We start from the raw sequence: 144,179 nt of genomic DNA, 5'->3' as shown, positions 1-144,179 counted from the left end.
ATTCGATACTCCTCTGGTGTTAGCTCTTCTGTTTTGATTCACATTTATCCCTTAAATTCTATCTCTTTTCAGCCTCTCCAGAAATAATCCAACCAGATTCAGTTTATCCTGAAGTCCTGGTGCTGGATTGTGTCCATTCATTCATTCTTGAAGAAATATCACTGGTCCCCTAAGACAAGGCAGGCCATGTGCCAGGCACTGGAGCTGCAGCAGAGACTCTGATGGAAGCAGACCTGACCTTGCAGAGGTTGAGATCTAATGCCATACCAGTATACCAATGGTGGAGTCTTGGGCCCGGAACAGGACCCAGGCAGATCCTGGGTGAGAAACCAGGGATTACTCATTAACAATCAGTGAGAATGGAACTTAATTGTACATGGGCAATTACATTTTATATACAACTTTAAAATGCATATCTTTTTTTTTTTTTTTGAGATGAAGTCTCAGTCTTTTGCCCAGGCAAGAGTGCAGTGGTGCGATCTCAGCTCACTGCAACCTTCACCTCCCGGGTTCAAGAGATTCTTGTGCCTCAGCCTCCTGAGTAGCTGGGATTACAGGTGCCTGCCACCATGCCCGGCTAATTTTTGTATTTTCTTGTAGAGACTGAGTTTCACCATGCCACTTAGGCTGGTCTTGAACTCCTAGACTCAAGCGATCCATCTGCCTTGACCTCCCAAAGTGCTGGGGTTGCAGGCATGAGCCACCACACCCAGACTTGCATATCTTTTTAATGGAGTGGTTATTGTTTCTTTTGCCATTTTAATAAATAATTATAATTTTACATGAAAAGCAAAGTTGCTTTTATAAAAGCATGAGGATTTCCTCTAGATTAACTGATTCTGTAGGTAATATAAACCAAGTTTTCTTGATGGCTTCATAGTCTAACTTCAGTATAATAAGCGGAGATCAATAAGTTTTTTCAAGCTGGTATAACTTGAAACATTTCAAATGCCAAGCAAGTGGTAGGTATTTAGATGGAAAGAGACAAGAATTTGTTATGAGGAACATTTTTGGGTATAAATTCTTTTGTTCTAAGGACTGTTGTTTTTTCAAGGGGCTCCTCTTGTTTGGGAGAAACAGCTGGGCTTGGATAACTTTGGAGAAGAGCAAGGCTTCTGAGAATCAGAGCTCAGGAAACCTGGCTCCTGCCTCTTTCTCTTTCTTGCTCTGTGTGAATATTTAATTCCAGCAATTCCAGCTTCTTCTTCTTCCTGTCACTGATTTTCAGATGAATTGGGCTCCTTTCCCAGGGACAGAGTCTGGCAGCTTTTTGGAAGCATCCGCTATTTCCTCCCTCAAGGGTGGCGAGCTTGGGAACTAGGGGTGAGGGCTGCTCTGGGAGGGATTGCAGGGTGAGGCAGATCTCACCCAGCCTTTTGGATCAAAGTATAGTCAGGAGCAACTGAGGGGATATTTTCCGCTAAACCTCAGGTTCGTAGCACCAGAACAAATCTTAGGGAAAAAGGCAGGGGAGGGATGGATGTAGACTGGAGGAGGTAGAGGAAGAAATGTCCCAGGCTTTCTTCCAGAGTCTGTGCCCATCTCTATAACGATGTGGTCATCATGCCCTGGTAGCCTTCTCCATAGGCAGTTCTCCAAGCCCATTTTTGAATCCCTGATTTAAAAATGACAACCCAGCTGCCTGCCAATCCACCACTCTAGTTTCACCTTTTTTGATCCTTGAGAGCTTTCTTCTTTAAAATGCACATATTCCCCAGGAGGAGTTATAGTTTAGTTTAGGAGTTATAGCTCATAACATCACGTGTCTAAAACCAAATTCCTGATTTTCCATCTCACTAAACAGGTAACAATACCCACCTAGTTGCTCAAACTGAAACACGCCCTTTCTCCTACATGCCTTATGCTGTGTATCACCCCTTCTTGTTAGTTTTTCCTTCAATAAACATCTCTTTTTTTTTTTTTTTTTTTTTTTTTTTTGAGACAAAGTCTTCCCCTGTTGCCCAGGCTGGCGTGATTATGGCTCACTGCAGCCTCAAGCGATCCTCCTCCCTCAGCCTCCCAAGTAGCTGAGACCACAGGTGCCCACCACCACACCCAGCTAGTTTTTAAATTTTTTGTGGAGATGGGGTCTCACTATGTTGCCCAGTCTGAGGATCTCAGACTCCTGAGCTCAAGTGGTCCACCCGCCTCAGCCTCCCAAAGTGCTGGGATTACAGGTGTGAGCCACTGCGCCCAGCCTCTGTAAATATATTTCTAAGAATAAGCTGGCCTGAAATGAATTCAAATCGGTTTAGACAGTAAAAGATTAGACTTCGTTTAGGACCAAGAAACTTTTCTAAACTTCGCCTATCAAAGTACCTTCAGGGCAACTATCTCTTGTTGAAATCCCAGCTGATGCACACTGCAAAAGGTTTAAGAGAAGATTCTGGATAAATTAAACAATGGGGATCCTTTTGAATTAAGGTTATTGGGAGCAGCCCAGGCAGACACACACACACAAAATCCTTTTTAACCTTTTTGAACTTTAGGACCAAATTGTCACCTTCATACCTAGAAGACTTTGGGGCTGGCATTGCAGTGTCTAAATGATCCATCCTTCCATTTCTCATCCTTATTCCTCCAGCTCCTTGCCTTTCTCCAATTTAGTGCTTATTTGAACTTCACCAGCCAGGACACAGAAGAAAAGATAAAAAGCTCAAAAAGTTGATTCCACTTTTCCAAGGAAGTTAACAGGGAGCAGGTTGACTTTACAGTACAATGTTGAGGATCCTTGCTCTTCAAAGCTTTCTTTGTTTTTCTTAGATTCTGTCTCTTCTTGCCTCTCTCATCTTTCATTACATTTTTTTTAATTAAAAAAATGTTAAAACAGCAATGAGACAGGGTCTCACTATGTTGTGCTGGCTAGTATCCAACTCCTGAACTCAAGAGATCCGCCTGCCTCAGCCTCCCAAAGTGCTGGGATTACAGGTTTGAGCCACCGCACCCGGCCTGTGTTTCCTTTATCTTCCCTCAGAAACAGCTCCTTTCAGAAACAGCTCCTTGATTTCTAGAATCACAGACTCTTAAAGCTAGAAGGGACCCAAGGAACTCTTCTGTATATGGCTTAATAGCTCCTGGGGGAAACCAAGCCTCAAAGAGATGAAATGATTTCCCATGACAGCTAGAAACCAAGTCTTTTGACTCATGGCCCTCAATTCTTTCTACTATGTCACACTGCCTTGCTTCTCTAAAATAACAGTAAAATGAAAGAAAACTCCAGGCATTGAAGAAAAAATGTTCTTTTTCTTTTCTTTTTCTTTTTTTTTTTTTTTTTTTTGGAGACACGGTCTCACTCTGTCGCCCAGGCTGGAATGCAGTGGCATGATCTCAGCTCACTACAACCTCCACCTCCCAGGCTAAAGACATCCTCCCACCTCAGCCTCCTGAGTAGCTGGGGCCGCAGGCATATGCCACCACGCCTGGCTAATTTTCTTTTGTATTTTTTGTAGATATGGGGTTTTGCTATGTTTCCCAGGCTGGTCTCGAACTCCTGAGCTCAAGCCATCTACCCGCCTTGGGCTCCCAAAGTGCTGGGATTACAGGGGTGAGCCACTGTGCCTGGATGAATTTTTTTTTCTTTTGTTGGAAAAAAATAATAGCAGTATCACACATGCATTTTTGCTTTCAAAATATGTTTCTTGAGTTAAAGAGCAAAACTCATGTAAGATAGAATAAAAAAGAAATCCCAATTAAAGTAGGAAATAAAAATGCTTTTAATATCAGTTTAATCATTAGATTTCTAATTTGTTCCTCCAATTAGCTAGTCAGTGGCCCAGTATTTCTCAGGTACAAAGGTCTGATAACATCCTAATCAACTCCATGGAGCAATAGGGACCCTCAGCTCTGGATGAATTCAGGAGGCTTAGAACTTTTCTGCATGCCTTACTCATTTCTTTACTTTCTTTTTATGGATTTGGTTAACTACTTTCCTTCTGCATTCTCAGGTGTTTGAAAGGTATCCATCCAAGTGTCTCCTTACTCTGGTGTACCATAAAAAAGTTGAGACAAAAATATTGATACGATTTGGCTGTGTCCCTACCAAATCTCGACTTGAATTGTATTTCCCAGAATTCCCATGTATTGTGGGAGGGACCCAGGGGGAGGTAATTGAATCATGGGGGCTGGTCTTTCCTGTGCTATTCTTGTGACGGTGAATAAGTCTCATTAGATCTGATGGGTTTATCAGGTGTTTCTGCTTTTGCTTCTTCTTCATTTTTCTCTTGCCGCCGCCATGTAAGAAGTGCATTTGGCCTCCTGCCATGATTCTGAGGCCTCCCCAGCCACGTGGTATTGAAAGTCTAATGAAGCCTCTTTTTCTTCCCAGTCTTGGGTATGTCTTAGCAGCATGAGAGCAGACTAATATAGTAAATTGTACCAGGAGTGGGGCATTGATGAAAAGATACCCGAAAATGTGGAAGCAACTTTGGAACTGGGTAACAGGCAGAAATTGGAACAGTTTGAAGGGCTCAGAAGAAGACAGGAAAATGTGGGAATGTTTGGAACTTCCTAGAGACTTGTTGAGTGGCTTTGCCCAAAATGCTGATAGTGATATGGACAATAAAATCCAGGCTAAAGTGGTCTCAGATGGAGATGAGGAACTTGTTGGGAACTGGAGCAAAGGTGACTCTTGTTGTGTTTTAACAAAGAGACTGGTAGCATTTTGCCCCTGCCCTAGAGATTTGTGGAAGTTTGAACCTGAGAGAGATGATTTATGGCATCTGGTGGAAGAAATTTCTAAGCAGCAAAGCATTCAAGAAGTGACTTGGGTACTGTTAAAGGCATTCAGTTTTAAAAGGGAAATAGAGCATAAAGGTTCAGAAAATGTGCAGCCCGACTATGTGATAGAAAAGAAAAACCCATTTTCTGGGGAGAAATTCAAACTGGCTGCAGAAATTTGCATTAGTAGCAAGGAGCCTAATATTAATCCCCAGGACCATAGGGAAAATGTCTGCAGCCCATGTTAGAGACCTTCATGGCAGCCACTCTCATCACAGGCCCAGAGGCACAGGAGGAAAAAGTGGTTTTGTGGGCTGGGACCAGGGTCCCCATGCTGTGTGGAGCCTAGGGAGTTGGTGCCCTGTGTCCCAGCCACTCCAGCTGTGGCTGAAAGGGGCTAACATATAGCTCAGGCTGTGGCTTCAGAGGGTAGAAGCCCCAAACCTTGGCAGCTTCCACATGGTGTTGAGCCTGCTGTGCACAGAAGTCAAGAATTGAGGTTTGGGGACCTCTGCCTAGATTTCAGAAGATGTATGGATTTCAGAAGAAGACAGAAGCAAAAGTTTGCTGCAGGGGGCCCTCATGGAAAACCTCTGCTAGGGCAGTGTGAAAGGGAAATGTGGGGTTGGAGTCTCCACACAGAATCCCTAGTGGGGTGCTGCCTAGTGGAGCTGTGAGAAGAGGGCCACTGTCCTCCAGATCCCGGAATGGTAGATCCACCGACAGCTTGCACCATGCACCTGGAAAAGGTGCAGACACTCAACACCACCCCATGAAAGCAGCCAGGAGGGGGTCTGTACCCTGCAAAACCACTGGGGCGGAGCTGCCCAAGACCATGAGAACCCACCTCTTACATCAGCGTCACCTGGATGTGAGACCTGGAGTCAAAGGAGATCATTTTGGAGCTTTAAAGTTTGACTGCCCCGCTGTATTTTGGACTTGCACAGGCCCTGTAACTGCCTTGTTTTGGCCAATTTCTCACATTTGGAATGGGTATATTTACCCAATACCTGTACCTCCATTGTATCTAGAAAGTAACTAGCTTGCTTTTGATTTTACAGACTCACAGACAGAAGGGACTTGCCTTGTCTCAGATAAGACTTTGGACTGTGGACTTTTGGATTAATGCTGAAATTAGTCAAGACTTTGGGGACTATTGGGAAGGCATGGTTGGTTTTGAAATGTGAGGACATGAAATTTGGAGGGGCCGGGGTGGAATGATATGGTTTGGCTGTGTCCCCACCAAATCTCAACTTGAATTGTATTTCCCAGAATTCCCATGTGTTGTGGGAGGGACCCATGGGGAGGTAATTGAATCATGGGGGCTGGTCTTTCCCATGTTATTCTTGTGATAGTGAATAAGTCTCACAAGATCTGATGGGTTTATCAGGGGTTTCTGCTTTTGCTTCTTCCTTATTTTTCTCTTGCTGCCGCCGTGTAAGAAGTGCCTTTCACCTCCTGCCGTGATTCTGAGGCCTCCCTGGCCATGTGGAATTGTAAGTCCCTAAACCTCTTTTTCTTCCCAGTTTGGGTATGTCTTTATCAGCAGCATGAAAACAGACTAATACAAATATCAAAGAGATTACTCTTGATAAACTGTTCCGAGGGAGGCCTGCTTCCCATTCAGTCCTTAAGAATGGGTTGAAAACACAGGGCCTTGTTCATTAGGCTAGACAAAAACTGACTTAAAAGTAATAGCTTATAGTATAATTTGAGAGCAAAGAATTTTTTTTTTTTACTTGTGCAGTTGATGAGTAATTTTTCATCACTTGGATGAAGAACAGGTTTACATTTCTCATGGTCCAGGTTGCCCTTTTGGTACCCTGCAGAAGAAACAGTGTGTGCACACACAGAAAGTAACCACCAAACATTTTGTGAGAGAACCCTGAGAATCTTGTGGTCAGCCTGAACCTTTCACTTTGGTTAGCCTGCTTGGCCGTTGTGAACTGACACTGCCTGCTTCTCCCAGGCTCGTGTCTTAATGCTCTCCCCTCACTCCATGCTCCAGCCAGCTGTCTTCCACTCTGTTCCTTGCATTCCGCCCACTGTTCACTGCTTCAAGGCCTGGACCCTTCCCTTCTCTCTTTGACTGCCTCCTTCTCCTCCAGTGGAAGTTTTCTGAGGCACTCTATCTGCAGGAGGCTCCACCTTTATCCACTCAGTCTCCAGCTCATCAACCTATTTGTCTCCTTCATAGCACCTACCATGACCTGAAATCATTGAGTTTATTTTTTTACTGGTGCATATTTGTACATATGTATGAAGTACATGTGATATTTTGTTACGTACATAGAATGTGTAATGATCAAGTCAGAGTATTTATCCATTGCCTAAAGTATTTATCATTTCTGTGTCAGGAATATTTCAAGTCTCTCTTATAGCTATCTTGAAATATACAATACATTGTTGCTAACTATAGTCACCCTATTCTGCTATTGAACATTTAAGAAAGTATTCATACTTATACCAGTATGTTTGTACCCATTAACCAACCTCTCTTCATCCCCCTGACCCACCCACACATCCTTCCAGTCTCTAATAACCACCATACATTCTCTGCCACCATGAGATCAACTTTTTTAGCTTCCAAATATGAGTGAGAACATGTGGTATATGTCTTTATGTGACTGGCTATTTCACTTAACATAACTCCAGGGAACATCATTCTTTGTTATGGCTGAAGAGTACTCCATTGTGTATATATACCACATTTTATCCATTCATCCATTGATGGACATTTAGGTTGATTCTATTTCTTGGCTATTGTGAATAGTGCTGTAATTAACATGAGTGTGCAAGCACCCCTTGGATATACTAATTTCCTTTTCTTTGGGTAGATACCCAGCAGTGGGATTGTTGGATCATATTGTAGTTCTAGTTCTAGTTTTTTGAGAAATCTTCATATAGTTTTCCATAATGGCTGCACTAATTATCTTTTTGTATAATTTTTTAAAATTTTATTTTTGTTGGTACATAGTAGGCGCATATATTTATGGAGTACATGACATGTTTTGATACAGGCATGCAACGGGAAATAAGCACATCATGGAGAATGGGGTATCCACCCCCTCAAGCATTTATCCTTTGAGTTATAAACAATCCAATGACACTATTTAAGTTTTTAAAAATGCGCTTTTAAGTTATTATTAGGCCAGGTGCGGTGGCTCACACCTGTAATCCCAGCACTTTGGGAGGCCGAGGTGGGTGGATCACTTGAGCCCACAAGTCCGAGACCAGCCTGTGCAACATAGTGAAACCCTGTCTCTACTAAAAAAAAAAAAAAATACAAAAAATTAGCGAGGTGTAGTGGCGCACACCTGTAGTCCCAGCTACTCAGGAGGCTGAGGTAAGAGGATCACCTGAGTCCTGGAGGCAGAGGTTGCAGTGAGCCAAGATCACGCTACTCCACTTCAGCCTGGGCAAGAGAGTGAGACCCTGTCTCAAAAAAAAAAAAGTTATTACTGACTATAGTCACCCTGTTGTACTATCAAACAGTAGGTCTTATTCATTCTTCCTAATTTTTTTTGTACCCAATAACCATCCCCACCTTCACCTTAGCCCCTTGGCTATACTAATTTTTGTTCCCACCAACAGTGTATGGGAGTTTACTTTTCTCTGAATCCTTGCCAGAATCTGGTTTTTTGTTTGTTTTTTGTCTTTCTAACAATAGCCAGTCTAGGCCTGGCACATTGGCTTATGCCTGTAATCCCAGCACTTCGGGAGGCCAAGGCAGGTGGATTGCTTGAGCCCAGACCAGCCTGGGGAACACGGTGAAACCCCGTCTCTACCAAAAATACAAAAATTAGCCAGTCTCATAACCTAGTCTAAAAAATAAATAAATAAACAACAGCCAGTCTAGCTGGGTAGGATGATATCTCACTGTGGTTTTGGTATGCATTTCCCTGATGCTTAGTGATGTTGAAGCTCCATAAGCATTTGCTTGTCTGGTTCACCATACGTATTCCCAGCATCTCAGATAGTACCTGAGATGCTTGATAAATACTTGTTGGAGATGCTTGATAAATACTTGTTGAATATATGAATGAACAAAGACTGGGTGTGGTGGCTCATGCCTATAATCCCAGCACTTTGAGAGACCAAGGCAGGAGGATCACTTAAGGCCAGGAGTTCAAGACCAACCTGGGCAACATAATGACACTGTCTCTACACAAAAATAAGAATAAAAATAAAATAAAACAAGCTGGAGGTTTGTGGATGTTGTTCAAATAGCAATGGGTTTTGCAATTATGATGTTGACTGGAATCGGAATTGTCTGCCAGGAATGAAGCTCCCAGGAACATCAGTGTGGGCAGTAAGACACATAGACTCAATCATCCCAAAGCAATTGGTTCTAATAGCAATTCTTCCTAAACTGGGGCTGCACTCTGACAGTTCCTCATAGTGTTTCTCATCATCTTGAAAGGTGGCACATCGGCTGGGTGTAGTGGCTCATGTCTGTAATTCCAGCACTTTAGGAGGCTGAGGCAGGAGGATTGCTTGAGCCCAGGAGTTCAAGACCAGCCTGGGCAACATAGAGGGACCCCTGTCTCTACAAAAAAAAAAAAAAAAATTGTCAGGCATGGTGGTGCACACCTGTAGTCCCAGCTACTCGGGATTCTGAGGTGGGAGGATCTCTTGAGCCTCTGCACTCCAGCCTGGGCAACATGGTCTCAAAATAATAATAATAATAAAATAAAAATTAAATTAAAAACTAAAAAAACAAAGATGGCATATCATTAGGGTTTTTTCACACATCAGTCTAAATTCTTCAATGAGAATGCCCATACAGTATTGGGAACTGTGATATGCCTATTGATGCTAAGTCCTGAAGTTGATGAGATGAATAAGCCACCATTCTTTTCTTTAAGAATCTCATGGCCAGGTGTGGTGGTTCACGCCTGTAATCCCAGCACTTTGGGAGGCTGAGGTGGGTGGATCACCTGAGGTCGGGAGTTCGAGACCCGCCTGACCAACATGGAGAAACTCTGTCACTACTAAAAATACAAAAAATTAGCCGGGCATAGTAGCGCATGCCTGTAATCCCAGCTACTTGGGAGGCTGAGGTAGGAGAATCCCTTGAACCCAGGAGGTGGAGGTTGTGGTGAGCCTAGATTGTGCCATTGCACTCCAGCCTGGGCAACAAGAGCAAAACTCTGCCTCAAAAAAAAAAAAAAAAAAAAAAGAAGAATCTCATAATCTAGGGCTGGGCACGGTGGCTCACACCCGTAATCCCAGCACTTTGGGAGGCTGAGGCAGGCGGATCACCTGAGGTCAGGAGTTGGAAACCAGCCTGGCCAACATAGTGAAAACCCGTCTCTACTAAAAATACAAAAATTAGCCAGGTGTGGTGGTGGGTGCCTGTAATTCCAGCTACTCAGGAGGCTGAGGCAGGAGAATTGCTTGAACCCAGGAGGCGAAAGTTTCAGTGAGTTGACACGGCACCACTACATTCTAGCCTGGGCAGAGTGAGACTCTGTCTCAAAAAAAAAAAAAAAAATAGAATCCCATAATCTAGTAAGGGAAGACATGAGGTGCTTTACTTTTTGCAAATTGCCTGGTACACAGGCTTTTTATTAGCACATGAAGCAGTAACAGCAGTGTTGTTCTGCACCATATGATGTTGAAATGGTTGCTGAATCCTTCAGCATTAAAAGCTAGGACACTTTGGGTACCACTAAAGTGTCCAGTGTTTCAAAATGAATAGTGATAAAAACTACCCATTGCTGAGCTCCTGCTAGGGGATTTTTTATATTGGTTTTCTCTCAAAGTATTTCTGATTATGTTATACTCACTTTTACATATGATGAAACAGAGACTCAGAAAAGCTTAGAAACTTGTCCAAGGTCACACAACTGGTAAGTGTAAGCCATGAGTCATATCCAGGTGTTTCTAATGACAGAGCCCATGCTCTTTGCATGACACCACAGGCTCTTGTTTCAAACATCTCAGGTCCCACTTCCTCAGTTCTTCACCTACAATGGATCTCTTCCCAACTTCCCTTCTCTACTCTAGTCAGAGAACATCTTATACACATCAGGTAAAAACTGTGTAGATCCATGCAGGCTTCTTTACAACAGAACATCCAATGGCACATTGTGTTGATAGGACCATTATATAAAGTTGTAGGAGCTATAAGAATACAGAGAAGACATAGTGATAGGGTTTGGCTCTGTGTCCCAACCCAAATCTCACCTTGAATTGTAATAATCCCCATGTGTCAAGGTGAGGACCAGGTGGAGATAATTGAATCACAGGGCCAGTATCCCCCATGCTGTTCTCATGATAGTGAGTTCTCATGGGATCTGATAGTTTCATAAGAGGCTTCCCCCTTGACTTGGACTCATTCTGTCTCCTGCTGCTCTGGGAAGAGGTACCTTCCTAATTGTAAGATTCCTGAGACTTCCCCAGCCATGTTAAACTGTGAGTCAATGAAACCTCCTTTCTTTATAAATTACCCAGTCTCAAGTATTTCTTCATAGCAGCATGAGAACAGACTAATACAGTAAATTGGTACCAGGAGTGGGGTGCTGCCTAAAGGGTACCTAAAATGTGGAAGCAACTTTGGAACTGAGTAACAGGCAGAGGTTAGAAAAGTTTGGATGGCTCGGAAGAAAACAGGAAAATGTGAGAAAGTTTCAAACTTCCTAGAGACTTGTTTAATGGTTTCGACCAAAGTGCTGATAGTGACATGGACAATGAAGTCCAGGCTGAGGTGGTCTCAGATGGGGATGAGAAACTTGTTGGGAACTGGAATAAAGGTGACTCTTGCTATGCTTTAGCAAAGAGACTGGTGGAATTTTGCCCCTGCCCCTAGAGATCTGTGGAACTTTGAACTTGAGAGAGATGATTTAGGGTATCTGGTGGACGAAATTTCTAAGCAACAAACCATCCAAAAGGAAGCAGTGCAAAAAGTTTGGAAAATTTGCAGCCTGATGATGCAATAGAAAAGAAAAATCCACTGGGTGCGGTGGCTCACGCCTGTAATCCCAGCACTTTGGGAGGCCAAGGCAGGTGGATCAGGAGGTCAGGAGGTCGAGACCATCCTGGCTAACATGGTGAAACCCTGTTTCTACTGAAAATACAAAAAATTAGCCAGGCATGGTGGTGGGCACCTGTAGTCCCAGCTACTCGGGAGGCTGAGGCAGGAGAATGTCATGAACCCAGGAGGCAGAGCTTGCAGCGAGCTGAGATCATGCCACAGCACTCCAGCCTGGGTGTCAGAGTGAGACTCTATCTCAAATAAATAAATAAATAAATAAAATAAAATAAAATAAAAATCCATTTTCTGGGAAGAAATTCAAACTGGCTGCAGAAATTTATATAAGTAATGAGAAGCCAAATACTCATCACCAAAACAATGGGAAAAATGTCTCCAGGGCATGTCAGAGACCTTAACAGCAGCCCCTCCCATCACAGGTCCAGAGGAGGGAAAAATGGTTTCATGGACCAGGCCTAGGCCCCCCTGCTCCATGCAGCCTCAGAACATGGTGCCCTGTGCCCCAGATGCTTCAGCTCCAGCTGTGGCTAAAAGGGGCCAAGGTATAACTTGGGCCATTTCTTCAGAGGGTGCAAGCCCCAAGCCTTGGTGGCTTACATGTGGTGTTGGGCCTGCAGGTACACAGAAGTCAAGAATTGAGGTTGGAGAACCTCTGCCTAGATTTCAGAGGATGTATGGAAATGCCTGGATATTGCTGCAGGGGCAGAGCCCTCGTGGAGAACCTCTGCTAGGCCAGTGTGGAAGAGAAATGGGGGTTGGAGCCCCCACAGAGTCCCCACTGGGGCACTGCCTAGTGGAGCTGTGTAAAGAGGGCCACCATCCTCCAGACCCCTGAATGGTAGATCCACCAACAACTGTGTGCCTAGAAAAGCTGCAGACACTCAACACCAGCCATGAAAGCAGCTGGGAGAGGGGCTGTACCCTGCAAAGCCAGAGATGCAGAGATACCCAAGGCCATGGGAGCCCACCTCTTGCATCAGCGTGACCTGGATGTGAGACATGGAGTCAAAGGTGATTATTTTCTACCTTTAATGTTTAATGACTGCCCTATTGGATTTTGGACTTGCATGAGGCCTGTAGCCCCTTTGTTTCGGCCAATTTCTCCCTTTTGAAATGGGTGTATTTACCCAATGCCAATACCCCCATTATATCTAGGAAGTAACAAACTTTTGATTTTACAGGCTCATAGGCAGAAGGGACTTGTCTTGTCTGAGATGAGACTTTGGACTTGGACTTTTGGGTTAATGCTAGAATGTGTTAAGACTTTGGGGAACTGTTGGAAGGGCATTACTGTGTTTTGAAATGTGAGGACATGTGATTTGAAAGGGGCTGGGGCACAATGATATAGTTTGGCTATGTGTCCCAACCCAAATCTCATCTTGAATTGTAATAATCCCCACGTGTCAAGGGCAGGACCAGGTGGAGATAATTGAATCATGGGGGGCAGTTTTCCCCATGCTGTTCTTGTGACAGTGAGTGAGTTCTCAGGAGATCTCATGGTTTCATAAGAGGCATCCCCCTTCACTCGGACTCATTCTCTCTCCTGCCGCCCTGTAAAGAGGTGCCTTCTGCCATGATTGTAAGTTTCCTGAGACCACCCAAGCCATACTGAACTGTGAGTCAATTAAACCTCTTTTTTTTTTTTTTTTTTAATATAAATTACCCAGGCTTGGGTATTTCTTAATAGTGTTACAGGAAAGGGGTCCCAATCCAGACCCCAAGAGAGGGTTCTTGGATCTCACGCAAGAAAGAATTTAGGGTGAGTCCGCAGTGCACAGCAAAAGCAAGTTTATTAAGAAAGTAAAGTGGTGAAAGAACAGCTACTCCACAGACAGAGTAGGGCATTCCCATAAATAAGAGGAGGAATGCATCCACCCAACGTACAATGCTTGTGCGTGTGTGTGTGTGTGTGTGTGTGTGTGTGTGTGTGTGTGTGTGTGTGTATAAAATTTAAAAAATCATGCACCAGGCGGTGGCTCCCAAATCAGCACTTTGGGAGGCCAAGGCAGGTGGATCACTCAAGGTCAGGAATTCAAGACCAGCCTGGCCAACATGGCAAAACCCCGTCTTTACTAAAAATACAAAAATTAGCCAGGTGTGTTGGCATTAGCCTGTAGTCCCAGCTACTTGGGTATCTGAGGCACAAGAATTCCCTGATTCTTGTGCAGAGGTTGCAGTGAGCTGAGATCACACTACAGCACTCCACCCTGAGCAAAAGAGCAAGACCCTGTCTCAAAACAACAACAACCACCACCAAGAAAAAAGATCATGGGGAGATGTGCTCTGCTACAAGAGTTTGTGATAAAGGATTAATTTTCTTAATTACTATATTTTGCAAGAATGTTATCTTTTTCATGCCTGTAATCCTAGCACTTTGGGAGGCCAAGGCAGGCAGCTCACGAGGAGATGGAGACGATCCTGGCTAACATGGTGAAACCCAATTTCTACTAAAAAAAATATACAAAAACATTAGCCAGACATGGTGGCGGGCGCCTGTAGTACCAGCTACTCGGGAGGCTGAGGCAGGAGAAAGGCGTGAACCCGGGAGGCGGAGCTTGCAGTGAGCCAAGATTGCACCACTGCACTCCAGCCTGGGCGACAGAGCAAGACTTTGTCTCAAAAAAAAAAAAAAAAAAAAAAAACTCTGTCTCAAAAAAAAAAAAAAACAAAACAACTCTGTCTCAAAAAAAAAAGAATATTATCTTTAAAACAAAATTAGGAATGTCTTTGTTCTCCAGATATCAGGATATTAGAACATTCCCAAGTCTGGGTCTGCTTAGTAAACATTACCAATCTGTTTCATTAACTGTAAACATCTAGAGGCTAGGAATACCTTTCTGGGAATGCAGCCCAGCAGGTCCCAGCTTCATTTTCGTAGCCCTCACTCAAGATGGAGTCGCTCTGGTTAGAACACCTCTGACAACAGCAGTGTGAGAATGGACTAATATATATGGGAAAAAATAACACTAAACCATTAAATACAGATGTGACTGACACAGACCCTTGACGAACCCAGCTGCTGCTTCCTCGCTTATAACTACAGAGCCCTTTTGGGTGACACCATTTCTCCTCCAGGCCTGTCCAGGTTTCTGTCATCTCTTGCCTTACCATAGATATTTTCAGTCTTTAATGGTCGCCTACAAAATATTCATTGATGTGGCCGGGTGCAGTGGCTCACACCTGTAATCCCAGCACTTTGGGAGGCCAAGGCGGGCGGATCACGAGGTCAGGAGATCAAGACCATCCTGGCAGCGGCGGGCGCCTGTAGTCCCAGCTACTCGGGAGGCTGAGGCAGGAGAATGGCCTGAACCCAGGAGGCGAAGCTTGCAGTGAGCCGAGATCGCACCATTGCACTCCAGCCTGGGCTACAGAGCGAGACTCCATCTCAAAAAAAAAAAAAAAAAATCGTTGATGAAAAGTGGCTGTGCTCTACCGGCGGGATTTGACTGCGTGATGTCTCACAGAAAGTTCTCCGCTCCCAGACATGGGTCCTTCGGCTTCCTGCCCGGAAGTGCAGCAGCAGGCGTCGTGGGAAGGTGAAGAGCTTCCCTAAGGATGACCTGTCCAAGCCGGTCCACCTCACAGCCTTCCTGGGATACAAGGCTGGCATGACCCACATCATGAGGGAAGTCGACAGGCCAGGATCCAAGGTGAACAAGAAGGAGGTGGTGGAAGCTGTGACCATTGTGGAGACGCCACCCATGGTGGTTGTGGGCATTGTGGGCTATGTGGAAACCCCTCGAGACCTCTGGACCTTCAAGACTGTCTTCGCTGAGCACATCAGTGATGACTGCAAGAGGCGTTTCTATAAGAACTGACATAAATCTAAAAAGAAGGCCTTTACGAAGTACTGCAAGAAATGGCAGATAAGGATGTCAAGAAGCAGCTGGAGAAGGACTTCAGCAGCATGAAGAAGTACTGCCAAGTCGTCCGCGTCATTGCCCACACCCAGATGCGCCTGCTTCTTCTGCACCAGAAGAAGGCCCACCTGATGGAGATCCAGGTGAACAGAGGCACCGTGGCTGAGAAGCTGGACTGGGCCTGTGAGAGGCTCGAGCAGCAGGTAAGTGTGAACCAAGCGTTTGGGCAGGATGAGATGATCAACATCATCGGGGTGACCAAGGGCAAAGGCTACAAAGGGGTCACCAGTCGTTGGCACACCAAGAAGCTGCCCCGCAACACCCACCGAGGCCTGCGCAAGGTGGCCTGTATTGGGGCATGGCATCCTGCTCGTGTGGCCTTCTCTGTGGCACGCGCTTGGCAGAAAGGCTGCCATCACCGCACTGAGATCAACAAGAAGATCTATAAGATTGGCCAGGGCTACCTTATCAAGGACGGCAAGCTGATCAAGAACAATGCCTCCACTGACTGTGACATGTCTGACAAGAGCATCAACCCTCCGGGTGGCTTTGTCCACTATGGTGAAGTGACCAATGCCTTTGTCATGCTGAAAGGCTGTGTGGTGGGAACAAAGAAGCGGGTGCTCACCCTCCGCAAGTCCTTGCTGGTGCAGACGAAGCGGCGGGCTCTGGAGAAGATTGACCTTAAGTTCATTGACACCACCTCCAAGTTTGGCCATGGCCACTTCCAGACCATGGAGCAGAAGAAAGCATTCATGGGACCACTCAAGAAAGACGAAATTGCAAAGAAAGAAGGAGCTTAATGCCAGGAACAAATTTCGCAGCTGGTGTGGTCTCAATAAAAGTTATTTTCCACTGGAAAATAAAGAAAAGTGGCTGTGTCTTCCAAGCGGTGTGACTCCACAATACATGGGCAGCAGTGAACATTGGTTTTCACGTGGAGCCAGACTCTTCCTCTGCCTCAGGGAAGCAGCTCTGCTTGAAGCCCCTGTGGATATGGTTTCCATGATTTTTCTTCCAGATATCACTACTTGGAAAATTGTGGTTTTATTCCTACTCATTAAGTCTTATAAACATTATGATTTGACATGTCACATTCCCCAGTGAATTTCCGCTTTGTAAACTCTGGGCTGTTTAGTCAGTTGCAGAAACTAGATAGGGAGGCTGGGGGTGGCAGGAATGTAGACTATCACCCCCTGTCCCTGTCCCTTCCCACACAGACCATCCAGCCAATGGCAGAAGACTGCCGGAAATGTAGAAGAGTTAAGGTAGAAAAACTTTGGAAAATAATTATTTGTCTGCTGAGGTAATAAAATTAACGTTCCATAAAGCCACTTCTTTGGAGTATTAGGCAAATATCTTTCAACCTCTTGAATTTGAAATGGTTTTGTAGGTGCATGTGACCATTGACTTCAAAACAAAGGCTTTTGGAGGAGACAGGTCTATTAGCTGCGCTCTCCTCTAAATATGTTTTAGGCCGGGCGCAGTGGCTCACGCCTGTAATCCCGGCACTTTGGGAGGCCGAGGCGGGTGGATCACTTGAGGTCAGGAGTTCGATACCAGCCTTGCCAACATGGTGAAACCCCGTCTCTACTAAAAATACCAAAATTAGCTAGATTTGGTGGTGGGTGCCTGTAATCCCAGCTACTCAGGAGGCTGAGACAGAGGAATTGCTTGAATCCGGGAGGTGGAGGTTGCAGTGGGCTGAGATCGTGCCACTGCACTGCAGCCTGGGTGACAGAGCGAGACTCCATCTCAAAATAAATAAATAAAATAAAATAAATATGTTTTAAAAGAAGGCATATGCCCATAGTGGGAAGGAGAGGCATGAGAAACCAGGGAAACAGTCGAAGAGAAAAAGAGGGGGAGAGGGGAAGGACAGGAGGTAAGGAGAGTCAGAAACAAAAGACATACAGGGTTTAAGTGTCCCACTTCCGTTTCCTTTTCACTAGCACAAAAGCCCATGGATTTCAAATTCATCTGAGCTCTTCTTGGGAGCTGGTTGTGGCCCGAGGCAAGGGCTGACTCGCAGAGGACAGCTTGGCAGTGACAGAGGCAGAAGTCAGACAGAAAGGCTCTGACTGACATGTGAGCGGCGGGGTGATGTCAACAACAGCTGACCCGTCATGAGACCTTAGGAAGAAAACCAATGGGAATCTTGTTTTGGAGCGTCTAGTGCCCAGCTAGCTCCCTGCTAGGTGCTTGGAAACAGATTGACTAGCATAATAGAGTGATTTTGTAATCTGTCATAATACCATAAGCCACAGATCCACAGACTTTGACCCCTCACAGGTATAATAAGCGCCTTTATTCAGCTGCACATGATCTCCCTATGGGGAAGGAGGGAGGGGGCCCTTCTTCTAATTACACAACCTAAGCATATGTTTTGCTGGAGAACAAAGCATTATATTCATTAGCAACAATCTTGTAAGCCAGGTTCCTTTTACTAGCCAGTTAACTAATTGACAGTTAAGAATTTGTATTAATAATAGACTGCAGCCAGGCATGGCTTAATCTGACAGTTTTATTAAAAATGTAGGCAAGTTCCTCAAGCCGGCATGACTGTCAGCTTTTATGTAGGAATCCTGCTTACCAAGGATCTTAACTTGCTATAAAACAATATCACCCTGGCAGAAAATTGTTCTCCCAGGTCAAAGTCCAGGAGTCAGCAGAGTTATTCACTTGGAGGATTTTTGTTGTTCTTCCCTTTGTGACACATCTGAACAAGGAAGTGATTTTGTTGTGTTTTCTTAAAATCTTATTGACATGGTTCACTTGTTCTGGACCAAATTATTCTGGTGGTGAATGATCCTAATTCTTCCTTGCTGCTTTTCTGTGTACCTTGTCCTCTCTTTAAGATTTTATTTTGTTTTATGGGATATGGAAATAATTATTTCTCAAATCACTAGCAACTCCATTGAAAGTTCTGCGAGAGATGGTAGAGAGGTTGAAATTCAAAATCTGTCCTGCCACACACTGTTCTTTCTAGTCTTTGCCTTTGAAATTCTTCCAGGACCTAACTTAGATATGCCCTAACCTATGGCATCTTCTTAAATTTCCCCCATGTTGGAAATCGAGCGTTTTCTGCCCTCATTCTCCCAGCACATGCACCAAATTTCTCTCCAGCTCCCTACTCACCTGACCTAACACCCCCCTTGGGGCACGGTCTGTCCTTTTATCCCTTTTTCCCATGATCCCTTGCCCTTAGCAAATATGCACCAAATATGTGCTGGGTTAAATTGAATGTACTTTTTATTACCAACTCTAATCTCAGTAGTCAGTCTGTAAAACACCTTTGATCTCTGTTGGTTTGTAAATGTCTCTGGAATCTAGTCTTTCTCTGTGGCAGGGCCTTTATCACCTCTTGTCCCCTGCTTCAGCTCAGCCTCCTTGAGAGGGTTCTTTCTGAGACATAAATATGGTGATGAGGCCAGGTGCAGTGGCTCATGCCTGTTATCCCAGCACTTTGGGAGGCCAAGGCGGGCGGATCACCTGAAGTCAGGAGTTCAAATCCAGCCTGGCCAACATGGTGAAACCCTGTCTCTACTAAAAATACAAAAATTAGCCATGCTTCGTAGTGTGCACCTGTAGTCCCAGCTGCTGAGGCACAAGAATCGCTTGAACCCAGGAGGTGGAGATTGCAGTGAGTTAAGATCACACCACTGCACTCCAGCCTGGGAGACCGAGCAAGACCCTGTCTCAGAAAAAAACAAACAAACAAAAAACACCCTGGCTACTGGGTTGGGTTGAGTTGAGTAGACTGCTGGGGAGGGGCAGGTAATGACAGAAGTGAGGCGAGCTGTTCAGAGGCTATTGTAGCAACTCAGTGGAGAGGTGACCATCACCTGGATTAAGGCAGGTCTTGCAGGATATTGTTTGAAGGTAGAGCAAACAGAACTTGCTATTAGAATGGATGTAAGGGGAAGGATTAATCAAGAGTGATGAGAGTGACTGCAAGTTTTAAAATATTATTTATTGATTTTGAGCAACAAGAAGGACAGCTTAATATGAGTCCTATGGGCTTTTCATCCTAGGACTCAATTTGGCTCACCTTTCCAGTGTGGTCACTTGCTCCTCCCTTTCTACACCCATGCTCCATTCATACCTAGCTCCTCCATGGTCCACACTCAGATTCTTTTATTTATTTATTTATTTATTTATTTTTTTGAGATGGACTCTCGCTCTGTCTCCCAGGCTGGAGTGCAGTGGCGCAATCTTAGCTCACTGCAAGCTCTGCCTCCCGGGTTCACGCCATTCTCCTGCCTCAGCCTCCCGAGTAGCTGGGACTACAAGCGCCCGCCACCACGCCCGGCTCATTTTTTGTATTTTTAATAGAGATGGGGTTTCACCGTGTCAGCCAGGATGGCCTCGATCTCCTGACCTCATGATCTGCCCGCCTCGGCCTCCCAAAGTGCTGGGATTACAGGCGTGAGCCACCACGCCCAGCCTCTTTTATTTATTTATTTAAAAGACAGGGTCTTGCTCTGTCACCCAGCCTGGAGTGCTGTGTCAAGATCATGGCTCACTGCAGCCTTGAACTCCTAGACTCAAGCCATCTTCCAGCCTCAGCCTCCTGAATAGCTGAGACTACAGGCATGTGCCACTGCTCCCAGCTCACACTCATATTCTTCCATGTGCCTGGGTCTTTGCTTATAATCATCCCTCCTTCTGAATGACCAAAGTGTGGTTTTTTGTCCACCAGGAAAACTCCTATTCCTACTTCAAGACTTTTTTTTGTTTTTTGAGATGGAGTTCCACTCTTGTTGCCCAGGCTGGAATGCAATGGCGTGATCTCAGCTCACTGCAACCTCCGCCTCCCGGGCTCAAGTGATTCTCGTGCCTCAGCCTCCTGAGTAGCTGAGATTACAGGCATGCACCACCATGCCGGGCTAATTTTGTATTTTTAGAGGAGATAGGGTTTCACCATGTTGGTCAGGCTGGTTTTGAACTCCTGACCTCAGGGGATCCACCTGTCTCAGCCTCCCAAAGTGCTGGGATTACAGGCATGAGCCATCATGCCCGGCCTCCTCCTTCAAGACTTCTAAAATGACACATCCTCTGTGAGGTCTGCTTTTTGTTACACACACACACACACACACACACACACACACACACCCCCGGAGCACATGCATCCACATACACCTCTCTTTCCCACGGCCCTTTATAATGTCTCTCCTGCACTTCGTTCTCCTATTTGTGTAAGGGCCATGCATCTGGGGCCTCCTTGAGAAAGCATGCCTCCTGAGGGTGGGATTTGACCTTATTTAACACTCTAACCCGACCACAATTAGGAAAAGGGTGGGGTTTGTTAAGTGTTTACTGAATCAATGAATGGATAGGAATCAAGGAGGGATGTGCCTCTCCCTCTAAATCCTATCCCACCCCTGACAAAATTTTGGTTTATCTCCTGCTCACATCATAAGAACTCATGCTGCCTGGCATGGGATGTGACAAAGGGGCTTGAATGAATACTAACTTGGTTTGGAAAGTCAGGAATATAACTTTACTTGCACCTCATATGCATTTGAAAACATCAAATGGGCTGGATGAAGTAGCTCATGCCTGTAATCCCAGCACTTTGGGAGCCTGAAATGGAAGGATCATTTGAGCCTGGGAGGTCAAGGCTGTAGAGAGCTGAAGTCATGCCACTGCATTCTATCCTGGGCAACAGGGCAAGACACTGCCTAAAACTAACAAAAAACAAACAAACAAGCCAAAAACAATAAAAACATCAAATAGATTGAAGCCTGTTTTGGCTATCCCCCAAATCAGGCTGTATTGTGGGGAAAGGCAGCCTCCAATTTCACTATCAGGAAAGCATTCTCAGAGGTCAGGGAACAGAAGGGTTCACAGACGAAATGTATATTGCTCAAAGTGGAGATTATTGAACCTACTTAAAACACACAACAGAAAGCAAGGAGGATGTAGATGGAATAGGTTAACACTCTTAGGAGAGGGAGCAAGCAGGGCTGAGGGAAGATTAACTTTCTCTGCCAATGGTGTGGTTGGAAGGAGCAGAGTTGAAGTTGGGGAGGGGTCAGCAGAAAGTGCCTGGATGCCCTCCCTCCCCTATGCTTACTCTATTAGAAAGATCCAGAGCAAGTAACCCTGCCAGAGCTATAGCTTGCCAGTTAGCCTGCTGAACACTTACAGGTTTTATATGCATTTCTGGGGCAAAGCATATGTAGGGCCCTAGGGGAAGATACTGAGATTACTGAAAGGTGGCTGATTTAGGGATGATGTAAGTATCAGCCTAGAGGCAGCATAACCCATAGACTTTCCATCCCTTTTTTTTTTTTTTCCAGAGTCTCTGTCTGTCACCCAGGCTGGAGGGCAGTGGTGCGATCTTGGCTCACTGCAACCTCTGCCTTACAGGTTCAAGCAATTCTCGTGCCTCAGGCTCCTGAGTAACTGGAATTACGGGTGCCTGCCACCATGCCCGGCTAGTTTTTGTATTTTTTGTGGAGACAAGATTTCACCATGTTGGCCAGGCTGGTCTTGAACTCCTTACCTTAGGTGATCCATCTGCCTCGGCCTCCCAAAATGCTGGGATTACAGGCATGAGCCACCGCACCTGGCCCCTTTTTGTCTTTAAGACTTTTGTTCTGACCTTTTAAACATATTACTTACTACCTGTATTTAACATATTTTATGAATTCTGTTTCATAAGCTATTTGCTTGATCACCACCTATACTTATCTTATGAATTTTATTTCTCACAAGCTACTTAAGTTTGTTTTTATCTATGCTTAACATTTCTTATGAGTATTATGAGCTGAATGTTGGTGTCTCCTCCAACTGAATGTTGGTGTCCTTCATATGTTGAAGCTCTAACCCGCAATGTGATGGTATTTAGAGGAGGGGTGTTTGCGAAGTAATCAGGTTTAGATGAGATCGTGAGGGTGAGACCCCTGTGATAGACTTAGTGTCCTTATAAGAAGAAGAGAGACAACAGCTCTTTTTCTCTACTGTGTGAGGGCACAGCAAGAAGGCAGCCATCTGCAAGCCAGAAAGAGGGCCCTCACCAGAAACTGAACCTGGCAGCAGCTTGATCCTGGATTTCCCAGAATCCAGAGGTGTGAGAAACACCTGCTGTTGAAGCCACTCAGTCTGTGGTGTTTTGTTATAGCAGCCCAAGCTGACTACGACAATGCATTTCACCCATCCTAGGTGTTTTTCCTCCTTCTGTAGCAGAATTGCATATTCTTAAATAACACAGCAAACAGTACAATGTAGAGTGAAAAAGAGAAGTTCTACAATGCCAGTTTAGGCAGGGTGCGGTGGCTCACACTTGTAATCCCAGCACTTTGGGAGGCCGAGGCAGGCAGAGATCACTTTAGGTCAGGAGCTCAAGAGCAGCCTGGCCAACATGTTGAAACCCCGTCTCTACTAAAAATACAAAAATTAGCTGGGCGTGGTGGCACACGCCTGTAATCCCAGCTACTTGGGAGGCTGAGGCAGGAGAATCACTTGAACCTAGGAGGTGGATGTTGCAGCGAGCTGAGATCATGCCACTGCACTCCAGCCTCAGTGACAGAGCAAGACTCTGTCTCAAAACAAAACAAAACAAAACAAAACAACAGCTACAATGCCTGTTTAAGTGTATATGTGTCCTATTCCAATGTCTAGGGAAGTAATTGCACCCGGCCATTCATGCCTCCCACCACCTACAGAACATTCTCATGATTGGCTTATTGAAGAATATGTTTAAAGGCAAAAGAAAAATGAAAGTCATAAAAACCTCTGGAATTATTATGTAAACCCGTGCTGGCTGGTTAATAATCATACAGTTAATTGGAAATTTTTGCTTCCAGTCTCTTTAGTAACTCCGAATCTTTCTTTTCCTGTTTACTCACTGAAAGTCCTAAACTATTTCTAAAATGGTATTGCTCAGCCTAAGGAAAGGAAGTCGAGGGCAGTTATTTTTTATTTTTCAGATTCACTCTGTTATTTTGTATTGTATAATTTGCTCACGAGAGAACACGCCCATTTTAAGTGTGCAGTGCAGAGGATTTTAACAAATGTTTGCATCTGTAAAAACCCACGACAATCAAGACACAGAGTAGGCCAAGTGCAGTGGCTCACAATTGCAATCCCAGCCCGTTGGGAGGCTGAGGTGGGAGGATCACTTAAGCATAGGAGCTTGAGACCAGCCTGAACAATATAGGGAGACACTGTCTTCACAAAAATATTTAAAAATTAGTTGGGCGTGGTGGTACACTCCTGTAGTCCCAGCTACTCAGGACACTTAGGTGGGGGGATTGCTTGAGCCTGGGAGGTTGAGAGCAGATTGGGCAGCATAGTGAGACCCTGTCTCCACTTAAAAAAAAAAAACAAAAAGAAAGCTGAGCATGGTGGCTCATGCCCATAATACCTATAATCCCAGCACTTTGGGAGGCCGAGGTGGGAGAATTGCTTGAGCCCAGGAGTTTGAGACCAGCACTGGGCCACATATGAGACCTTGTCTCTACAAAAAAAAAAAAATTTTTTTAAATAGCTGGGTGTGGTGGCATGTGCCTGTGGTCCCAGCTACCTGGGAGGCTGAGGTGGGAGGATTGCTTGGGCCCAGGAAGCCGAGGCTGCTGTAAGCCTTGATCAAACCACTGCACTTTAGCCTGGGTGACAGACTGAGACCCTGTCTACAAAAAAAAAAAAAAAAAAAAAAAAAAACCTAGAGCATTTCCATCATGTCCCAAAATTTCTTCATTTCCCAACAGCAATTTGATACAAGAGGAATAGACTCTAAAGTGTCCATTTTAAAAGGATTTGCTTTCCTTAAATCCAACTCATGCCTCTGTGGGCAAATTAAAATGACTTTATAGTACATCACTTAATAGTTTCTTTCCAATAGGTCATGTGTAATGTCTACTCAACATGTAAGTTTAGTTATTGCTGTCAATTAGGAGCCTCAGCCTTGCCTTCTGCCCTCGTCTTGGGAGATGGCCCAACCAGCTTTCCAAAGTCACTTCTTCCCACTTCTGAACCCTCAGCCATGACTGTACTTTAAATGCACCATATTCAATAGTCAACACAATGCAACATCTGTGCATTTGCTCACGTGAAGTCCTAGCCTGGAAAGCTCTTCCTCTAGGGGCCAGTTCAAGCCCTGCCTCTCTGAGAAGGCTTTTTCAACCAACTCAAACTTTTAGAGATCCCCCTGTCTCCAGAACATATGTGTTATACACTGCCTGGCACACACTGTTAGCATCGTCAGATTAGTGTCTCTTGTGTGTCTCTCTCCACAACTGGACTGTAAACTCCTCAGGGGCAGGAACCTCCCATCGCCCCAGTAGTGTCCAGTGCCCAGTGAATAGTCACTGAACGGCTGAACCCATGAGACTTTTCCTGGAAGAATATGTTATATTTGAATAGGTCCCAAGTCACTTCATGACTCACAACAGGTAACTGGATGTAGATCTCAATTCTGCTTACAAAATTAAGATCTGCAGAACAAAGGCTAAGTTTCTTTCTTTCTCTTTCTTTTCTTTTTCCTTTTAAAACAGGGTCTTACTTTGTCACTCAGGCTGGAGGGCAGTGGCTCCATCTCAGCACACCGCAGGCTCAACCTCCTGGGTTCAAGCAATCTAGCTGGGACTACAGGTGTGTGCCATCACGCCCGGCTAATTTTTGTATTTTTTGTAGAGACAGGGTTCGAACCATGTTGCCTAGCCTGGTCTCAAACTCCTGAGCTCAAGCCGTCCGCCCACCTTGGCCTCCCAAAGTGCTGGGATTACAGGCATGAGCCACTGAGCCTGGCCAAAGGCAAGTTCTTTGGTCCACTCTACACCTCCTCTCTTCCCCTTCCTTAGGAGATAAACTGTTATTAGATTGATATTGATATATGTATTTTCAAGATCTTTATGTATATGTATGAGATATATGTGTACATATATACATATACACATACACAGCAAAATGTGGTATTGAAATAAGATCACACTGTACAGGTTGTTTCACACTTCCTTTTTTTATTCAACCATATTTTCCAGACACAATAGTCCCTGCCTGAAAGCTTGACTCCCAATCCAATCCATCCTATAAATGGAAACTAGGATTCTACAGTATTTCCAAAACACAAATCTTTTTTTCTTTTTTTTTTTTTAAGACAGGGTCTCACTCCTGTCGCCCAGGCTGAAGTGCAATGGGATTATCTTGGCTCACTGCAGCCTCCACCTTTCTGGGCTCAAGCAATCCTCCCACCTCAGCCTCCCGAGTAGCTGGGACCACAGGTGGCACCATGAAGCCTGGCAAATTTTTGTATTTTCAGTAGAGATGAGGATCTCCCTATGTTGCCCAGTGCTGGTCTTGAACTCCTGAGCTCAAGGAATTCTCCCATAGAAAGAAACCTCGGCCTCCCAAAGTGCTGTAATTATAGATATGAGGCACTGTGCTCAGCCATTACTCATCTTCTTGTACCCATGCCTAGTAGTCTCTGTAATCCTTAAACATTCAGTTATGAAATGGACTCAGACAGTGCATTTGAAATACTTAACTCTGACTTCAGCTGACCCCCCTCACCATTCTATTCCTGTGTTGTCTCAGTGTGTGTACTATGCGTTCTACCTCAATGCAGATATCAGAGTCCCTTTGAGCTCCCCAAAGAATATACTCACACAAAAGTATTAGTAAGCAATGCAGATTTTTACCACCGGAGCGAAAAACAAAAAGTAGTGGTGGGGAGGGAAGGGAGGATTGCAATTTGACAGTATAATTCACTGTTATTTTGTTGCCCAATAAAAGGGTCATACTCTTTCATCCAATGAAAACACTGTTTGTTTTTTTTTTTTGAGACGGAGTACTACTCTGTCACCCAGGGTGGAGTGCAGTGGCGTGATCCCGGCTCACTGCAATCTCCACCTCTGGGGTTCAAGAAATTCTCCGGCCTCAGCCTCCCAAGTAGCTGGAATTACAGGTGCACCACCATGCCCGGCTAATTTTGTTTTTGTTTTTTTTTTTTTTGAGACAAGGTCTCGCTCTGTCACCAGGCTGGAGTGCAGTGGTGCATTCTCGGTTCACTGCAACCTCCGCCTCTCGGGTTCAAGCGATTCTCCTGCCTCAGCCTCCTGAGTAGCTGGGACTACAAGTGTGCATCACCATGCCCGGCCTAATTTTGTATTTTTAGTAGAGGCGGGCTTTCACCATGTTGGCCAGGCTGATCTCGAACTGCTGACCTCAAGTAATCTGCCTGCCTCAGCCTCCCAAAGTGCTGGATTATAGGCTTGAGCCACTGCGCCCAGTGCAAACACTTTTTCTACAACTGAATTCTAGGAGAAATTCACTACAAGAAAACTTATGTAGGGATACTTGTTAAGATTACAGTGTTCTCAATCTCAGTTCTGAAAATATAGAGAAACATTATTTAGATGGATATTCCTGATATCACCCCTACATAAAAGCCTAGGTAATGATACTCCATTTTAAATTCAGTGAAGACTTTAAATTTAAATTCAGTGAAGACTTCAGGGGGAGTAAAGATAATATAGTTTGGATACGTTCTTTTCTGATAATATAGTTTGGATACCTTTTTTTCTGATTATCTAAATGACCCAATGTTGATAAATATATTGCATATATGCTGAACCTCTGAGCTGTCACACCTATGGCAGACATGACTAGTCAATCATGACAGAATTTCCCACTGAGCCCAGACGTCATAGATCTCAACATAGCATCCACCACCAATGATTGAAATTGGCGTATACGATGAAAAGATAAAACCCCTGCCATCGGCCGGGCGAGGTGGCTCACGCCTGTAATCCCAGTACTTTGGGAGGCCGAGGCCGGCGGATCACGAGGTCAGGAGATCGAGACCATCCTGGCTAACACGGTGAAACCCCATCTCTACTAAAAATACAAAAAATGAGCCGGGCATGGTGGCGGGTGCCTATAGTCCCAGCTACTCGGGAGGCTGAGGCAGGAGAATGGCGTGAACGCGGGAGGTGGAGCTTGCAGTGAACAGAGATAGCACCACTGCACTCCAGCCTGGACAACAGAGTGAGACTCCGTCTCAAACAAACAAACAAACAACCAAAAAAAAACCCCTGCCATCCTGGAATATATTGATAGCTTATTTAATGTCTGAGAGGCTTTTGTGTATGGAGAGTAATGCTCACTACTCTTTGGGCTTTGTTCCATGCCAAATTTATTTATTTTATGAATTTGTTAAATTAACGTTTCCTTAAACAATTAACACTCATAAATATTCAAACTACTTATAAGAGGAACCAACCCAAACTTAATACGTTTAAATAAGTTAAATTTCCCTAAACATTTAAACATTTACCAAAATTTATTTAACTAAACTCTTCTAATCATTTAATGAAAATCCCAAGTTCAATCGGAGTCTCTCAAATGCTCTTTAAACACTTTAAAGAGCAGACAACACATACAAAATTTCACAATAATTACAAAACTGCATATTTATACTAAAACCGATTAGAAAAGGCTGGCGGTGAGGTTTAAAGGTTTTCTTTATGCTTTTTTTTTTTAATATTTGTTTTTAGAGATGAAGTTTCACTATGTTGCCCAGGCTGGAGTACAGTGGCTGTTCACAGGCTTGATCATAACACACTGCAGACTCAACCTCCTGGCCTCAGGGAGTCCTCCAGCCTCAGCCTCTTGAGTAGCTGGGACTACAGGCACTCGGCTCTTTATGCTTATCTAATCTAATTTTTATATCTCCCGAGACTTACATTTTTGCGTGTATATAGTGAATGCTGTGGTGTGCCATCTAGATCCTTCTGCAGGACTAAGGCAGTCATTCCCTCAGGGGCCAAACAGCTCATAACTGAGCCCCTCCCAGAGCAGGGTCTCTCTGCCAATGAGAACTCCAAGATTATACCTCCTGGTGGGTGGGGGTGGGGGAATGTTACATTCAATGACTTGTCCATAAGAGAGAACAAAGGCCTGGCCCCTTGGCAGCAAGTTGAGACATCTCTGAAGGGCCACCCCAGATTCACAGCAATCTGCAAGGTTGGCTGAGACTTTTGTAGTGATTGCATTGCAGTTTACCTTCCCCCACCACCGAATCCTGCTTTCCTTACCCATCATAGATGGTGAACCCCAAGAGCACTTCCCAATAAATCTCCTGCATACAATCTCAGAATCTTAGAGGTTGTCTCCCGGGGAACCTGAACTATGACAGTGAGGTTGTAGAAATATTACTAAATATTCTATTCACACTTCTCAGGGTTGCACTAATTTTACCAGCACTGACAGGGCGTGGTGGCTCATGCCTGTAATCCCAGTACTTTGGGAGGCCGAGGCGGGTGGATAATTTAAGGTCAGGAGTTTGAGACCAGCCTGGCCAACATGATGAAACCCCGCATCTACTAAAAATATAAAAATTAGCTGGGCGTGGTGTTGGCTGCCTGTAATCCCAGCTACTCAGGAGGCTGAGGCAGGAGAATCGCTTGAACCTGGGAGGAAGAGGTTGCAGTGAGCCGAGATCACACCATTGCACTCCAGCCTGGGTGACAAGAGTGAAACTCCATCTCAAAAAAAATAATGATTTTACCAGCACTAAAAGGAATAAAGAAGAAAAAGCAAAACAAAAAGATCTCGTTGCGGGACAATCAAAGATGGGAGACACCGAACAGCGTGAGTTCAGGAAAGGTCTTTATTAAAAGGTGATCACCTGGCTCAGTAGGACTAGCGTCCAGTAAAGTCTGAGCCCCGGACAAAGCAAGCAGCCACCTTTTAAGCAGTCAGTGGTCGGGAGCTACGTGATGCAGGAAGTGTACTTACAGAAGCGAGAACAAAGGCAGTTGATCAGTCTTTTACATTTGTCTATACTACATGTTCCACATCCTTGGGACACCATGTTTCTGTATCAACCTTGTAACTTTGCAGCGGGGCTAGGGAGCTGAAGCAGGAACTCGTTGAGCCTCAAGGAATGTGAAACTAGCAAGTACAGGTAAGGCTCACTAAGCACAGAAGGAAAAACAGGCAGTTAGTATTCTTCTCTTAGACCACAGGGGGACTACACTACACTTAGCTTTTGAGAGAAAAAGTAAAAATTTTTGGTTGTCTTTGATTATACTTATACGATTCATGAATTCCCTCTTCAATCTCAGAACAACCAAGGACAGAATTGGGGTTATTGATTGATTATTGGTTGGGATCTGGGACTTAATTGTCTAGTTCAAAGAGATCTACATCAGGCCATGTTGTTGGGGTGATCAGACCCAATACCAGGTTGTGGGGGCGACGAAGTGCGGCGGAGTCAAAGGAATGAGAAAAAGACAGTTTGAGAGAGAAAGTGGGACAAGGGGACCATCGTGAGTGTGGAGGCTGCGAAGTCCCCGAGTTATGGGAGCCCATGTTATTTACTGGTGATCAAACAAAGAAACAGGTGGTGAAGATGTGGGGGTTGAAAGGAAACGGTGTATCAAGTGAATGAGAAACATATGGCTACTTGAGATAATGGGAGTGCTAGAAGCAAGGAGCCAGCAAGTCTAGCAGACATGCGAGTCCTGCCTCAGCTTTTCTCCCAACACGCAGCTTTTCTCCCAACACCATGTGAAGGTCATTAGATGGGGTCCCTCTTTATAATTTGGTCTCCTTTATTTAATCACAGGACTCTTAAGTTCCTGACTTTCAAATAGATTTTAATCTTTTGAAACTTGGTGTCTGATATATTCTTTAAGTTTTGCATGCAAGGCTGGTTGTACCTCACCCATTGTTCTGGGTCTTTCAATATCTTGGAAACTTACATTTGCTTCATGCATAGCTCATGATAATTAGGAAGGTCTACTAATGAAGTGGCCTTGTCGTCTGGGGTGATACCCAAGGTTCGTTGTCTCATACCGAGGAAATCAAGGACATGGACAGATAAGGAGTGAGGTTAAGAGTGGAAGTTTAATAGATGAAAGAAAGAGAAGAGCTCTGTGCAGCAGAGAGGGGTCCCAGAGAAATGGGTTGCTAGATGTGCAGTGAAATGCAGGGGGTTTTATAGATGAGCTTGAGGAGGCAGTGTCTGACTTACATATGGTGCAAAAGATTGGTTGGCCCAGGTACTGTACCATTTGCATAGGTGTGAAAAACTGGTTAGGGCTAGGTGTGCCATTTGCATATGGCATGAAAAGCTGGCCACCCCCACCCTAATTTTTTATTATGCAGATGGGTTATCTGCCTAGCCAATGCCATGATGTCCATTCCTGTACTGTACACGTGGTAACAAAAAAGGGAAGATGGAGCCTCCATGTTGGATATGCCTGGCCCCCAGGTAACACCTTTCTATTGACACAGCTGCCGGTGTTCACCTGTGCAAACTTCCAGCTTGCTTATCTACATTTGCAGCTTGATTTTTCAGTCTGCTCCTTGTTAGAAAAAAATAATAATTCCTTGGGCTGCTTTTTCTTAAAAGGGAACCCTTACTAAGGACTCTTTTGCCCTCACTGTCTATCTGCCTAAATAATTTATTTCTAGCTCCTGTATCACTAACGATATTCTTCCTTGAGGAATTTGGGTAATGTGTTGCCTTGGAGCACAGAATTGGCTCCTCTTTTTCATTGGCAACTGCCAAGGACTCCCAGTGCTGACCAGCTCCCAGAGAGCCTTTGACCTGCTTCTATCTGAGCTGCCCCTGGACTGGTAGGGATTTTGGTTTTCTGGCTGAACACCTAATTCTTTAGGGATAATTTGACTCATCGCTGTCTATATTTACTCTTTTCTTTTCTTTTTATTTTTTCTGAAACAGGGTCTTGCTCTGTTGCCCAGGCTGGAGTGCAGTGGTGTAATTACAGCTCACTGCAGCCTTGACCTCCTAGGCCTAAGCAGTCTTCCCAACTCAGCCTCCCAAGTAGCTGGGACTACAGGCATGTGTCACCACACCCAGATAATTTTTTAAATTTTTGGTAGAAACAGGTTCTCACTATGTTGCCCAGGCTGGTCTCGAACTCCTGGACTCAAGCAATGCTCCCACCTCAGTTTCCCAAAGTGCTGGGATTACAGGTGTAAACCACAGGACCTGGCCATATTTACTCTTTTCTACTTACATAGTTTAAAACAACAACAACAATATCCGCACTATAACTTTTACCAAAATCAATAAAAATGAAATCTATTTTATCATATTGTTGATGAAAAGAGTAAAACTCTGTAATATATGTGAAGAGATTTATTCCAAGCCAAATATGAGTGATCATGGTCCATGACACGGCCCTCAGGAGATCCTGAGAACGTGCCCAAGGCGGTTGGTTTTATACATTTTTGAGCATTTACGTTGGTTCAGTTGGGTCCAGAAAGGTGGGACAACTCAAAACAGCTTGGTCAGGCGAGCTTCCAGGCCATAGATTTAAAAATCTGCTGATTGGCAATTGGTTAAAAGAGTTTATCTAAGGACCTGGGATCAAAAGAAAGGAAATGCCTAGGTTAAGACAAGGGGTTGTAGAGACCAAGGTTCTTATTATGGAGATGAGGCTTCCAGGTAGCAGTATTCAGAGAGAATACATTGTAAATATTTGTTGATTCTCTCCTGGAAAAAGGGAAACGGGATTCTCTACAGAATGTGGATTTCCCCCCACAAGAGATGACTTTGCAGGGCAGTTTGAAGATATGGCAAGGAAATATATTTGGAGTTAAAATATTTTGATTTCCTTCCTTATTTGTTATGTGATGTTACGCCAGAGTCAAGCTGGAAAGTGACCCACATTATATAGGGTTAAATAAAGCCCCTCTGATGAGACTTTATGGTTTGTAGGGTGTGACTTCTCAGGCCCCTTAGGTAGGAATTTGGGCAAGAAAAGAAAAAAGTCAAAGTTTAGTCCTCAATATTCACCCTTTTTATTTATTACAACTATCTGTTGCTATTTAAAAGAGTGTTTCTCCATTGAGTATGGCTATAAACTCATTGCTATCCAGGTTCAACTAGTTCAAAATAGCTGTCATATTATTACTTACTACTATTACTACTACTACTAAAGATACCTAAAATTGATATTGTTATTTTCTAATGCTCACATTATCACAGGCTGGCCAATGGGAGCCCTTTTGGTTGGCTTCCTTTCCTTTCAGTATTGCCTTTGACATCCTTGTGTCAGAGATATTTGAATCAGAGCAACTCCATCTTGAATAGGGCCTGGGTAAATTAAGGCTGAGGCCTACTGCGCTGCATTCCCAGACAGTTAGGCATTCTAAGTCACAAGATGAGATAGGAGGTCAGCACAAGATACAGGTCATAAAGACCTTACTGATAAAATGGGTTGCAATAAAGAAGCCCGCTAAAACCCACCAAAACCAAGGTGGCAATGAGAGTGACCTCTGGTTGTCCTCACTGTTCATTATATGCTAATTATAATGCATTAGCATGTTGAAAGACAGTCCCACCAGCACGATGAAAGTTTACAAATGACATGGCAACGCTATGTGGTCTAAAAAGGGGAGGCATGAATAATCCACCCCTTGTTTAGCATATCATCAAGAAATAACCATAAAAATGGGCAACCAGCAACCCTCAGGGCTGCTGTGCCTATGGGGTAGCCATTCTTTAATTCCTTAAATTTCCTAATAAACTTGCTTTCACTTTACTGTATGGACTCACCCCAAATACTTTCTTTCACAAGATCCAAGAACCCTAGCTTGGAGTCTGGATCCAGACCCCTTTCCAGTAACATTTGTTTCCTGCAAATAATAGGATATACCAAACAGGTGTAGAGTTCTTTTATGGAAGACATCTTGGTTCTGTTTAATGGAGACTACTTTTAGAGAACAAAATCTGGGTGTTAGGAGTGCATGAAAATGTTGGTGGGAAGGTAAGAGGAGTGCCATGGGGGGTCACTTTCAATGACAGAGCTGGGAAAATATTTCCTTTATATATGATGGGTTCACCTTAATTTTTTTTACAATTTAATAATCTATGTCTATATCTTACTTTTCTTATTATTGGTGGTTTCATTGACCCAGGGCACCTATGTAAATCTGAGGGATGCTATTTACATTATAGATTTGAATATTTATCATGAAAAATGTCTGGTAGGCCACGTGAGGTGGCTCACGCCTGTAATCCCAGCACTTTGGGAGGCTGAGGTGGGCGGATCACCTGAGGTCACGAGTTTGAGACCAGCCCGGCCAACATGGTGAAACCCTGTCTTTACTAAAAATACAAAATTAGCTGGGCGTGGTGGTGCATGCCTGTAATCCCAGCAACTCGGGAGTCTGAGGCAAGAGAATAAGTTGAACCCCGGAGGCACAGGTTGCAGTGAGCCGAGATTGAGCCATTATGCTCCAGCTTGGGCAACAAGAGCAAAACTCTGTCTCAAAAAAATAAAAAGTCTGGTAGATGGCAATAATGTTTCCTGTTCTTTTTTTCTTTTTCTTTTCTTTTTTTTTTCTGAGACAGGGTCTTGCTCTGTTGCCCAGGCTGGAGTGCAGTGGCATGATCTCTGCTCACGGCAAACTCCGCCTCCTGGGTTCAGGTGATTCTCCTGCCTCAGCTTCCCAAGTAGCTGGGATTACAGGTATGCGCCACCATGCCTGGCTAATTTTTAATTTTTTTTTGGTAGAGACGAGGTTTCGCCATGTTGGCCAGGCTGGTCTCGAACTCCTGACCTCAGGTGATCCGCCCACCTCGGCCTCCCAAAGTGCTGGGATTACAGGTGTGAGCTACCATGCCTAGCCAGGGTTTCTTGTTTTAATAAAATCAGATGTTTATGACAGTTTTCCAATAGATACAAAAAGATGTCTTAAGGAGGGGACACTTCTTTCTTTCTTTTTAAATTGAAAAGGGGTCTCATTAAGTTGCCCAGGCTGGTCTTGAACTCCGGAGTTTAAGTGATTCTCCTGCCTCAGCCTCTCCAAGTCCTGGGATTATAGGCATGAGCCACTGTGCCTGGCCCGAGGGACACTTTTTTCTAATTTGCCCATAGACAGTCCTACATCGGCCACCATGACTTTCTAATGCACTGACAGAAAATAGAAATGGAAAGTAGAGAGCTGAAAAGAATAATGGCTAATTAGTCCTTACATGGTAACTCTTAAACAACATATGTCTCAAGAATTTTTGGCAAGTGCTGAATTCTACGGAGTTCATAGCTGAATTTTCTGGTGATTGCTGTTGATTAAAGTGTGACCTGGCCCGTCGTGGTCACCGGCGCGGGCTATGGCTGCGACTTCCCTCACGTCCGTGTTGGCTGCCTGGCTGCTGCAGCCTGCACATAGCTGCTCCCTTCCACCTCGCGGCAGTTCCAAATGAAGCTGTTGTCATTTCTGGAAGGAAACTGGCCCAGCAGATCAAGCAGAAAGTGCGGCAGGAGGTGGAAGAGTTGGTGGCCTCAGGCAACAAACCTGAGCGTGATCCTGGTTGGCAAGAATCCTGCAAGTCCAAAACTCTTTAAGAACACGACAAAACCGTCCAGTGTGGATATCCTGGGAGGTCACTCTCCCCAGGCGCTGTCCACATGGCATGGGGGAGCACAGGACTCTGCTCATAGTATACAGGAGAGTCACAAAGGCAAAGAAAATGAGGAACAGAATAATCAAGAATGACATTAAGAAGCTTCAAAAAAGGCCAGGATCGGTGGTGCACACCCATAATCCCAGCACTTTGGGAGGCTGAGGCAGGTGGATCACTTGAGGTCAGGAGTTCAATACCAGCCTGGCCAACATGGCAAAACTCCATCTCTGCTGAAAATATAAAAATTAGCTGGGTGTGGTGGCATGCACCTGTAGTCCCAGCTACTCAGGAGGCTGAGGCAGGAGAATTGCTTGAACCCGAGAGACGGAGGTTGCAGTGAGCCGAAATCATGCCACTGCACTCCAGCCTGGGTGACAGAGTGAAACCCTGTCTCAAAAGAACATGAAGCTTCAAAAGGCAGGTCTCTTGAAACCTTCTCCCCCAAAAGTACCTGCTGCTATAGTTCCAGCAAAAAAGATGACCACTGCAGGCAAGAAGGCTCCAGCCCAGAAAGTTCCTGCCCAGAAAGCCACAGGCTAGAGGCAGTGCCTCCTCTGAAAGCTCAGAAGTTTCAAAAGCAACGTGCCCAGAAAGCATGTTGTCCAAAAGCATCTGGCAAAAAAGCATTCAGAAGCTATTATAAAAATAGTAAAGGTTCTTTTTGACATGTTGGAAAAAGAGAGAGAGAGACTGAGACTGCAAAATCTGGCATCCAACAAAATAAAATTCACAATGTCTGGCAACCAATACAAATTAGCAGGCATGCAAAGAAGCAGAAAAATAGAACTAACACCCAAGAGAAACATCAACCAATAGAAACAGATCCATAAGTGACAGAGATAATGGATTAAGTAGACAAGGAACTTAAAATAGCTATTATAAATTTTAAAAATATTTTCAAGTATGGAAAGGAAAACATAAGCATGATAAGAAAGGAAATGAAAGATGATGTTTTTTGTTTTTGTTTTTAAGACAGTTCTCACTCTGTTGCCCAGGCTGAAGTGCAGTGTGTGATCATGGCTCACTGAAGCCTCAACCTCCCAGACAATCCATCCTCCCATCTCAGCCTCCCGAGTTCTGGGACTATACAGGTGTATGCCACCACACCCGGCTAATTTGTTTGTTTTCTTGTAGAGACAAAGTCTCCTTATGTTGCCCAGTCTAACCTATAACTCCTGGGTTCAAGTGATCCTCCTGCCTCAGCTTCCCAAAGTGCTGGTGTTACAGGCATGAGCATGCCTAGCCTAATATATATATATATATATATACACATATATACAAGTATACATATATATGTGTGTGTATATATATATATATATAGCTGTTATTGTTTTAAATACTAGAGACTTGGATTTCAATACTGATACTTCCACAGGCTGGCTGTGTGACCCTAAACAATACCTCTTCCCTCCCTGGGCTGATGACATCTGTTCTGATACTCTTGCCTTCCTTCTCTTCTCTCAATCTTTTTCTCATCCCCTAAGTTCTATATCCTAAATAGCTCTTGAATCCATCACATGTATCTATCTCAGTTTCCCAATCACCTCTCCCCTAAACTATGACAACATGTCTCCCAGATAGATTCCCATCCTAACCTCTGGCAATACATTTCCTCCACAACATAGCTGGAGGGATTTTGCTAAAACGAAACATGAATCGTGCATCTTTTACGGCCCTTCACTGCCCTTAGGATAAAGTCCACAATCCATATTGCAAAATAAAGGCCTTTCTCGGTCTCCTCCGCCTTTGCTTGCCCCCTTGAGCCTCTCCTGGAGTCATTCTTTCCTTCCCTTGTGGCTACCCCTGCCTTTTTATCTTGAGGCTCCCTGCCTGTAACACTTCCCCAATGACTTCTTACTCAGTTGATATCTGATTTTTTTTTTTTTTTTTTTTTTTTTTTTTTTTTGAGATGGAGTCTCACTCTGTCGCCCAAGCTGGAGTGCAGTGGCACAATCTCGGCTCACTGCAACCTCCACCTCCCGGGTTCAAGCAATTCTCCTGCCTCAGCCTCCCGAGTAGCTGGGATTACAGGCGCCCGCCACCACGCCCAGCTAATTTTGTATTTTTAGTAGAGATGGAGTTTCACCATGTTGGCCAAGCTGATCTCGAACTCCTGACCTCAAATGATCTACCCACCTCAGCCTCCCAAAGTGCTGGGATTACAGGCATGAGCCACTGAGCCCGGCCTGATTCTGTTTTTATTTTTGTTTTGCTTTTGTTTTTTGAGACAGTCTCGCTCTGTTGCCCAGGCTGGAGTGCAGTGATGCAATCTTAGCTCAGTGCAGCTTCCACCTCCTGGGTTCAAGTGATTCTCCTGCGTCAGCCTACCAAGTAGCTGGGACTACAGGTGCATGCCACTATGCCCAGCTAATTTTTGTATTTTTAGTAGAGGCGGGGTTTCACTATGTTGGCCAGGCTGGTCTCAAACTCCTGACCTCAAATGATCTACCCACCTTGACCTCCCCAAGTGCTGGGATTACAGGAGTGAGCCACTACCCTCGCTCCTGATTCTTTTTTAAGCGCCCAGTTTAAACACCATTTTCTCAAGGAAGACTTCCTTGACCCCTGTGTCCCTCCCCATGGCTCAGTGAGGTGCTGCTCCTGCTATGTGCTCCCACATTTCTCTGATTTAATGGTCACAGAACTTCAATCCTACAATATTAACAAAGCTTAATTGTCTCCCCTGATCTTAGCCTCTGTGCCCCGGGGTATCCAGTGTCCAACCCAGTGCCTGGTTCTAAAAAAGAATGAATGAATGTTTATCCCACATAACATATTTGAGCTCTGCTCCTTTCACCCCATCCCCAGAATCCTGTTCTAGGCCAAGTCCCTCACACCTGGTTTGTGAAACAGCCTCAGATCAACCCCCCAGCCTGAGGATCTCCTTCATCTAATCCACCCTGCTCACAGCAGCCAAAACAGCAAGAACCGTTGTCCTCAAGCATCATTTTGATCATATCACTCCCCTTCTTAGCAGCCTACAATAGCTCCAATTGCCTCTTGAATTAAATTAAAACTCCTAATCATGGGCTTCAAGGGTTTCTACCAATTAGCTGCCTCCCTTCCCCCACACCTAACTGCTGTCATCTTTTCACAGGCCCTCAAGCATGGCTTCCCTGCTGCCCTGCAAATCTGCTCCTAAGCCTGCCCCTATGGCACTCTCTCCTACCTTTTCAGCCTTCTCCCTCTCTTTCTTTCTCCTAAATCATATCCCTTCCCCCACCTTAAAAATACCGCTCAATAATCATTTCCTTCATGAATACTTCCTAAGTCAACTCCATGTGGTTTTGTCCTGTCTATCACAACCTGTTATCAATCAAGCGCATAGAGTATTTCTGCTTATTAATGTGCTGTGAGTGTCCTGTGCCCTGTGGCCTGTGGCCGCTGCTAACTTACTGTTTGTACCATCTGCCCTCTTAGGGTCCAACAACTCCAAGGACAAGAATGATGTATTTTCATCACTTTTGACTTCCGGTGAGAGACCTGAAAATAGGAATTTCCAAACAAATCTATTTTCCTTCAGGTTTCCTAGACCAGATTTCAGGTTGGTCTGACCAGGTGCAGCCCCATCCTAGCAGCAGATTGCTTGTTCTCAGCATTCCCATCATGGGGAATCTTAGTGTGGTGGTGAGGAAGAGGGACAATAACACTTCTGAGTGCCCACGTATGCCAGACACTGTGTGAGGAGCTTTACATGCGGCATTTCACTGATGCCTCCCAGCAATCTGATGAATTAGGAATTATCATTCCTGATTTTAAATCGCATTAGGAGTCCAGGAGAATTTGTATCATCTGTCCTTGTCATTCAACAGGTCTTTCTGGCTCTAAAAAACATGCTTCTGTTCCTACATCAGGGAAGACATATTTCTTTCTTTCTTTTTAAATTTTTTTAGTAGCGACGAGGTTTCACTATGTTGTCCAGGCTGGTCTCAACTCCTGAGCTCAAGCAATCCTCCTGCCTCTGCCTCCCAAAGTGCTGGAATTATAGTCGTGAACCACTGCACCCAGCCAGGGAGGATGTGTTTCTGAACAAGTGGTCCTTCTGGCAGAATGTCCCAAATATAAACCAAAATCGTGACAGGTGTTTTGACAACGGTGCATAGGCCACTTTAAGTCAGTGGTCACTATGCCTGTGCCACAGGCTTTGCTGCCTGTTTGCTTGTCTAGTCCTTGTGAGATAAGACTCTTCTATAAGTGATTACTTTTAAAATTTTAATTGAATATTCCCTTAAGAATTTGATGAAAGCCGTTGAATCTCTCCCTCGAAAAGTACATAAACATGTGAAATTTATGAACAATACCAGGGTGCTTGCAGACACGACACTCCTTCCTTAACTTCTATCAACTTCTCTGGATCTGTGTCTGGAGCCCCTGGTTTACAGAGAGACCAATATGTTCTCCTTACACCTTTCCAATGTTACAGAATCCAGAACATATTACAAGCAAACTTTTGAGGACTCTGTCAATATTAGTTATGTTTCAAAAGATGGGCTGCATCAGTCTTGAGTTATTTAAAGATGCAAAGATTAGCTTAAAAATGGAAACCTGGCTGGGTGCAGTGGCTCACATCTGTAATTCCAGCACTTCGGGAGGCCGAAGTGGGAGGAGAGGCTGAGCCCAGGAGTTTAAAACCAGCCTGGGCAACATAGTGAGACCCCATCTCTACAAAAATAAAAAAAAATTAGCTAGGGGTGGTGGCATGAGCCTGTAGTACCAGGAGGCTGAGGCAGGAGAATCACTTGAACCCGGGAGGTGGAGGTTGCAGTGAGCCGAGATTGTGCCACTGCACTCCAGTCTGGGCAACAGAGGCGACTCCGTCTCAAAAAAATAAATAAAATAAAACAAAAGACCTAAGAGAAAACCTAGAGTCTGAAAAGACATTAGAGAAAGGGCTTCTTGAGAAAATAAATTTAATTATTCTTTCTTCTGGTTGCGCCCTTATTAATCTTTGGTCCCTGCTGTTGGTTTTAATCACAACACCTTTATCCAGATCGGCCTTCATCCTGATTGCAGATAACACTATTATCCTGTTTCAGTTTAACTTCTGGAAGCACAGCAGCAGAGGCTGCTCTATGTATAAGATGAAGCTCCTTTTCAAACAACAGTCACTTCATTTTCCTGGAAAACTCTTCCCTTTGTAGTTGAGAAGAAAGAAAAAAAGAAAAAACAGAGAGGCTGTTTGAGGCTGAAGAGTGACCTCTCTCGGTGGAGAGGTGGAAGAGGTTCCTTATCAGGCCAGTTTCAACTGGGACAGGAAAGAGACCAAGCATCCATAGGTCCAGAGTGTCTGTGAACCCTCTTAAGTTTATGTAAAATTTGGGGATGTGAAATGTGCATTTATCTAGAAAATGGTCTAGAGCTTTCATCACGTTCTCAAAGAATTCTTTGTTCTTTAAGGTCCACAGGGTTGGGCCTGTGCTTTCTCAAAGTGTTTGAGGTCAGAAGAGTGCCTGCAGCATAATCACTGGAGAGCTTGTTAAAAACTCAGATTCCTGGCCAGGCACGGTGGCTCATGCCTGTAATCCCAGCACTTTGGGAGGCCGACACGGGCAGATCGCTTGAGGTCAGGAGTTTGAGACCAGCCTGGCTAACAAACAGTGAAGCCCTGTCTCTATTAAAAATATAAAAATTGGGCATAGTGCTGCATGCCTATAATCCCAGCTACTCAGGAGGCTGAGGCAGGAGAATCGCTTAAACCTGGAAGACGGAGGTTGCAGTGAGCCAAGACTGCCCCACTGCACTCCAGCCTGGGACACCAAGTGAGACTCTTGTCTCAAAAAAATAAATAAATAAAAATAAACAAATAAACAAAAACACACCTCAGATTCCTAGGCCCCACACCAGATTTTCTGAATTAGTACCTCTAGGGATATGGTCTGGGACTCTAAATTTTTAACGTTTCCCAGGTGATTTGGTTAAATTTCTGCATTAACTAGAAGTTCCGAGTGTTTAACACCATTTGTTAGAATAAGATCAACAATTAATTATAGTGCAGGGAAGTGCTTACATTTACCCAAATAGGCCTGGTTCCAATCTCAGCTCATGTAACCTTGGCAAACTATGAATCTCACTGCTCCTTAATTGCCTAATCTATAAATATGGGCTAAATAATTTGTCTGTCTTAAGATAATATTGCCTAATACATAGAAGAAGTCCAAAAATATTATTTATTGTTCATAACTTCTCTGAAATACTGGACATTCCCCACACTCTCCAGGTACAATGTTTGTTTTTTAAAGTGTTTTATGAGGCTTTTTTCTGGTAAAGGTATTGTCAAACAAAACAAAATGAAACAAAACAGGTTAATCATCTTCTACAATGAACCACCAGCCATATTTCAAGGGGTTTTGTTATGCCATCAAATATATTTGAGCTGTAAACTATAAACTGAAATTCCCTTTGTTTCAACCTAACAGAAAAATTAGCAGTATTAGCATGGAGGCTTGACCACACTGCAACTCTCCCTGGAAACTCAGAGCAATTTTAGCAAATGGAAAGCATAGATACCAGTATTCGTCAACAAGGACAAAGTCTTCTATTACCCTATAGAGAGTGTTTGATTTAATTGAACACCTACTCTCTAACATGTCTTCAGAAGCAAAGTGCAAAAAAAGAGAAAAGGGCCAGGCGTGGTGGCTCATGCCTGTAATCCCAGCACTTTGGGAGGCTGAGGCAGGCGGATCACGAGGTCAGGAGATCAAGACCATCCTGGCTAACATGGTGAAACCCCATCTCTACTAAAAATACAAAAAATTAGCCGGGCGCGGTGGCGGGCGCCTGTAGTCCCAGCTACTCAGGAGGCTGAGGCAGGAGAATGGCGTGAACCTGGGAGGTGGAGGTTGCAGTGAGCCGAGATAGCGCCACTGCAGTCCAGCCTGGGCGAAAGAGCGAGACTCCGTCTCAAAAAAAAAAAATTAACCTGGCGTGGTGGCACATGCCTGTAATCCCAGCTACTTGGGAGGTTGAGGCAGGAGAATTGCTTGAACCGAGGAGGCGGAGGTTGTGGTGAGCCAAGATCGTGCCATTGCACTCCAGCCTGGGCAACAAAAGCGAAACTCTGTCTCATTAAAAAAAAAAAAAGAAAAGAAGAAGTTCCTGTTTTTGTCCAGTTGTAAAATTCGTTTTTCATAAAGTTGTAAAATTGGTGTGAACTCCCTTTCCCCATCCCCATGTACATGTACTGGAATGTTATAAGCAAATTCCTTCCCTCTGATAATTTTGCAGCTCTATTCTGCCAGAACTGTAAGTTTTCTACCATTGGAAAAGCATTTACACAAATGTTCATTTTTTTACATACCAAAGAAAATGTACCTTGGCTCAAGATGTAAGCAGGAAATCAAAAGGAAATATAATACCTAAATAAAAACAAATTCTACTAATTCATTTTTACATAGAATAACTAAAGTTTCCATTTGTCTTTGTTTTTGTTGTTTTAATTTTTTAAAATTACAGATGGGGTCTTGCTTTGTTGTCCAGGCTGTTCTTGAACTTCTGGGCTCAAGGAATCCTTCCACCTTGGCTTCCCAAAGTGCTGGAATTACAGGTGTGAGCCACCACACCAGGCCTAAGTTTCCGCTAGATTACCGAAAGGATCTTATAATTTGTCTTGGTGACTTTTTTGAGGTTAGACATTAGTTCTAGTCACTGGTAGAAGATGTGTTTGGGGCAGGAGAAATTGTGGCTCTGAGAAGAGCTGATATTCAAGAGGTAGAATACAGTGGTCTGCTTACCTTAAATTTATCATCTTATGATTCTTAAAAAAAAAAAAAAAAAATGGGGGCCAGGTGTGGTGGCTCATGACTATAATCCCAGCACTTTGGGAGGCTGAGGTGGGGAGATCACCTGAGGTCAGGAGTTCAAGACCAGCCTGGCAAACATGGGAAACCCTGTCTGTACTAAAAATACAAAAAACAAAAAAACAAAAGACCTAACTGAGTGTGATGGTGGGTGGCGCCTGTAATCCCAGCTACTCGGGAGGTGGAGATTGCAGTGAGCTGAGATTGAGCCACTGCACTTCAGCCTGGGCCACAGAGTGAGATTCTTCACCCCTGAAAAAAAAAAAAAATTGTTGTTGTTATAGAGATGAGGTCTTGCTATATTGCCCAGGCTGGTCTCGAACTCCTGGCTTCAAGCAATCCTCCTGCTTTAGCCTTCCAAAGTGCTGGGATTACTTTGGTGTGAGCCACCATGCCCAGCTCATTTTATGATTCTTAAATCTATTTACCAAAATCTTCCTAAATAGGATAAACTCAGATTTTGTATTCCTTGATTGCCATCTGCTGGTGGTCCTCCATACTAGAAAATAAAAATTCCTGGGAAGACGGCAACAACCTGGTAATTGCTTGATTTAAGTAGTTCTTGAAAACTCGGAGAGAATATTTCTTTAAACATTTTTTTCTGTTTATTTTGAGACCAGGTTATGAGAATGGCTGATTTTTATATTTTTGGTACAGATGGGGTTTCGCCATGTTGCCCAGGCTGATCTCAAACCCCTGGGCTCAAGCAATCCACCTACCTCGGCCTCCCAAAGTGCTGGGATTACAGGCATGAGCCACTGCACCCGGCCAGAGAGAATATTTCTAATGCCCTCGATGATACAAGACAGTCGAAGGTGAAGTGAGGAAGGGACATTAGGTAATAATAACAATAGCAATTATGATAGCTAACTTCATTCAATCAATAAATATTTATTATCTACTATCCTGAATAGAGAGGTAAACAAGACAGACAAAATCTCTGTCTTCGTGGAGATTTTAAGCAAATATGATATAAAGTAGTGCTAAGTGTTACTCAGAAAAATAAACCAGGGCAAGGAACTGGAAAGTGATGGCAGAAGGAGGGCACTGTTTTAGATAACTCCTGAAAGGCCTTTAGGAGATGACATTTGCATTTTTTAACATTGAATATTAACATAAATATTCAACAAAGTGGATTTTGTTGAATATTTCTTTCTTCCTTTTTTTTTTTTGAGACAGGGTCTCACTCTGTCATTCATGCTGGAGTGTAGTAGTGCAGTCACTGCTCACTGCAGCCTTGACCTCCTGGGCTCAAGCGATCCCTCCCATCTCAGCCTCCTGAGTAGCTGGGACTACAGGCATGCGTCACCATGGTTGGCTAATTTTTAAAATCTTGTTGTAGAAACAAGGTCTCACTCTATTGCCCAGACTGGTCTCAAACTCCTGGGCTCAAGCAGTCCTCCCACTTCGGCCTCTGAAAGTGCTGGGATTGCAGGTGTGAGCCACTGTGCCCGGTTTGAATATTTATTTATGCAGGCACTGAGTCCACAGCTTCCTATGCAGCATATTATGTAATCCTCTCAACAACCTATGAGGCAGATGCTACTACTAGCCTCATTTTACTGATTAGCAATTTGAAGAAGAGAAAGATGGAGCTGGTATTCAAACAGAGGCACTGTCCTTCTATAACACTGTAACTTTTCAAAGTTCTTTCATGCAAATGAAAGAATATATGCAGAAATGTTTTGTGGATGATAAAGTACTATGCAAATGTAAGTAATTATCACTATTTTAATGTAATCTGATTTGACCTTATAGTATCCCTGTAAAGGGGATAAAGTGTGTAATATTATATCATTTTGTAGATGATAAAACAAACACACTCAATTGTAAAGTGCAAAGTGATGTGACTTGTCCAAGGTCACAAAGCTAGTTAATGGCATATTCAGAATTAGAGCTTATGTTTTTAAGGAGCATTATTTTAAGTTTTGTACTTTTATACTTTTATCTCTTGAGATGATAAATTATACTAAGTATTTTTCTTGCCAAGCTTATTATAACTACATTAATCACAGGAATTAAAAACAGTTTTGGGGCCAGGCGCAGTGGCTTATGCCTGTAATCCCAGCACTTTGGGAGGCCAAGGCAGGAGGATCGTCTGAGGTCAGGAGTTTGAGACCAGCCTGGCCAGTGTGGCGAAACTCCGTCTCTACTAAAAATACAAAAGAAAATTAGCCAGGCGTGGTGGCACACACCTGTAGTCCCAGCTACTCAGGAGGCTGAGGCAGAAGAATCGCTTGAACCCAGGAGGCGGAGGTTGCAGTGAGCGGAGACCGCCCCACTGCACTCCAGCCTGGACGACAGAGCAAGTCTGTGAAAACAACAGCAACAACAACAACAAAAAAACAAAAAAACAGTTTAGGGTTCATAAATAAATCTTCAAAATATCCCTCTTTCTGTATCTTCAATTCCATGCACTCCACAGGCTCCTTCCTTCTCCTTCCCATCTTCTCCCCATGCCCTAACTCACTGACACTGACGCCCCTCACATACACACTCCAGGAATGAGGGAGGTGCTGTCCAGGTTTCCCATTCCTCTTAATGTAAGGAAGAGGCATTTCTTTTTCTGACAGAATGAGACTGGATCATTAGCTGTCAAGATAGTCACGGTGCAGTTACTAGGAGAAATATGGATTTCCTAAGGTGACCAGACAGGGTTTGAAAATCACTCTTGGCCAGACGTTGTGGGTCATGCCTGTAATCCCAGCATTTTGGGAGGCTGAAGACAGGAGGATTGCTTGTGCCCAGGAGTTTGAAACCAGCCTAGGCAACATAGTGAGACCCCATGTCTACAAAAAAGAAAAAAAAAATGGCCAGACATAGTGGCACCTGCCTGTGGTTCCAACTACTTGGGAGGTTGAGGTAGGAGGATCACTTGAGCCTAGGAGGTGGAGGTGACAGTGAGCCGCGATCACACCACTGCACTCCAGCCTGGGCAACAGAGTGAGACCCTGTCTCGAAGAGAAAAAAAGGAAAAGAAAAAGAAAGAGAAAAGAAAATTACTCCTTAAGGTGATTAAATGTGCTTGACTTTGGATGCTCTAGATCAGTGGAAACTAGCAACATCCCCAAATGTAAGACCCAGTAATAACAAATGGTATCATTGATTCTTCTCTCCATCCATGTGACCAGAGCTTGGCCCCTCACAGGCCATTGAGGGCCAACATCAAAGGCTGTGAGACTGTAAGAGTTCAGAAAACCCCTTGGTGGGGATTTGGTTTGTGATTGGTGACTGGGAGCAAAGTGGCTGGGTAGGGGTCTGAGGATATTTACTTTAAACCGCACCCACCCCAACTCCCATCCCCAGTGAAGCTTGGTTCTGGACTTCTTTCCTAAATCTTTGAGTAAACTACTACTTAAACCTTCCATAGGAATTGGAGATAAGATTGTATCTAAGAATAAGATGGCCCCTTGGCAATCAGCTTGGGAACCTCTTGGCAGACCAGGAGGGGCCCAGCCCCAGAATGGGGCAGGGGGATGATTTCTGTGATGTTCCACCCAGGAGAGCAGCTAGAAGCATCCTGTAAGAGATGGTAAACAGATGGGCTGAGAGCATGTTCTAGAAACATGGCAAAAACACACATATTTTAAAAGAAAATAAACCAGGCTGGGCACGGTGCCTCATGCCCATAATCCCAGCACTTTGGGAGGCCGAGGTGGGCAAATAGCTTGAGCCCAGGGGTTCGAGACAAGACTGGGAAGCATGGCGAAACCCCATCACTACAGAAAATAACAACAACAACAAAATTAGTCGTGCATGGTGGTGTGGGCCTGTGGTCCCAGCTACTCGGGAGGCTGAGGAGGGAGAATCACCTGAGCCTAGGAAATTGAGGCTTCAGTGGGCTGTGATCACACCACTGCACTCCAGCCTGGACCACAGAACGAGACCCTGTCTCAAAAACAAAACAAAACGAAACACCCCTAGCAATCAGTTCTTCCTCAGTATCTTCCTCCCATGCCACTTTCTCCAGCTGTCATTCCTGTTCCTTCCCTTCCGCTGAGCACCTTCGTTCCTCCGTCTTTCCTTCTCCTTCTTACCTGACAAACTGGTTTTTCTACTCTCGATAAAGTCATCCATTGGTGGCATGTGTGTTCCAAAAATCTACTGGACCAGCATCTCCCAAGTGTGTTTTCGCAAAACACTAAAGTCTTGTTGACTAGATTACAGTGGCTCACCCCTGTAATCTCAGCACTTTGGGAGGCCAAGGTGGGAGGATCCCTTGAGCCCAGGAGTTCAAGACCAACCTGGGCGACATAGTGAGACCCTGACTCTACCAAAGGGGAAAAAAATAATAATTTTAAAAACCCTTGTTTTGCCTATTTTGTTAAAAAAACAAAAAAAAGGGAGGCAGTGGTCAAATAATTTGGTAAACCTCACATCCTGTACTGCATCTTAAAGATTCACATGCCTGTTAATATATAAAGGATTTTGGGGTGTACTTCAATCCCTTCTCTTTCTCTTATTCTCTCTCTGCCTGATTCCAATTTAGGACCCTTCATCTGATACCTGCAGGTTGAGGGATGGGTCACAGCAGCCGTAACACCATATAAATGACAGCCCCACAGTTCTCTTGCTCACTTATTTCTTAGGTTCATCTATTGGAGATGGGACCCTATAGGAACTGAATAGCTCAGCTTCAAAATGCATTTCAAAACTTTTTTCCCCCTTTTTCTCTTTTCTCTCCAGTCTCAAGATGTAACCTTGAAGCCTACTGCAGAAACCTTTTTTTCCTCCTTAGTATTAGGATGTAGCCTTGAAACGTACTTTATTTGAAACACCACATCTCTCCCTTTCTTACCATACACTCCCTTACACCATGCACATTTATCTAATTGTACTTGGATCTAATTATGTGCTTACTTAGAAGTTCCAGGGTCTAATCTTGAGATAAACCAGACACAGAGGCCCAGCTGCAAAATGACAGAGATTACCTCAAGGCTGTTAGTCTACAACCCGGCCATCGTTCATATGACATCAGATCACCCTGACAGTCACCAGGGAAACAAGAGACACAGACCTTGAACTCAGCACCACTCCTGCATACTTCCCATTCCAAGTTCCCCTTTTTAAGCCCCTCTCCCCAGCCTAAAGTTGGGAATGGTCTTTTAAAGGCATGAGCCTGGCTATTCCCCAACTGCTAGCATTTGAATAAAGTTGCTTTCCTTTCACCACACCTCGCTTCTCGTGCTTTTGACCTCTGAGCAGCAAGCAGCAGGACTTGAGCTGGTTACACTACATCTGAAGCACACTGGGCTGCCCTCATCACTACTGTTGTAACTCATGTTCTGCAGGAACTGAGAGCCTGAGCAAATGAACCTGAAATTCAGTTTTTTCTTCCTTTTTTGTCCTCCTTACCCGCTTCTATTATATGAATGATATAGTCATAGAATTTGCCTATAAAATCCAGAAAACTTAGTTCCAGCCTATCAAAGTCACCCAGTTATGGGATTAAGATGATAATGATGGAGCAACTTTGTAAAGGGCTTTGAAGATCGGACTGAGACTCAGATATTCCTGGAGAGTGGAGGCTGGTAACCCCCTTTACCTTGTAGCTATTTGCATTCACTGATTTGCAACAGAATTAAGGAGCCCTCTGAATAAAATACTTGAACACTGTCCACGATTAGGATTAAGACATATACAGATGTATCTGATTGACTAGGGGTCAATCAGACCTCTACTTCCACCCCAATTTCAGAGAATATACGCTACTGCCATCACCAAATTCTAGACAAACAACGTAGGTAATACTCAGGTACGTTCATTTTGCAAGAGCAATGACATGGATTTCAACTACCAAGATGCAAATGCTCCAGTATTCAGGCATTGGCAACCTTGGTGGTGATGGCAAGGGTAATGCCTCTCTGGGTTCTGTTGTGGTCTGAGCCTGCAGAGAGCAATGAGAAAGTCCAATACGGGAACGCAAGAGAGCTCCCCAGGTTATTTGCACAACTTCTGCATAAAGTTGGATTTTCTGCAGCCTGCCAAGCAGGGTTAGAAAGCCACCTAGGGTCAGGCACGGTGACCCACTCCTGTAATCCCAGCACTTTGGGAGACCGAGGTGGGCAGGTTGCTTGAGCCCAAGAGTTCGAGATGAGCCTGGACAACATGGTGGAACTCCAACTCCACAAAAAATACAAAAAATTAGCCAGGCGTAGTGGCATGTGGCTGTGGTCCCAGCTACCTGGGAGGCTGAAACAGGAAGATCGCCTGAGGCCAGCAGGTCAAGGCTGCAGTGAGCCATGATCGTGCTACTGCACTCTAGCCTGGCCACAGAGTGAGACCCTGTCTGGAAGTAAGGAAGGAAGGAAGGAAGGGTGGAAGGAAGGAAGGAAGGAAGGACAAAAAGAAGGAAGGGAGGAAACCAAGCCATCAAGGTTGAATGAATGAACATGCAATTGGTGAAGCCCTAGACACCTGGGCTTCATTTATATATTTATATCATGGTAGCAATCATTTATTGAGGACATACTGTTACCAAGCCTGGGCTGGGCACCTTTCATGTTAACCCATTTGCAAAGGTACAAAACTAGTAGGAAAGTTATTCCCATTTTACAGATAAATTAAGTCATCTGCTTAAGTTACACAGGCAGTAAGCAGTAGAGCCAGGTTTTGAATTTAATATGATTTGGAAGCCCAGGCTCTTCTCTGCTACTCTGCTTTTCTTTATCTACCCTTCTACCATATCTTTCAGTATTTTTTTACACACTCTTTAGTGTAACTATGACTATCTCAAATCTATCTCATCAGTTTGGTCTACCGTTCTTTCCACTTTAGTTTCCTCAAATATTGTTTTTTATGCTCTTTTCTTTTCGTTTGAGACAGAGTTTCACTCTTGTCGCCCAGGCTGGAGTGCAATGGCGCGACCTTGACTCCCTGAAACCTCTGCCTCCCGGGTTCAAGTGATTCTCCTGTCTCAGCCTCCTGAGTAGCTGGGATTACAGGTGACCCACCATGCTCTGCTAATTTTTGTATTTTTAGTAGAGATGGGGTTTCACCATGTTGGCCAGGCTGGCCTCGAACTCCTGACCTCAGGTGACCCACCCGCCTCGGCCTCCCAAAGTGCTGGGATTACAGGCGTGAGCCACCGTGCCCGGCCCAATTGGCTTTATAGCATCCTGCCTACAAAACAGTCATCATTCCCTTTTATCTTAGCATATTTGCCACTGCTACATGCTCTTGCTGCTTTTATCTATTGACACTGGCTTTCAGGGAGGATCCATAGCTTTGCTACTTAAAATGTACTTTATGGTCCAGCAGCATAAGCATCACCTGTAGCTTCTTGGAAATGCAAAAAACTATGCCAGGCCTGAATCAGAATCTTTATTCTACTAAGATCCCCAGGGGATTCATATACACATTAAAGTTTGAGAGGCACTGGTCTACAGTGCCTACAGCTTTGAGCAGAGTCCCAGAAGCCACCAAACTTTGGGGCAGTTCCTGATCCCTTACAGAACTTTCAAAAGAGGCTAGGCTGCTGGCCTCAATAGATCAAGAGCCCTCAAGATCCCCACCTCCCCAACACAAGCCCCCAGCACTTAAGCAGGATGTAGGTTGTCATGGTAATGGGAGGCCGTTTCAATGGGAAGAGACTGTGAAAGGTGCTTCAACATGAAGAGAGGCTTAACTTTTATGGGCTGGTTCTAAAATTTGGCTGCCAATTGGAATCACCTACGGGAGATTTTGATTTAATTGCTATAGGGAATAGGACTAGGCATTGGAAATGTTTTTAAGTTCCCTAAATGATTCTTACATGCAGCAAAGTTTGAGGAGCACTGAACTGTTGTGAATACTTTCTTATTTTGGTTAAAACAATTCTGGGGGCTATGTTATATTTGAAGAGTATTTTATTTTATTTTATTTTTTTATTTATTTTGAGATGGAGTTTCACTCTTGTTGCCCAGACTGGAGTGCAGTGGTGCGATCTTGGCTCACTGCAACCTCCACCTTCCAGGTTCAAGTGATTCTCCTGCCTCAGCCTCCTGAGTAGCTGAGATTACAGGCATCCACCACCATGCCTGGCTAATTTTTCATATTTTTAGTACAGATGGGGGTTTCATCATGTTGGCCAGGCTGGTCTCAAACTCCTGACCTCAGGTGATCCACCCGCCTTGGCCTCCCAAAGTGCTAGGATTACAGGCGTGAGCCACTGCGCCTGGCCAAAGATAGTTTAAAACAGTGTTTCCCACACTCTTTTGGTAAGACTTATCTGAAGTACTTGCTAAAACCACAACTACCAGGCCTCATACCCGGCTCAGTGTCTCAGAATTACCAACGGCCTGACAGCTGTCATTTATCAAGCACCCAGGTGCTCTGCTCATTCTTACAGGGAGGCTTGGGAAATACTGTTTTCAAAGACCAGTGGATTAGTAGCCTGAAAACTCGCCAGCAGTTGCCTGCTTTCGTCTTCTTCCTGTCTCTGGAAGAGCACCTGATCCTCACCATCAAAAACTAAATGGTTTTAAAAGGACAAAAATTGTCTCAGCATCATTCTACAGCTTTCTTAAGGGCAATGTTTTCTTTTCAAATGCTCAGGCTGACCGTATTCTAGAACCTAGCATGGCTGTTGGCACATAGTCTCAATATTTAAATAAATGAATGAATGAATGATTAAATAGTTCTGAAAAGAAGCACCAGAATAGCTTGGAGGAAGGAACCAGGAAGCAGGCTGCCTCCTTGAAGTCCTCACTTTTGACCTCCTGTACATTCAAAAAAATTACATTCACACATATCCAGCCAGTACAGTATACTTTGCTTCAGTGAACTTGACATATGACCAACCAATAAGTTAGGAAGTGATTATTCACTGTGCAAAGGATTATTTGATTCACGGAAATGATTCCCTAGAGCAGTGTGGTTTCCAGACCAGGAGCAGCAGTATCACCTGGGAACTTGGTAGAAATACGAAACTTGGGAGCCGCCGTGGCTCAGGCTGGTTGCCCTGGCACTCGGGGAGGCGAGGCTACACGTTCGAGACCAACCTGGTCAACATCAATTAAAAAAATAATAATAAAATAACTTGACCCTGAGGGCCTGAATCAGAAACTCTGGCTTGGGGCCTAACAATCTGTGTTTTAACAAGCCTTTCAGGTGATTGTCAGGCTGCTAAATCTGAGAACTACCGCCCCAGAGGACCTGATAATACAAAGAATGTTCAAGAACACGCTAAGGTGATCTTAGCTAAATTTTATGACCAAGTTCCCCAATGCACCTGCAGAAAAGTTCTGGATTGTAGTTGCTTATTTATTTAATAAAGCATTTTATATGTTAATATGTATAATTTATTTATATTTCATATAAATAAATGTATGCAATAAGAAAAAATCACAGTGGTTTGCACATGATTTTTTTTCAGTAATACACTGAGCCATAATGTAAAATATATTTATTATGAATAACGGTCAAAAAAAAGTTTGAGACTGGGCACAGTGGCTCATGCCTGTAATCCCAGCACTTTGGGAGGCCAAGGTGGGTGGATCACTTGAGGTCAGGGGTTCAAGATCAGCCTGGCCAACCCTGTCTTTACTAAAAATACAAAAATTAGCCGGGCATGGTGGTGCATGCCTGTAATCCCAGCTACTTGGGAGGTTGAGGCAGGAGAATTGCTTGAACCGGGAGGTGGAGATTGCAGTCAGCCAAGATTGCACCACTGCACTCCCGCCTGGGCAACAGAGCGAGACTCCATCTCAAAAAACAAACAAAACATAAATTAGCTGGGCGGGGTGGTGGGCACCTGTAGTCCCAGCTACTCGGGAGTCTGAGGCAGGAGAATTGTTTGAACCCAGGAGGTGGAGGTTGCAGTGAGCCGAGATTGTGCCACTGCACTCCAGCCTAGGCAATAGAGCAAGACTCCGTCCCAATCAATCAATCAATCAATAAGGCTCTTTACTGCTGTGGTCCTGACTCAGATTCAAGCAGTGAGCTTTTGTTGGTTGGTTGTTGTCTCCTTTTTTCCCCTGAGTGTCTGGGATTTAGTGACAGGAGATGCAGGTACTTGGCAGGACATTAAGATACCTATGCAAAACTACTAATATGTGTGTAATACTATACTTAACAACTGTTAAGAGTAATTTGTTTAGCATTTATCTACCTAGAAATAAAGCAAGACCACCTCAACGAGAACAAACAGATGCTGCTTATTCAGAGCTTCCTATAGCAAGGGATTCTGCCACTGTTCCTTGTGTTTGGCAGAGACTCAGAGCCAGGCAGGGGAGTGGGGAAGCTTTGGAGTGGAAAAAAGGGAAGGTTTCAGGTATGCTTAGATTGTAGGTTATTGGCATGGGGAAATTGGAGGCAGGCTAACTAGAAGCAAGGCATCCTATGTGATTAGTTTGTGTGTGTTTGGCTGGTTGATCCTGATTTGGAAGTGGGGCAAAAAATTGGGAAGCTGGTAGTCGTTGACCACATCCTGATGTTCGAGGCCAGTTGCTGTGGAGGCTGTGGGTTGGCTCCCTGGACTGGTTGCTGTAAGGGTTGTGGGCATATAGGTCTGCCCATTGTCTCACTAGCCATGAACGCAAGACAACAACAACCCGTAGGGCAAGTTTATTTATTTATTTAACACTATGGTCTTTTGCCAGCTTGTCCAGTGAATCAGAAATTAAAATGAGGGCTGAAACTAGTCAATCTGTAGTTCAAAGTTTCCCTCCCCCTATCTGACTTGTCAGTGTTGTTGGCAGGGATGTGCTCACACATTAATGTTACCAATATGCTTTTGGTGGACTGGAAATGCCCGTTGATGCTGAAACGTCTTGGCTAGTTATCAGACAGCTTTAGGGCAGATACTCTGATGAGTCTGTGCTAATCTTTTTTTTCGAGATGGACTCTTGCTCTGTCACCCAGGCTGGAATGCAGTGGCGTGATCTCGGCTCACTGCAACCTCTGCCTCTCAGGTTCAAGCAATTCTCCCGCCTCAGCCCTCCGAGTAGATGGCATTACAGGTGTGCGCCACCACGCCCAGCTAATTTTTGTATTTTTAATAGAGACAGGGTTTCACCATATTAGCCAGGCTGTTCTCGAACCCCTGACCTCGTGATCCGCCCACTTGGGCCTCCCAAAGTGTTGGGATTACAGGCATGTGCCACCGCACCCGGCCAAGTCTGTGTTAATCTTATGTTAGACTTCAGAGCTGAGAATGCTATCCTGACTCCAGCTACACATTCCTGTGGAGTTACCGGGCTATCTTTAAGTTGTTTACAGTTACTTTCACGTATAGTTGTTGCCACTTCCAGGAATGCTCCTTCCCCCATGAGGCAAACTCATCTAGCTTTGTAACATTGTTGCGGGACTTTTTCTTAAGCTAAAGACAGGGTACTTGTCCCACAGCCACATAAGATGAGGCTTGCAGGCGGTTTGAAGGGTGAGTAAAGCAGGGTTTTATTGGTTGAAAGGAAAAAAAAAGGGGGAACAGGGATCCTCCACAAAGCCAGAGTCTCTGCTGGTGCGTTTCCCGCCTCCAGTTAGAATCCCAGATTCCACACAGGAAGAGGAGGGGCCAGGCTTCTGTAGCTCCACCCCAGTGCACATTCCCAGCGCAGGCTGGTTGGAGTTTTGCCAGGAATCCCCTCCCACCTGGCTGTCTCAACATCAAAGTGTGATACACCTTGATTCACATTATGAATATGTCCCATGGGGCCTGGCACCTGAAGTATGTAGGCTGTGGAGGAGAAACGTTGTTTGAAATGTACTGAGTCAGAAACTACTCTGAAAATTCTTCCACTTATCACATACTAAAATTATAAGCTAAAGATTTGGTTCTCTTGACTGAGCTTTAGTCAAATAGAAACGTATCAATATGTCAGAGGCATTCAAACCAAAGCGACTCCATCTTGAACAGGGGCTGAGTAAAATGAGGCTGAGACCTGCTGGGCTGCATTCCTAGGAGATTAGGCATTCTTAGTCATGGGATGCGATAGGTCGACAAGATACAGGTGACAAAGACCCCGATAATAAAACAGGAGCGGTAAAGAAGCCTGCCAAACCCAACAAAACCAAGATGGCAATGAAAGTGACCTACGGTTGTCCTCACCACTCATTATATGCTAATTATAATACATTAGCATGCTAAAAGACACTCCCACCTGTGCCATGACCATTTACAAATGAAATGGCAATGCCAGGAAGTTGCCCTATATGGTCTAAAAAGGGGAGGAACCTTCAGTTCTAGGAACTCCTCACACCAATCCTGAAAAACTCGTGAATAAGCCACACTTTGTTTAGCATACAATCAAGAAATAACCATAAGTAGACTCAGTCAAGCAGTCCATGCTACTGCCCATGCCACTGCTCTATAAAGTGGCCATTTTTTTTTTTTTTTTTTGAGATGGAGTCTCGCTCTGTCGCCCAGGCAGGACTGCAGTGGTGCTATCTCAGCTCACTGCAAGCTCCGCCTCCCGGGTTCACACCATTCTCCTGCCTCAGCCTCCTGAGTAGCTGGGACTACAGGCGCCCGCCACCACGCCCGGCTAATTTTTTTTTGTATTTTTTAATAGAGACGGGGTTTTACCGTGTTAGCCAGGATGGTCTCGATCTCCTGACCTCGTGATCCACCCGCCTCGGCCTCCCAAAGTGCTGGGATTACAGGCCTGAGGCACCGCCCCCGGCCAGAGACCTCTAATTTTATAAGCTTTAAGACCCACAATATTTGTTTTTCAACAAAATGATTGACACAGGATAATTGATATCTTCCCTGAAGCTTGTTTTAATCCTTACTGAGAGTTTTCTTTCTTCTTACTCAAATATATACCTTTGAAATTTCCCAGAATGAATTCTTCTATTTAATTATGACCACTCTCCCAAGTTATATTTTGATCTGGGTGGGAAATTTCAGTAAGTGCTATTTTATGGCATAACGTGTAGTGTCAATCATTATTTTTTCATTAAAGCACTTTACATATGTAGGCATCTTAGTCTGTTTGTGCTGCTATACCAAAATACTGGACACTGAATAATTTATAAAGAACCAAAATGTATTTCTCACAGTTCTGGAGGCTGGGAAGTCCAAGATTAAGGCACTGGCAGGTTCAGTGTCTAGTGATGGGCATGGACTCTGCTTTCAAGATGGTGCCTTGTTGCTGCATCTTCCAGAGGGGAGGACTGCTGTATCTTCATGGCAGGAGGAGAAGGGCAAGACACTAAAACACTAACACTTCATGAAGTTTCTTTTATAAGGACCTTAATCCCGTTTATGATCATCTGTTAAAGTCCCCACCTTTTAATACTATGACATTGGCAATTAAGTTTCAACACCTGAATTTTGGAGGGGACACATTCAAACTATAGCAACTGGTAATGTATAAAATTAATTTATAAAGGAATGACCTGAGTTTGTTGATGTATCTCTGACAATTGGCTTTAGTGCAAAAAATTCTCAGCTATATAATCACAAAAGCAGGGATAGAAAAAGAACAATAGGTTGGGTACAGTGCTTGTGCCTGCAATCCCAGCAATTTGGGAGGTCAAGGCAGGAGGACGGCTTGAGTACAAGAATTCAAGACCAGCGTGGGCAACACAGTGAGGCACTCTCTCTACCAAAAAACCCCACAACAAACAACAAACAAAACAAACAAAAAACCCACAAAATTAACAAGTCCAACATACTCACAAAAAGAAAGAAGTCAAAATACAAACCTGCTTCCAATACCAAAGGAAAACCACAGCCCTCAATTCCTCTTTTAGGAATGTTTTCATGGTTGATCTTAAACTAGTTTTGCTGTTTTTCCAACTCATACCTCTCTTTACATTCTCTCCAGATAGGAGATTGTGGTTTTGTTGGGTCTGAAGGGCCTTAGTGGGTCAGGAAATAAAAGGATTGCAATGATTTAATACCTTTTACCTAGTCAAAGTTCCAACATATGGTCATGATTTGAAATTTCAATTGGAATAATATTTCGGAAGATTTTTGTAAATCATAAGTGTTGTACAAACATTACTTTGTTGATGTTACTGTTGTCATAAGCAGGATTGGTTACTTTGTATCAGAAGAGATTTAGCCTTTTAATGAAAAAAACCTCCGGTATAACATTAAAGATAACATTAAAACTCGCGTTTAACATTAATTTTCTAGGCTTTGGCAGTAAAGCTTATGTTCTACTGTAGCGTGGGGGAAAGGGAAGAAGACTGGAAGTAACTGTGTATCCTTATTTAATCATAATTTGGTTCCTTCCAGTTTCTTTGCAGCTAACTCCACCAGTAGATAATTAAATAATGTTGATTATGGCTACAGAAATATTCTTTGGTATGTATAAATTTAAGTCAAAAATATAGTATAAGGATGACTGGCTAGGAGCGATGGCTCGTGCCTGTAATCCAAGCACTTTGGGAGGCTGAGGCGGATGGATCACTTGAGGTCAGGAGTTCGAGACCAGCCTGGCCAGCATGATGAAACCCTGTCTCTACTAAAAATACAAAAAACTAGCTAGGCGTGGTAGCAGGCGCCTGTAATCCCAGCAACTTGGGAGGCTGAGGCAGGAGAATTGCTTGAACCCGGGAGGCAGAGGTTGCAGTGAGCCAAGATTGTGCCATTGCACTCCAGCCTGGGCAACAAGAGCAAAACTCCGTCTCAAAAAAAAAAAAAAAAAAAATTAGCCGGGTGTGGTGGTGCTGGTGCATGCTTGTAGTCCCAGCTACGTGGGAGGCTGAGGCAGAAGAATTGCTTGAACCAGGGAGGCGAGGTTGCAGTGAGCCAAGATTGCACCACTGCACTCCAGCCTGGGCTACAGAGGGATACTCTGTCTCAAAAAAAAAAAAAAAAAAAAAAAAGGATGACTTACAAAGAAGGAAAGAGTCACTCTAAGGAAAAAGCAAAGTATGAAAAGGAACCCCAAAATAGTCAGGCTTTCTACAGGGAAAATGTCTATCTAGCAATTAAAACAAAATTAAAATTGATTAAAATATTAAATTACATACACAGAGATAAGTACTAAAATGCCCAATGCCTTTTTTTTTTTTTTGAGACATGGTCTTGCTGTGTCACCCAGGCTGGAGTGCAATGGCACGATCTTAGCTCACTGCAACCTTCACCTCCTGGGATCAAGTGATTCTCCTGTCTCAGCCTCCTGTGTAGCTAGGATTACAGGTGCCTGCCACCACGCCCAGCTAATTTTTGTATTTTTAGTAGAGACCGGGTTTCACCATGTTGGTCAGGCTGGTCTTTAACTCCTGGCCTCAAGTGATCTGCCTGCCTTGGTTTCCCAAAGTCCTGGGATTACAGGGCTAAATGCCTTTTAATATATGTTGTTAGACTAAAGACAAGTTATGTCTGTAGCTTTGCTTCTTCCATTTTTTTTTTTTTTTTTTTGAGATGGAGTCTTGCTCTGTTGGCCAGGCTAGAGTGCAGTGGCGTGATCTTGGCTCATTGCAACCTCTGCCTCCTGGGTTCAAGTGATTCTCCTGCCTCAGCCTCCTGAGTAGCTAGGCTTACAGGCACCACCACACCTGGCTAATTTTTGTATTTTTAGTAGAGATAGGGTTTCACCATGTTGGCCAGGTTGGTCTTCAATGTGATCCATGGTGCCCAGCCATATTAATTTACTTTTATTAAATATCTCACTAAAATAATTTCTTGAAACAATTTTATTAGGTTAAAAATATCTGCTGGGCATGGTGGCTAATGCCTGTAATCCCAGCACTTTGGGAGGCCGAGGTGGGCGGATCACCTGAGGTCAGGAGTTCGAGACCAGCCTGGCCAACTTGGTGAAACCCTGTCTCTCCTAAAAATGCAAAACTTAGCCGGGTGTGGTGGTGCATGCCTGTAGTCCCAGCTACTCGGGAGGCTGAGGTATGAGAATCACTTGAACCTGGAGGCAGAGGCCGCAGTGAGCCAAGAATGCACCACTGCACTGCAGCCTGGGCAACAGAATGAGACCCCATCTCAAAAAAAAAAAAAAAATGTGATTCAGAAATTGCGATGAAATTAATTAAAGGTATGATTAAGATTTGCTTTGGAGAATATTTGGGTGGTCTGAGGTTATCTGTGTTCAGTAATATTAAGTTCTAGCATAAATTATACGTATACTTTTGAAAATAGAGGATACATTTTCAAATCTTCAACATGCTTTGGTTAAAAAAAAACATTTTAGATTGATCTGGGGTTTTTTCAAATTGCTATTTCAATTTGGTTCAAGCCAATTTTAGGCATGACCCCAAAGCTGCAGTGAAAATATTATTCCTGCAGAAAGAAAGAAGGGGAGTATTTATCATCAATAACTTATATTGCTACAAGGTTACAAAACTGATGTATTATCTTTAAACAAATGCCCAGCAAAACATAATAGGAGTAATTAAAAAACAGTTCAACATTATTAAAACCCAGGAAGACTTAATAACATCTTCAACAAACAAAAGGAACTTCAGGATCCTGCTTACTTCAGCTGAGACAAGTCTGTGACTAATTTTCTGTAGCAAGGCAAATTGTTCACTCTGGGTATATCAGCATTGGGAGATCACAATGCTATGTTGATTTCATAGTTCAACCTTCCCTTCATTTCTTGGTTTTATTTTTTCACCTATAATATAATTTTGAAACTCCGTGCAGAAAAAAAGTGAGGAGGGAAATGCACAGAAATGAATTTCAGAAATTTCGTTTCAAAGTGAGTAGATAGGAAATTTGAAAGGAAGAGAGAATACGTATGAACATAATCTATTATGAAGGAAAGCATTACTAATTACGATAGATACTAGTTTTGAAGACATGAAATAAAAGACAATGAGCAACCAGATTTTTCCTCCAACAATGGAAGGAATATTATAATGCATTTAGTTAACAGAGTATAAAGTATTAAAATGAGTCCTTAAAATACAGCGTAATATTTGGTATTTGCATATTACACACTTTCTCCTTTGAAAAGCATTTTCACAATTAGTCCTTTCAATCTCTGCAACCAGGTGGGCTATCCTTTTAACCCAGAGAGGGGCAATGGACTCTGGGATAGACCCCAGCCACAGCTGCCGCTGGACCGTGGGGTCGTTCAAAGATCTGGGCAGAAGGCCAGTTCCCAGCTCAGCAGACACCAGCCTCTAGGGTCCCACACCCAGGGGAGGGAGAGGCTCCCGAGAGCGACTGCTCCCGCCACCGTCCATCCCTGAAATGCAGGTTCCTGTTCACAGCCCGCGGGGAGAATGCCAATCACTGTCAGGAAATGTTAAGGTCCTGGGCGATGGAGGGTCAAGGGCACACTGGCTTTGTGGCGTCAAAATGATATGGGTTTGAATCCTCAGACATTCTCTTACTATGAGGGACCTTGGGCAGTCTCTCTGGGGCTCAATTTTCTCATTTATAGAGCAGACATACTTTGCTTTATTCCATGGGGTTTACTGATGACTAAATGACACAAAACAATAAAGGTCTCAGCCTACCGCCTGAAGCTGGTGGTTATAATTAGCAGCTCTGGAATGGGTAGGGAACCATTTGTAACGGCTTGGGGAAATCTTCATCTGCAAGATGGGCACAGCGTAGATTCAAATCTGTCGCCCAGTGGAGAGCCATCCGGTCTCACTGCAACCTCCGCCTCCCGGGTTCAAGCGATTCTCCTGCCTCAGCCTCCTGAGTAGCTGGGATTACAGGTGCGTGCCACCACACCCGGCTAGTTTTTGTATTTTTAGTAGAGACGCGGTTTCACCATGTTGGTTAGGCTGGTCTTGAACTCCTGACTTCATGATCCACCCGGTCTCCCAAAGTACTGGGATTACAGGCATGAGCCACTGCGCCTGGCCAGATAGTAAACATTGCTTTGAAAACACAACTGCAACCCACACCTCCCGCAACCCACACCTCCCTGTCCCCTAATTTTTTTTTTTTTTTTTTTTTTTTTTGAGACGGAGGCGCGCGCCACCACGTCCGGCTAATTTTTGTATTTCTAGTAGAGAGTGGGTTTCACCATGTTGGTCAGGCTGGTCTCGAACTCCTGATCTCATGATCTGTCCGCCTCGGCCTCTCAAAGTGCTGGGATTACAGGTGTGAGCCACTGTGCCCGGCCTCCCACCCCCTATTCTAAATGACACTTGTTTCCAAAATATGGGGGCTGGAGGAGGAGATCCAGAACCCAAGGAAACGTGATCAGCCACGGCAATTAATCGAGAGGGCAGGACAGGCTAAGCCTCAGCTCTTCTCTGAATATCTGGGACCCCTGCACAGCCAGGTGAACCGCCCGCGACCGCTGCTCCGGCGGGAAGCCTTCGCTGGGATCCTACACGCCAACGCCCGGAATCCGGCTTGGGGCGCTGGGAAACTGAGCGGTGGAGGAAGGCGGAGGTGTTAGGGGTGGGGCCCTAGGGAGGAGTTAGGGGGCGGGGCTTTGACGTTAGGGCGGGGCTAAGGGCGAGACCTCGCCGAGTTCCACCGTTGCGCTCGCCACGTCTCCCTTAGCGAGCGCGTTGGGGACACGCAGTGGGAGGGAAAACTGAGCGGGGCGGGAACTATCTCCTCTCGCGAGAGCTGGCGACGGCGGCGGCAGCAGCAGCGGTGGCGGCGGCGTGTCCGTGAGAGTGGCGTGGGGGCGGGGAGGAGAGGCGGCGGCGGCAGCGTCCAAGCTACGCCACTCGGGCCGGGGCGTTGGGAGCGGGAGTGCAGAGCGTGGTCGTGGCGGCGGCGGTGAGAAGAGCGAGGCGGAGGAGGGGGTGCCATGGCCGGGCAGCAGTTCCAGTACGATGACAGCGGGAACACCTTCTTCTACTTCCTCACCTCCTTCGTGGGGCTCATCGTGATCCCGGCGACATACTACCTCTGGCCCCGAGATCAGAATGCCGGTGAGTCCCGCCGGCCTTTGCCCGCGAACCCGCGCAGGCCCCGCCAGCGCCCCCAGGCCCTGCGGCGCCCGCTTGCCCGGCCCCAGCCCGCGGCGTCCGGGATGACAGGGACGGTGCGGCCCGGCCTGTGTCCAGAGTCCGCCACTGGCGGGGCCCGGGTCAGCGGCGTTTCCCTCGGCGCTTCTCCACCTCCCTTCATTGTCCTCAGGAGTTTCGCTCGCTCCATCTTCTCCATTGTTGTGGACGCTCCTTGCAGCCTCCTCCTGTCTCTTTGTCTTCTTTGCCTCTGCTTTTATTGGGGATTTTTCTTTATGGAGGAAGCGGGATGGGGACTTGGGAGGTGAGCAAAGAGTTGGCCAAGGAAGAGACTGAACGGGCGGGCACAACTCTTCAGTCCGTCCACTTCGCGGCCCTCCTCCCCCGACTCCCGTTTCCCTGTTGCAGCTGCTCTTAACAGATGTTTTAGGGCATCTCTGAGCCGGGTGGCATGCTTAGGACTCCAATTGAGCTCTCCACCGCCTACCCCCGTCACTTCCTCCCGTTGCTTTTTCATTTGTTCACTCACTGTGGGGGTTGGAAGCAATGCCGTTATTCCTTTTAGCAAAAATAGGCTTTTTTCTATTTCCTTTTCTTTGGAGTTTCCTGTTTGTGACGGAAAAAGTGCAAGTATGAAGGATTAAGTCTCGTTTAATTAATCTTGCAGGGAATTTTGAGGTAGTGGGTCGATTTGCTTTTGTTTCTAAGTCTTTTCACATTAAACGACATCGAATTAAAGCACAGAATAACAGATTCTTTTCATATTTCACTTGATGTTTGGGTAATGTTTGCATCCATTTGTTGCACTCTACTAGGACATATGGCAGATGATATTCTTAAAGCTGATGTAACTGCGAGGGCCTAATGGGTTATTTATGGTAGTGTTAACAGTAAGGAGTAGGTTTTGAGTATTAACAACTTAGGGAAAGCTTTCTGTTGCACAAGAGCTGTGCTAACTTGCTTAAATATCTTCTCTTCAATTGGGTGTGCTGGAGGTCTAGGTTGTCCAGGTTATATACTCTACTTGGGGAAGTTGTTAACAGTGAAGCCTTGAATCAGCTCAGAACTTGTTACACTTTCAGATGGATTCAGTGTCCTGTAACGTTCTTTTTCCCCCCCGCCCCATGTGATCTGCAGGAAACTAACGTTCTTGAGTTGGAATAGAACTAAAATAAATTTAGGATAAATAGTAACAAAGGATTCCATCATTTTGTACATTTGACAATAAGTTTAAAAATCCATTAGATGCAAAAATCTGTCCAAAGTTACTAGTCTTAATACTTTTTTTACTCAATGGGTAGTTTATGAAATTTGGGTCTTGGACTGTTGTGCCTTATTTCCTAAGTACATTTAAATTGTGTGGGTTCTTCCTCGATGTTGAAAAAGGAAAAAAAAATTGGGTAGGTTCTTTGGGCAGTGGTTGTGTATAAGTGAAGTCTTAATGCTGTAATAGCTTCTTTTCTTATCTGCAAACCTAGGCCATTCTTGTGGTTGTTGTATTTCAAGTTAAAAGGGTCCACTTTTCAGTAGTTTATTTTCACCTAACAGCCATTATGTGTGCAATTGGTAGTGTAGAAAACAAAAAGGTATTGGGAGAGTAGTCGGTGGGTTTGGCCAGAATGTGTTTTGATCAGGCAGAACAAAGGCATAAAAAAAAGTGTTTTGAGAAACTGCCCTGATTTCAGAAATTAGCCATCATTTTTTAATCTACATTGGATTTTTAAAGTTTTTCTTTTTTTCTTTTTAAAGCGGGGAGAGTCTCATTTGACCAGGCTGGTCTTGAACTCGCTTCAAGTCATCCTCCGGCTTCGGCCCCCTGAGTAGCTGGGCTTATAGACTTGAGCCACTGTGTCAGGATGGATTTTTGAAATTTGAAAGTCATATTTTCATGGTGAGTTTCATATTATAAAATTCACCTGATTTCATAGAAGAATCATACTATTTATTTATTTATTTATTTTTATTTTTTTTTGAGACAGAGTCTCACTCTGTTGCCCGGGGTGGAGTGCAATGGCTTGATCTTGATTCATTGCAGCCTCCACCAGCTGGGTTCAAGCAGTTCTGCCCCAGCTTCCCGAGTAGCTGGGATTACAGGCGTGCACCACCATGCCTGGTTTATTTTCGTGTTTTTAGTAAAGATGGGGTTTCACCATGTTGACCAGGCTGGTCTTCAACTCCTGACACCAGGTGATCTGCCCTCCTCAGGCTCCCAAAGTGCTGGGACTACAGGCGTGAGCCTCCACGCCCTGCCAACAAGTCATACTTGACCCCCTTCAGCATATAAGTGTCTTTGAAAAAGTGGTGGTAGTTTAGGTGGAGGGAATTAATACTATTTGTAAATCATGGACTTCAACTTTTACTTTATTTAATCCTCTTAAAAATGCAGTGAGGTTGGCTGGGTACGGTGGCTCACGCCTGTAATCCCAACACTTTGGGAGGCCCAGGTGGGCGGATCACCTAAAGTCAGGAGTTCAAGACCAGCCTGGCCAACATGGCGAAACCCCGTCTCTACAAAAATACAAAAAGTTAGCTGTGAGTGGTGGCGGACGCCTGTAATCCCAGCTACCCGGGAGGCTGAGGCAGGGAGAATAGCTTGAACCCGGGAGGTGGAGGTTGCAATGAGCCGAGGTCGTGCCACCACACTCCAGCAATGCAGTGAGGTAGGTTCTATTATTATCTCCATTTACAGGTAAAGAAACTGGGGGTAGAGCATGTAAGTAATTTTCCTGTATGGTTGAGCTGGGATTAGAACATTGGTCGCTTAGCTTCAGAGCCCTGTGTGGTTTCCATACTGCTAGATAGAAAGTTAGGTGAACTATTATGGGTGTCAGTTTGCCCGTTTTACATCCGGCTCTCTGCTTCAGGCTTGCCTTAGTCAATATGCATATTTTGATGTATTTGTTTGCTCTTATTCAAAATCATGTTATGAAAATTAAGGTGAACACTTAAATACTATTCTAATCATTATGAAAATTGTTGGGCACCGCTTGGACTTTTTTCTTGGATTTACCCTAATAACTTGAGTTGTTTCTGTGGAATTACAGTTGTATTAAAAGGATGTTTTCATCATACTGACTTTTTTTCTGCAGCCCAGTTGCAGTATCTTGAATATGAAAGAGAAATCTTGAATTACTGCCTCATTCAAAGCTCTGAATAAGGAACTTTTTTCAGAAGTTTGCTGCAAAATAATTTGCCGACTTGTACAGGAGGCTACTGAATAATCTTTATCTCACTTAGGAAATAGTTATGTTCTGTCTTGGAATATTAATTTGTTTGGTTATTGGTGCATTTTAGACCCTATAGGGTCTGTTTGAGTATAAACGCTGTGTTACCTTTCTAAAATCTGAAGAATTCTGAAGCACATTTGTTCTTAAGGATTTTAAATAAAAGATGAGGACCCCCGTAGTACAGTTTTGGGGAAACACAACAGCATATATAAGTATTTTTATTTTTTGAGATGGAGCCTCGCTCTGTCACCCAGGCTGAAGTGCAGTGGCGTGATCTCGGCTCACTGCAACCTGTGCTTCCCGAGTTCAAACGATTCTCGTGCCTCAGCCTCCTGAGTAGCTAGGAAAACTGGCGCGAGCCACCATGCCTGGCTTATTTTTGTATTTTTAGTAGAGATGGGGTTTCACCATGTTGGCCAGGCTGGTCTCGAACTTCTGACCTCAATTGATCCACCTGCCTCGGCGTCCTAAAGTGCTGGGATTACAGGCGTGAGCCACTGTGCCCTGGCCACAACAGCATATTTTAATACTTGTTTTTGAGGCTTAGTTTATTTAGTTTTCCTGTGAAACAGTTAAGTAGCCAAATACAAAAATGTAGGCATGCGTTTGAATTTCAGACTTCTGACAGTATTTTCAGAGATAGCGTGTGCATGAAAGCATGAAAAGGTTTGCTCTGGCGGTTACACAACCTTAAAGTTCAGTTTAAGTAATTTTTTTTTGTTTGTTTTGGCATGAAGTCTCACTCTGTCGCCCAGGCTCCGGTGCAATAGCATGATCTTGGCTCACTGCAACCTCCACCTCCCAGATTCAAGCAATTCTCCCATCTCGGCCTCCCAAGTAGCTGGGATTACAGGTGCCTGCCACTATGCCCGGCTAATTTTTGTATTTTTAGTAGAGACACTGTTTCACCATGTTGGCCAGGCTGGTTTCCAACTCCTGACCTCAAAGGATCTGCCCACCTCGGCCTCCCAAAGTGCTGGGATTACAGCTGTGAGCCACTGTGCCCAGCCCAGTTTAACTAATCTTTATTGAGGTTTTTTTGTGTGTGTTTTCTGCAACACATTTGGGACTTTCAATTTTTAAGGTTGACAGTTGTTTCAGCCTGGCTGTTTTGGAATTAGTGGGCTCTTGAATACATACACCAGAAAGCATAGCACCATTTCACAGCTTGTAAAGTCTACGGTTTGAAAAATGGAAATTGTTTACTGGCATATTCGACATGTTAATTGAACGTACCTGTTATCTAAAACATTATTAATGGAATCCTTTTGCCTTGATTTTTGCCTAACATGTTTAGCTAAGTGTACTTATAATTAATACCCCTTTTAGTAGTTAAAGGGTCCTATTTGTTTTACTCTCTTGGTTTGCAAATTGGCTGAATAAAATGAATACTTCTTCAGACAATTAAGGACAAAAGCTCTGTATGCAATAACACGGAGGGCTTAGATTTCCTTGGTATAGTGATTCGTAACCCTGGCTACACATTAGAATCACTTCGGGAACTTTTTTTTTTTTTTTTTTTTTTTGAGATGGAGTCTCGCTCTGTCACCCAGGCTGGAGTGGAATGGCGCGGTCTCAGCTCACTGCAAGCTCTGCCTCCCGGGTTCACACCATTCTCTTGCCTCAGCCTCCCGAGTAGCTGGGACCACAGGCGCCCACCACCACGCCTGGCTAATTTTTTGTATTTTTAGTAGAGACGGGGTTTCACCCTGTTAGCCAGGATGATCTCTATCTCCTGACCTTGTGATCCGCCCGCCTCTGCCTCCCAAAGTGCTGGGATTACAGGCTTGAGCCACCGCGCCCGGCCCACTTCGGGAACTTTTTAAAACACTTGTACCCATCCCCAGATACTCTGATTTATTTGGTCTGGAGTGGGTGTTGTGTACTGGTATTTTTTAAAGATCCCTATATGATTCTAAATTGTAGCTGTGTTTGAGAAGTGCTGCTTGGAGGAGAGCTTCCTTAGTAATGGTCTTTTGCTGTAGTTGTCATTTTGGGAGGTAGTGTATTTGTTTTGTTATGTGCTGTTTGCTAACAACAACAAAATCCAAAAAACTAATGTGTTAGCCTTTTTGTTTTACATAGCTAAGAAGCACTAACAGAACAGTACTGTAAAGTTCTGGGAGTTAAAAGCCAGATATTTTTGTCAAACAACTTCAATGATACAAGTTTACAATCAATTTATCATAGTTGTCTATTAATGGCTTCCAGAGTATTTACCGTTGTGCTATGATTGGAGCCTTATGTAATTTGATATCCTTAACATTTTGAAATAATTGCACATAATTACCTTAACACTACCCATCTTTGGTATTGCCAACAATACTGTGCTGTGACCTTTTGTGTGCACTGCCTACTTTGTGCTTTCTTGGTAATTGTTAATGTTTGTCTTTCCTAGTGCTTTTAAAATGAGAAGTGTTCTTAATGTTTATGTGGAATTTCAATCCAACCATTATTTGTAAGTGCATAATTTTGTTTACTACTTTTTTGATTTACAATATAAGAGTTATCACTTTAAACATTTTATATCATTAGGCTTTCATTGGTATATTTGACAAGAGAAAATAACTGATTGCTTGTAATTATTAGAATTTCAAATAATCAAAAGCATGCTTTTATTCTTTCCTTAGGTTATGGAAAGAATTCCTTTTGAACTGAGATAAAATGTATCATTTAAAAAAAGTTTTTGTTGACTCCTTGATCTTACTTTTGGGGCTTGATCTTCCCTTTTCAAAACTTTTACTTAATCTTACTTTTTCAAAATGCCTGGTTTTGAAACGTGGCTCTGCAGCTTACTGTAATTTTAGGCAAGTTATTAAACTTCCGTGTGTTTCAGTATACTCATCTGTATTGGTTACTGATTTAACTTCTGTGTATCTTAGTATACTCATCTGTATTGGTCATACTCATCTGTTATGGTCAGAGAAGATACTTTGTATGATATCTATCTTTTAAAATAAAATATCTTTTAAAAGACTTAAGTTGTGGCTTAACATATAGTCTATCCTGCAAAATGTCCCATGGCGCTTCAGAACAATGTATGTGCTGCTGCTGTTGGGTAGTGAGCGTTGTATATGTCTGTTAGATCTAGTTGGTTTGTGTTAAGTCCTCTATTTCCTTCTTTTTGGTTGTTCTATCCATTTTTGGGGATGGAGGGTGTATTGAAGTCTGAAACTATTATTGTAGCACTGTCTGTTTCTCTTCAGTTCTGTTGGTTTTTGCATTGTACATTTTGATGATCATTAGATACGTAAATGTTTATAAATGTTATATCTTCTTGCTGTATTGAACCTCTTACTAATATGTAATGTCTTGTATCTCTTGTAATCTTTTTTGTTTTAAGGTCTATTTTGTCTTATAGTCACTACCCTGCTATCTTTTGGTTACTGTTTGCATGGAATATTTTTTCCATCCTTTCACCTTCAATCTGTTTGTGTCTTTGGATCTAAAGTGAGTCTCTTGTAGATGGACGTAGTTGGATCAGGTGCTTTTAATCCATTCTGCCAGTCTTTTGATTGGAACATTTAACCATTTACATTTAAAGTAATTACTGTTAAGGAAGGAGGGCCAGGTGCAGTGTTTCATTCCTGTAATCCCAGCACTTTGGGAAGCTGAGGTGGGAGGAACTCTTGAGTCCAGGAGTTTGAACCAGCCTGGGCAACATAATGAGACCGTGTTCCTACAAACAATATAAAAAAAAAAAAATTAGCCAGGCATGGTGGCACACACTGTTAGTCCCTAGCTACTCAGGAGGCTGAAGCAGGAGGATCACTTGAGCCCAGGAGATCGAGGCTGCAGTGAGCTATGATCATGTCACTGCACTCCAACCTGGATGACAGAAGGAGACCCTGTCACACACAAAAAGTAAAAAGAAGGACCTCTGTCATTTTGCTGTTTTCTATAGGCATATATCCTTTGGTTCCTTATTTCCTGCATTATTATTTTTTTGTTTAGCTGATTTTTTTTTTTTTGTAGTGAAATGTTTACATTTCTTTGCATTTTCTTATTTTTATTTTATTTTATTTTTAAATAGAGACTGGGTTTTGCCATGTTGCTCAAGCTTGTCTCAAACTTCTGGGCTCAAGTGATCTGTGTCTTGGACTCTCAAAGTGCTGGGATTACATGTGTGAGCCACTGCTCACATCTCATTTTCTTTTGAGTATATTCTGTAGTTACTTTTTGTGTGGTTACCATGGGGATTACATTAAACATCCTAAATATTGTAATTTCAATTTATAGCAGCTTAACTTTGACATATAAAAACTCTGCTCCTTTATAGCTCCATTCCCACCTCTTTCAGTATTTGATTTCCCCTAATTACATCTTTATACATTGTGTGCCCCAAAGCATAAACTAATAATTCTTTTAAATGCATTAGTTTATTGTTTAGAAAACAAAGTGTGAATGTAGGGGCCAAGGGAAACTTCCCTTTTGCCCACTGAAGATTTGCTGAAAAATGAACTCAGACAAGGCAGATTAATTGGAGGAAAGACATACACATGTATTTAATGTGTACACGGGGCGAACCACAAAGTGATTCCCCGCATCCCAGTGTAGTTCAGAAGCTTATATACCATCCTGGTGAAACAGGTTATGGGAAGGGGGAGAAGAGGAATTCTGTTGATAGGATTGCTAGGGATAATGGATCAGAGAACAGAGATTAACTTGTACATTATCTTGTGAAGGGTCTGTTTAGGTGTGGTTACCTTCTTGGTCCTACGGGAGGAGAAGAAAAGCAGTTGTTCGTTTTGGTGGGTCTGGATCTTAGGCAGATGAAGGCTTTGGGATGTGGTGGGGGGCATCAGGAGGGCAGGGAGGAAGGTCAGAGAGACCTTGAGGCTTCTTCATTCAGCGTGTCAAAATGCCATATTTTGGGTATCACTGAGCCCCAACATGGAGGTACAAACCAAGGAACTAAAATTGACCAAAAGCCTTCGTAATTTATCCTCCAAGCCTTTCCCTGAAAGTTGCAAGCCTTCAGTAGACTCCAGAGTTACATCTAGACTCAGCTCTGCTGCTGTTCAGTGAGTGAGTGCTAGCCTGAAGGTGGGTAGTGCGGAATGCACTCACGGTAGCACTTTGAGCTAGATTCATGTATTATCTCATTTTATTCATGAGAAAACTGCGTCCTAGAGGAGGTTACCAACTTTCCTAAAGTCGTATAGCTACCAGGTGGAAGATTGTTTGTTGGACTCAACTCTGTCTTATGCCAGAGCATCTCTTGTTAGCCACTACTCTCTGCTGCCTCCTGTAATTAAGTAAATATAACACATTATGATATGTGTTAAAATGGCTACTGGAAAGTGCTTTGGGAGCACATAGGAAGGAGTAAATAATTATATTTTGGGATTTGGGGAAATGTTTCATGCAGAGGAGGTGACACGAGATAGGTCTTAAAAGGTGAGTGGGAGAAGGGCATTCCATATATAGGGGAAAGTATATGCAAAAGCATGGAGGTGTTTAGTAAATGGTAAAGATTTGAATGTGATTGGCACTTACGACCACGTCATGTATTTTAAGAGGGTTATACTTTATCTTGTAAGTTATTTGGTAAACAATGGAGATTTTAAAGTATGGTAATAAAACATGGTCAGTTTGGCTTTTGTGAAGTATTGTGTGGAGAATGGTTTGGTGGGTGGAGGGAGAGGTTGGTGATGGCTGGGTGGGAAACTAGATGGAGGGGGTGTCCATTTCAGAGGCTCTTTCCAGTGACAGGTGGTCAGATTAGAAAGAGAATTCTAAGAAAGCTTGGACTGTTTATTGAATGTAAGTACTGAGGAGAGAATGAGAGTGGAGTGCAGATTTTGAATTTTCACTCATTTCCAGGATTACTTATTTCTTGTCCTCTTGAAAGCTTTTGGTGATTGGCCCAATGATCAGTTTGGGGATTAAGTGCAGGGAAAAGAATGGGGATGAATTTTTTTTTGAGACTGGATCTCATGTTGTTACCCAGGTTGGAGTGCAGTGGCACCATCACTGCTCCACTGCAACCTCAATCTCCTGGGCTGAACCATCCTCCTGCCTCAGCCTCCCGAGTAGCTAGAACTACACGTGCACACCGTCACTCTCTATAGAGTTGTAATTACAGCAGAATGGGTTATCTCAGTCTCCTGTTGAGTGGTTTGGTTTTTTTGTTCTTTTTTTGACAATAACTTCTTGTCTGATAGTGACTGTTTTTGTTTTTTGTTTTGTTTTGTTTTGTTTTTGAGACAGGGTCTCACTCTGTCACCCAGGCTGGAGTGCAGTAGCACAGTCTTGGCTCACTGCAACCTCTGTCTCCCAGGCTCAAGTGATCCTCCCACCACGGCCTCCAAGTAGCTGGGACTACAGGTGCGCCATCATACCCAGCTAGTTTTTCTAATTTTTGTAGAGATAGGGTTTCACCATGTCACCAAGGCTGTGTTTTTTAACATTAGAAAAAACTAGCTTGTATCAGCTTTGTATTCAAAGGGATATGTCTTAATGTTCATATTTAGAGCTTATGGTCGATGTTTGTTTTGAGACGGAGTCTTGCCCTGTTGCCCAGGCTGGAGTGCAGTGGCATGATCTCAGCTCACTGCAACCTCTGCCTCCCGGGTTCAAGTGATTCTCCTGCTTCAGCCTCCTGAGTAGCTGAGATTACAGGAGCCCACCACCACACCTGGCTAATTTTTGTATTTTTAGTAGAGACGGGGTTTCTCCATGTTGGCCAGGCTGGTCTTGAACTCCTGACCTCAGATGATCCGCCCGCCTCAGCCTCCCAATGTGTAGAGCTTACAGTTTTCTCAGGCTTTAGCTCTTGAAGGAATATTAGTGATCTGATAAAACTTTAAATTGTTTTAAAAAGTCATTCCTTCTTTGTTCTATCCTGACAGAGGGGTGTATCAGACATGCAGCATATACACACTTAAGTCCTATACAGAGGAAAGCAGTTGGGAACTTGGCAGTAGGAATTACAGGACAACATGAAGGTTTTATAGATGTGGTGACAAACATTAGATTAATAACTGCATTATGTTAGCCGGGTGTGGTGGCTCACGGCCGAGGCGGGCAGATTGTTTGAGGTAAGGAGTTTGAGACCAGCCTGGCCAACATGGTGAAACTCCATCTCTACTAAAAATATCTGTAATCCCAGCTACTTGAGAGGCTGAGGCAGGAGAATTGCTTGAACCCGGGAGGTGGAGGATGCAGTGAGCAGAGATTGTGCCACTGCACTCTGGCCCAGGCAACAGAGTGAGACTTTTGTCTAAAAAAATAAAAAATAGGCCAGGCGCAGTGGCTTATGCTTGTAATTCCAGCACTTTGGGAGGCCAAGGCAGGCGGATCATGAGGTCAGGAGTTCGAGACCAGCCTGGCCAATATGGTGAAACCCCGTCTCTACTAAAAATACAAAAATTACCTGGGCATGGTGGTATGCGCTTGTAGTCCCAGCTACTCGGGAGGCTGAGGCAGAATGGGTTGAATCTGGGAGGCAGCGTTGGCAGTGAGCTGAGATCGCGCCACTGCACTCCAGCCTGGGCGACAGAGCAAGACTCTGTCTCAAAAAAAAAAAAAAATAAATAAATAAATTAAAAAACAAAAAAACAGGAAAAAACCGCCTGCATTATGTAAAATTGCTTTTATTTAAAGGTCACGTTGCATATCTGCTTGATCTTGGGAGGACCTGAGAAAGATAGGCTTATTTTCTTTTCTTAGATGCCTGTTCCCTTAATCATACTTTTTATTCAGACATAAAGAAGGTGATTACAAATGTATTCATAAATTGCTTAGACTTCCTTTTAAAAATGTTTTCCTGTTATTACCAGACTTTATTGATGACAAATGTTGTTACACTATTTCACCATCACATTGTTTCTTTGAAAGGCATTGCTGTTCATTCTTTTAAAAAGACATTCTTGGCCGGGCAGGGTGGCTCACGCCTGTAATCCCAGCACTTTGGGAGGCCGAGGCGGGTGGATCACGAAGTCAAGAGATCGAGACCATCCTGGCCAACATGGTGAGCCCCCTATCTACTAAAAATACAAAAATTAGCTGGGCGTAGTGGTGTGCGCCTTTAGTCCCAGCTGCTCGGGAGGCTGAGGTAGGAGAATCGCTTGAACTCAGGAGGCAGAGGTTGCAGTGAGCTAAGATCGCACCATTGCACTCCAGCCTGGGCGACAGAGTGAGACTCTGTCTCAAAAGAAAAAAAAAAAAAGAAATTCTTTACATTTTGGAATTGTGTTTATGTCAGTAGGAGTTTTCTCGTGTAGATTCCAACTCTTTTTTTGCTTTAGATTTTTGTTTAGTTTTAGTAGTTACTGATTAAGCATTCACTGTTTGACCGTACAGGTACAGCAGATGATACAATGATGAATGCAGTATAAACATAGTCTTATTTTGGTAGAATTTGTAACCCAGGTGGGGTGACAGGATTAGGATTAGACAAATGCGCAGACTCCCAAATTTCTATTTCCAGGCTAGACTTCTTTCTTTTTTTTTTTTTTTGGAGACAAGAGTTTTACTCTGATCTAGGTTGGAATGCAGTGGTGTGATCTCAGCTCACTGCAACCACCACTTCCCAGGTTTAAGTGATTCTCCTGCCTCAGCCTCCTGAGTGCTTGGGATTACAGGCATACACCACCACCTGCAGCTAATTTTTGTATTTTTAGTAGAGACGGTTTTCACCATGTTGGCCAGGCTAGTCTTGAACTCCTGATCTCAAGTGATGCGCCCATCTTGGCCTCCCAAAGTGCTGGGATTACAGGCATGAGCCACTGTACCTAGCCCAGTCTGAACTTCTTTCCTCAGACTCCAGACTTGTGTGTATAAGTGCTTAACCCACATTTCCACTTGGATATCTAATAGAGATCTTTCTATGAATATGCACAAAATTGACAGGATTACTTTCTTCCCCTCCCCTCCAACCTTCTTGACCCATAACCTTTATCTCAGTTAATCACAACTGTCTTTTCAGCTGTTCAGGAAAGAAGTCTTAGGAGTCATTATTTTTTATTTACATTTTTACCTTTAAGCTCTGGTGGACTGGATTTAGAAGTTACTCTTGATTCATCTCTTTCTCATACTCTACTTTCAGACTACTAGTATGTTCTTTTGGCTCTACCTTTGAAATACATCGTGTCCGACCATTGCTCATCACTCCACCAACACCACTGTCCTGGTTTATTGCCTAGATTATCATTAGCTTCCTAACTGGTCTGTTTCTACCCTGGCTGAGTGTAGTCTTTTCTCAAAATATTAGCAAGGATCCTTTATAACAGAAGTCAGCTCATACAATTCTGCTCAGAACTCTTCAGGGATCTGTCTCAATCTGACTGGAAGCTCAAGTCTTAGAGAGTATCCTGTAAAGTCCTTCATGGTATCTTTGATCACTTTGCTGTTTCCATTCCAGCCATACCTGCTTCACTGCACTTTTGAACACAGTGAAACACACTCTTTCAGTCCTTTACTGTTGCTGCTCCCTTTGCCTGGAATACTTTTCCTCTAGATAGTCACATTACCTCTTCCCTCATCTCTGTTGTCTTTGCTCAGATGCCATCTTCCCTGAGCTTCCTATTTTAAATTTGTAGTGTTTCTTACCCCTACCTCACTAATTTTCTCTCAAAAGAACCCTTCAACAACATGGGTTTGAACTATGTAGGTCCACTTATATGTGTATTTTTTTCAGTAAATATATTGGAAAACTTTTTGGAGACTTGTAACAGTTTGAAAAAGTTTTGCAGAAGAACTGTAGCCTAGAAATATCAAAAAGAAATTAAGAAAAAGGTATGTTATAAATGCATAAAATATATGTAGATATTAGTCAGCTTTATCATTTGCTACCATAAAAGAAACACATATCTATTGTAAAAGGTAAAATTTATCAAAACTTATGCACACAAACACTATAGACAGGACATGGAGCCATTTGCAGTTGAGAGAAATGTAGTATTAAATCATAACTGCATAAAGTTAACTAGTGTATACTACTGTAATAATTTTATAGCCATCTTCTTTGCTATTGCAGTGAGCTCAAGTGTTGCAAGTATCTGCTTAAAACATTGTGTGACGCTAATCATCTCTGCGTGAGCAGTTTGTCCCTTCAGTAAATTCCATATCACCATAAAAAGTGATCTCTTGAGGTTCTCTTGTATTTTTCTTTGTATTTAGTGTGATACCATAAACCTTGCAACACTATGGGACTCATACAGAGTGCCACTAGTGATGCTTTAAGTGTTCCGAAGAAGAAAAAAGTCATGATAATACCAGAAAAAGTTGAATTGCTTGATATATACTGTAGATTGAGGTCTGCAACTTGTAAACAGATGACATAAACTTAAGGTATTAATAACAGTACTGTAAATGTATTTTCTCTTCCTTATGATTTTCTTAACATTGTCTTTTTTCTAGCTTACTTTATTGTAAGCATACAGTATATAATACATAACACAAAATATGTGTTAATCAACTGTTTGTGTTATCCACAAGGCTTCCAGTCAACAGTAGGCTATTAGTAGTTAAGTTTTGGGGGAGCCAAAAGTTATATGCAGATTTGTGACTGTGCAGGGGGTGGGGACAGGGCCCCTAACCCCAACGTTGTTCAAGGGTTAACTATACTATATAATTTACTTTGTTTATTGCTATGGTCTTTGAGAGCAGGGCTTTTTGTTTTGTTTTTTTCTATATCCTCAGTGTCCAGAAAAGTCCGGGTACATAGTGGATATTCACCAAATATTTGTTAAATAAAGGAGTTCATCATTCTCAAGAAATATTTATATAGTGCCTCCTCTATTCCAGGCAACTGGAAAGAGGAGGGCTGAGCACTGTGGGTAAGATACAGTCTCTGCCCTTGAACTTCAGTACAGAGGAATCAAAACTGGCTTTAATACTGGCTGCTGAAGAATGGTGGTGCCAACGGGGAAACTGCTGAAAAGAATGTATAGTCCTACTGGCTTTTTTAGAAAGGAGTTATAAAAGTGTTAAAGCTCTTAAACCTAGGAATTATACTTCTGGAGCTGTGTTCTAAGGAGTGTTCTGAATACTTACAGGACCAAAGAGATCCATAATACCAAGAAATTAGAAACATTTTATATGTCTAATTATAGAATGGTAGGTATATTGTGGTATCTTTATTCATTTGGTTATTAGTAGTCATTAAGTGATGTTTATAATGATCTAAACACAGGGAAATGTTTAGAAATTTTAAAAATTAAAAATTACTGCTAATGCGACCTTAACACAAACTTCAGCTTTTTATTTTTGTCTCTTTCAATTTGTACACTGATACATCATAGAAATGCTATCCTTAAGTGGGCTTTTATGTGTCCCATTTTTCTCTTTGAGAAGCTCACTTGGGCAGCTGCTGCAGTGGGGATAAGCACCAGGTATCGTCAACACTGCAAAAGGGCCCTTACAGGCCCTGATTGAAGCAGCAGGGCAGCCCTCTGAGTGAAGCTCATTCCTTGGGAAGTCAGTTGCTGGAGCTTCCTTCTTCACAGAGCTGTTTCTCTTCTGAGGGTGTACCTTCAACCTCGCCAACTCTCCTGTCTCCTTTGCCTTTTCCAGATATTTTCCTAAATAGAACTAAAAAGGAAATATACTACAGTGGTATTAATGATTACTATCTGGGTGTTGGATTGGTGGATTTTTTTCTTCCACTGTATGCCAAATTTTCTTTTTCCTCCTTCCTTTTTTTTTTTTTTTGAGACAGGGTCTCACTCTGTTTCCTAAGGCTGTGGATAGTGGCACAGTCATGGCTCATTGCAGCCTGGATCTCCTGGGCTCAAGGAGCTGATTCCTCTGCCTTCTTGAGGAAGCTTCTAACTTTAGTAGGACTATGTAGCTGGACTATGGGTGTGTGTGGGTAGCTGGACTATGGGTGGGTGTGCCACCACACCCGGATAATTTTTAATTTTTTTTGTAGTGATGAGGTCTTGCTATGTTGCCCAGGCTCAAATTTTCTTTATGAATTTGTATTAACACCCAAAATCTTATTAAAACAACCTCTGGCTAGCATTGCGATCTTGAGCAAGACACACTCTGCACTTATCTCCAGAGGCCCTTTCAGCTCAATGAATTGTTATTACTTTGGGATATGTGGTGTTTAAAGTTCTGGTGGGACATACATCCTTGTGTGTTAAGTTGCCTTTCCTTCTTAGCTAGCATTTATTTACTTTCCTAGTACTTGAGTTTCTCTTCCATTTTCTCTTTGTTTTACCTGTTTTTGGTTAACCTTTTACTTAGGCTATGGATTATCACTATAAGATTAAGATTAAAAGAAAAATAGGAGGACAGAGCTAACAGGGTGGTTAGTAAATTAATAATGAAGCTTCCCAGGTCCTCCTCTCCCTTCTTCCCTCCCCTCCTCCCAGGTAAGTACTCAAAGATACTGCAGCGAGTCTATCTCTTTTTTTTTTTTTTTTAAGAGTACTTTTAAGGGAATGGGAAAAGACAATTGTTGCCTTTTCATCCATTCTGCCAACCTTTCCTGTCTTTTCCCCGTGTTCCTGATATGTAGGTCATATCGTTTAACTTGCTTTTCATGTACCCTCTGTAGCTGTGTGTGTGTGCCTGTGTGTGTGTGTATGTGTGCATGCACTTTAAATCGGGGGCAATTTTGTGTCCCAGAGGACGTTTGTGAATTTCTGAAGATTTTTTTGGTCTCCACTGGGGAGCTGTTCCTGGCATCTAGTGGGTAGAGATCATGATGCTGCTAAACATCCTAAAATGCACAGAAACATTGAATTATAAGAATTGTATAGTCCAAAATGTCAGTAGTGCTGATTTTGAAAAGCCCTGCTCTGTAGTACTTATTTCAGTACCATAAAAGGAAAAGAAAAAGAGATAGTATATGATATAATTGTATGCTGCTGTCAAGTACCCGCTTAAAGAAGACAAAGCTCTTGATTTATTTGAACTACTTGGTTTGTATTGGTTTGCACTTAGATTGTTGAGGCATTCCTGAGAATTGTGAACTTTGGTGGTAGAGGGGTGATTCTGCTGTGATCCAGTGTTTGTTTTTTTTTTTTTTAGTTCAAGAACATTTTCAGTTGCCTTCTAGGTTCCCTCCTCCATTGCCAGAGTATGTGTAGTGGATAGGTGTAAGTAGGACCGACGTTTCTGTAATCCTTCTGATTTAGGTAATCTGTGATTGTGTATCCTGGGTGGTGGTGATGGTGAACAATATGTAATCTTATGAAGCCTATATTCCAAATCCAAATGGTTCTGAACTGGCCTTGGGAATGAGACATCATGGCTAACTATTCAGATTGAAGTTAAGAGCATAATGGTTAAGATTACTGGATGACTTTTATTTTTGGTCATCTAGAGCAGTGTTTCCCAATTTTTCACTTCCAAGTTATTTTCATGCCTTTCATATTCTGAAACATTCTGGGAAACAAACCACGATTAAAGGAAAGATTATTTTTAAAAAAAATTTTTTTAAAATTATTTTTATTTTTAACTATTTTTTAGTTTTTGAGACAATCTCGTACTTTCATCCGGGCTGGAGTGCAGTGGCGTGATCTTGGCTCACTGCAGCCTCTGCCTCCTAGGTTCAAGCGGTTCTCCTGCTTCAGCCTCCCCAGTAACAGGTGCTCACCACCCATACCTGGCTAATTTTTGTATTTTTAGTAGAGATGGGGTTTTGCCATGTTGGCCAGGCTGGTCTCGAACTCTTGACCTCACGTGATCCATCTGCCTCGGCCTCCCAAAGTGCTGGGATTACAGGCATGAGCCTTTTTTTGACAGTTCAATTTGGTTGGTTAGTTTAATAATGAAAACTGCCTTTGCCAATTAGGTTACATGGTATATGTTTTCTATACATCGAATAAGCTAATCTGCAGCTTTAGGTTTTGACAAAATACACTTGAAGTAGAAGGTAAAGCTGTTTTGGAAAAGATTGAGCCATACTGGCAGAAGTGTACTTTTTGTTTTCAAAAATAAGTTTTAGTTGTTTTTTTTCTTTGGGACACTGTCTTGCGCCATTGCCAGGCTGAACTGCAGTGATGTGATCATGGCTCACTACAGCCTTGAACTGCTGGGCTCCGGTGAGCCTCCTGCCTCAGCCTCCTGAGTAGCTGGGACTGTAGGCGTGTACCACCACTCCCAGGTAATTTTTAAAGTTTTTGTAGGGACAAGGTCTCCCTGTGTTGCCCACGCTAGACTTACACCCCTGAGCTCAAGTGATCCTCCTGCCTCAGCCTCCTGAAGTGCTGAGATTAAAGGCGTGAGCTACTGTGCCCGGCCATTGTAATATTCTTTCAACTTTTATGATGACTTGAATATTTTCAAAACAAAAAAATTGGGAAAGACTTTATAGTCACAGGGAATCAAAAAAATAAGAAGCATATTTCGGTATTATAAGAAATGATTTACTGGGACTAGCCGGGCGGTGGCTCATGCCTGTAATCCCAGCACTTTGGGAGGCCAAGGTGGATGGAACTTGAGGTCAGGAGTTTGAGACCAGTCTGGCCAACATGGCGGAAACCCCATCTCTACTAAAAATACAAAATTAGCTGGGTGTGGTGGTGCATGCCTGTAATCCCAGCTACTCGGGAGGCTGAGGCATTGCTTGAACCTGGGAGGTGGAGGTTGCAGTGAGCTGAGATCACGCCATTGCACTCCAGCCTGGGCGACAGAGTGAGACTCCATCTAAAAAAAAAAAAAAAAAGAGAAGTGACTTACTGGGGCCAGATGTGGTGTCTCACACCTGTAATCCTAGCACTTTGGGAGGCTGCGGAGGGAGGATTGCTTGAGCCCAGGAGTTTGAAACCAGCCTGGGCAACATAGACCTCCTTGTCTCTATGAAAAAAAATTAGCCAGGCATAGTGGCATCTTCCTGTAGTCCCAACTACTCCAGAGGCTGAGGTGAGAGGATCACTTGAGCCTGGAAGGTTGAGGATGCAGTGAACCGTGATGGCACCACTGTCGTCTATCTAGCCTGGTGACAGAGCAAGACCCTGTCTCAAAAAAAGAAAAAAAATTAACTCACCAGGATGAAATATATTAAATTAGGATAATATTATGTGGGAGAAGTAGAATGAAGGACTTTTCATAAATTTTTGTAAATGGATGATGATGGGTATGAAATTGCTGTGGTTTTTAGCTTTCTTTGGATGCATTTAAAAGAGATGGAATTATTTTAAAATATCAGCTTTACAGTTGCAGCAAAAGCAAGAATTGCAAATGGATCTAATTAAACTAAAAGATTCTGCACAGCAAAAGAAACTATCAACAGAGTAAACAGACAACCTACAGAATAAGAGAAAATATTTACAAATTATGCATCCAACAAAGGTCTAATATCCAGAATGTATAAGGAACTTAAAAAACTCAACAAGCAAAAAATATCCCCATTAAAAAGTGGGCAAAAGTCATGAACATTTCTTAAAAGAAGAAATGTTTTTTTTTTTTTAAGTGGCCAAGAAACATGAAAAATGCTCAACATCACTAATCAGATAAATGCAAATCAAAACCACAGTGAGAGATCATCTCATACCAGTCAGAATGGCTATTATAAAAAAGTCAAAAAAGAGATGCTAGGGAGGCTGCGGGGAAAAGGAAACACTTATACGCTGCTGGTGGGAATGTAAACTAGTTCAGCCACTGTGGAAAGCAGTTTGCAGATTTCTCAAAGAACTGAGAATTGTGATTTGACCCAGCAATCCCATTACTGAGTGTACATCTAAAAGAAAATAAATTGTTCTACCAAAAAGACGTGCACCCATGTTCATTGCAGCACTGCTCACAATAACAAAGACATGGTACCAACCCAGGTGTCTATCAATAGTGGACTGGATAAAGAAAATGTAGTGGCCGGGCGTGGTGGCTCATGCCTGTAATCCCAGCACTTTGGGAGGCCGAGGCAGGTGGATCACCTGAGGAGTTCGAGACCAGCCTGACCAACATGGAGAAACCCCATCTCTACTAAAAATTCAAAATTAGCCAGCTGGGTGTGGTGGCACATGCCTGTAATCGCAGCTACTTGAGAGGCTGAGGCAGGAGAATCACTTGAACCCGGGAGGTGGAGGTTGCAATAAGCTGAGATTGCGCCATTGCATTCCAGCCTGGGCAACAAGAGCAAAACTCTGTCTCAAAAAAAAAAATATATATATATATGGTACATATACACTGTAGAATACTACACAGCCATTAAAAAGAATGAAATAATGTCCTTTATAGCATATAAATGCAGCTGGAGGGTATTATTCTAAGTGAATTAATGCAGAAACAGAAAACCAAATACTGCATGTTCTCACTTATAAGTGGGAGCTAAACATTGGGCACACATGGACATAATGATGGCAACAATTGACACTGGGGTCTAGTAGAGGGAGGAAGGAGGGAAGGAGACAAGGGTTGAGAAACTGTTGGATACTATGTGGTAAGCAGGCAAACAGGTTTGAAGACTTTAGATCTGGCTAACATTCCTTCACCTCTTTGGGTTCTATTATTATGGTGCTAAGAGTTCACTCAGTAATACTGCTGACTGGCAGATCATCCAGCATGGACAGAGTGACTGTTTTAGCAAAGGCACTATGTGGTTTATGAAGCACAGCCATAACCCAAATCTAGATTATCCCTGCAGCTTTACTATATAAAGTTCAGCTGCTGACAGCAATTATGACACATTATTTATATTGTTTTATGATCTTAGGATTTCCTGTTTCTATAAATGTGGATAATTTCTTTAAAAATAATACAAGTTAAGGATACTCCTAACATAATTTTTAGTGCCCATGAAAATAGTAATTCAATAAGCAAGAAGTTTATAAGTGAACTTCATTTTATTCTGTTAAGTGTCTTATTAAAAAACTGTCTGGAAGAACTTGACTAGTAATAGTTACTTTGACTTGAGGTCATTCATACAGAGATTTGGAATGTGTATCATGAATATTTAGTTTTGCTGGAAATCTAACTGCTACTATGTTAATGTGTAAACTGTGGCCTGTGGTACTTACCGATTGATTGAAATAGTCTCCTAAAAGGTTAAGATTTAATTTTTAGGTTGGAAGAGTGGGGCATACAAGGTCCATGCACACATTGTGTGGCCCCCAAGAATAAGGGGCTGAAAACCATATGTACTTTCTCTTGGCCAGGAACAGTAGAACATCATACCTTTGAATAGATGAAACTGTCTGCTTCGTAAAGAGACTTCAGCATTGTTCTTATAAAACCTCATCAAATGTTTCCTTGATTTTATACTTGAAAGTGGGAGACTGTAGAGGCTTAATTTAATAAAATACATATTTAAAAATCACTAGTGGTATTTTCAAAAGTGTTCTCTAAACCATGAAAATCAGAAAATTAACATTACCGCCATCTCATTGTCTGACTCCATTTGGGTTTTGTCACTTTCTCAGTGATGTTCTTTATAGCAAAATATCCAGTTTAGAATCACATAACATTTAGTTGATGTGTTTCTTTAGTCTCCTTTAGTCTGAAGTAGTTATTCACTTTTCCCTCTGCTTTAAAGATTAGAGACCAGTTATTTAGTAAAATGGATTTGAATTTGGGTTGTACAGAGCTTTCTCATTATTAGAGTCAGGTTGTGTATCTTAGGCAGGAATTTCACAAAACTGATTCTGTGTTCTTCTCGTTGCATGCTGTCAGGTGGCATATGATTTTAGGTTGTCTTTTTTTCTGGCGATGCTCACCGATCACTTGATTGAGGTGGTGTCTGTTTAGGTGTTTTATATTTGTTTCCTATTGCTGCTGTAACAAATTACCACAAACTCATTGGTTTAAAACAGCACAAATTTGTTCTCTTAATAATTCTGGAGGCCAGAAGTCCAAAATCAGTTTCTTTGGGCCAAAGTTATGATGTTGGCAGGGCTAGTTCCTTCTGGAGGCTCTAGGGTAGAATCTGTTTTCTTGCCTTTTCCAGCTTCTGTAGATAGCCTGTATTTTTTAGCTTGTGGCCCTTCCTTCATCTTTAAAAAGGGCATTAGTCCAGCATCTGCTTCCGTTGTCACATTACCATCTGTCTTTGACCCTTCTGCCTCCCTCTTAAAAGTACCCCTGTGATTATGGTCCTCCTATGATAATCTCCCTATTTCAAGATCCTTAACTTAGTTATATCTGTAAAGTCCCTTTTGTCATTCGAGATAGTATATTTACTGGTTCCAGGTATTAGGATGTGGACATCTTGGGGGACAGTTATTCAGCCTACCCCACTGCAAAGTCATTCGTTTCCCCTTTGTAATTAGTATTTTGTGGGAGGATACTTGGATTTCTGGTTCCTGTTAGTGGAGAATGGTATTTAGAAGCCAAGATCTGCATGCTAGATGTGCTCATTGCTACTGGGATTTTTCTGCTCCTAGGCCCACTTAGTAGATAGAGCTAGGGTGTATGTATATATGTATTTAGAGCTGCATTTGTATTTCTTTATTAAAGGACATTCATTCATAGTGATATTTTTAATTCCAGTCCAACAGTACAGGGTTCATTCTTGTTTTCTATTTTTTCACTCCTTTTTCTTGACAGTGGAAAACTGACTCCAGGTATCTTTAATATATTAACTTATTCAATTAGTTCCCCTGCATATTATCAGTCTCCTTTTCTGCTACCATACTCTCCCCTACATGGATCTCTCCCTCTTCCTGATACTTGATTTTGGTACTTCTTGCTGGGTAGTCCTCCCATGTGGATGACTTCATCTAAGCATGGTGGTAACAAGGTAGTTGGACTTCTTACATGGTGGTTTTGGAACCTTCTATATGCCAAGTCCTTTTACTTACCTGTTACCTCATTTAAGAACTGCAGTTTTGTAGATTTTTTTTAATACGGTAAAAAAAAATTATAATTAGCCAGCTGGACTCATTTTAGATCATCTCAATTGTGTTGGCAGCATTCAAAACATCATAAGTTAGGAGCCAGTTGAACATACACCTTCTTCTCTCCTTCAGACCTGATGAGTATGTTTGCCTTGGCCATGCCAGTGTCATAGAGCTTCTTCACAGCCTGTTTGATCTGGTTGGCCTTGACATCCGTAGTAAACACAAATGTGGTGGTGCCTTCTTCATGGCTGACTTAGTGGTCAAGGGGAACTTGATAATGGCATAATGATAAATCTTGTTTTTTGTGGGGGTGTTCTTCCTAGGACATTTGAGCTGCCTTTGGAGCTGCATTGTCTTAGGCCACTGGAAGGTGGGTGGCCAGTCTTATTTTGTGTGGTTGTGGATGCCTTTCAGCAGTGCCTTCTTGTTCTTCGAAGCCTTTGCTTTGACTTTGGCTTTGGGGTGGGCAAGGGCTTCCTCCTTTGTTTTTGGTGCCGTCTTCTTAAAAAGGCAGATTTTTATTTCAAAACTTAATTTTTTTTTTTGAGACGGAGTCTTGCTCTGTCACCCAGGCTGGAGTGCAGTGGCGTGATCTCGGCTCACTGCAACCTGCCTCCCGGATTCAAGTGATTCTGCTGCCTCAGCCTCCCGAGTAGCTGGGACTACAGGCACGTGCCACCATGCCTGGCTAATTATTTGTCTTTTTAGTAGAGAGAGGGTTTCACCGTGTTAGCCAGGATGGTCTCTATCTCCTGACCTCATGATCTGCCTGCCTCAGCCTCCCAATAAATTTTTTTTTTTTTTTAAACTTGGGAGAGTCTTTCAATCCAAGTGCTTGGGGTGAATTTAGTAAAACAATACATACTATTTTTGCTTGGGCTTAATTTCTTTTTAATTGAACTGCAAGTTTTTCATGAGGATTAAAATAATAGCTTATTTTATTTATTTATTTATTTTTTTGAGATGGAGTTTCACTCTTGTTGCCCAGGCTGGAGTGCAATGGTGCGATCTTGGCTCACTGCGACCTTCAGCTCCCAGGTTCAACTGATTCTCCTGCCTCAGCCTCCTGAGTAACTGGGATTACAGGCATGCGCCACCACACCTGGCTAATTTTGTATTTTTAGTAGAGATGGAGTTTCACCATGTGGGCCAGGCTGGTCTTGAACTGGCTGGTCTCGAATTCCAGGCTGGTCTTGAGCTGGCTGGTCTCGAATTCCTGACCTCGTGATCTGCCCGCCTCAGCCTCCCAAAGTGCTGGGATTACAGGCGTGAGCCACTGCACCCAGCCTTAAAATAATAGCTTTTGTCACAACTCTTATATAAACTTAAGTTCTTTTTGTTTGTTTGTTTTGAGATGGAGTTTTACTCTGTTGCCCAGGCTGGAGGGATCTCAGTTCACTGCAACTTCCGCCTCCTAGGTTCAAGTGATTCTCGTGCCTCAGCCTCCTGAGTAGCTGGGACTACAGGCGTGCACCATCATGCCTGGCTAATTTTTGTATTTTTAGTAGAGATGGGGTTTTGCCATGTTGGCCAGGTTGGTCTTTAACTCCTGACCGCAGGTGATCTGCCTGCCTCAGCCTCCTAAAGTGCTGGGATTATAGAGGTGAGCCACGGTGCCTGACACCATAAACCTAAGTTTTACGGGTTTAGGAGACTTTTCCAGCTTAACACAAAATAATTAGAATTTGTGATACTGAATTTTACTCTACCTTTTTTTTTTTTTTGAGACAGAGTTTCGCTCTTGTTGCCTAGGCTGGAGTGCAATGGCGTGATCTCGGCTCGCTGCAACCTCCGCCTCCCAGGTTCAAGCAGTTCTCCTGCCTCAGCCTCCTGAGTAGCTGGGATTACAGGCATGCACCACCACGCTCGGCTAATTTTGTATTTTTGATAGAGACAGGGTTTCTCCATGTTGAGGCTGGTCTCGAACTGCTGACCTCAGGTGATCTGCCTGCCTCAGCCTCCCAAAGTGCTGGGATTACAGGCGTGAGCCACCGCGCCCGGCCCCCCTTTTTTTTTTTTAAATAAAATTTTTAAATGGTGCTTTTTTTGGGGACGGGGGTGCTCTGAGGCAGGAGGAGTGCTTGAGGCCAGGAGTTTGAGACCAGCCTTGGCAACATAGCAAGACCCAGTTTCTACCAAAAAAAAAAAAAAAAAAAAAAGGAATACTTCACAAATTTGCGTGTCATCTTTGGGTGAGGGCCATGCTAATCTTCTCTGTATTGCTCCGGTTTTAGCGTTATGTCCTGCTCTGGTTTTAGTGTATGTGCTGCTGAAGCAAGTACTCTACCTTTGTTTTAACTGCAAGTTGATTTTATGTTACAGTTCTAAATCTTACTAGTTTTATATCTTAAATAGATGAGATCTAAACTTTGTTGATTAGAAGACATTTTGATAGGCATTTATTTTTGTGTTTGAAGAGTATTATTTCTGCTTAGCTTCCTTAATAAACCATGTTTTAACTATTTTATACTTCTTGTTCCTTTTATAGCAGAGGGGAAACAGGGAGAGAATTTCCCAGAAATTACTGATTATATCTGACTAAATATTTTGGGTGCAAGTCAGTTTTTGCGTTTTCATTAAGTCTCATTTCCAAAATGGTCACCTGGTAGTTGAATGAAGTTTTGTAGATAGGTTGTTTGTTCTAAATGGCAGAAAATTTAACCTATCTTGTAAGTTTTTTAAAGTCTATTTGAATAGGCAGTAATTTCATGTTCCATTAAACTATTAGCGTGGTAATGAAGGTTAGTTAACCAGTTAACTGGTTTTACCTTCACTGTGAAAAATGGTTTTTAATTCATCTTGTTTTTCTTTCTTGACAGAGCAAATTCGATTAAAGAATATCAGAAAAGTATATGGAAGGTGTATGTGGTATCGTTTACGGTTATTAAAACCCCAGCCAAATATTATTCCTACAGTAAAGTAAGTAATGGATTTCAAGAAAAAACCTACTTAATGCTTACTCTTTGCTAGGTCATACAACATATACGTGTAATGATGAATAAGTCATTTTGTCTGTAAAGAAATTGTAATCTATAGTAAGGGTAAGATATGAGAAAATGTGGGAACAGTCTGAACAGATTGGTTTAGAAGTTCAAAGGAAGGAGAATGTACTGTTGCTGGAGATAGAGGGTAGAGAGAGAGAAGTCATATCTTGAAGGACCTTGCGCACCTTGTGCCAAGATTTGAATTTTATCTTAAAGACTATGGGGGAATCTTTAAAAGATTTCAGAAGTAGAGAGGTGACATGAACAAGTTAGCATTTCATGGTGATAATTAAAATTTATTGAGCACATACTGTGTGCTAGAATCTGCGCTAGGGCTTTATATGTTATCTAATTTAATTCTGTATTAACTTCAAAGTAGATGGTTTTGCTTTTTCTCAGATGAGGAAACTAAGGCTAAGAATGATGACATAACTTGACCAAAGTCATGTAGTTAGAAGTGTTGGATCAGGGACCTAATCACCCTTTATTTTAAACAGGCCATTAACATGTTTAGTTACAGCAGACCAGTTTAATCCTGTGAGGCTATGGGGTGTACTGGTTAAGAACAAGACTTTGGACATTATCCTGCGTCATCAATTTGGAGGTAATAGATGAAACTGACAGGAGGTGAGAGATTTACCATTATTGGACTACTGTGTCTTGTGAATTACCTTCATTTATCCAGTAGATAGGAAGAGAAGATGTAGCAAAAGAAATTAGTGAGAGTAGAAACAGTTATTTAAAAATCTTGGCTTAAATGATAGTTTTTTTCAGCATAATTTCAGGGGGTTTAGTTTTTCTTTGTAAGGTTTGACTTTACCTAATTTAGTTTATTTTTGTTTTCTTTTTTTTTTTGAGACAGAGTCTTGCTCTGTTGCCCAGGCTGGAGTGCAGTGGCACTATCTTGGCTCACTGCAGCCTCAGCCTCCTTGGGCTTAGGCATCCTCCCAACTCAGCCTCCTGAGTAGGTGGGAGTACAGGTGCGTCCCACTACACCTGGTTAATTTTTTTTTTTTTTTGTATTTTTTGTAGGGATGGGGTTTCACTGTGTTCCCCAGGCTGGTCTCAAACTCCTGGGCTCAAGTGATCTGCCTGCCTCGGCCTCCAAAAGTGATAGGATCACAGGTGTGAGCCACCTTGCATGAGCCACCCAGTTTAGTTTCTTTGTAGGAGGAGGGAAATTCTAGCTTTGGTGTTTAGAGTTCTTTAATGATGTGAAACTAAAGGCAAAGTTAATCCTGAAAAGAGTAATTTTCTCTTCACTGTTTATTCTTTACTGTTGGTTCTCATTTTAAATTAAATTTTCATAAAGCAGCAAGACAAAAAACAATCCCCCCTCCCCCCCATATCTGCGGGTTCCACGTGGGAAGATTCAACCAACTGTGAATCGAAAATATTTGGGGGAAAAAAGCAATAAAAATAACAATAACAACAATTAAAAGTATAAATGAAGATACAGTGTAATAACTGTTTCCACAATGTGTATTGTATTAGGTAATATCAGTAATTTAGAGATGATTTAATGTACATGGGAGGATGTATGTAGGTTATATGCAAATACTACATCATTTTATACTGGGGATTTTAGTATCTGTGGGGTCCTGGAACCAGTCCCCTGAGGATACCAAGGGACGCCTGTATTTTTGGCCTCCCAGTCTCTTGTCTGGCTTTGTTCAACACTTTGTGGGTATCTGAACCTCAGTTTTCAAGGAAAAAAACTTTTATGAAGCTCTTTTAGTGATTAATAAAGTGATTTAATTAAAGTACAGATTAAGGGAGTTTAGGTAAGGAAGAATTAAATATATACTGGTAACAATTTAGATAAGGTCATAAACCATTAAAACTTTTACTACTTAATCTTGAAGCATTCTTTCAAAATTAAACAGTTGTTGTGTAATGCTTTTCTTCTGACACCATCTGCAAAACTAAGGCATGTAATTTTTGGAAGTTGCTTCTAAAGATGACCCTTCAGGCTGGGCGTGGTGTCTCATGCCTGTAATCCCAGCACTTTGGGAGGCCGAGGTGGGCGGATCACCTGAGGTCAGGAGTTGGAGACCAGCCTGGCCAACATGGTGAAACCCTGTCTCTACTAAAAAAATACAAAAAATTAGCCAGCATGGTGGTGCGTGCCTGTGGTCCCAGCTACTCGGGAGGCTGAGGCAGGAGAATTGCTTGAGCCCAGGAGGCGAAGATTGCAGTGAGCTGAGATTGTGCCACTGCACTGCAGCCTGGGTGACAGAGCAAGACTCCGTTCCCCACCCAGAAAAGAAGATGACACTTGAAGTTAATTACTGAAGCCAAGTGTGGGGAAAACACTTATCTTTTTAGAGGAACCAAATGGGTTTTTTAAAAAATTGAGCACAGGGCATGATGTGATCCGTTATGTTTCTGTCTTTGCTTTGGCTCTCAGGAAACTATAGAGCATGGCTTTATTGGTTGTGGTAATTTTCATCAGCCTTTGGATTCTGTTATGAGCTTCTCCTTTCCTCTTCTCATTCCTTGACTTGGAGAACTAGATGCTCCATGTAAAACATAGGGTTTAGCATATCCTAGGTGTTTTGTTCCTTTTGCCTTGCTTGGTTTTAAATCTTGCTTTTTCAGTTTCCAATTTCATTTTATCTTTGTTTTGTGAGCTTTGTTTGTTAGCCTTTTGGATGAGTTGGGAAAACAAAAGGGGAGTTAATTCGTGTGGGAATAAAGCATATTTTCAATTTTTTTTGTTTTGTTTTTAGCATATTGAGGCTATTACCAAATCTTGGGTTTAAAAAGTGTTAAAAAAAAAGTTTGCTGTTATAGGCTGGCCACGGTGGCCATGCCTTAATTCCAGTGCTTTGGGAGGCTGAGGTGGGAGGATTGCTTGAGCCTGGGAGGTCGAGCCTGCAGTGAGCCATGATCATGATTTAAAAACAGATCATTCCAATTTTGTTTAATTTGGCCTCATAAGATTCGTTTGATGTCTTTGTCTAACAGTTCTTGCTCAGTGTAACAAATTGTCATACAAAGGGTATAAGAAATAAAAGGCATTCGGTATAAGAAATAAAAGTCATTCATCACCTAAAGCTAGTTATTATTAAGATAATTACTTTATACACTTATTTATAATATGACTTTTATATACGTAGAGTTTTGAAAGCTATTTTGTAAATTTAACAATATAAGATTGATAATCATCCACAGCAAATATTTTCAGTGGCCAGAAAGTATTTCACTGTAGAGGCTGGATGCAGTCGCTCACCCCTGTAATTCCAGCACTTTGGGAGGCTGAGGCAGGCGGATCACTTGAGGTCAGGAGTTTGAGACCAGCCTGGCCAACATGGTGAAACCCCATCTCTACTAAAGATACAAAAATTAGCCAGGTGTGGTGGCGTGTGCTTGTAGTTTCAGCTACTCAGGAGGCTGAGGTTGCTGTGAGCCAAGATCGTGCCATTGCACTCCAGCCTGGGCAACAGAGCGAGACTCCGTCTAAAAAAAAAAAGTTCATCAAATGTACAAATGAACTAATGGTACATCTCTACAGTGAAATACTTTCTCTTATTTACATCTGTGACCGCCGTTTTAGACTTATTCTTTTCAAATTATTTGAAGTGAAATGGATTGATAGAAAAACGGTATGTATTTCTTTAGGGCTTTTAATATCTTATTGCCAGATATTACTTTAGAGTGTATAGTGTATGAGAGCTTCTCTTTTTCTTTAACCTCTCCAGTGCTGGTGGTGTTAATCTTTTACATAATTTTACTCACTAGAACACATTGGAGGGAGCAGAAATTAGTTTATTTTCAAATGATATGTTCTTTTATACCTTTATTTTAACCGATTATGAACATCCTTTTATAACTATTGGCTACAAAATGTTGCATTGTGTGGTTGTATCATGGTTTATTTAATTATTTCTCTGTAAATGGTTTATTTAATCAGTTCCTGTGAGTGGAAATTTAGATTGTTTCCAAAGTTTTACTGCTATAAACAAGGCTATGTATTTATTTTTGCACAATTAACCAATTGTCTTTCCTAGTTTATCTTAATAAAAGTGTAATTGCTGGATCAGAGCAATTCTTTTTTACATTAAATGGTTTACTTAGTATTTATATATTTTGATATAATTTAATGGGTCCAGTAAGTTAATAAGTTGAATTCACTTCTGTATTTAAAATTGTGCAAATAGCAACTGAGAAAATCTATGACATAGTAGACACTGTACTAGATTATAAAGAATGCAGAGGTAAAAAAGACACTGTCCTTGCTGTAACAGGAGTTTGTAACCCAGTGATTGTAGAATTTGAGTCAGTAGCATAGTGATATGGTACTACTGTAGAGTTTTTGCCTTGACCTTGCCATAATATCTTTAGACTCTATGCAGATGTATTTGTTTATGATTCACTTACCTTTTTCCTAACAGGAAAATAGTTCTGCTTGCAGGATGGGCATTGTTCTTATTCCTTGCTTATAAAGTTTCCAAAACAGACCGAGAATACCAAGAATACAATCCTTATGAAGTATTAAATTTGGATCCTGTAAGTAGTATTTTTATATAATGCACATTAGTTTAATGATCCCATGAAAATACTATAGGTCCTCATTCTAAAAGAAATTGTCCATTCCTATAGAAATCAGACTTTGGTCAGTTTAATTGTTTATTAAAATAAGATGTCTAATCCTCTGTTATTATAATTTAAGCTATAACTGTTGATTGTTATGTTATTAATAATTGGTTTTCAATTGCTAAAATATAAGAATATTTGAAGATGAGAGGAGAGGTTAACATTTTTTTTTGAGACGGAGTCTCACTCTGTAGCCCAGGCTGGAGTGCAGTGGTGTGATCTCGGCTCACTGCAAGCTCTGCCTCCCATGTTCATGCCATTCTCCTGCCTCAGCCTCCCAAGTAGCTGGGACTATAGGCACCCGCCATCACGCCCGGCTAATTTTTTGCATTTTTAGTGGAGATGGAGTTTCTCCATGTTAGCCAGTATGGTTTCGATCTCCTGACCTCATGATCCATCCGCCTTGGCCTCCCAAAGTGCTGGGATTACAGGCATGAGCCACCGTGCCCAGCCTAAAAGCATATTTTTAAGAGAGATCTGTAATATTGGTTAATGCAAAGTTAAAACTGGGAGGATAATTTGTGTTAGTTGAATGATAAAAATCTTACGACCTTGTATTCATTGACACTTAAGCAGTGTGGTAAATCTAGGTTGAGGGTCTTAGAAAGAACTAATATCAGCCAGGAACGGTGGCTTACACCTGTAATCCTAGCACTTTGGGAAGCTAAGGTGGGAGGATCGCTTGAGGTCAGGAGTTTGGGCAACATAGTGACACCCAGGCTCTATCAAAAAAAAAAAAAAAAATTACCTGGGTGTGGTAGCAACACACCTATAGTCCTAGCTACTTGGGAGGCCAAAGTGAGAGGATAGTTTGAGCCAAGAAGGTTGAGATGAGTCAGCCATGATCCGTACCATTGCACTCTAGCCTGGGCAGCAGAGTGAGACCCTGTCTCTTAAAAGTAAAGTGAAACTAGTATCATTAATGTCATTGTCATAGAAATTTAGGTTAACCTTGAGTGTGCCCTTTAGGTGATCTTTTGATGAAACCTGATTAATGGATTCCAAATAGAAAACTAGTCTTTTGGCCAGCCGCAGTGGCTCGTGCCTATAATATCAGTACTTTGGGAGGCTGAGGTGGGAGGATTGCTTGAGGCCAAGAGTTTGAGACCAGCCTGGGCAACATAGGGAAACCCTCATCTGTACAAAAAACTAACAGAATTAGCTGAACGTGGTGACACATCCCTGTGGTTCCAGCCACTTGGGAAGTCAAAGCTGCAGTGAGCTGTGATTGCACCACTGCACTCCAGCCTGGGCGACAGAGCAAGACTGTGTCTCAAAAAAAAAAAAAAAAATCTTTTGCATTTATCAGTAGAATGTTAGAACTGAAATTAATGATAGAGATCATCTAGCCTTTTATAAAAATATATAATTTTTTAAACCTGGGAGCATATATTCAAGTTGCCCTGAATATATATTTGTACTCCCTATTTATTAATTTTTTTTTTTTTAAAAGAAAATGAGGCCTGGAAAATTTGTGTCTTGTCTGGGGTTCCAAGCTTCTTACTTAGTAGCCAAGCTCAATCTAGTGCTCTTTCTATTTTCTCCCCCATAGCACTTACTTTTACTTTGAGTCTTTGCTCAGTAGATGGCTTGATCCAGACATTCATATAATACAAACTAAGGAGGTTATGTATCATCTAGTTTTCTGTTTTGTGAAGAAAAGTTTGCATATCATGTGATTTTTTCTTACTGCATTGATCGTAGTCATTAAGAGAGATTTTAAGATTAGAAGGGCAATAAAAAACAGTGAAAAAATTATTAATAGAAATTGAGACTAAGAAACCATTGGGTCAACTTGATAGACAAGCAGCTGAAACAAGGTATTCCTCAGATTATTCCTTAGAAAGTTAACCTTTGATTTGCGGGTTCTTTGAGCCAGATTTAATTTATTGTGATTATTTTTTGATATTTATTTATTTTTATCTTTATTTTTTGAGAGATGAAGTCTCACTCTGTCAGCTAGGCTGGAGTGCAGTGGCGTAGTCTCAGCTCACCGCAGCCTCCACCTCCCGAATTCAAGCGATTCTCCTGCTTCACCTTCCCAAGTAGCTGGGACTACAGGCGTACATCACCACACCCAGCTAATTTTTGTATTTTTTAGTAGAGATGGGGTTTCACTATATGTTGGCCAAGCTGGTCTTGAACTCTTCACCTCAGGTGATCCGCCCACCTTGGCCTCCAAAGTGCTGGGATTACAGGCTGTGCCTGGCCTATTTTTTGATATTTAAATGTCAGTATTATTTTATGTAAATGTGTCATCTGTTTTCACTTTCAAATTATCAGTGCTTAGCATACTATGTGGCACATAGTAGGTGCTCAATAAAATACATATATTGGACAATATAAGTTTTTATTTAAAAATATGTGGGATGAAATTTATGGGAAAATATATAGGATGAAAAATGGATTTTGTCTTTCTCAAAATACTGAGTAGTTCATATTTTAAGTTCAAAATAGGATTGATTATTTCTTTACAGAATTGTGCTTATTTTTGCTAACAGAAAGCTTTTTTTTTTTTTTTTCTTCAGGGAGCCACAGTAGCAGAAATTAAAAAACAATATCGTTTGCTGTCACTTAAATATCATCCAGATAAAGGAGGTGATGAGGTTATGTTCATGAGGATAGCAAAAGCTTATGCTGCGTAAGTATCAAGATCCATTACAAATTTTTAAGAATGGTACAGATAAGCCAGGTGCAGTGGTGCATGCCTGTAATCCCAGTACTTTGGGAGGCTGAGGCAGGAGGATCGCTTGAGCCCAGGAGTTTGAGACCATCCCTGGCAACATACCAAGACCCCATCTCTACAAAAAATAAAAGAATTAACCCTGTGTGGTGGTGTGTGCCTGTAGTCCTAGCTACTTGGGAGGCTGAGGTGGAAGCGTTGTTTGAGCCTGGGAGGTCAAGGCTGCAGTGAGCCATGACCATGCCACTGCAGCCCAGCTTCGATGACAGTAATACTCCATCTCTAAAGAAAAAAAAAAAAGGATAGTTTTCTGTTTTAATAAAATAGTAAAATAGTTGTCATAACACTTTTTCCAAGTGCTTTACTTCATGTTGAGTCTATCATTTAGGGGACTACACAGCAGCACTAACGTGGTAATTTAATTTAATTAAACTGCAATTTTTGCCATGTAAACTTGATTAAATTAAGTGGTGAATGATAAGTTAATTGAGCTGTTTTATTAGCATCTTGATTAGAGGAGGGTATACTTAGATCTTATCATTTCTAGATTTTTTTTTTTTTTTGTCAGGCTTGATCTGTTTCTCTTGTTTTGGCCATGTGTAGCTTATCTCATTTAAACTATTTAAAGACAAGTTTAATTTGTACTTTTAAGTACTTCATTTTTGGTGTCTTTTTCTTTTTAGAATTTCGTCACACAAGATTATTCTTAGTTAATAACAACTGTACTTGTTGAGATGTGGATTTTTAAGGTCTCCTTTTTTACTGCTCAGAAACTTTCTTCACAAATCTTTTCAGAACTTCCAAATAATTTTCCTTGTTGGTTTTATACCTTAGGTAAGGTGCATCGTTATTGTGAGATACATATAGTCACATATGCGTTATATGCACACACATATGTCTGTGTATTTATAAAGTTTGAGGAACATTTGTGCACTTTTGGGAAGCAGAATAGAGTATGTAACATTAGATGCAGTGATCCCTTGGGTATTAATCTTCCAAGAGATAAAACTTAACTAGGTTCTTCAGGACTCTTGATAAGTACATCCCCACACAGCTCTTACATTGAATGAAAGAGTGAAATATGAGATTGTCTGTCTTTTGAGGACTTAGTGATGTATAATTTTGTGAACTCATTTTAAACGTATAAGTAAATACAAGCATACTTTGGAGATACAGGTTCAGTTCCAGTCTCCTGCAATAAAACAAATATTGCAATAAAGTGAGTCACAAATTTTTTTGTTTCCTACTGTATATAAAAGTTGTTTATACTACACCATAGTCTATCAAGTGTGCAGTAGCCTTATGTCTTTTTTTTTTTTTTTTTTTGAGACAGAGTCTCGCTCTTTCGCCAGGCCGGACTGCAGTGGCGATATCTCGGCTCACTGCAAGCTCCACCTCCTGGGTTCACGCCATTCTCCTGCCTCAGCCTCCCGAATAGCTGGGACTACAGGCGCCTGCCACCACGCCCAGCTAATTGTTTTTGTATTTTTAGTAGAGACGGGGTTTCACCATGTTAGCCAGGATGGTCTCGATCTCCTGACCTCGTGATCTGCCTGCCTCAGCCTCCCAAAGTGCTGGGATTACAGGCATGAGCCACTGTGCCCAGCCAGCCTTATGTCTTAAAAAACAATTTACATACCTTAATTTAAAAATACTGTATGGCTAAAAAATGCTAGTAATCTGAGCCTTTGACAAATTGCATTGTTTTTGCTGGTGGAGGGTCTTGCCTTGATGTTGATGGCTGTTGACTGATCAGGATAGTGGTTACTGAAGGTTGGGCTGGCTGTGACAATTTCTTAAAATAAGACAACAATTAATTTGACTACATCATTTAAATTCTTTTCATGAAAGATTTCTCTAGCATGTGATGCTATTTGATAGTATTTTATGCACAGAACTTCTTTCTTTTCTTTCTTTTTTTTTTTTCTGTTGAGATGGAGTCTCACTCTGTTGCCCAGGCTGGAGTGGAGTGGTGTGATCTTGGCTCACTGCAACTTCCGCCTCCCAGGTTCACGCCATTCTCCTGCCTCAGCCTCCTGAGTAGCTGAGACTACAGGCACCCGCCACCATGCCCGGCTAATTTTTAATATTTTTAGTAGAGATGGAGTTTCACCATGTTAGCCAGGATGGTCTTGATCTCCTGACCTTGTGATCTGCCTGCCTTGGCCTCCCAAAGTGCTGGGATTACAGGTGTGAACCACCGTGCTCAGCCAGAACTTCTTTCAAAATTGGAGTCAGTCCTCTCACATTCTGCCACTGCTTTATCAACTAAGTTTATGTAATATTCTAAATCGTTTATTGTCATTTCAACAATGTTCACAGCATCTTCATCAGGAATAGGTACCAACTTAAGAAGCTACTTTGCTTAACTATAAGAAGCAACTTATCTGTTCAAGTTCGATCGTGAGATTGCAGCAATTCAGTCACATCTTCAGGTTCCACTTGTTTAGTTCTCCTGCTATTTCTAGCACATATGTAGTGACTTTCTCTACTGAAGTCTTGAACTGCTCCAAGTCATCCATGAAGGTTGAAATCAACTTCTGGCCGGGCGCAGTAGCTCATGCCTGTAATCCCAGCACTTTGGGAGGCCGAGGCAGGTGGATCACCTGAGGTCAAGAGTTTGAGACCAGCTTGACCAACATGGAGAAAACTCTATCTCTACTAAAAATTCAAACTTAGCCGCGTGTGGTGGGGCATGCCTGTAATCCCAGCTACTCGAGAGGCTGAGGCAGGAGACTCACTTGAACCCGGGAGGCAGAGGTTGCGGTGAGCCGAGATTGTGCCATCGCACTCCAGCCTGGGCGACAGAGTCAGACTCTGTCTCCAAAAAAAAAAAAAAAAAAAAAAAGAAGGAAATCAACTTCTACCAAACTCCTCTTGATGTTGACATTTTGGCCTCTTCCTGTGAATCACAAATGTTCTTAATGGCATTTAGAATAGTGAATCCTTTCCAGAAGGTTTTCAATTTACTTTACCCAGATCCATCAGAGGTATCACTGTGTCTGTAGCAGCTATAGCTTTACAAAGTGTATGTCTTTTTTTTTTTTTTTTTTTGAGATGGGGTCTGACTCTGTTGCCTAGGCTGGAGTGCATTGGTGCGATCTTGGCTCCCTGCTACCTCTGCCTCCTGGATTCAAGCAATTCTTCCTCAGCCTCCCGAGTAGCTCGGACTACAGGCATGCACCACCATGCCTGGCAAATTATTGTAATTTTAGTAGAGACAGGGTTTTGTGTTGGTCAGGCTAGTCTTGAACTCCTGACCTCAGGTGATCTGCCCACCTTGGCCTCTGAAATTGCTCAGTGCAAGTCTTACTATTTCTTAAATAATGAGACTTAAAAGTCAAAATTACTTTTTGATCTGTGTGCTGCAGAATGAATGTTGTGTTAGCAGGTGTGAAAACATTAATCTGTCTGTACAGCTCCATCAGAGTTCTTGAGTGACCATGTGCGTTGTCAATGAGCAGTAATCTTTTGAAAGGAATAATTTTTTTTTTTTTGAGCAGGTCTCAACAGTGGGCTTAAAATATTCAGTAATCCAAGCTGTCAACACATGTGCTCTCATCAAGGATTTGTTGTTCTATTTATAGAGCATGGCAGAATAGATTTAGCATAGATCTTAAGAGCTCTAGGACTTTCGGAATGGCACACCAGCATTGGCTTCAAGTTAAAGTCACCAGCAGCGTTAGCCCCTACCAAGAAAGTCAGCCTGTCTTTTGAAGCTTTGAAGTCAGGCATTTATTTCTCTCCAGCTGTGAAAGTCCTAAATGGCGTATTTTTCCAATATAAGGCTATTTCGTCTACATTGAAAATTTGTTGTTTAGCCACCTTCATTGTGACCTTAGCTAGATCTTCTGGATAACTTGCTGCAGCTTACAAATCAGCACTTGCTACTTCACCTTGCACTTCTGTTGTAGAGATGGTTTCTTTGGGAAAATCTCGTGAACCAACATCTGCTAGCTTCTGCAGCTCCCTCACCTCTCTCTGCCTTCGTTAGGGCCTTGCTTTGGATTAGGCTTTGGCTTAAGGGAATATTGTGGCTAGTTTGATCTTCTATCCAGACCACTGAAACATTCTTCAAATCAGCAACAAGGCTGTTTCACTTTCTTACTATTTGTATGTTCACTTTTAAGTTTCTTTAAGCACTGTTGCTCTGAATTCACAACTTGACTGTCACAAGAGGCCTAGCTTTTGGCTTGTTTTGGGTTTTGACATACCTTCTTTACTAAGCTTAGTCATTTCTAGCTTTTGATTCAGAGTGAGAGACGTTTGAGTCTTTTTTCGTTTGAACATTTAGAGACCAGCTTGGTCGGGGAGACCCTAACCCAGCGGCCCTAGAGGAATTAAAGACACACATACAGAAATATAGAGGTGTGAAGTGGGAAATCAGGGGTCTCACAGCCTTCAGAGCTGAGAGCCCCGAACAGAGATTTACCCACATATTTATTAACAGCAAACCAGTCATTAGCATTGTTTCTATAGATACTAAATTAACTAAAAGTATCCCTTATGGGAAACGAAGGGATGGGCTGAATTAAAGGAATAGGTTGGGCTAGTTAACTGCAGCAGGAGCATGTCCTTAAGGTACAAATTGTTCATGCTATTGTTTGTGGCTTAAGAATGCCTTTAAGCAGTTTTCTGCCCTGGGTGGGCCAGGTGTTCCTTGCCCTCAGTCCAGTAAACCCACAACCTTCCAGTGCGTGCCTTAGGGCCATTGTGAACATGTTACAGTGCTGCAGAGATTTTGTTTATGGCCAGTCTTGGGGCCAGTTTATGGCCAGATTTTGGGGGGGGCTTGCTCCCAACAGAGGCCATTTTAGGGTTAGTAATTTGCCCAATTTGAATCTTTTGTGTCTCAGGGAATAGGGAGGCATGAGGAGTGGGAGAGAGATGGGGGAATGGCCAGTGAGTGGAGCATTCGAAACACATATGTATTAAGTTCTTTTTCTTCTGCAGGTGCAGTTTGTGTGCCAGCCCCGCAATGACAATAGAAATGTCAAAGATCACATATCACTATAACAGATAAAATAATAGTGAAAACATTACATATATTGTGAGACTTACCAAAATGTGACAGAGGGACATGAAGTCAGCACATGCTGTTGGAAAAATGGCACTGATAGAATTGCTTGATGCAGGGTTAACACAAATGGCAGAAAAACACGATTATCTGCAAAGTGCAATAAGAAGTTTGCTTGTAATAGGATACTAAGTTATAATAGCAAATTGTGAAAGTGGCATGTGAATGACAGAAGTTTGGGAGATATCACCTTACTTATTTTTGTATTTATTAGAGGATATTGACTATGTCTCTTCTCTCCCCTTGTTTTGTGGCTTGCTGTTTATCTGTGTGAATTACTCTATGATTCTGTAATAAAGCAGTGCCATTAGGACTTTTGAAGTGTGTACTACATTTTTTGCATAGCAGTTGTCCTTGAGATTGCTGTCTTTCAGTTAGTGTCTCCCTCAAGCATTTACTCTCTTTTCACAAGTATTGGTATGCTTTGATTGCTGTCTTCAGATAATTTAAAAAGACATTTCCAGAGGAAGTCAGATAGCCAAGATTATTTAATTAGTAGTTTTAATTTTAGTGCTTTGGTGAAATACCCCCACCCTATCCCCCCAGTCTTTAGGTATTTTAACATTTTCAAGTTTATAATTTTGTTCTCAGATTTCTGGAAATCTGACTATGATGTGTGGTCACTATTCTGAAAAATGCACAAGAATAATATAAGGTGTTTAGTTTTAACTCAGTTATGTGGTTAAACTATAGAATATTTTATGTATAAAATGTCTTAAATAGTTGACGTTCTATAAGACCAATGAAAAAGTGAAATGATTGTGGGACCTAGAACTTTGAGATTATGTAACTTGCATAAATATAACTATATTAGATAAAGGTGTATGTTTTACTAACTATAGGTTCTAAGTGCTTGAGTTGAAGTTCCTATCTCATGAATAACTCTAGCAGCCTTGGAATGCAGTTATATAGGCTTTGATGTGCAAAGTTTTTTAGAACTTGCTTAGGTTATTTGAGATCGTTTCTCTCTCCTTAGTTGCCTATTATAAGCTGGGTCATTTCATTTTTTTTTTTTTAAATCAGATTTTCACTCTTTCCTTTAGGAGTTATACCATTGAATTCTGTGGTTCATTATCTAGATAGAATTAAGATTTTGCTCTCAGGATGTAAAACCTGTCTTTAAAGCTATTGTATAGCAAGTGGACAGCATTGTTGTCACCTTAAAGATATGTTAATTTTTATAAAAGCATATGGTTTTTACAGATGAGCATGTAACTTATAATAACTTTGCATAGCCAACTCATGGTCACTTGTTTACAGTTTAGTGAAAGCATTCTCTAGATCAGGATTTATAATCTGGAGTCCCTGAAATTGTATACAAAATTTATGTGTCTTTGTAATGTGCATTTTTCCCAGGGCAAAGGGGTCATAGATTTCCTTAGATTCATAAGGGAATCTATAATCGTCCTCCTTGTCACCCCAAAAAAGTTAAGGGATATAATCATGTTTAGGAAACTATACTCATTGAATTTTCAAAAATTCTGTTAGCATCATTGATCTTGTTTAAGCTTGTTAAATGTGAATTATACTAAAATTACACAGCTTTTAAGTACTTTAACTCTTAGAAGTGGTATTATACTGAAATACTAAGTAACAAAAAATCATTTGCTTCTTAAACTGACTTTAAGTTGCTGACTTATTTTATTAGATTGAATGTTCAACATGGTTCCCATCACACAGCAGTTGTAGACGTCAGTTTAATGAGTGAGTTAATGTAATCATAACTCGTATGTCTGTGTAGGTTGCAAAATCAGAGTGTCTCTGATGTGAGCTATGCTTTATTTGGCAAAATCTGGGAGTATTGTATAGAGGACAGAGCAGTTTGTTTTGCATAATCACAAAGGCAGAAGGGGACAGAGATGATTATTTTGGGCAGAAGGATCCAATTACAAGACAATAGTGAAAGAAACAAGCTAAAACTCTGAGTTGGGTGGACAGTTATACAGGGAATCTAGGACAAAATTTTTGAGAAACATCCCTCAATTTTGAAAAGAAAATCTTAGCACTATTCCTTATTAACTTGCAACCTGTCTAGTAATGCTTTTCATTGGCTCCTGTATTTTTCTGTGGCCTTTCATCAAATAGTGTAAGTGGAGTTACAATTAAATAAGGATTAAAGATATCAAGGGACTTGTTTGCATAAATGACTAAATTGATAAATTTAAAAATATTTTCAAGTCATTGAAAATACTGAATGTCCTTTTTGCTATTTTATAAAGGTATTTCTGCATTGCCTATCTCAGATTGGAGTTTTGTTAAATAGAAACTACATTGCCTCTTAAGTTTTGAGAAGTAGAAGTACGGTTAAAATTAGATTTGACCATATGCAAGATCTTTTACCAATTGGTCTCCAAGAATGTCTTCCTTGTTATGTTATTGGTCATTTTTGAGCGTGTGTGTTGGTGGGGTGGTTTCTGCCTTATATTCCTTAACTACATTGTATATTTTTCTAAGGAATTGGGAATTTATTTTAATGCTTTTTAACATCTTCACTGGGAACTGGAATAAAGTTACTCTTGACTCTGTACCTTGAGCCATTGTCAAAGTCAGGGGTTACATTTTAGATATCTAAAATTACTCTGTAACTTTCACATTGCCTGGGTTAGGAAGCTGCTGTTTAGGAGAAATTTTCCTAGTTCTTCTGGCAATTGGCTTAGGAGAAAATTATGATCTTAGCACAGTGCAAATTACCTTACCCGCACAATGGAGTTTTACATGTGGTGGTCATTTGTTTCTTTCAGAATGTGATGCTATTGTTTTGTAGGGAAGCTACCATTATGAATTAAATTTATGTTTTTAAAAAATGTGTATTTATCATTATTAATATATAAACATGCTCATTGAAGAAATTTTGGAAAATATATGAGAGTATAAGGGGAAAAAAATCCCCTACAATTCTCCCTGCCTTCTTGGAAAATGTAGTTGCCTTTAAGGTTTGATCTGGTTGAACTGGTTAAGCTTGAGAACCATGGGCCAACCAGGAATTAGTATCAAGATGCAATAGTTAGCATTTTCTGTTAATGCACCATTTCTTGCTCTTCCCTTTCCCTTTCTCCTGATTTCAGAGAAACTTTTCTTGATTCATGGAATCAGTATCTTCTAAGAAATGAGTTGGTTGGCTAATGGAGTTTGTCTATATGAGTACTTGTTTTTCAGATGTGGCTTTCTAATTTTGCAACTTTGTTTTTTTGATGCTAGTTTAACTGATGAAGAGTCCCGGAAAAATTGGGAAGAATTTGGAAATCCAGATGGGCCTCAAGGTGTGGTAAATGATGATTTTAAAATATTGGCGATATGGTATATATTATAAAAATGTTAACCAGATTAAAGGAATAATATTATTTTCTTATTAAACTTATACTCACATGGAGTTTAACATAGATAAATTGAGCTCTCATTAATTTTTGCTTTATTTTTCTTTCTAAAGACTAGTTTGAAAGATATAATTTAAGTTGATCCGGAGAGAAGGGTAATCACTATCATTTCCAATTACTAGTTGATTTTGGAGGAAAAAATCTATTTTTCTTTACTGACTTCACATTTTCTCATGTGTTCATAGTGTTTATGTAAACTTAGGACATATAAAATAATTTATATTTTCTTGAGAGAAGGAATTTGTGCTTACAGGGTTTCTTTTTCCTTGAAAAATTTGAAGTTTCGGATATAAACTATATCCCTGAACTTTTGTGTAATGGGGGCCTACTAATAAGATAATCTTTCTCAAAGTTTGTTTTTGTGTTGTGGGGGAGAGTTCTGGGATGTATTATAGATCCCAAATATATTTGATATATTTATTAAAACTGAAAGTAGAGATTCTTCAGAAACTGATATTTTTTCTATTTCAGCCACAAGCTTTGGAATTGCCCTGCCAGCTTGGATAGTTGACCAGAAAAATTCAATTCTGGTGAGTGCATTTAAATAAGATACATTATGATGTATCAGACAAAATTTTTGTTATGTACAATCTGTCTTGGTAATTACAAGAAGAACTATTACAAAGAAAATACTGGTGTGCCATTCATTCATTCATTCATTGGAGACAGAGTCTTGCTCTATTGCCCAGGCAGGAGAGCAGTGGCATGATCTCAGCTCACTGCAACCTCTGCCTCCTGGGTTCAAGCGATTCTCCTGCCTCAGCCCCCTCCGAGTAGCTGGGATTACAGGTGCCCACCACCATGCCTGGCTAATTTTTGCATTTTTAGTAGAGATGGGGTTTTGCCATGCTGGCCAGGCTGGTCTTGAACTCTCAAACTCCTGACCTCAAGTTATCTGCCTGCCTCAGCCTCCCACCGTGTTGGGATTACAAGCATGAGCACTATGCCTAATTTTAATGTATGCTAAATTAAATTGTATGTATTCCATATGGTATTTCAGGAGGAGGTAGGATATCAGACTTCAATCAATGATAGTACTACAACCCTAAAATGTCAAGAATTATCTTACTCAGGGATACATTCCTACTTCAACTTTCTTGAAAATAATTGTCTAAAGGCTGTCTTTGAGGCAATAAAAACAAAATCCACACAGTCTGTAATTTGTTTTGAAAATGGCTATTAAGTTATTTTCTGGCAGATTAAAATTGGTTACCTTGATGGGGTATACAGTTGCTGCATAAGCTTATTTGTCATGCTTCTGGTTAGTAGGAATAGTCGAGAAGGCATAAGTTACTACCAGATTTAGGATCAAGTAATAGGAGAAAAATCAGTAGGTAAAAATTGCTAGTCAGCATTATGAAGTGACTTCTTGATATTTAGCTAAAGGAACCTTTGGCCAGGGGCTTCTTATCTCATTTGTTCCCAGGGCACTAACTACTGAGAGGTTGTAGATGTATAAGTACCTGCCTGACTGGAAGAGAAATGTAATTTACAAAAATGTTTTGCTGGTGTTAATCTGTATTGTGGCAGTAAATAACAAAAGGTAATTTATTATAGTGGATATGAACATAGGCTCTAGAGCTGAACTACTTGAGTTCAAATCCTGGCTGTGCAATTTGCTAGTTGTGTCCTAGGACAAGTTATGTAACCAATGTGTACTGCAGGTTTTCTGCCTACAAAAGGAAGGTAATAATGGTACCTTCCTCTTGGAGTTTGAGAATAAGGATTAAACAAGATAATACATGAGGAATCCTTTTAATAGTGGCTCCCCCATTGTAAGCCTCAAAATAAATTCATGGATGTTGTTTTAATTTACCTGACGAAGGCCATAATTCTTTTTCTCTTCAATTCTAGGTTTTACTTGTATATGGATTGGCATTTATGGTTATCCTTCCAGTTGTTGTGGTAAGTTCTAGCTTTTTAAGTTAACGTTTTTTTTTGGAAAGGAGATTGACATGTTTTGGAGTCTCCCTATAACATTTTAAATGTATGTTAGAATATAACCCATTGATCCTTGAATTTAAGAGTCTTGCGACTGAAGCTGAGGTGGGAGGATCGCTTGAGCCTAGGTGTTTCAGGTTGTAGTGAGCCATGACCCCACCTCTGCACTCCAGCCTGGGCCACAGAGTGAGACCCCAACTGAAAAAAAAATTATATAACTATACTTTTAAAGGTCTTCCAAAGGTGACATTACTTGAGCATGATGTGTATATCCTCCCAATTCAAAAATTACCCACAACTGATCGGGCATAGTGGCTTACTCCTGTAATCCCAGCACATTGGGAGGTTGAGACGGGCAGATCAATTTAGGGCAGGAGTTTGAGACCAACGTGGTGAAACCCTGTCTCTACTAAAAATACAAAATTAGTCGGACATGCTGGTTCGAACCCAGGAGGCAGAGGTTGCAATGAGCCGAGATTGTGCCACTACACTCCAGCCTGGGCGACAGAGCGAGACTCTGTCTCAAAGAAAAAAACAAAAATCACAAAAGTTACAACTGAGTTAACACAGATACATATATACATATGTATACATGTGTGTATGTATATATGTATGACATACGTATATGTGTACACATGCATGACACACGTGTATATATGTATGACACGTGCATATATGTATGACACACGTGTATGTGTAACACGTGTGACGTATATATGTATGACATGCATGTATGTGTATATATGTATTACATGCATATATGTGTATATATTTTAAATACAGGGAAACTGTCCATTTTAATTTTATTTTTGTTATTTATTTATTTTTGAGACAAGGTCTTGCTGTATAGTAAGGTGGTGCAAACATGGCTGTCTGCAGCCTCTACCTCCTGGGTTCACGCAAATCCTCCCACCTCAGCCTCCCAAGTAGCTAAGACCACAAGTGTGTACCACCATGCCCCGCTAATTTTTTTATTTTTTTGTAGAGATGGGGTCTTGCCATGTTGCCCAGGCTGGTCTTAAACTCCTGGGCTCAAACAGTTATCCTGCCTCGGCCTCCCAAAGTACTAGGCTTACAGGTGTGAACCACCATGCCTGGCTGACACAGATATATTTAAAGTTTAAAATGAAAGTCTTCCTGCACTACCACCCTCAACTTCATTTATTTAGGAATCATTGGGAAGTTTGGTGTTTTTTCTTTCAAATCTTTTTCTATGCATTTATGTACACACATTAATTTTTTAAAAAACCTTTAATGAGATTTTACTGTATGTATGCATTATTCTGTTTTTTTGCTTAATATATTGGGGATGCAACATATAGAACAGCCTCATTTTTTAAAACAGCTGTATAATACTATAATGCGGAGATACCATACAGTTTGATTTTTACCATTTGTTACTTTTGTGACTTGTGTCCTTTCTGATCCTGGAGTTCCTTTCAGTCACATAGTGAGCCTAATAATTAAGTTGTTTGTTTTGCCTTCTTCAAAGGATTGTTGCAAGAATCCAATCATATTAAGTAATATGAATGAAAGTTTCATGTCACTTGTAAAATTATGCCTACATTTGTTTATCAAGTATTTATTGAAGACATGCTATGTGTCAAGAACCAGCTTGGTGCTTATAGCAGTGGGTAGTTTTATCCCTTTTTGGTCTTTAAGGAATTTCTATCCAAAATGGTAAATGTTTTAATTATATATATGCAGTGACTTAGGTTAGTGTTTAGGCTTCAGACAGTATAAATATTTGCTAAAGAAATCACTTGAAATATGCAAGAAAGAGGTGCTTGTTGTAAGACTCAGGTATTTTTATTGTTTTATGAATATTTAGAAGATTTGACCATAAACATATTCTGCCTCAAACTTAACATTTATCAGGGTTTTGTTTTGCTTTTTTTTGAGACAGAGTCTCCCTCTGTCACCTAGGATGGAGTGCAGTAGTGTGATCATGGCTACCGCAGCCCTGACCTCCTGGGCTCTAGCAATCTTCCCACCTCAGCTTCCTGAGCAGCTGGGACTAGAGGCGTGTGCCACCATGCCCAGCTAATGTTTGCATTTTTCTTTTTCTTTTGTAGAGACAGAGTCTCACTATATTGCCCAGGCTGGTCTCAAACTCCTGGGCTCAAGCAGTCCTCTCACCTCAGCCTCCCAAAGTGCTGGGATTACAGGCATGAGCCATCTTGCCCAGCCTATCAGAGTTTTTATACTTTCTTTCTTGTTTAATTTTATTTGTGTTTTAGGGCTCTTGGTGGTATCGCTCAATACGCTATAGTGGAGACCAGATTCTAATACGCACAACACAGATTTATACATACTTTGTTTATAAAACCCGAAATATGGATATGAAACGTAAGTAAACTTTAAGTAACTTTACTATTAATCACATTGTTTTGTGACTCACTTATGTGGGGTTGATATATATTCCTTAACTCTATACTGGTGAGATTCTGTTGTATAGTTTTATAAATAGTTAATTTATATAATTAAAGCTAGAGAAAAATGCCAGCACCCTTTATCACATTTTTTAATTTATATTTTCATTATTCACATTTACTCATATATTTCATTGGAAATTTTACCATAAGCCTTATGCGTGCAAATTTTGTAATTCTAGCTAACATTTATTATTTGTTGTATGCCAGACACTGCTAGTTACTGTACGTGTCTTGACTCATTTAATTTTTACTATGTTCTTGTAAAAGTGCTGTTTTACAGTACATCTTATAGATGAGGAAACTGAGGCACTGAAAAGTAACACACTCAAGGATACACAGTAAATGATATCCAGGATTGAACCCAGGCAGTCTGGTTCTTGAGCCTTAAACCATTATGTTATACTGTATTAATTGTAGTAAAATAATAAAAAGTCTTAGGTGTGTTGAAAGAAAACTGCTAGAGTATTTCATTCCCAGTTCTTATTTAAAAATTTAAGAAAAAATACTATTTTCACTTTCTTTGATTCTGTAAAGCAAACTTTGCAGTTTATCTTTGGGAGATAGAGTGTTACCTTTCAGAATGATGGCTCTGCAAAAATCAAAGATGCTCCTCCATCCCTCTTTAAAAAAAAATAAATAAAAGAATGTAAGTTTTAAATTGTGTCTCCGGGACCAAAATGGACTTTTCTGTATTTTGGATTTGGCAGTTTTACTAATTTTCTTAGTAATGAGAGAGACTTCTCATGGTCATATATGACTGTGTGTGAACAGATTTTACATTTCTGAATGAGTTAATACTACTTTGCCTTATCGAAAATATTACTCTTCCTAAAGCTGGATTGAAATGTTAATACAGAAACTTACTCCCTTATGAAAATGTTTCATGTTTATAATTTTAAGTGTGCTTTTTACCTCAATCATTTTGATTTCTGTTTCTTTTCTGAGGGTGGTTATCTTTACACAGCTTTGTCAGAGAAACATTGTTTAGCTGGTGGATTTCTTTACACATTCTAGGTTATTTTAGCTGTTTTAGGAACAGTTGTTATCAAGTAAACATTTGAGAGTAGTAATAGTAATAGCTCACACAAGTAATGTGCTTGCTGTGTGTCAGGCACCTATGAAGAAGCTGAGATACACAGATATGAAGAATATTGTCCTGGGTCATTTAGCTAGGAAGTGACAAAATACCAAGGTCTGTGCGCTTAACTTCTATACTATCCTGCCTTGTGAGTACCTTACATGGATTTTTTTTTTCTCTGAGGTAAAGTTTCTCTCGTCTCCCAGGCTAGAGTACAATGGCGCAATCTCAGCTCACCACAACCTCCGCCTCCTGGGTGCAAGCAATTCTCCTGCCTCAGCCTCCTGAGTAGCTGGGATTACAGGCATGCACCACCATGCCTGGCTGATTTTTGTATTTTTAGTAGAGATGGGGTTTCACCATGTTGGCCAGCTTGGTCTCGAACTGGCTGGTCTCAAATTCCTGATCTCGTGATTTGCCTGCCTTGGCCTCCCAAAGTGCTGGGATTACAGGAGTGAGCCACCACCGGCCTGTAGGTTTTAATCATGTGTATTCCCACAAAATCCTCTTGGGTTCCATAATAAAATTTTTTTGGAAAATTACAATGCATATTAAGTTTACACAAGACCTTGAGAAGTCATGTAGTAAAGAAACCTTTAACTCTTGTTGACATTATTTTCAGCTTTATTTAACCATAGGGCTCCCTTTTTTCACATAAGTTATTAATACCACACAGAATACTAATGTTCTATAGAAAGTTTCTGTGGAACTTTCAGTGATTTTAATGTCTCCAGTTGCTTTGGTGTGCTGTATTTGATCTATACTTCTGTTCGCTTGTGGTGGTTGATACTGTGTACGTTTTAAAAAGCGAGATGTTACTTTTTTTATGGAAGAAATGAATACTTGTCAGTGGAGTTCAGATAATTTTTAGCATTGTGCATGTTTAGAAAAGTGCTTCACTTTCAAGTGAATTAAGTATCTCAGGAAGGGGAATTAATAAATGAGCATATTTATTTACCTTCATATTTCTTTTGTTTTGTTAGGTCTTATCATGGTTTTGGCTGGAGCTTCTGAATTTGATCCTCAGTATAATAAAGATGCCACAAGCAGACCAACGGATAATATTCTAATACCACAGGTTAGGCTAATTTCCCAAATCCCCCGATGAGCAGTTAAGTATTAAAGTGAATACTTTTTTTAAAAAAGCGTGTTTTTGAATAATTATCTTATTTATTCTAGCTAATCAGAGAAATTGGCAGCATTAATTTAAAGAAGAATGAGCCTCCACTTACCTGCCCATATAGCCTGAAGGCCAGAGTTCTTTTACTGTCTCATCTTGCTAGAATGAAAATTCCTGAGACCCTTGAAGAAGGTATTTGTGATTCTGGTATCTACAGAGTTTTAGTGGGATGAAAGCAGCAGATTTAATTAGACTTAATGGTGTGTATTAGTTTGTTCTCGCATTGCTCTAAAGAAATACCTGAGGCTGGGTAATATATAAACAAAAGAGGTTTAATTGGCTCATTGTTCTGATGGCTGTACAGGAAGCATGGCTGAGGAGGCCTCAGGGAACTTTTATTCATGGCAGAAGGCAAAGCCAGAGCAGGCAAAGGCAGAGCAGGCGTCTTCACATGGCCAGAGCAGGAGGAAGAGAGAGATGGGGGAGGTGACACACATTTTTAAACAACCAGGTCTTGTGAGAACTGGATCTCGAGAACAGCACCAAAGGGAGAACTCCACCCCCCTGATCCAATCACCTCCCACCAGGCCCCATCTCCAGCATTGGGGATTACCATTCAATGTGAGATTTGGGTGGGGACACAGACCCAAACCATAGCATGGTGGTGCAGTGTGTTTTGTTGCTGTTCTTTTTTGGCCAAATAATTGCTCAAGGACTTTTTAAAAAAGAAATGTGTATGCTACATAATTACTTCACAAATGGTTTGAAGATCTAAGTAAGCCAGACGTTTTGGCAAGTGTTAAAATTTAGTGTTTCAAGGTGAGAGAATGCTCTGTATAAGAAATGTTTAGTTAACTGCAGATCATACAAAAGTTCCTAACGATTTTTTTTAAAGGACTTTGTAAGTTTTTGGAGGGAGCAAAATGGATTTCACAACAACCAACACCTCTCACCTCACCATCTACAAGCTTCCTCCAACGGTGGTTACCAATAATGTCTGTTTTATAGTTATTTAAAGCTTCATAAGTACTTGAAGCCATGTATTCTACTTAAAAGAAAAGTAGTTGATTGAGGCAACAGTGTTTCCAGGGATGTCATTAACTATCTCTTTTTCACTGACATTATTTCAATTAAAGTTTTAAAAGACAGTTATTACCTCTAGGAAATAAATGTTCTTTTTGAATGATATCCTACCATCCCCCACCTCCTTTAAGGCAGTAATGCAATTAAATGCTTCTGAAAACAAGGCCATGTGATGCTTAGTAATTGGTGATAGGACAGGATGCTTATGGTGGAATGAAGGAGCACTATTTAGGCAATATCATTGGAGTTGCTTTGAAATACTGAATTAACTAGTAATTCTGTTGCTAATGTTCTGTACAGATACATAAGCATCTCCATTTTTACTTATCTGTAAGAAGCAGGAAACAAATCATTTTTGAGTACCAAATCCGTAGGTTAATGTGGTCTTAATAATAGTTAACTATTATATGCAGTATAAGTGAAAGAGTCTTTCTCTTTCTGTAAGTTGCCCTCTCTTCTCTTCTACGTCTCTTATCTCTCCCCCTGTATTTAGTTGACATATTTATTTTGACATATTTGGTTGATCTGCCTGCCTCAGCCTCCCAAAGTGCTGGGATTATAGGCGTGAGCCACCATGCCCTGCTGGGAGTTGGTTTATTAAGCCTAACATTATGATATTAAAAATTTGTCTTTGAAACGTCTAATCTGAGCTAGGGTTTTATGGCTGATTTTTGATATAGTGATACTGAGGAGAAACTTTTCCATTCAATCTGTAAAATTCTGAGATCATGTGAAATATTTGTGGCATAACTTTAATATTAGTTTTGGGCCACAGTGATAAAGATGCTTTAACTGTAAAATTAAAATGATCTGTTTCAGGTTTTTTATTGTTTTGCAGATCAGCAATTCATGCTAAAAAAGTGTCCTGCCCTACTTCAAGAAATGGTTAATGTAATCTGCCAACTAATAGTAATGGCCCGGAACCGTGAAGGTGAGGAGGAAATATAGTTAATTATGTTATACTTTTTCTTGGAAGCATATGCAGATTATACTTCATATTTTAGGATTTATGGGTACTCAAGACTTCTGTCTGCCAGTTCAGTGAGCTTCTTCAGTTTTACCCATGTCTTTTCATATTTCTTTCCTATATTTTCTATTATTTAAAGTCTATATCACAGCTCACTGTGGGTTTTTTTTGTTGTTGTTTTTGTTTTTTTTTTTGAGATGGAGTCTTGCTTTGTTGCCCAGGCTGGAGTGCAATCTTGGCTCTCTGCAACCTCTGCTTCCTGGGTTCAAGCGATTCTCCTGCCTCAGCCTCCTGAGTAGCTGGGATTACAGGCGCGTACCACCACACCTGGCTAATTTCTGTATTTTTGGTAGAGACAGGGTTTTACCATGTTGGCCAGGATGATCTCCATCTCCTGACCTCGTGATCCACCTGCCTCAGCGTCCCAAAGCGCTGGTCACTGTGTTTTTGATTTTAATTCTTGTTTTTTTTTTTTTTTTTTGGAGACAGAGTCTCACTCTGTCACCTAGACTGGAGTGCAGTGGCGCGATCTTGGCTCACTGCAACCTCTGCCTCCCAGGGTCAGGTGATTCTCCTGCCTCAGCCTCCTAAGTAGCTGGCATTACAGGCGTATGCCACCATGCCCGGCTAATTTTTGTATTTTTAGTAGAGATGGGGTTTCATCAGGTTGGTCAGGCTGGTCTTGAACTCCTGACCTTGTGATCCACCCGCCTCAGCCTCCCAAAGTGCTGGGATTACAGGTGTGATAATTTAATTATTTTATTGTTCAATTGTTTGCAAAGATTTAAAATTTCTTTTTCTTTGAATAATTTTTGAGTTAGGTCATTATTTTTTCTAACAGTGAATTTGAAATAATTCTTTAACTGATATAATAGTGATTCATATGTCATGTAATTTTTATTAATTAATTATAGACAGCATCTATCAGGGCTGGAGTCCAGTAGGGTAATCATAGCTCACTGCAGCCTCAAACTCCTGGGCTCAAGCAGTCCTTCTACCTTAGCTCTCCAAGTAGCTGGAACTACAGGTGCATACCACAGCACGGAGCTAACTTCACATTTTGTGTAGAGGTGGGATCTCACTTTGTTGCCCAGACTGGTCTGGTTTCCAACTCCTGGCTTTAAGCAATCCTCCCACTTCAGCTTCCCAAAGACCTGGGATTACAGTCATGAGCCACATGCCTACAGGCACCTAGCCCTTTTTTTTTTTTTTTTTTGGATATGGAAGGAAAAGAATGAGGGGGTTCGTGGTCAGTAATGGAAAGGAATGCCCTCAAAAAAGGATAATGGTTATGGTTTGTTGTTATGGGTGATGTTGGTTCTTGTCATGGTGTCATATGTTGGTGATACTGTTAATGTCTGATAATTTACTATTATTTGAGGTGAGGCAAATGATTTTTCTTTTAAATCAATGGTTGTTGCTGGAAAATGTTCATTAGATCAAGTTTGTATATTTTTAGTGTCTTCTCTGGTAACTTTTAAAGGAAAATCTTACTATGATCCTCAAATTTGAGGTGTTAAGGATTTAGTGTGAATTTTGTTTTTGTGATGAATTGTATACTCCTGAACATGTGAAAAGTGCAGCCCTGTTTCTTTTTTTCCTATTCTTTCTAAGAAAGGGAGTTTCGTGCTCCAACTTTGGCATCCCTAGAAAACTGCATGAAGCTTTCTCAGATGGCCGTTCAGGGACTTCAGCAATTTAAGTCTCCCCTTCTGCAGCTCCCTCATATTGAAGAGGACAATCTTAGACGGGTTTCTAATCATAAGAAGGTAATTCTTTGCTACTTTAAAGTCAGTTTTCAGCAGTTTGTCCTGTCACTTAAAGGTAACATGAATAAAAGTTTTCTGGAAATGGTCACTATGCATTTTTTAGATTTAGAATGTCTTATTCTAAAACTTTCTCTCAGGTGGTTCTGTTAACATTTTCTTGACTAGGTAGCTGTTTTATAGTATTTTACTACTGTAAGTAGTTTTACTATTTTGGGGGTTGGTGCATTTAAAAAATCAACAGTTAGTTCCTTATATTATGTTACCAAAAATAAATGTACTGTCTACTTTCCAGTCATTTTATTCTTGGCTTAAGGTTGGGCAATTGTTTACTGGTTAAACATGAACAACAAAAACATTTAATAAATCAAATAAAGACAGTTATTATTTAGAATATATAATCTGTAGTATAAACATGATAATGAATCTTAAGGTATAACAAAAATTTGTGTAAATGAAAAACTTGAGGAAATACAAGAAACTGAAGTTACAATTCTAGTAGGAGATTTTAAACATTATTTTGTATATGATAGATAAAGCTAGCAGAGAATAGACATTGGATTTGATAGTATATTAATGTAGAATTAATAAATGCATGTTGGAAATTTAAGTACTCCTGTTCCCCTTATAAATTTGATTATATGTTAAGTCATAATTAAAAACTTCAGAATCTACAAGCAGAGATTTTACATGCCTCATGATCTAATCTGTGTCTTTGAAAGTGAAAAATAACTAGCACCAAACACCTGGAAAATTAAAGAACACGCTCCTAAGTAACCATTTTGCCAAGATGGATGTTACTGCAGTAACAGCTATATTTTAAGAATAACAAAAATGAGAATATTGCATAGTAAAACTTTGAAGGTGCACCTTTATTGAGGTTTATTTTTACTTTTATTAGGTAAAAGTAAACGTTTATTATTAAAGGTTTGTTAATAGTAAACCTATTAATTGCTAATTAAAGGTTTTTGTTAATACAATTGAAAATAAACTGAGGACATCAATTGACAAAGTTCTTGGTTGAGTCAAGATTCTTATTTTTTCCCTCCAACTTTATTTTTTCTAATTTTAAAAAATAAGCCTGTGTTAACTTTATAATTTAAAAATTCTTAATTTAAATTTTCTTGGAGAAAAAGGTCATGAAATGCCATATCGTTATTTTGTGCTTTGAAATACACATTAATCAACATTTTTCTAAAAGTTGCTGGATTTTGTTGTGGTTAACATGTGAGTAATTTTCTTTTTATGAAAAGCTTTGTGAGTTAGGGAATTATGTATTTTTTTTTTTATTCAGTATAAAATTAAAACTATCCAGGATTTGGTGAGTTTAAAAGAATCAGATCGTCACACTCTACTGCACTTCCTTGAAGATGAAAAATATGAAGAGGTTATGGCTGTCCTTGGGAGTTTTCCATATGTGACCATGGATATAAAATCACAGGGTAAGTGAGAGATTTCTCTATTGAACATTGCTTCCCTTTTGATAGATTGATTCTCATTTATTTGACTCAGGATTCTCAAAACACTGTACTTAATAACATAACTTGTTATTAAACTTTGCAGAACTGTAGTTTACCTGTCAGATTTACTATGTTGGAAAATGATTTATACCTAATAGTTTGAGAACACTGATAGAGTACTACTTTTATTACCCTCATAATGGGATGAAGTCTGAGCACTCTGTTCTGTAGTTCAACTTTTAGCAATTTCTTAACTTTCCAAAGAATGATCAAGACTTCCAGGCATAATAAAAGAATGAGATATTTGAAGTATATTAGTATGAAAGAAATAGCTGTCTAGTTCTAAAATTAAATTTTTAAAACCCAACTTATTTATGTTAATTAAATATTGAAAATTACTGTGTTTTATGCCACATTTCATGTGTTTTTCTTGCCCTATCTCTATATTTTCTTTGACAGAAAAAAATAAAGGCTGTTTTTCTACCTATGTAATTGCCCTGTGTTTCTATTTCAATATCTGAATGGTCTTAGAATACTGAGAGAATTAGAGACTATCTGCTCCATTCTTTCATTGTGGTGGTGGTCTGAGCTTTAACATTTGCTAAGTTACTATTATGAGAACATTCTTTTAGTTACCAAGAATACAGGGATGTATTAATAATGGTTTCTGTCTTTATTTTATTTATTTATTTATAAATAATTTTTGAGACAGGGTCTCACTCTGTCGTCCAGGCTGGAGTGCAGTGGTGCGATTTTGGCTCACTGCATCCTCTGCCTCCCAGGCTCAAGCAATCCTCCTCCCTCAGCTTCCTGAGTAGCTGGGACTACAGGTGCACACTACTATACCTGGCTAATTTTATTTTTTGTATATTTAGTAGAGACAGGGTTTCACCATGTTGCCCAGGCTGATTACGAGCTTCTGGGCTCAACTGCTCTACCTGCCTTGGCCTCCAGCAGTGCTGTGATTATAGGTGTGAGCCACCGAGCCTGGTTTGTGTCTTTAAAGAGAGCTTATTGTCTAGTTGAAGCAATAGGATTAAAAAATGATAAGGGCTGGGCCCAGTGGTGTCATGCCTTTAATCCCAACACTTTGGGAGGCCAAGGCAGGGGGATCACTTGAACCCAGGAGTTCGAGACCAGCCTGGGCAACATAGTGAGACCCTGTCTTTATAAAATTAAAAACACACACACAAACCAAGATAACATATGCTGAGTGTTAAAGTGAATGACACAGATGTTGTACCATTTATTTATACAGCAAATATTGAATGCTGTGCACTCTTCTAGGTGCTGGGGAAGCAGTGGTAAGACATAGCCTCTGCTTATTGAGCTTGTATTCTAATAGGAATTGAGGAGAGGTGAATGGCTGCCAAAGATTGGCATGTTTGGGAAAGGAAGGCAAACTGTGCAGTCTGGTTTCAGTTTGGCTGGAGTGTAGCATATGTGTTGTAAAAACTTGGTTTGCTTTGGTGAGGAGTTGGGGTTGCCTTGTGGGGCCATGAGTTTTCAGACTTTAAAAATACTAATTTAAAAGCTGTATTTAGGACTGTGCTGATTTAATGAAACTGTCCAAATAAAAATTTTGGGACTTAGAGATACTTTGTTAAAAGTATACCCTTTTCTTTTCTTTTTTCTTTTTTTTTTTTTTGAGACAGTCTCGCTCTGTTGCCCAGGCTGAAGTGCAGTGGCACTATCTTGGCTTACTGCAACCTCCACCTCTAGGTTCAAGTGATTCTCCTGCCTCAGCCTCCCAAGTAGCTGGGATTACAGGCGTGTGCCACCACCATGCCCAGCTAATTTTTGTATTTTTAGTAGAGACGGAGTTTCACCATGTTGGCCAGGCTGGTCTCGAACTCCCAGCCTCAGGTAATTCACCCACCTCAGCCTACCTGAATGCTGGGATTATAGACGTGAGCCACCATGCCTGGCCAAAAGTACATGCTTCTTAGAAAAATGAATATTAGAAGAGATTTTCTTACAGAAAGTAGAAATTTAAGAGTGTTCAGCCTCACTGACAAATATTACCATGTGTTCCACTCCACAGCATCTTGTGTAGACAGTTTATTTATATTTTTACAGTGCTGCCTAATTATGTAATAATAGTGCTATAGTTGGTGAAGGAGGAGTAGAAGAAGTATAGAAGCAGGAAACGGGCATCTGCATGGTAATAATGCTGGAGATGGTGGATCTCCTTCCCTACCTTGCTAGAATCTGTAACAGAATCTCCTGTAGTCGTTTTCTTCACTTTAAAGCACCAAACAGCAGGTCAGCATTCATGTGGTTATTTCACATGGCGTGCTTGTGCACATACAGCTGTGCAAAATGAAAAATGTAGATGAATATGTGGCCCAGAATTGATTTTTGATAATGGAGACTTCCAGGGTGAAGAAGGGATATTATACCCTTTGTTGATACCCAGCTGCTGCACCTTATAGCCAGTAATGGAGATAGCAATTGTAGATTATTGGAGGCCATTCTTTTCAACTGATGGTATGTTAGTAAATGCCAGACCAGTATGAAAAGTAAATGTAACAAACTTAAAACTGTAGGTAAAAACATGTAAGAAGAACTATCTTACATATAAAATCTGTAGAAAAAAATGAATTAATGATCACATTTGAATGGAAGGTATATTTGAGTTATTTTTATTTATTTTGTTTTATTAACTTTATAGTAGAGTTTTTGGGGATATGTGTGGGAAATATAGTTTTAAAAATTAAATAATTGCAAAAACATGTATTTAGTACCATTTATTGAAAAAATACTTTTTCAAAAGTGCTTTCTAGTGTAAAGAGGATATATTTGTTCTTGCCTTTAAAAAAATAAGTCTCTTTAGTGTGGTTAGGAATACTAGTTTTCATTATTTTTTTCAGGCAGACATTGATCATACAGGTAAAATCTTGTGAATGTAAGGTTTGCACAGTTTAATAGGGTGACAGAACCCTATTTTTATGTCACTGTGAGACAACTGTGTTATGGTAGGTCTCACATTATACTGTGTTTTCAAAAACCTGGGTTTGAAGCTTAGTGTGCAAATGCAGGTGTTGTGTGGGTTTGGGTATTTTATTTTATTTCTGAACCTCAGTTTCTTTTTTTTTTTTTGAGATGGGGTCTCACTCTGTTGCCCTGAAGTGCAGTGGTACGATCTGGGCTCACTGCAACCTCCGCCTCCCAGGCTCAAGCTATCCTCCACCTCAGCCTCCCGACTAGCTGAGACTACAGGCGTGCATCATCACGCCTGGCTAATTTTTGTATTTTTTGTAGAGACAGGGTTTTGTCATGTTGCCCGGCTGGTCTCGAATTCCTGAGCTCATGCCATCCGCCTACCTTGGCCTCCCAAAGTGATGGGATTACAGGCATGAGCCACCAACCCTGGCTAAACCTCAGTTTCTGAAAGTGGAAATACTTAGTAGAGCTATTTTAAGGATTAAATGAATTAATTGTTAAAAGCATCTACTGGAGAGCCTTATACAGAGTAGTCAATCAGTTATTTTTTTAACAAATTTAAAATATAACATGCTTGAAATACTGAAGTGCCAAACTAATTTGGGTAAGCTAAGTTTTGCTGTTTTCATTAACATAGAACTTGATTTTTATTTTTTGCTGTTTTTTTTTCCTTCCATCTTAACAGTGTTAGATGATGAAGATAGCAACAACATCACAGTAGGATCCTTAGTTACAGTGTTGGTTAAGTTGACAAGGCAAACAATGGCTGTAAGTAGTTTATCTGTATTTTTATGCTTTAAGAGTTGTGTGTCAAGGCTTTTATATTTATTTCCCTCATTCTCAAAGTCAAAACTGTTGTAATACCAAGATCTAATTTTGCAAATTCTATTAACTCTTTTGAAATTTTAAATTAATTTTCATGAGACAGTTTTCACATACACTAAAAAAACCTGGAAAATAATCCTTTGTGTGATAGTTTAATTCTCTATAAAACATAATCATAACAAAGTAATGTGGATATAGTTCTTGAGCTGTGAAGTGCTATACAGAAGTTGTTACTGATGAGAATTTCATCACCTATTCCTTTTTAGTCAGTTCTATAGAGAATTGACTCTTTTATTTTTCATTTCAAAATTTAAGAATTACAATAAAAATAACATTTTTTTTTCCTGATAATGTGAAACATTTATGTTGTCTGGAAAAAATTTAAGCAATGCAGAAAAGTATAGGAACAAATTAAAACTACCTAAAATCCCACCACTTCGAGATGATTCATTTTGAGGCTCATCCCTGTATGTAGCCTAATGCATGTATACCTGTAGAGCTAAATGATGTTTTTGTCATGGATCCCTTCTCTCTCCCATTTCCTTCTTTCTTTCCTTCCTTCCTTCCTTCCTTCCTTCCTTCCTTCCTTCCTTCCTTCCTTCCTTCCTTCCTTCCTTCCTTCCTTCCTTCCTTCCTTCCCTCCCTCCCTCCCTCCCTCCCTTCTTTTTTTTTTCTTTTTTGATGGAATTTCACCCTTGTTTCCCAGACTGGAGTGCAATGGCGTGATCTTGGCTCACTGCAACCTCCATCTCCTGGGTTCAAGTGATTCTCCTGCCTCAGCCTCCCGAGTAGCTGGGATTACAGGCACATGCCACCACACCTGGCTAATTTTTGTGTTTTTAGTAGAGCTGGGGTTTCACCATGTTGACCAGGCTGGTCTTGGACTCCTTAACTCAGGTGATCCACCTGCCTTGGCCTCCCAAAGTTCTGGGATTACAGGCGTGAGCTACCGCGCTCAGCCCATCTCTCTCATTTTCTTTAGGAAAACCCCTTGTCAGCCTCAAATGACCAGAATGCATAATCTTGTTGTTGTGTGTCTTCTGTCTTTCTCCATGCTCATATTTACCATCTGGATCTTTATAGTGCATACGTACATATATGCACTTAAATGTAGATTGGTACTTGTCTCATGCTTTTTTGTTAAATCCAGTCCAATCATTTTGCATATATTTCCTTCATCTTTTTTTTGAGATGGAGTCTAGCTAGCTCTGTCACCCAGGCTGGAATGCAGTGGTGCAATCTCGGCTCACTGCAACCTCTGCCTCCCAGGTTCAAGTGATTCTTTTGCCTCAGTCTCTCCCTAGTAGCTGGAATTACAGGCACGTGCCACCACGCCCGGCTAATTTTTGTATTTTTAGTAGAGATGGGGTTTCACTGTGTTGGCCAGGCTGGTCCTGAAATCCTGACCTCAAGTGATCCACCTACCTTGGCCTCCCAACATGCTGGGGTTGCAGACATGAGCAATTGCGCCCGGCCTATTTTATTTTTTGTTGAGACATGGTCTCACTGTGTTACCCAGGCTTGAGTGCAGTGGTGCAGTCTCGGCTCATTGCAACGTCCGCCTCCTAGGCTCAAATGATTCTCCTACCTCAGCCTCCTGAGTAGCTGGGATCACAGGTGTGCACCACCATGTCCAGCCAATTTTTTGTATTTTTAGTAGAAATGGGGTTTCTCCGTGTTGCCCAGGCTGGTCTTGAATGCCTGTCCTCAAGTGATATGTCCCCCTCAGCCTCCCAAAGTGCTGGGATTACAGGCATGAGCCACCATGCCTGGCCTAATTTTTTCTTTTTTTTTAATAGAGGTACGGGTCTCTGTAGGCTGCCCAGCTGGTCTCAAACTCCTGGGCTCAAAGGATCCTCCTGCCTTGGCCTCACAAAGTGCTGGGATTACAGGCATGAGCCACCATGCCTGGCTTTCAGTTTCTATTATTTATATTTTCTCCTGAGTCAACTGGTAGAGACTGTAGTATTTTGACTCAATTTATTCAACTAGTGGTAGATTTTAGCTTCCTTCTCTGAGGTTTTTGAGCATCTGCAAGAAATACATGCCACATTTATATCCCATGCCTAAAATTGCTGGTAGGAAAAACATAATTTTTTTTTTTCTTAGAGAGATGGGGGTCTCACTGTGTTGGCCAGGTTGGTCTTGAACTCCTGACCTCAAGTGATCCTACCATTTCAGCCTCCTAAAGTGCTGGGATTACAGGTGTGAGCCACCAAGCCCGGCCTGAAAATCACGTTTTGTAGTAGGATATATTGAATCAAAGATGTTGGTTTTACTATAGCAAGTGATAAGGAAGCATTTGTCGTGGACTCTAGGTGAGAGAGCTGCCTCCTGGGAGAAGAGGAACTGAAACCAATGCTAAAATTGAGTTTAGAATCCAAATCTAGACTACCCAAATCCTTTGGACTTCCCAGCCTGAAAAATGAGCAAAAATTTGGTCTTGAACTATTGACATTTCTGGAGTAATTGGTAGAAAAAGAATGGAACTGCCCTGGAGTAAAGAAAAGAATTGTTTTTATCTTCCCATTCTTGTATGAACTGTACCTTGGAGTAATCAAGTATCAGAACCCAGCTAATAAGTGAAAGGAGGAAGTTATGATATGATTAGACTAGGGAGTGGCAACCTTTTTCTTTAAACGTCCAGATAGTAAATATTTTAGGTTTTATAAGTCATACAGTGTTTGTAGCAACTACTGAACTTACAGATGGGTGTGGTCATGTTCCAGTAAAGCTTTGTTTTAAAAAGCAGGTGGCAGGGCAGGCACAGTGGCACAGCCACTTGGAAGGCTGAGGTGGGAGGATCCTTTGAGCTCAGGAGTTCAAGACCAGCCTGGGCAACATAACAAGACCACTGTCTTTTTTAAAAAAAAAAAGGCAAGTGGTGTGGACTGTTCAGAGTTGACTCCTGAATTAGGCTGTTTTTATTGTATAGAGCCTAACAATTATAACTGTTTTTACTTGTTAGCTTTAATAATTCTAGGGAGTTTATTAAACACAGCCTGCATGTCGTCTTCTAGTATAGATGCTTACTGGGACTTAAATCCTAAATTTATTGGTTCTGTACTGATTCTAAATGGATTGTATGGTTGGTGGATATAGCTTTAGGATATGTAGATTTTCTTGGTGGTTTTTTTTTTTTAGTAGATAATGGGGTCTCGCTCTGTTGCCCATCTTAGTCTCAAACTCCTGGGGTCAAGCTATCCTCCTGTCTTGGCCTCCCAAAGTGCTGAGATTATAGGCATGAGCCACCGTGCTCCACCTGTGATGATTCAGTTCTTAGTCTCAGGTCTCAGGTCCAATAAGCAGTATCACTGACAATAGTGAATAAACTAATACTAGTCTCAAGCGTTTTTTTTGTTGTTGTTATTTCGCACATCACACTGACATATTGTCAAGGTTTTAATGCAGAAAATAGTATATATTCTCATAACATTAAAATACTCAATGTTTGCTTGCTATTAGAATAAAAGTGAAATTTTAGAAAAATATTTTTACTGTATGTATCCTTACTGCATTTGTAAACTTGAGTAGACTGTACTTAAACTTTTTCAAGACAGATGTGAGATACTTTAGAAGGTATCTACCTGCATAGGCACACATTCATCAGCTAGTAATTGCTAAACGTTTCCTTCTTCCTCAATTGTAGCCAGTTAAAAATACTTAATAAAAATGCAGTTTGAAAGATTGCTTTGTTTGTCTGAAAGATAAATATAGGTTGACAGATTTTGTATTTCTCTTCTTGCCGCCCCCCCAGGAAGTATTTGAAAAGGAGCAGTCCATCTGTGCTGCAGAGGAACAGCCAGCAGAAGATGGGGTAAAAACTTGGGTTTCCGAACCTATTTTTCCTAGTGAAAGAAATATTTTATTTACTTTTCCAATTGACTTATATTGCTCTGGGAGAGTAATTCAGTTTAGCTATTTCCACCTAAAAATTACTACAACCTTCAATTGAATCTGTTGCTATAACTTACGAGTGTGACGTGTTATGATTCACAGCAGGGTGAAACTAACAAGAACAGGACAAAAGGAGGATGGCAACAGAAGAGTAAAGGACCCAAGAAAACTGCTAAATCAAAAAAAAAGAAACCTTTAAAAAAAAAACCTACACCTGTGCTATTACCACAGTCAAAGCAACAGAAACAAAAGCAGGCAAATGGAGTTGTTGGGAATGTAAGTTTATTATTATCGTTATTATTATTAAGCTAAAATATACAAACACTAAAATGTTCAAATCTTACGTGTACAGCTTCAGAAGTTTTACATATTTATGCACCCGTGGTACCCTAGAAAGCTCCCTTGTGCCCTTCTCAGTCAATGAGCCCTCTATCCATCTCCCCATCCCTCTACCTCCCACTATTCTGTCTGTAATCGCCATAGATTAGTTTTGCCTATTCTTAAAGGTCATATAAGTGTCATATTTTATGTGTGGCTCCTTTCATTCAGCATTATGTTCATGATAATCCCTCTGTATTGTTTGTAGCAGTAGTTCATTCTGTGTGTGTGTGTGTGTGTGTGTGTGTGTGTGTGTGTGTGTATAGTATTTCATTGTATGAATATGCCACATTTACCTGTTTTGTGGTGATTCGACGTTTGGATTGTTTGTAGTTCTTAACCTAATATGAATAAAGGGTGCTATGCTTATTCTTATACATGGCATTTTGTGGACAGCCATTTTCCACCTAGCAGTGGAATTGCTAGATTATAAAGTAGGTGCATGCTTAACTCATTAAAAGAGCCTGTTTTCCAAAGTTGTACCATTTTATGCTCCTACCTACAACGTGTGAGAGTCTTGTTCTACCTACTCACCAACACTTGGTTTTACCAGTCTTTTAGCCATTTGGCAGATCTGTAGTGATATCTCTTTATGTGGTTTTTGTTTGCATTTACCTGTTGGCTAATGATGTTGAACACCGTTTCATATGCTTGCTGGCCATTTGGATAACTTCTTTTTCTCTTGGGTTGTTTGTCTTGTTACTGAAATTGTAGGAATTCTGTATATATTCTGGATAAGAGTCCTACATTTTTACTCTTATTAGTAGCTTCTAATGTTTGTTATTTTAATGAGGTCAATTTCATTAGTCTCTTTTTTTCATCAGTGAGGTCATCTTTCATCAATGGCTAATGCTTCTGTGTCTTAAAAATTAAGACATCCTCTCTGTTCCAAAGTCATGGAGGTATTTTTCTGTTTTCTTCTGGAAACATTATTACCTTAGTTGATAAACCTATCTTGAATTAACTTTTCATTAATGGTGCAAGGTAGGGGATACGAACCACTTATACCATCACCATTCATTGAAAAGGTCATTCTTTCCTCAGTAAATTGTAATAGCACTTTGTTGTAAAACAGATGATGCTGAGCTCAGCAAGGCTGCTGCGGCCAGAATGCCTCCTCTCTGGGCAGGGCATCTCTGAAAAAAAGGCAGCAGCCCCAGTCAGGGAATTATAGATAAAACCCCACCTCCCTGGGACAGAGCACCTGGGGGAAGGGGAAGTTGTGGGCACAGCTTCAGCAGGCTTAAACATCCCTACCTGGCAGCTCTGAAGACAGCAGCAGATCTACCAGCACAGCATTCGAGCTCTGATAAGGGACAGACTGCCTCCTCAAGTGGGTCCCTGACTCCCATGAATCCTGACTGGGAGACATCTCCCACAACAGACACCTCATACAGGAGAGCTCTGGCTGGCATCTGGCGAGTGCCCCTCTGGGATGAAGCTTCCAGAGGAAGGAACAGGCAGCAATCTTTGCTGGTCTGCAGCCTCTGCTCGTGATACCCAGGCAAACAGGGTCTGGAGCGGACCTCCAGCAAACTCCAGCAGACCTGCAGCAGAGGGGCCTGACTGTTAGAAGGAAAACTAACAAAAAGAAAGGAATGGTATCAACACCAACAAAAAGGACGTCCACTCAGAGACCCCATCCGAAGGTCACTGACTTCAAAGACCAAAGGTAGATAAATCCACGCAGATGGGGAGAAATCAGCCCAAAAAGGCTGAAAATTCCAAAAACCAGAACACCTCTTCTCCAAAGGATCACAACTCCTCACCAGCAAGGGAACAAAACTGGATGGAGAATGAATGTGACTAACTGACAGAAGTAGGTTTCAGAAGGTGGGTAATAACAAACTCCTCCAAGCTAAAGGAGCATGTTCTAACCCAATGCAAGGAAGCTAAGAACCTTGAAAAAGACGAATTGCTAACTAGAATAACCAGTTTAGAGAAGAACATAAATGATGCGATGGAGCTGAAAAACACAGCACGAGAACTTCGTGAAGCATACACAAGTATCAATAGCCATATTGATCAAGCAGAAGAAAGGATATCAGAGATTGAAGATCAACTCGATGAAATAAAGCGAGAAAACAAGATTAGAGAAAAAAGAGTGAAAAGTAACGAACAAAGCCTGCAAGAAGTGTGGGACTATGTGAAAAGACCAAATCTATGTTTGATTGGTATACCTGAAAGTGACGGGGAGAATGGAACCAAATTGGAAAATACTCTTCAGGACATTATCCAGGAGAAATTCCCCAACCTAGCAAGGTCAACATTCAAATTCAGGAAATACAGAGAACACCACAAAGATATTCCTCGAGAAGAGCAACCCTGAGACACATAACCGTCAGATTCACCAAGGTTGAAATGAAGGAAAAAATGTTAAAGGGAGCCAGAGAGAAAAATTGGGTTACCCACAAAGGGAAGCCCATCAGACTAACAGCAGATCTCTTGGCAGAAACCCTACAAGCCAGAAGAGAGTGGGGCCTGATATTCAACATTCTTAAAGAAAAGAATTTTCAACCCAGAATTTAATATCCAGCCAAACTAAGCTTCATAAGCGAAGGAGAAATAAAATCCTTTACAGACAAGGAAATGCGGAGGGATTTTGTCACCACCAGGCCTGCCCTTGGAGAGTTCCTGAAGGAAGCACTAAACATGGAAAGGAACAACTGGTACCAGCCACTGCAAAAACATACCAAATTGTAAAGATCATCAATGCTGTGAAGAAACTGCATAAACTAAGGGGCAGAATAACGAGCTAGCATCATAATGGCAGGATCATATTCACACATAACAATATTAACCTTAAATGTAAATGGGCTAAATGCCCCAATTAAAAGACACAGACTGGCAAATTGGATAAACGGTCAAGACCCATCGGTGTACTGTATTCAGGAGACCCATCTCATGTGCAAAGACACATATAGGCTTAAAATAAAGAGATGGAGGAATATTTACCAAGCAAATGGAAAGCAAAAAAAACAGAGTTTGTAATCCTAGTCTCTGATAAAACAGACTTTAAACCAACAAAGATCAAAAAAGACAAAGAAAGGCATTACATAATGGTAAAGGGATCAATGCAACAAGAAGAGCTAACTATCCTAAATATATATGCACCCAATACAGGAGTACCCAGATTCATAAAGCAAGTTCTTAGAGATCTACAAAGGGGCTTAGACTCCCACACAATAATAGTGGGAGACTTTAACACCCCACTGTCAATGTTAGACAGAAAATTAACAAGGATATCCAGGACTTGAACTCAGCTCTGGACCAAGCGGACCTAATAGACATCTACAGAACTCTCCTGCCCAAATCGACAGAAAACACATTCTTCTCAGCACCACATTGCGCTTATTCCAAAATTGACAGCATAATTGGAAGTAAAACACTCCTCAGCAAATGTAAAAGAACAGAAATTATAACAAACTGTCTCTCAGACCACAGTGTAATCAAACTAGGACTCAGGATTAAGAAACTCGCTCAGAACTCCACAACTACATGGAAACTGAACAACCTGCTCCTGAATGACTACTAGGTAAATAACGAAATGAAGGCAGAAATAAAGATATTCTTTGAAACCAATGAGAACAAAGACATAACGTACCAGAATCTCCGGGACACATTTGAAGCAGTGTGTAGAGGGAAATTTATATTACTAAATGCCCACAAGAGAAAGCAGGAAAGATCTAAAATCGACACCCTAACATCACAAAAGAACTAGAGAAGCAAGAGCAAACAAATTCAAAAGCTAGCAGAAGACAAGAAATAACTAAGAGCAGAACTGAAGGAGATAGAGACACAAAAAACCCTTCAAAAAAATCAATGAATCCAAGGAGCTAGTTTTTTGAAAAGATCAACAAAATAGACCACTAGCCAGACTAATACAGAATAAAAGAGAGAAGAATCAAATAGATGCAACAAAAAAAGATAAAGGGGATGTCACCACCGATCCCACAGAAATACAAACTACCATCAGAGAATGCTATAAACACCTCTACATAAATAAACTAGAAAATCTAGAAGAAATGGATAAATTCCTGAACACATACACCCTCCCAGGACTAAACCATTAAGAAGTCGAATCCCTGACTAGATCAATAACAAGCTCTGAAATTGAGGCAGCAATTAATACCCTACCAACCAAAAAAAGTCCAGGACCAGACGGTTTCACGGCCAAATTCTACCAGAGGTACAAAGAGGATCTGGTACCATTCCTTCTGAAACTACTCCAAACAACAGAAAAAGAGGGAATCCTCCCTAACTCATTTTATGAGGCCAGCATCATCCTGATACCAAAACCTGGCAGAGACACAACAAAAAAAGAAAATTTCAGGCCAATATGCCTGATGAACATTGATGCGAAAATCCTCAATAAAATACTGGCACACCGAATCCAGCAGCATATCAGAAAGTTCATCCACCACGATCAAGTTGGCTTCATCCCTGGGATGCAAGGCTGGTTCAACATACGCAAATCAATAAATGTAATCCATAACATAAACAGAACCAATGACAAAAACCACATGATTATCTCAATAGATGCAGAAAAGGCCTTCAACAAAATTCAACAGCCCTTCATGCTAAAAACTCTCCGTAAACTAGGCATTGATGGAATGTACCTCAAAATAAGAGCTATTTATGACAAACCCACAGCCAGTATCGTACTGAATGGGCAAAAACTGGAAGCCTTCTCTTTGAAAACCAGCACAAGACAAGGATGCCCTCTCTCACCACTCCTATTCAACATAGTATTGGAAGTTCTGGCCAGGGCAGTCAGGCAAGAGAAAGAAATAAAGAGTATTCAGTTAGGAAAAGAGGAAGTCACATTGTATTTGTTTGCAGATGACATGATTGTATATTTAGAAAACCCCATCATCTCAGCCCAAAATCTCGTTAAGCTGATAAGCAACTTCAGCTGAGTCTTAGGATACAAAATCAATGTGCAAAAATCACAAGCATTCCTATACACCAATAACTACAAACAGAGAGCCAAATCATGAGTGAATTCCCATTCACAGTTGCCACAAAGAGAATAAAATACCTAGGAATACAACTTACAAGGGATGTGAAGGACCTCTTCAAGGAGAACTACAAACCCCACTGCTCAAGGAAATGAGAGAGGACACAAACAAATGGAAAACATTCCATGCTCATGGATAGGAAGAATCAGTATTGTCAAAATGGCCACACTCCCCAAAGTAATTTATAGATTCAATGCTATCCCGATCAAGCTACCATTGACTTTCTTCACAGAACTGGAAAAAACTACTTTAAATTTCATATGGAACCAAAAAAGAGCCCGCATAGCCAAGACAATCTTAAGCAAAAAGAACAAAGCTGGAGGCATCACACTACCTGACTTCAAACTGTGCTACAAGGTTACAGTAACCAAAACAGCATGGTACTCGTACCAAAACGGATATGTAGACCAATGGAACAGAACAGAGGCCTCAGAAATAATGCCACACATCTACAACCATCTGATCTTTGACAAACCTGTTAAAAACAAGCAATGGGGAAAGGATTCCCTATTTAATAAATGGTATTGGGAAAACTGGCTAGCCATATGCAGAAAGCAGGAACTGGATCCCTTCCTTACACCTTATACAAAAATTAACTCAAGGTGGATTAAAGACTTAAGACTTAAAACCATAAAAACCCTAGAAGAAAACCTAGGCAATACCACTCAGGACATAGGAATGGGCAAAGATTTCATGACTAAAACACTAAAAGCAATGGCAACAAAAGCCAAAATAGACAGATGGGATCTGATTGAACTAAAGAGCTTCTGCACAGCAAAAACAAAACAAACAAACAAACAAAAACCAAAAAACTATCATCAGAGTGAACAGGCAACCCACAGAATGGGAGAAAGTTTTTATAATCTATCCATCTGACACAGGGCTGATAGCCAGAATCTACAAAGAAAATAAACAGATTTACAAGAAAAAAACAAACAATTCCATCAAAAAGTGGGCAAAGGATATGAACAGACACTTTTCAAAAGAAGACATTTATGCAGGCAACAAACATATGAAGAAAAGCTCATCATCACTGGTCATTAGAGAAATGCAAATCAAAACCAAAATGAGATACCATCTCACGCCAGTTAGAAGAGCAGTCATTAAAAAGTCAGGAAACAACAGATGTTGGAGAGGATGTGGAGAAATAGAAACACTTTTACACTGTTGGTGGGACTGTAAACTAGTTCAGCCATTGTGGAAGACAGTGTGGCGATTCCTCAAGGATCTAGAACTAGGAATACTTGACCCAGCGATCCCATTACTGGGTATATACCCAAAGGATTATAAATCATTCTACTATAAAGACACATACACACGTATGTTTATTGCGGCACCGTTCACAATAGCAAAGACTTGGAACCAACCCAAGTGTCCATCAATGGTAGACTGGATAAAGAAAATGTGGCACATACACACCATGGAATACTATGCAGCCATAAAAAAGAATGAGTTCATGTCCTTTGCAGGAACATAGATGACGTTGGAAACCATCATTCTCAGCAAACTAACACAAGAACAGAAATCCAAACACCGCCATGTTCTCACTCATAAGTGGGAGTTGAACAATGAGAACACATGGACACAGGGAGGGGAACGTCACACACTGGGGCCTGTCGGCTGGTGGTGGGCTAGGGGAGGGATTGCTGGTGGGTTGATGGGTGCAGCAAACCACCATGGCATGTGTATACCTATGTAAGAAACCTGCGTGTTCTGCACATGTACCCCAGAACTTTAAGTATAATTAAAAAAAAAAACAAAACAGATGATACTGTAGGTCTGTTTATGGACTCTCTAGTTCATTCTATTGATTATTTGTCTATTCTTATGCCAGTGCCATACAGTTTTAATTGTTGTAGCTTTATGTCAAGTCTTAAAATATGGTAGTGTAAGTGCTCCAACTCTCTATTTTACTGATCAAAATTTTCTTAACTGTTTTAATTCCTTTACGTTTCCTGCCAATTTTTAGAATAAGCTTAACAATTTCCCCCCTAAAAAGCTGCTGAAATTTACATTGGTATTGCATTGAATCCATGGTTCATTATGGGGAGAATTGACATGTTAACAATACTGAGTCTTGTTATTCATGATTGTGGTTTATCTTCATTAATTTGGATCTTCCCTAATTTTTCTCAGCAGTGTTTTGTAATTTCCAGTGGCAGAGGTATGGCACATCTTTCGTTAGATTTACTCCTTTGTATTTGATCCTTTCTGGTATTACTGTAAATGTCATTAAAATTTTTATTCAGTGTTTGTTGCTGGTGTATAGAAATAGTTGCTTCTAAATATTGACCTTGTATCAGAGAGTCTTATTGGCAATAATTCTAACTATTTGTAGACATTTTAATAAAGATTTTCTACATATACAATGTTGCCATCTGTGAATAAAGATAGTTTTACTTTTTTCTTTTTAATCTTTATGCCCTTTCTTTCTTCCTTTCTGCCTCACTGTGCTGGCTAGAACTTTCAGTGTAATATTGATTCAGAGTGATGATGATAGGAACCTTGTCTTATTTTTGGTCTTAGGAAGAAAGCAAACATTATTTTCCACTAAATGTGATGTTAGGTGTAAGTTTTTTGTAGCTATTCTTTGTCAGGTTAAGGAAATGTTTCCTTTTATTTCCAGTTTGCTGAGCATTTTTATCACTAGCAGATAGTGAATTTCATTAAAGGTTTTTTTTTCCACTTTTTTCCTTTCTGTTGAATTAGATTGATGGATTTAAAAAATTTGAAACCATCCCTGCATTCCTGGAACAAATATCATTTGGTCATAACTTAGTATCCTTTTTTATGTTTATCTGGATTTTACTGTATTTTCTTTGGATTCTCACATCTATTTTTAAGAGCAAATATTGGTTTGTCATTCTCCTTTTTTGTGATATCCTTGTCAGGTTTTGTATCAGATTTATGCTGGCATTATTAATCAAGCTAGGAAGTATTCCCTTTTTTGCTCAGAAGAATTTGTGTAAGCTTTGATTTGTTTTTTAGTCTCTGGAAGAATTCTCCAGGGAAACCATCTGGGCCTGGAGTTTTTAAAGGGAGTTATTCGTGGAGTTTCTTTCTTTAATATATATTCTGCATTTTTCTTATTGATTTTAGCAAATTGTGTTTTTCAGGGAATTTGTCTATTTCCTCTTAATTATTAAATTTGTTGGCATAACATTCATAATTTTCTTTTAATATCTGTTGGATATAGTTATGCCTCTTTTGTTCCTAATATTGGTAATTTTTATTCTTTTTTTTTCTTGATCATTCTTTCCTAGGGGTTTAATCAATTTTATTAGCCTTTTCAAAGAACCAACTTTTGAGTTTCTTTTTCTGTATCTCTCTCTCCTTTTTTTTTTTTTTTTTTTTTTTTTGAGACAGAGTCATGCTCTGTTACCCAGGCAGTGGCTCACTGCAACCTCCGCCTACCAAGTTCAAGCGATTCTCCTGCCTCAGCCTCCCAAGTAGCTAAGATTACAGGCATGTGCCACCATGCCCAGCTATTTTTTTGTTTGTTTGTTGGTTTGTTTTTTGTATTTTTAGTAGGGACGGGGTTTCACCATGTTGGTCAGGCTGGTCTCAAACTCCTGACCTTAAATTATCCACCTGCCTCAGCCTCCCAAAGTGCTGGGATTATAGGCATGAGCCACCGCGTCCCGCCTATTTCTGCTTTCTTTGCATTTAATTTGCTGTTCTTAATTCTTAAAGTGAGCTAGTATTTTGCTGGAGATATTGCCTTTCCTTACTGCATCATACCCTGTTAGTTAAAGAAAGTGATTCTGTACTTCCAAAGGAGTACTTTTCTTTCTTTCTTTCTTTTTTTTGAGATAGGGTCTTGCTCTGTCACCCAGACTGAAGTGCTGTGGCATGGTCATGGCTTACTGCAGCCTTAAACTCCTGGGCTCAAGTGATTCTCCCACCTCAACCTCCCAACTAGCTGGGACTACAGATGTGTACCACCATGCCTAGTGATATATATACATATATATATATGTGTGTATATATATATATGTGTGTGTATATATATATTTATTTCATTTATTTATTTATTTTTAAGGGATCAGGTCTTGCTATGTTGCCCAGGCTGGTTTGAACTCCTGGCCTCAAGCAGTCTTCTTGCCTCTGCCTTCCAAAGTGCTAGGATTACATGCATGAGTCGCTGTGGCTGGCCCCAAAATTATACTTTTCTATAAACTACCTGTTTCCTTAAATATGATTGATGTTTTTGAAAGCAGAACCATCTTAGCCTTTGTGTTATTGGGCTTTGCAAATAGAAATACTTTTATTTGACAAATTATGAAGAATGAATAAAATAACTAACAATAGACAGACTAGCCAGATATTAAACTCTTTAGTCTGACTCCCACATCTTTATAAGTAGGAATGTTTATAATTTTAAAAAATTGTATATGAATAGTGAAATTGTCATCGAGTCAGTTTCGTTAAATTGACAATAAGTTAACTTCAGGGATTCAGATTGATATGTGCTCATTGAGATATGCAGAATCTTTGTGTTTGCCTTTTCCTTTTAGGAAGCTGCAGTAAAGGAAGATGAAGAAGAAGTTTCAGATAAGGGCAGTGATTCTGAAGAAGAAGAAACCAATAGAGATTCCCAAAGTGAGAAAGATGATGGTAGTGACAGAGACTCTGATAGAGAGCAAGATGAAAAACAAAACAAAGATGATGAAGCAGTAAGCCTTATAGGTTTAAATAATTGGAATTATACATCTGATGATAGCTTTGGGTTTTGTTGTTCATTTGTTTGCTTGCTCGCTTGCTTGCTTTAAATAATATCTGTATATTTTATAATTTTATTACTTTGAAGAACGTTTTTAAGGAATAGTAGTCAAGGTTATACAGAAAAATGATTTCTAACAAGGATTGGAAATACTCATTTTCTTAAGTATTAAATTGTTAGGTAGAGTAGGACCTGGGTTTGAGGTTAGGTCAGTTGGTCTCATAAGGGGATTTTCAGTGTTGGGGATATCTCTGGGAATATGCGTAAGGAAAGGTGTTTGTGAAATGCACAGTGCTTACTTGGAAGGCTGTGTCACAAGCTCCAGTTCATGTTTACTGTAGAGAAACGGTACTGTGGACCCTGATGTCAAGAGGTTGGTTAAGGGAAAAGCTAACATTTATAGAATACCACCTTGTTTCATGGTTGTATATAAGATATATTAAGGACAGGGAAAGTCTTTACAGAATTTATTAATATGGTGTAAAAGTATAGAGTATAGAAGAAAAATCTCATGGCATTAAGTTGCACATGATTTATGGGAGAATTATAGAGAAGAATGTGGTCCTTAGAGGCTCACTGCAAATAAACTGCTCAGCCATTTCTTTTAGGTTTGTTAGCGTTGTTCTTTTTGAGTGGCCATTGATCTAAAAGTAACACTGTAGTTTGGGAGATAAACAGGGATTACCTGAATAGCCTCAGAGGCAAAAGGGGAGGCCAAAAAAAGAGGCAGAGGTAAAGGGCAAAGAATAAAAGTATAAGGGGTAATAACACACTTGTCCTTGGGAATGGTAGAAAACAAAGATGTCTATTGTTAGCATTTGCAGGGCTTTGGCTGTTTTTGTACTTGGATAATTAAATTGATTGCCAGGAAACTAAAATCTGTCAAATACATTATATCCCTGGCCTGACTTTGAGAAAGAATTGACATATTCCTAAGTATATTAGGGTTAGCAGCAGTGACTCTTAGGGTTTTGACAGACAAATGTCTTCATATGACCAAAAATACATTCGTTAAATCAACAAATCATTATTTATTATCTGTCACATCCCAAGGCTGTCTAAGATTAGAGATAATACAAAACCAAATGTGAAACAGCTTCAGCTCTTGAATGATATGTAGGCTAGTGGGGCAGGCAGATTTGTAAATAAATACTATAGTACATATGAAATTATACACATCTTATGCAAGGTACGTAAGGAGGGAGTCATCAGTTCAGTCCTGAGGTAGAAGGAAATTTATGGGAGGCTTTACTCAGGAGTTCATACTTTGGGCTTTAGTTGGTCCTAAATAATAATGAGTAGGCAGAGAAAGGGAGAAATCAAAGTCCAAACAGGATTTAGGAGGAGTGAAATAGTTTGGTAAGTTCAGAGAAGTGTAGGTAGTTTGAAATGACTAGAATAAAAAGCACAAGGAGGGAGGCAGTGACAGGAGACCAAAGAGAGGCAGGCTAGGGTCAGATAATGAATGGCTATGTAGTTGATACTACAGTGGTTAGATTTAATATATTTAAAAAGGCATTGTAAGGATGAGCAGGGAGATGATCAGATTTGTGAGACTGAACTTGTTCTAATCCTAAGTAGTTAATTAGCATTGTCAGGAGTAATACCTGGAAATCCTCAAAGTGAGAAAACACATACTAGATTTTAAATATTTTAATTTTTTTGTTTACTAGGAGTGGCAAGAATTACAACAAAGCATACAGCGAAAAGAGAGAGCTCTATTGGAAACCAAATCAAAAATAACACATCCTGTGTATAGCCTTTACTTTCCTGAGGTGAGTTATATACAGGCTACTGTGTTCCTTATTCCATTCACTTTCTCCTCAGGGATTTGTCAGTTGACTTTTAGCCCTCTGTCATGTATATTAGTTCATATGTGCTAAATGTGGTCTATCCTGAGAGGCCATATTTTTAAAGGGAATATTACAATAGGTATTATACTTAGTGAACGTGTTGCTTATAAAAGAGATTGTTAGCTTCTTAAGTATTTCTGTGGTTTTCTTTGCTTCTGTCTTTTTTGTGCCCTGATTACTGAGTGTTATGTGTAATGGTGATTTCTCATTAGCAGATTAGGCAGTCATCATCAGACAAATGCATATTTTGCCTTTGAATACTTAACTATTATGAATCTCTCACCTCTGCCAAGTTTTAAATTGGATGAAAAAATTCTTAAATTTTCTCTGTGAGGATCCTGCTGGTAACATGGAACCATTAGAATTGCTCTGACCCTGGTCATTGTTGTCCCAGTCCATGGAAATGTGTGAGCCCATGGCTGTGGGACCAACTGTGTTCTTGGCTCTAATAAATAAAGTTCCATAAGAGCTTGATCATAACTGAGCCCCGGGCTCAGGACAGGTCATTACAGTGCTATTTGTTGCCTTGTCCTTGTTTACTTTGTAATTGCAGCCTGCTCAACTTTCGATCTCCTTGATAGCCTGTGTTGTTCATCTTTCAAATTACCTTGGGATTCCCTTGACATTTTGCATTAAGAGTATGATTCTGTCTGGAGCAGAGGTCAAGAACTGGTTCCCCCAGTTCGGGAAACTGTTCCACAGACTGCCTCACAGCTTTGCCACAGAACCTTCTGCTCACCACTTGTGTTTGGCAGGTGATTTCATGTATAAATCTGCTTTCTGCTCAAGGATGTCAATCTAGAGTTTCTGGGGACTGCTTAAGGCAAATTCGTAAATAATTTGGCTCTCTTAGTAATAAATGAGTGGCTCTGCACAGACTGTTGTTTTGACTTGGAGAGAAGTCTGCCCAGGATTCCATCTTAATGCACACGCTGATCTTCTGGCATGTCCTGAGCTTTAGTCCATCTGTTAGGGGCATTGTGCCCATTGCAGAGGTAGCCTGCCAACACCAGGCATCCTGAAATGAAGCAAGTAAATTCCATTCATTGATTGGTATAAAAAGTGCCATGGGGTGCTCAAAGCTGCCTAGTGTGTACCCATGTAACAGACAGTTTCATTTTAGACCATGCTTAGTTAATAAGAGAAACATTCATTCACTCCCTCAGAACATTTTATTAGTGGCCAAGTGCTGTGGCTCATGCCTGTGGTCCTAGGCTACTTGGGAAGCTGAGGTTGGAGGATCACTTGAGCCCAGGAGATTGAGGCTGCATTGAGCTATGATTGTACTACTGAACTCCAACTTGGTTGACACAGTGAGACCCTGTCTCAAAAAAAAAAAAGATAAAAATCATTTTATCAGCAAAATGCCTGTCTCAAATTTAATCTGCATCTGCATGGTAAACATTTCAGATCATTATTTATCAGATAAAATTTATTTAGGGCCGAGTGCAGTGGCTCATGCCTGTAATCCCAGCACTTTGTGGGGACGAGGTGGCTGGATCACCAGAGGTCAGGAGTTTGAGACCAGCCTGGCCAACATGGCAAAACCCCGTCTCTACTAAAAATACAAAATTGGCCGGGCATAGTGTCACATGCCTGTAATCCCACCACTCAGGAGGCTGAGGCAGGAGAATCGCTTGAACCCGGCAGGTGGAGGTTGCGGTAAGCTGAGATTGCGCCATTGCACTCCAGCCTGGGCAACAAGAGTGAAACTCTGTCTCAAAAATAAAAAAATTAGCCGGGCGTGGTGTCGGGTGCCTATAATCCCAGCTACTTGGGAGGCTGAGGCAGGAGAATTGCTTGAACCTGGGAGGTGGAGGTTGCAGTGAGCCAAGATTGTGCCATTGCATTCCAGCCTTGGTGACAGAGCGAGACTGTCTCAAACAAAACAAAACAAATGAACAGACAAAACTTATTTAGGATCTTTCTAACCTCTCTACCTGTCTACATTTCCATGTTTCTTACCTAAGTAACCTAACTACCAAACTACCTACTTAGTAATATTTGACTTACATGTTAGTGAAATTCATCTATTGTATTTAATGCGTTAAGAATGGTTAGGAATCTCACAAAAGAAAAACAATTTTGTCTAAAATGCAGATAATTCATAGAATATCTGTTTCACTTTTAACATGTGCCTCACTAGGCACAGGTGTAGTGCCATTGATTGATATTCACTGGCTTCTTAATAAATATTCTTTTTTTTTTTTTTTTTTGAGCTGGAATTTTGCTCTTGTTGCCCAGGCTGGAGTGCAGTGGCGCAATCTCGGCTCACTGCAACCTCCACCTCCTGGGTGCAAGTGATTCTCCCACCTCAGCTCGAGTAGCTGGGATTGCAGGCATGTGCCACCACGCCCAGCTGATTTTGTATTTTTAGTAGAGAGGGGGTTTCTCCATGTTGGTCAGGCTGGTCTTAAACTCCTGACCTCAGGTGATCCACCCGCCTTGGCCTCCCAAAGTGCTGAGATTACAGGTGTGAGCCACCATGGCTGGCCCTTAATAAATATTCTTGAGTGAATCTCATTGTAATTAAATAGGCTGAGAGGTTGAAGGGAAAGGCATTCTCTAAGTGGGGAGGTAAAGAAGTGCATAATCTTTAACATAATCCTGTGCTGCTTACATTCCCTACTTGTAATGATGTTTCTGACAAATGTCAAAATGACTTAAAAAAGAGGTGTTATTGTACCTCATGTCACTAATAATGATAACTGCCACTTATACTGCATGTGCTAGGCTTTCTAACGTATATTTTTTATTTGTATTCTCTCAGATCATCTTTACAACATGGCCAGAAGTAGGCACTGATTGTTGAGAAGAAAATGAGATTTTTTAGGGAGGTGAAATAACCCAGGTTTCTGTGTCTTTAAAACAGATATTGTCAAACTGCAGTCTACAGGCCAGATCTGGCTCCCTTCCTGTTTTTATAAATGAGGCTTTATTGTAAATAAAGTTTTATTAGAACACAGCCACACTCACTTTTTTCATGCTGCAAGGGCAGATTTGAGTGGCCGCAACGGAGGTGTTAATATTCCACTTTGAGGCTGTTATGTATTTACACACATATGTTATGTATGCAAATATGCCTACAGTGGTAGTCCTAACCCTTGGTTTAAGCAGAATTTAATTTTCTTGTTAAGTGCCGCTCATGTCACCGTGTACTTGTCATTTATTTATTAGACTTATTAATGTTGCAGTGCTTTATCTCCGAAGGTATTTAAACAGAAGAGTTTTTAGTTGTGCTTAGTATAGTAGTGTTTGAAAGATAAACCAAATTTTAATCTATTTTTATAGTTAAAATTTTAGCAGCAATTTTAGTTTAATAACATAAATATGGGCCAGGCATGGTGGCTCATGCCTGTAATCCTAGCACTTTGGGAGGCCTAAATGGGAGGATAGCTTGAGCCCAGGAGTTCAAGACCAGCCAGGGCAACATAAATGAAATCCTGTTTCTACAAAAAGTACAAAAATTAGCCAGACGTTGTGGTGCATGCCTGTAGTCTCAGCTACTTGAGAAGCTGAGGTGGGAGGATCACTTGAGCCTGAGGCAGAGGTTGCAGTGAGGTGCGCTGAGATGGTGCCACTGCACTCCAGCCTGGGTGACAGAGTGAGATCCTGTCTCAACAAAAAACAAAACCAAAAAAACCCACATTTTCTAAAAGAAACTGTTTCAGTAAGATGATTTTTTAACCATTTCGGACAGTTGAGAGTTTAGAATAGTACTATTTTGGTTAAATAAATATTTAGAACATCCTAGAGTTTATTTTGTTTTAAGCTGTAAAACATTTTTCTTTAAACTGTTTTAGAAAGATGCTTCCCTACCCAACTCTTAAACAGGTGTTACTAAGCAGGTGACTAAATAGTGAACTGAGGTGTGCTGTAATAGAGCAGTTGTTGCTGAATGCACGGAGGTTTGGTGCTTTCAGACTTCTTGGCCTTCTAAAATATATATATATATGTACACATATATGTATGTGTATATATGTATATATATATATGTACACATATATGTATGTGTATATATGTATATATATATGTACACATATATGTATGTGTATATATGTATATATATATATACGTATATATATATGTTCCTTCCACTCCTACTTTGTGGCTTTTGCTTATTACTAGGTAATATTACTAAGATTATTTGCTACATGCTATTGTAATAGTTGTATATATTTAGAATAATGCTTGTTACTTAAGGTTAGTCAGGCTTTTTAATATGAAGGCCAATCAATAGGTTTTAAGGAGCTATTGAAATCCCTAAAATTGCATACAAAATGCTTTTAGGCAGTGGATCTACAAATGTTAAGAACTGCTTATTCTTTCAGTAAATATTCATTTGAACACCTATTTTGTACCAAGCAGTTTGTCAGTGCAGAGGATCTCTAAGATAAGAGAGGCCAAAATTATGTTCTTTCTAGTTCTTTCTGGTTATTTATACTCCTCTTTTTTTTTTTTTTTTTTTTTTGTTTCCAGGAAAAACAAGAATGGTGGTGGCTTTACATTGCAGATAGGAAGGAGCAGACATTAATATCCATGCCATATCATGTGTGTACGCTGAAAGATACAGAGGAGGTAACTATCAAGCAACATGATTTCAGTATTTAACAAGGCACAGGTGTCACCATCATGCTGCTTCATGTATCTTTCTTTTAAAAAGCAGTTTATCGTATTTAGCATATTGTATTCTATTCGTTGCCTGCATTTTGTAACTGTTCTCTATTTTGGGGGTGAGCTCATTGGAAATTTATAAATAATTGTTAAAGGTAGGCAACTTAGTCAAATGTTTTAAAAACTTGTTCTCAGTTTGTTTTGGGAGTTTTCACTGTTAGTGTCTAAGAGCATATGCCTTTCCTCCTCCTCTCCAGAATTTAGTGATAGAATTTTTGTTCTTATTGGATTAGTGTTGAGTATTAGATCTTTTGTCTTGAAAAATCTAAGAACTGATGATATGGATTTCTTAAGTGGAATTTTTGATTATGTGGTATTCACTGTTAATGACATCAGTAAAGCAGCATTGTGATGAACATATTTACCCTTGGGAACTGCATTTTTGTTGTTGTTGTTTTTCATGATTTTTTTTGTGTTATTTTTTTCTAGGAAGAAGGTTCTGTCTGCCTGTACTTGGTGGACAAAAGCTTTTCAAGATAGCCCTATGATGTTGATTTTTAGTACATATTTTTTAACCCTTTATAATCAAGTGGTAAATGCATGAAATAGGTTAATAATAAATTTATAGAGGTAAATAATAAATTTATAGCATGTCATACATTTTGAATATCATTGCTAGTTGGAAAGGTGAAAAATAGCATCTTAGATCTTCATGTTATTTTTTCCTCTGATCTTTTTTTTTGAGACAGGGTCTGGCTGTGTCACCCAGGCTGGAGTGCAGTGGCACAATCTCAGCTCACTGTAACCTCCGCCTCCCGGGCTCTCCCACCTCAGCCTCCCAAATAGCTGGGACTACATACGTGCACCACCACACCTGGCTAATTTTTGTATTTTTTGTTGAGACAGGGTTTACCCATGTTTTCCAGGCTGGTCTCAAACTCCTGAGCTCAAGAGGATCCGCCTGCTTTGGCCTCCCAAAGTGCTGGGATTACAGGCATGAGCCACTGTGCCTGGCCTCTCTGATCTTTTAAGTTTTAAAACCTATTGAAAAGTTACAAGCACAGTATCATGAAACCTCCCTAGATCCCCACCCATATTCACCAGTTGTTTACATTTAGCTGTTACTTGTTTTATCTTTCTTTCACTGTATATGTACATAAAAAACATGCACGTGTGTGTATTTTCCCCTGAACCATTTGAGGTACTTGTAGACATCATGGCATGACACCCCTAACTACTTGACATGTATCCCTTAAGAACCAGGGCCTTGGGCTGGGTGCGGTGGCTCACACCTGTAATTCCAGCACTTTGGGAGGCCAAGGCGGGCAGATCACTTGAACCCAGGAATTCAGCAGCAGTCTGGGCAACATGGTGAGACCCTGTCTCTTAAAAAAAAAAAAACAAAAAATCCAGGACCTTCTCCATAGGCCTACTACTATGATTATACTCAGGAAATTTAACACTGATGTGGCATAATTATCTAATAACGCAGTCTGTATTCAGATTTCCTCAGCAATGCCACTAATGTCTGTTACGGTTTTTGGTTTTATTTTTAAACTCAGGATCTAATCAAGGATCACACTGTAGCTGGGTGTGGTGACTTGTGCCTGTAGTGCCAGCCTAACTGAGGAGGCTGAGGCAGGAGGATCACTTGAGCCCATGAGGTTGAAGCTGCAGTGAGCCATGATCATGCCCCTGTATTTCAGCCTGGGCAACAGAGTGACATGTCTTGAAAGAAAGAAAAAAAGAGATTTTTACATTGTATTTGGTTGTCATGCCTCTTTAGTGTTGAATACTTTCTTGTCCTTGTCCTTGTTCTTTTTTTTTTTGAGACAGAGTCTCTCTGTATGGCCCAGGCTGGAGTGCAGTGGTGCGATCTCGGCTCACTGCAAGCTCCGCCTCCCGGGTTCACGCCATTCTCCTGCCTCAGCCTCTTGAGTAGCTGGGATTACAGACGCCCGCCACCACACCCGGCTAATTTTTTATATTTTTTTAGTAGAGACGGGGTTTCACCGTGTTAGCCATGATGGTCTCAATCTCCTGACCTTGTGATCCGCCCGCCTTGGCCTCCCAAAGTGCTGGGATTTACAGGCATGAGCCACCACGCCCGGCCTCCTTGTTCTTTTTTAATCTTTGCATGCCGCTGACATTTTTCAAGAATCCAGGCAAGGTGTTTTGTAGAATATCATTTAATACGAATTTGTCTCATTGGTTACTCATTATTCATCTTTGTGTTTTTGGCAAGCAAACTATGTTGGTGATGTAGTTCTTAGGTCAGAAGTATAGTATATGACTTTGCCCTATGTTGGTGATATTAATTAAGGTTGCTCATTTAGTTACGGTTTTTCTCTATTGTAAAGGTATTTTTCTCCCCCTCTAATCTGTGGGGTGATATTTAGGCCCTGTGTGAATGTCCTATTCTCCAACAGTGTTTTACCCAGTCATTTTAAGCATATATTGATGATTCTTGTCTGAATCAATTTTTACTCTGCTCATTCTATTCAGTGTAGTTTTTATTTCTCTGAAGAGTGAAACTTAACCTTCAGTGTGTTTGAGTCATCTTTTTAATGTGTCTGTTTGTGACCATTGTTCACTTTTGTTGAGTCTTAAAAAATTGGTTTGGGATTTTTTTTTAATGTTAAGAAATCAGCCCTTTGTGATATGTGTTGCAAATATTTCTCCCCAGTTTGTTTTACTATTCTGGTTGTTTCTACCAGACAGAAATATAAATACCTATTTGTTTATCCATTTTCTTACTTATTTTTTGTAGTATGATTTAAAGAGTTTTTTTTTTAATAGTTTCTAGGTTTGTGTTATAGTTAGGCCAAACTGAGATTAATTTAAGAAAAAAAGATTCCTTCATGATTTTTTCTAGTTTTTTTTTTAAAACTGGCATATTTTAATATTTAATCTTGACTGTAAAATCTGGATTTTGGAGATTGGAGCAGATCACCGGAGCAGATCACCAGAGCATACAAATGTCATGTTTAAAAAATTGTTCTTCTTTTGTCCAAGTGGAATAGAAACTTTTAAGAGTTTGTTACTATTTGTATTTGAAGTTTATGATTTGATGATAAATAAAATATCTTCTTGACCTTTGGCATTGGGCATTTATTCTAGAAATAAGAAAATTTGGCAAGAAGTGTCTCCTATCTAGTGAAGTGTGTTGTTTTATTCCAACATTTCATTTACTTATGCTTTTATACCTACTTAATTTCTTCAAGGTGATAGCATAGAATTTGGTTGCTTTAAGTACTGCTTTCTTGAATTGTGGAGATACAAATTAACCTCATCAGTTCTGCATAATTTGATTTCCTCTTTGGGAGGTATTTATAATATGTAACATACATTTCGCTTTTTTTTATTATTGTTTATAAGGACTTTAGTAACATTTGTTTGGACTTTCTGTATCATCTGTGGAAAAAACCTGGCTGTTCAATACTGTGGTCTAGGAATTTTAGGGAGTGAGCTGTTTCCTCCCCATAATACAGATTTTTAAGTGCTGATTTTATCTTCTAGGTAGAGCTGAAGTTTCCTGCACCAGGCAAGCCTGGAAATTATCAGTATACTGTGTTTCTGAGATCAGACTCCTATATGGGTTTGGATCAGATTAAACCATTGAAGGTAAGAATAGTGACTCTTCAATAAATAAGAGTTTTCTGTATAAATGTTTAATATACTAGGAAAACATTTCAAGTTTTGAAATGTAGAGTTATGGAAGGAAAAATAAGTCATCTCATGCTTTATATATGATATACTTGGTGGACTACTCTTTCAATAATAAACTTAAGGTTTTAGGTTTTAAGGAGTATAACAGTTTAGAACATTGAATATAAATTACTTTAGGGATGCATTTTAATGTGCTGTACTTTATAAGGCCTCAGCAAATGGGTTCTTTTTTCTTTAGAAAGGCACTTTTTTTTTTTAAGCCACAGATTCTATTTGGAGTGTTTATTAATTTCTGAAACTAATTTATTTTTGTCATCTTAGAGCATACACTTCTGTAAGTATCATTTGCAGCACACTCTGATCTTTGTTTACAAATTCACTTGAGCTTTTTATAAAAGGTGTCCTATTATATTAGAGAGATGGTGCTAAAAGTATTATTGCACTATAAAGGGTAAAAGTAGCCAGTAAAGGCGAACCTCTTTTTTGTTCCATGAGGGTTCCATATTTCTTTTATTAACTGTAGAATTTTATATCACAAGTCTAGAGACTGCAAAATATCTCGGGTTTTTCTTCCTTAAAGCAGAAGGCTTCTGTTAAGATATGACTCAGTGTTCTTGCTCAAGAATCACAATTATTTTATGCCATAGAAATATAAATAGTATAACATATAGAATCAAAATATCAAACTGTATTAGAAATTTAACTGCATTTACATGTTGTTAAGTTTGTTTTATTTCTGGGATGAAGTGTCTATTCTAAATGAATGAGTTGAATTTAGAATTGTGTCCATAAAAAACTATTTCTTTATAATTGCTGTGATCAAAGAAAACCTTTCGTTTACCAAGATTTCTTCCATTATTTCTCCCCAAATTTCTGATGTCTACATTTAATTCTTCTTTCTAGTTGGAAGTTCATGAGGCTAAGCCTGTGCCAGAAAATCACCCACAGTGGGATACAGCAATAGAGGGGGATGAAGACCAGGAGGACAGTGAGGGCTTTGAAGATAGCTTTGAAGAAGAAGAGGAGGAAGAGGAAGATGATGACTAAGCAGTACTCTGAATGGACCACAGTGTTTGCACATATTTGCAATTTTTTGCTGTTTTGGAAGTGTATCATAAACCAGAAACAGTACAGAACTGATGTTGAGGGAGGTGTAGTTTTTTTACTCTAGAAATGGGTGCATAATATAACTAAGCAGTGGCGGTGCCTTGGTACAACCTGAAAAATGTTAAGGCTTATTGAAACCTTTCAAGTAGGGGATGGTGCATTTATTTCATCTGCAAATGATAATAAATCCTTTGTTATTATAACTGTCCAGAAGTGTGGGCTATGTATTATCTGATCAGTCTATGGTCCCAGTAAAAGTAAAGATGCAGGAAACACAGTCTCTAAATGAGCGACTTTTCTTTGTTCAGCTTTAGTTTTAGCAGACACCACAAATATGTTTTAAGTAACATCGCTGAAGTTTATAATCTCTTGATAAGCTCTGTTGTTGACATTTTGCAGTGATACAAGACTGTAACAGCTCCACTCATAGATTTAAACTTTTATTTTTACTTATCTTGGTCATAAGTTGGCATTCTCTCACATTCCACATGATATAGATAGAGGGCTACGTTTTGGAATTTTCCTTTTCTTAATTGCCCAGAATTATCAGACAGATTATAAAAATGGCTTTTAATGGCTTAAACCATTTCTAAACCTCTATCTTAGCAGATCAATGCAGGATCTAATTCTTTTGATAAGCTGTAGCTCTAAAAGTGATAGTGGGACTGTATGTTTTCTGATACTGGTGGCTTATGTTATTAAACCTTTTTTAAAAAAGGTTCACTCTAAAAGCTGAACTACATCCTTAGTTTTCAGTCTACTTGACTCTATCAGGAGCTTTTTAAGGAAAGTAAGTATAACATGCAAAGGAAACTTTTTTTTGTATTCATTTTGGACTCCTGTCAATAAAAATAGAAGTTTGTTGACTCGTTTTATGTTTCAATGGTGTGTGTCTTTTTACTGTCAGGACATAAATAGGGCAATCCACTTCTTTATTTTTCAACTAAAAATTGAATAGTATTGTACATTACTGCTAAAGTGACTGCTATTTCTGTATACTATAGAAAAACCCAGGAGTGAGAGGGATTTCCCCTCATAGTACAACTGGAAGGATAGTGCTTGTAAAGAGTAGAGAT

At 41.1% G+C, this 144,179-nt stretch overlaps 1 protein-coding gene and 2 pseudogenes across 5 annotated transcripts; 2 read left to right on the top strand and 1 right to left on the bottom strand.

Annotated features, from left to right (window-relative positions):
• The first annotated feature begins 15,145 nt into the window (after positions 1 to 15,145).
• Positions 15,146 to 16,991, top strand: LOC100449622 (large ribosomal subunit protein uL3-like; annotated as a pseudogene).
• A 44,319-nt stretch (positions 16,992 to 61,310) lies between these two features.
• SEC63 (SEC63 homolog, protein translocation regulator) lies at positions 61,311 to 143,975 on the top strand. Of its 5 annotated transcripts, none has more exon segments than NM_001133135.1 (21): positions 61,311 to 61,506; positions 86,323 to 86,422; positions 90,885 to 90,999; positions 93,615 to 93,727; positions 102,045 to 102,106; positions 102,692 to 102,750; positions 104,075 to 104,125; positions 106,402 to 106,510; positions 108,658 to 108,752; positions 108,854 to 108,986; positions 110,716 to 110,808; positions 112,459 to 112,613; positions 113,905 to 114,052; positions 117,702 to 117,784; positions 121,599 to 121,658; positions 121,841 to 122,014; positions 131,655 to 131,813; positions 133,534 to 133,635; positions 138,193 to 138,291; positions 141,847 to 141,951; positions 142,900 to 143,973. In NM_001133135.1, coding segments are annotated over 21 exon segments (2,283 nt in total). In that variant the 5' UTR covers positions 61,311 to 61,382; the 3' UTR covers positions 143,044 to 143,973.
• On the bottom strand, positions 85,655 to 85,742 carry LOC112134004 (U6 spliceosomal RNA; annotated as a pseudogene).
• Positions 143,976 to 144,179: the final 204 nt, after the last annotated feature.

Source organism: Pongo abelii, chromosome 5, assembly GCF_028885655.2.
Source record: "Pongo abelii isolate AG06213 chromosome 5, NHGRI_mPonAbe1-v2.0_pri, whole genome shotgun sequence".
NCBI lineage: Eukaryota > Metazoa > Chordata > Mammalia > Primates > Hominidae > Pongo > Pongo abelii.
The sequence above is the reverse complement of the archived record's forward strand: the minus strand, read 5'-3'. Positions and strand labels throughout refer to the sequence as shown.

Coding starts and splice junctions, on each gene's coding strand:
- SEC63 (XM_009242125.4), top strand. CDS start 93,696: ATGTTCATGAGGATAGCAAAAGCTTATGCTGC. Junction 133,636..138,192: donor ATAGCCTTTACTTTCCTGAG/GTGAGTTATATA, acceptor TTTTGTTTCCAG/GAAAAACAAGAATGGTGGTG. Junction 141,952..142,899: donor ATCAGATTAAACCATTGAAG/GTAAGAATAGTG, acceptor TCTTCTTTCTAG/TTGGAAGTTCATGAGGCTAA.